Raw genomic sequence first — 141,163 nt, 5'->3', positions numbered from 1 at the left:
TAAGGCTTTTTCCGGATTTAGATCTGGAAAGCCGCTCCGGGATTTCGGTCTACTTGAGTCGTGGATCGCTTGTTAAGCTTAACATAATTTTTCAACATTCCTTTACAGTACTATAATCTATAGGGATAACCGATAATTTCTCTAACTCGTACTTCTACAATTAAAACAAAGATGATTCTATTAAAAATATCTTCCCCAAGGTAAAAACTAAATAAAATTTTATTTGCACAAATATAAACTCTATGTAAACGAGTTGCTTAACTAGTCAAGCTCTTTATTTCATTCTAGATACACTTTCCAGTGCATCTACTTTGTTACGACTTATCTCCTCTTGAGAAGAGAGTGACGGGCGATATATGCACATCCCATTGCCCTATTCAACTTACTGTACTTATATAAATTTACTAATAAATCCACCTTACCCGGGTTTTAAGCCTAAAATCCGTATTTCTATAAAAAATTGTAGCTCATCGCTGCCCTCTTATAAACTGCATCTTGACCTGAAGTAAGAAAAGAAATATATTGAAAACGTTCTTTTAAAGTAATCTGACAATATACAAGCTTAACGAAAAACGGTAAGATAAAATGGGGACTATCAATTATAGGACAAGCTCCTCTATTAGGATAAGATGCCGCAAAAATCTTTGGGTTTGATTTTGAAGAACAACTTTTACTTCCCTATTTACGTTGTTATTTAGAATAACAGGGTATCTAATCCTGGTTTTTTACCTAAATTTTTTAGTCTCAACTTTTTTAAGAATTTTTTAGAATTTCCCTCTAAGTAAAAATTTCACCTTATCAACAAAATTTCACCATCTTTTACTAAATCGAATGTTAACTAAACAAAACTGTTACTCTACTAGAATTCTTCGTCTAACCGCGACGGCTGGCACGATTTTAGTCAATTCTATGAATTTAATTAGGCCCAAATATTTGTTTCCTAAAACTTACTGCTACTTCTTACTTTATTTAAATCCCCTTTTTTTGAGGCAGCAGCGTACTCGTGGCTATCTCTGTCTCGTGGCCTTATGGACAAACGTCTTATGGAGTTGACTGACCTTCCCCTTAATGGCTCTGTCCAAATGATAAATTAATAAAATAATAAAATAAAAATAATTTGAAGGAATAGTGGTAGTGCACTACGCGTACCCTACCCGGTTTGTGAATGCACCCCGCACGCTGCCCCTTGGTAGTTCTGTTGCGTAACTAGGTGAAAACCTGCTAATTATTAAACTAATCCATTTGGCAATCTCAAAATCAGCTCAAGTTTGATTTTAATTAAATAAATCAGGAAATAGCATCTTACCCCGTATACCAAATGACCCCGGTTTCTCCTACTCACTTGATTTAATCCATTGTACTGTTTTATGTGTACTGTGAGAGAGAAAAAAAACACTTCACTTAACTTTTTTTGCTCGTTGAAAGGGGCGTGTGATGACGCCACATCTGGCAAAACGGCATCCATTATTCCCCCAACACTGATATGCCCAACAGAGAAGCCCTCGCGCACTCAGTTCCCTTCCCTTTCATCCCCCCTTGTGTAACGGTCGTGTCTTCTCCCTCGGTTCCCAATACAGATTGTTTCACTTCACCACAAATGTCAAATTTCATCTTAATTGAAACTCGTTTCTTAGACAAGGATTCTTTCATATTGGGAGTAAAATTTTCCATGGGAATTTTGAGCAAATAGTCGTAATCGTCTATAGGATCACTAGTTTCTTCCGCTTTCTCCTCAACAAGACAACAACCTCCTCATTAACATCCTTTTTCGGATTCGTCCTCCAGACAGAAACTGGATCATCATATTTTTGACGACGCAATTCCTCCACCGCCATAACTCTACCCTAAAAGATAGAGAAAAGGACGAAAATTGTTGACTAATTAGTGTTAATCAAAATGTAACAAATCCTGTCCCTGAGGTATATTTATATACGAAGGTCCTTAACAATATAGGGTGTGGGGTATAGGGGGTAGGGTAGTAGTAGCTAGTAGTGAAATTCAGAGGGTTTAATGTCCATTTAGTGTTCCTTTATACGTTTCTTCCCTGAATGACCAATCGTCACCAAATTTTGTACATAATTCTGTCAAAATTTGATACATGGCGTAACGGGGTTTTCATTTGTTTTTATTACTGTTTTAGAAATTTAATTTGCGTATTTGTTACCTAGCTGGTTGCCGAATCCTAGTTAGTGAATTCGCTTTTTTTGCGTAACCTTCCAACTGTCAGTGCATGCTGCAGTGTAAACAAAAAGAAAAAAAAAGTTTGGATCTTCCCTAGCAAGACAAGTTTTCTGCTATGGGAGTGGAGAGTATTAATTATTTGATTTGGTTTTTATGTTTGATTTCGATTTCGTCTTTATTCTTCATTTTACTTTGTATTTTCCCACTCTTATTTTTTTAACCCTTCTTGTTTTATTATTACCTCTTTTTGTTTACTATTTTTTATCTTGATTTTAATAAATTTGGTTGTCCAAGTAAAATTTCTATGCCTCCATTTTAACAGTTAGTCTTCAACCAAGAAGTTGAGGAACATTTTAGAAATGTTAGATTATATTCATTTTGAAGCTCTGGGTTATCTCTCCCTTCTTCCTCTGTCCCCTCCTCGGTCATCAAGATCTTCTTGCGGTCGTGAAGAGTTACCACCGATCTTCCACTTCCATTTACCTCCGAAAGCTTATTAAGAGGATTTTTTCAAAAATTACAAATTTAGTTTTCTTTTCCGACTTGTTCGAGATTCGAACCCTGAACCATGCGAATGGCAGCCTGGGTTGATGACCATTAGACCATCATTGTTATATTATTGAAAGGAAAAAAATGGGTATGATGGTAGCTCGCTATCTATTAGCCAAGACTCATGTAATGCAACATGTGACCGCATGATATAATTGTATTGATACTATAGTAATGGATGTTACTTTAACTTAATCTAAACATGAAGTGCGACGTGGGGTGGGGGGGGGAGCGAAGCCACTCATAATATTGACAGATTATTAGTCAATTAGTTAATAAGAATCAATTAATTTAAGAGAATAAAGGGAAACAGAATTTTCCAAATATAATAGTATGTATACTATTTACTTTCTACTATTTAACCTTGATTTTCTGTCTCTTTAACGTTTAAAAAAATTCCCGAAGGACATTACCGAAGGAATCTTGTATAATTTGTTCAAAATAATCAATACATCGTGAATTTTTTGGCAAATGCATCTATCTTTATTTGAGATATTTAGAGACGTTGCTTGAAGGTAACCAAGGGTATGATTCTCCCTTTTGTTATAAAATTCAACACGTACAATGAAGTAGTCTTTCAAAATATCTCTATTCGATTCATACAACTTAGGAAAGCCACAAGAATAACGCAGCACCATAGATGGTAGGAAGTGTGTGTATTGAAGCTGGAGGCTTGAGCCTTATACAATCCCTCAGTTTTGGTCTGTTGAATCCTAGTTTCTGACCATCGTAATGATAAATCGCACGGTAGTATATATAAATCGGTTGGCGTGTGGTATTCTTTTAAGTCACTGATACTGATTGGTGATACTGATAGGTTGAACTTCCTCTAAGCTGCGTAAAATTTTTTCCACCAAGAGGGAGTTCAGTAATCTCTAGTTCTGTCGAGCAAAGAACGGTTAATTTTACCAGAACTGGTAAATTGGTGGCGAACATTTTATCAAAAGTACCGTTGAAATCTCAGCTTTGGTCTGTTGCATCCTAGTTTCTGACCATCGTAATGATAAATCACAGGGTAGTTTATATGAATCGGTTGGCGTGTGGAACTGGTAAATTGGTGGCGAACATTTTATCGAAGGTACCGTTGAAATCTGAATAAAAAAACAAATCCTTTCCTTTGATGAGCTCAATTACCTTTGAAACACAAATCTAGAGGGATAGATTCTTTGCGTTCTAGCAGTGTCTTCACACAATCGACAATTTCTCTTGGATTGTACTGCTGGATTCGAAGGTTTTACAGAAGCAGGAGGTCAGTGACACCGGGTGGTAAGAATTGGGATCCTCTGCTGGTTTTCCTTGTTTCAGTAGGGGGATCACTATTGCTTTTTTCCATAGCTCTGGGACGTAAGAGCTTGCCAGCAGTCTATTTAAGAGTTGGCGTAGGTTTTCTTTGTTCGCGGTAAAGAGATTTCTGAACATTTTGTTGTGGATTAGATCTTCGCCTACCGTATTACTTTTGGACTTTGGGTTGGAAGCGTCGATTTCTTCTTTGTGATTGGGTCGTTGAGTTGGTTTGGGTGTTGGGATCTTATGGCGTTGTTAATGACGTTTTTCGTAGTGTCTGTCGACTTGAATGTTGTTGGGTTGGATGTTGCCGAGTTTGTTCCGGAACAGTTTCGCCTTCTCTTTTGGTGTACTGTGGGTAGTTCCGTTGTCTTGGATGGCGTGGCCGTCTGCAGAAAAATTTGAACCGTTTCCTACCATGTTTTTAACAAAGCTCCACATCATGGTTGGTCGTTAAGGCCCAAGTTGTATGCGAAGGTTGACCATGCATGTCTTCTTCCTTTTTTCTGCTTCAGCTTTCTTCCACTCCATCCGTTTAGCGAGAGATAGTGGCGATTCCCTCCATTCTCTGAAGGCCTTCCGGGCTTCCTTCACCAGATTTTGGTATGATTCGTTCCACCACGTTGGGTTTTTTGTGTCGTTAGCGTTCTGGTACGGGTTGGTTTTCTAGCAGTAGAGTGAGTTGCTCTCGATGCACTCCGAAAAGGTAGCAATTGCGTCCTCCGGGTCTGCGATGTTTGTGAATTTGCGTTGTCTTAGGTTTTCTTAGATGTTCAGGTTCCATTGCGTCTAGTTGTCCTCGTTTAGTTTCCACGATGCGGGTCGGTTAATTAGGCGGGTTGCTCTGGTATTGAGTGTGATGATGAGAAATAGGTGGTCGCTTCCCGTGTATGGTCCAGTTGTGAAGATAAGTGAGACGGTGATGGTGAGTGAGGTGATGGTTAAGTCGATCGTTGAGACTTTTTGGGAAGTTGGGTTGATGCGTGTGCAGAAGTTCGGTGTGGTGATTAGGCAGGCGTTGAGGTCGTTGATTAAGGCTTCGTTGATGGATTTGCCCAACTTTTTTTCACTGGAGTTGGGCTCCCATAGCGAGTGGTGGCCATTGAAATCCCTCCCCCCACGACGTAGGGGTTGATTCTGTTTAGGAGAGTTTTGATTTCTTCGGTCTCGTAGTTGGCTTTTGGGACGTAGATGGAAAGAAAGTCAATGTGCTGGTTGTCTTTGCAGAGGATGCTGACGCCGATTGCTTCAACGTTGCCGGGTGTGTTGAGATGGATTGGGGAAAATGAAGGTTTTTGCGGATTAGTAGGGCCATACCTCACCCCCACCCCCCCCACCCCCCCATTCTGTTTTGGGCGGTCTTTCTTGAGGATGTGGTGGGTTTTAAACTTAGTGGCGACTCACTGCTCCATTGGGTTGCGCTTAGCATAACTATTTCTGGGTTAACTGAGGATTGGAAATGTCGGAATTCTTCTAGTTTGGATTTCGTCAAGCCTCTTGCGTTCCATTGCAGGCACTTAAAATCGGAGGTTGTGGAATTAGTCATAGTGGTTGCAGATTGGTCCATGATTTCATTGTCGATGAGTTCAAAATAGGACGATGGTCCTGTAAAGGTGAGGGGGCAGCTTAGCATCTCGTCGTCACGTCTGAGGAGCATGGACCTGTCGGTGCTCTTGTGACTCTGGTTTGGCTAGGACTTTGCTGCGTGTGGGCAGGGGTTTTCTTGCTAATCAACAGCGTTTCCATTAGTGTTCATGAAGAGGTCCAGTTTGTCGAATCTGCTGGTCTTGAATTCGACTTTTTCCTCTTGTCGCCTTAGGACATCGTCGAAACTTGTCGATGTGGTTGAGCTTCTCGTTCGCAGCCGCCATGTCTACCGTTAGGATCTTTATGTCCTTGTTAATTTTAGGGATGACTGTCTCCGAGGTCTTCATTTCTGCTTGCACGGCAATTGCAAATTTTCAAATCTTTTCTTACACACTGTGTACGTATGTGTGTGTTTTTTATTAGAATAACTTGACCCTACGGTCAACCCCCGCCCCAGTGTGGGCCGGGCTCATGAATGGTGAATCTTTTAATTTGAAAATGTGATCGTTATTTGCTGTCTGTACGTTACATTTGCTTGAAGAATAGATGGGAACTTGTTTTATTTTTATTTTCAAATCTTTCTTTGTTTATTCCATCATGCCTTTAATATGTACGTACTATCCCGTGACTACTCTATCCTACGCTTGTATTTTTTTTTCTCGTTTGGGTTACATCTTTCACGTCAGGTTGGAAGTCATTCATCTTCCCATGGACCTTGACCCATGTCGCCCAGCTCCGTCCCTTCGGCCGGCTCGTTCGAGTGAAGCTACTTGCCCGAACCCGGCCAGCCGTCCTCGGCCAACATGATCGCCTCCGAGTCGCAGGACTACATCGAAGAGCAGCTCCAAGAGTTCCAGGCCACCATTGTCCAGCTGCAAAGTAAGTAAACAACCATGCATCGGGATTTTTTTGAAATAATTTATTACCATACACACACTGGTATATATATGGGATAGGCAATTTAGCTTGTAATTGTTTTTCGTTTTGGTTTGATGATTAACCAATCGGCTACTGATGACATCATACACACTTGTGGTCGTGATCAGCCATTAGAGGGGCTTGGCCTTTTGGGGTTGTTTTGTACGTAGGTGCGCTGAGTGAAAATCATTCAATCTGTTAGTCTCGGGATGGGCTGCGGTTTGTTTGCCCAGAATTTTTTCGTTTTATTGTTACTGAAGCTTCTACACACACACACACGACCGTCTTCCGGTGAGCGATGGAGTGGGTGGCGCCCTGAATTCTTCGCATGGCCAAGGTTGAAGACGTCTGTCCTTTTTTTAAATTATGTGTTGCACAACTTTTGCCAGTTTTTGGCTGCTGCTGCTCGGCGAAATCTAACCGAAAAACAACGCGAGAACAAAATGCCCTCAAGGCTACCACTCGCCACCCAGCTGTTTCTTTCCTTTCTGAAATGGCGCAAACATTTCGAAGTTTAAAAAACAAAACATGATCCAGGGGAGAATCAGCTAGAGAGAGAAGAAAATGGTGGATTAGACAAACGGATGACGAATGGATATAAAAACCCTGCGGCCCTCTTTATGGGAACACAACATTTTTCAATTCATTTTCGAAAAAGGGAAAAAATTCAAATGACTTTGATTTTGGAACCGCGGAAGGAGGAGCTCCAGGTTTGGTATCGGAGCTGCAATCACGCTGCTCTTGTATGCGCCCCTCTAAATCTCATTCATAATTCATTAGCCGTGGTTATATTCTTTATAGCGTCGTCGTCGTTGTCGAATCGGTGGTGGTGGTGGGATCGTTCAATTCGACACATAATCCCGGCATAGCAGACTGCGTCGAATGTTTGATGATATTTCTGTTGTGTCTCTATTATATACGTAGGCCATCATCTATTGGCTTTTCTATTATAGTTTGGATTGACGTTTGAACTTGTATACGACCGGCCTGTCCAAATAATTTAAAAAAAGAAAACCCAACCAACATCCGCAATGTTTGGAAATCATCCGGCCGTCTGGCGGCCAACACCCCTAAAAGGTATTTTGAAAAAAGCCAAAGGACAAAATTAAAAAAAGAAGAAGTACACGGGGCAATTTGATGAGAGTATGTAGTACATACCTATGAAGCGATTTGTCATGATGTATTGTTGAACAAACTTCCTGGCATCGGGTGCGTTTTGCATCGAAATGACTGCATAGCGATTGTCATTGACGACTATCTCTCAATCCGCTTTACTTGCATTGCAAAACAAGAGAAGTTGCTTCGAGCCGAAAATTTGTTTCTTGAAAGCCAAACTCAAAGAAAACATGCAAATTTCATAACATAAGATTAATTTACAATTTCACTAACAACCAACAATAAATTATTCACTGACTTACTTCTAACTTAATTTCCTTCCAAATATGAACATGCCATTCATATGTTCTGAAGGGAAAATTTGGTGACCACAAGAGGTGCAAATAAGTGCAGTTCGACAAATCAATTGGTTTTATGGTGTTTCAAAATAAATAACGGAGGTTTGAGGTTGGACCATCCTGCTGAGATATGATGAGCAATCTGTTGTCGAGCAAAATGAGACATGTTATTATGATAATACAGTAATACAACACAATCTAGTTTCTTACTTGGAAATTTGATTGGTACAGCTGTAGCTTTAATACGACCTCGTGACGGGACTTCAATACGTTTACCATTCACAGTTTTTAGTAAAGTCTTCAAAATGTCACTGCTGTCATCGGAATGTATATCACACGGCTTACTAATTTTCGTTATGTCACTTTGATTTCGAGGAATAGCTCTTTCCAATAACGATAGTTCCCACATCTTTTGAGAAAGAAAAGAAATACCTATTTTCGTCAACTGTATTGTTTGGATTTCGAGAAGTCCAACCGAGAGTCAAGCCCTTACAACTGGACACTTTGACGTAAACAAAAGATTCCACAATCAACTATTTCACTCGCGATCGCAAATGCAATGGCTGAATTACTCCTGGAAATAGGATGCGCTTTCCCTCCATTTCTTCCTAATTTTTCTCAAAGATAACACTAGGCGATCGACAAAAAAACAAAAAAGAGCAGGTTTTAAAGATTAACAAATATTTATTTCAAAATAATCACAAATGTATTTCATACAATAATAAAAAAAAATAAACCCGCAGTCCCATAAGGCCCGTGTGATACATTTAGGGATACATTTGTTGCTTGCACTTACTTTCGTTGAGCAGTGCAACGCACACAGAGAAATCCAAATGAGTTTCAGGGCTTTAAATCCCCTGTACCGTCCAGGGTTTCTTTATCATTTCAATAATGCAGTCGTCCACAACGCTTGGGCATTTCGCCATCTTTTGGTAAATATTTCTTTGCATTATTCCTTATTCCTGTTTTCACCTGTTTCACTCTTTGTACTGTTTCTTTTCAGTACCCGCCAATACAAGGGTCTGGATGGGATGGCAGAAGACCAATTCTAATGTTACGCGACCACTCACTGCCAAGGAAACCAAATTTTCAACAGCCAGCCCCTATTGTACAAAATTATCATCGCTCTCATCAAAATCAACCCATTCAGCCTCAGCTTCCACCCCGTCTAGTGCCGAATTATCCACCCTTTCATGCTCGTGCACCCTCCATTGCTCGTTACCCTTTCATGCTTATGTAATACCAGCCTTTTCATCCTCATCAACCCGCTCAAAAAAATGAACCCTTTTTGGCTCAACAGCAACCAGTGTTCTGTATTTGACGAATAAAATACAAAAAAAATACTTTAATACGCCCACTAAAGAAGGCAAAAATACAAATAAAATACAGCTTCATCTGTATTTTTTTTGTATTTTATTCGTCAAATACAGAACACTGACAGCAACCAGTCCCACGTTTCGTTCTACGGCCACCACGTCTTATCCTAAAGGAACCACGTCTCATTCTACAGAAACCACGTCTTGCACAACAGCAACCACGGGTACGCAAAATTGAATCACAATTTTCCAAATATTCTCTTGAATTGTGTTCTCACCGAGGCAACATAACGTCTGTTCGCTGGCTGATGCACCCGCCGTAGGATCAGGCGCAGCACCAAACTTTGAAAATGCGCCAAAACTTTGTTTAATAAAGGCCTCCCAGAAGGATAAAATCAATGGCGCTTAAACATATAATGGCGGCAACAACAGCTAAAAAAAGTCATAACTATTATTATTATTATACTTCGTGATGAAATTGAGATTGAAATGAATGCGTGGTGATTGAGACGCCACACTACGTAAATGAGCGCCGGCAGAAAATCATTGACACTCACCAGTTGTGAACTGTAAACAGTTGGCTCTACAGCATCACTTTTGTCATTTCTTTCGTCTGACCTTCTCTGGATTCTTCTTTCGTACGAGTTCGTGATTGATCGGCATTTGAATTGTGGGACAATCCCAACATTTCAAACACCAACTTGCTACAATTTATAATCTATGCCAGCTTGTCCGGAGGCGCTCTCTGGCCGTCCATTTCAATTAGATCTAAATTTATTACATAAATTTCGGTATTTAAAGATGAACTGAGACTTAATTTATGACAGGACGTATGCGTGATGGCCTTCTCGAGGATAGCTCGAATTTAAGAATCAAGTTCGTTGATTCGACAGTCGAGAAGTGGAGCTGAAATCCAATTCAAACTGTGGATACGTTTCTGAACGGCCAAATAGCGTTATTCGTCATCGCAGTTGTGAGGGAAGAACAATTTTTGTACAGCAATCGAGTTAGGTAACGTTCACTGTGATCTAACAAGGATTCCATCGAGCTGTTGGTCATGTCTGTAAACAAAAAGATTTTACAAGTGATGAGGCATGAAATGATGAAAATGTGTTTATATTACCCAAGAAACCTGAATGGGTTTTCAGCTTTTTGTCAAATATCTTATATGTACAATATATATCCCATTAATGTTCAATATCCAGTGCCTAATTTTCAACATTTTCATGCTCTTGCACCCTCCAATGCTTGTCACCCTTTTATGCTTGTACACTACCAACATTTACATGCTCATCAACCACCCCATCTCATTCATAATTTTCATCAACCCGCTCAACAAAATCAATCCTCCCTTCAACAGTAAACACGTTTTGTGCTACGGCCACCACCTCTAGTTCTACAGGAGTCACAACTCTCTTTTTCCACTCTCCTTCCACAACAGCAACCACGGTACCTCAACTTGATCCGCGACTTTGCTTCGAACAACAGAATAATCCAGATTAAAGACGATTACAACAAAGGGAGAAAAATCAATGTAGGTAGCGAGAAAGTAGACTCAACGTTCAACATCTTAGACGAAAAATCAATAAAAAAATGTTCAAATTGAAATAACAACAAAGAAATTGTAATTCTTCGTAAGATCTTAACGTATAAAATTTTGCAATTTCTCACTCACAATCAATACAGTAGACTTGAATTGTTTATGCCAGGCATCACCAGGTTATAATGCCTTCTTAGTATTGAGCGAATCTTCTTGAGCATTAGCGAATTTCTTGAGTCGAGGGTAGGATGGAAGCAATAGTTGGTTTGGCGGTTTATCTGGAATTTATTCCAACCTTCACTAAAAGAAATGTATCTTTTGGACACAACAGGTTTCTGTAAAAAGTGTGTTGGTATGAGAGCTGGTGCAAAATTTTGAAAAGTAACGATAAATGATTTATGTATTATAATCATTGTTTCGATTTAACTCGCACGAGAAGCAAACTTGAAGTCATGTGAACTCCCCAACATCCAAATGGGATGTTGGAGAAACATAAATGGGATGTCCGATAGAGCCCTCTCCTGGATGTTCCTCTAGTTCAGCTATCGGATATCCCAATAACATCCACATTGGCATTAGGATGTGTGTCGGATCATCGGCTCTCACTCGGATATATCCGACGGACGAAGTGTGCCATGTAGGATCCCTCCCTGTTTTCTGAACTCCACCTCTCACATCCAAATGTAAATTTGCTACTTCGATTGCACTCTCCTTAGCTTATGGTGTTTTTCATATTTTTAATTATTGTTGAGATTGAACAGGTTGCAATAACCTATTATTGTTAATTGATCCCCTAATATCACGAAATTTAAGAAAAACCTAAAAAAATTTGCGAACTTTCTGGCTGGTATGACAGTGCGATACAGTTACCCCACGAACTATATGTATTGTTCGTAGTACTATCAGTATAGCTTGTTATTGAGTTCAGTGGTCGTCTGCGACAAAAATGATATATTTCATTTAAATTGGATAAATACCTATTTACAACGTCCGTCAGCAGTACCCGCCTCTTGAAATTCAGGCTTCTACTCCAGAGCTTCTTTCCAGAAATTCCCCCGTATTGCAGGCCACAAAAACTCCTTTCCATTAAAATCTCCTCTTCTGAAGATATTCGTCAATGTAATTGTCCCTGGATGCAAGTCTTTGTATGTAAATTGATCTTCTTGAATAAGATTGAGTAATAACAAAGAAACTATGAGCAGCACACGAAAACTCTCCTGACGCCACTAGAAAGTGTCGTAACACTCTCACAGTATGTGTAATGGGGTGTGGAAGATTCTTAATCTTTATTTTGGCACATAGGGGAGACCGGGGTTATGTGGGAATAATTTAAAAAAAATCAAGTTGCTTTATGTAGTACGAAATTCGATGAACTCCATTTCGTGGTAGAAATATTACAGGAAATTTTGATTAAATCACAATGGAATTTCAAATCGTTTTTTTTTTAACAATAAGGGGATGATAAAACGACATTTCCTTAGAGTTGAACATGGCATGGAATCGAACGCTATTGGGGGCCAGGAATAGGCAAATTTTGCTATGTTACTGCCCGGGAACACTACCGACTAGAGAAAATTCCACATCGGAAACGCCTCCATGCAGGGTCACAACAACACACAATTTTTTCTCTTCTGTGTCTGGCTCCTTGTACACCGATATTAATACCGGTTGATTTTTCCTGTCAACGTTTGAGTTCAAATCCTCCTCCTCACTGAGTTTCTGAGTCGGAGGGCCTAGAACGCTTAGTTGACGCATGCTAGAAACACCAGCACTGTTATCGGAGGCATCGCCGGATCCCGAGTGACTTTCTTTCACTCCAAATGAGAAAAATTTAAAAATTTAATTTAATAATGTTACCAAGGTTGTAAGTTGTACAAAAATAATTACATCCAACTCCATGTTTGCCAGGAAGCTCGCTAAACGCTCCCCTGAAGACTGCCAATAAATTATTATAGTAAATATGGAGAAAGGAAAGGCTTACAGAGGGAAAGAAAAGAAACAAATCCACTGGGGAAATGGTAAAATCCTGTGAAATTTCAAATCCGGTTATTGAAATCATCGACAACGTCTAGTCTTACACAACTGTCTAGCACAACACAAAATAGACAAAACAGCTTTTCAACCTTCGTATCACATGTAAAGGCGACTTGCCGAAGTCATTCCTTCGTTCTTTAATAAAGGGGTTAGTTTTGCATCAAAGATGGTTCGAGTGATAACAAAGAAACGATGAGCACGCACGCCACAAGAACGTGTCGAAACACACTTTACGGGACAGTAAGTGTAATGGGGTGTAGAAGATTCTTCGTCAACAACATGTTTGCTTTTGCTTTTAATAAATGTTCGATAACATCAAAATCATTCCATTTGCCAACATAATCTTTACATCCCCTTAGCAAAATGCTTTCCTCATGTTTCCCTCAAATCGTTTCATATTTTTAGAATGAACTTCAATCTCATGCCCCAACAAGCTACGCTAAATGTCTGATTTCGCTATTAGAACTAAAAATTTGATTGACGAAAGATCAGCCGGGAGATGTCTTCCTTCTTCTTGGCTCCGTCATGTTGATTGAGATCGTGCAATCTCAACAAGTACTTTCCAGCGAATTCAAAACAGGGATGACATAAGTGGTCGAATGTTCATACTGAAGTTTGTATCGTTAATTAATTTCAATCCATTTTGGATATTCGGAACATCCGAGTGTTTCTAACAATCATTCTTGTAGAACATTGTAGAACACATAACTTTATAAACTCTTGTTGTTTTGAGACGTTCTCTCGTCTAATTACTATATTACTGACCATTTTATTCCCTGGAACGGTAGCGGGACCCAACTCAAATGTTGTGAATAACAAATGAACGCAAACAGAGCAGTTACGGCAAATACAGTTCACCTAGGGCATACACATTTACTTTCTGTTTTCTTTTACTTCCCTTTCAAAATCATTCCCAGATCGGTAAAAAAAGAACTCGCAAGTTTAAAAATACTCCCTACTATTTGAATATGGTTAAAAAACAACCAAGGGGTAATATACTATTGAATGCCAAATCTTTCAGCTTAATTGGCCTACGTTATTGGTTGACTTGTTTTTGAATGCTCAGATATCAAAGAGAAATTAGGTATAGTCGCCATAGTAGCAAAACACTGGTTGGATGAATGCGAAAGCGGATGGATTGCAAGCCTTTGACCGATTCCAGTTTGAAGAGGTAATAAACTACCGTCTTAAAACTTTCAAAAGCATCTCGTCCACATTAACTAACAGTTTTTAACAACAGGGAACGCGTATTCAAAGTGAAATCTTCCCCCTCCTCCGGATTCGCATACTTAAGAGCCAGCAATTGCTAAATGTGGAGGTTGTGGACTGTTTTGCAAGGATCTTTGCTCGAATCAATTTAACTCGTTTCGTTCAAGCCTTTCAATTTGCAATTGCAATTGCGAATTCAAAACAGGGATGACACAAGTGGTCGAATGTTCATACTGAAGTTGACATCGTTAATTAATTTCAATCCATTTCGGATATTCAGAATATTCGAGGGTTTCTAACAGTCATTCTTGTAGAACATCGTTCCGCTCATTAGGGTTTTTTACCAGTTTTTCTAAATTTGTGGTTGAGAAGAGTTTAATAAGGTTAATTGAACACGCAAAGAGAGCCATATGTACTCCGCGGATGTCCCAGTCTTTTTTATTTTCTTATTTTATATGTTTATAGATCATGGTCTAATGAACGCAACTACAACAGGAACGGAAATTTTGAAATCCCTAGCATAGTAAAGGAGTAATGTTACGCGTAGATGAGAGGGTAAATGGCAAGAAAACTAGAATCGTTAAAATCGGTAACTCTGGCCAGGTCTGTACGGCCTAGACAATGCTTGTTTTTTTACGATGGATCATGAGCCAAGTGTCCAAGGCGAGAGCAACACTGCCCGCTCAGTTCACACACCAAAGAAACTATGGTTCGTTGAAATAAGAAACCGTCGCGTTGTTCAAAATATTTCGCGATTTAGAGAACGTAATCGACTCACATTTTTCATGTCCTAATCATATATTTGTTCGAGACATCTACGAGGAAGTTCTGTCAAAGATTAAGAAACCCTATTCTTATTATAAGTTCTTATTATTTTTATTCTTGTCTCATTCATTTTGCTTTTTTCATTCTTTTTAGAAGTCTAATCCCTATTTCTTGTACAGAACATCCAGGAACACTCCTTTATCTAATAATGGAGTATGGACAAATTCGATTTCATTTTGAGGCAAAAAGCTACCAAACTTACACTTGTCCAAACAAATGCTTTCATTCTCAATCATAAGAAGCTTTCTAAAACATCGAAGTGAACTATTTCTTGTAATGCAAGTGATAATTATATTCTTAATCCTAATAACTATAAATATATGCTCTTCTGTGTTTCAGTTGAAAATTTAAAGCAATGTTAATAAAATTCTGGATGCCTGATTTCATCATTCAGCAAGTATAACTAATTGTCTATATTTTCAGAAGAAATTCAAAGTTCCTAGTTAGTTAACAACATGTTGATCATCGACTTAGAAGCTGGTTGGAAGCAGCGAGCAAAAAAAGGGCAGTCTCTTTCCGGCTTAGCTCCGAGTTTTAAGCTCTTGTCTCTCGTTCAATACAAGTTTAGTTAAACCGTATTTCGATCTATAGGCTCAACAATCTAACATGGCGCAGTTGGTTAAACTTTCCTACAAGTACCTCTGATTGACACAATTTCGTGTTGACATTCCCTAGCTAAGACTTTAATTCTACGTCAAAATTTACCTGGCTCATTCTCGCTGAAGCTGTGTGGCGTTCTGCCAGGAGCAACCTGTTGCTCCATTACATGCCCAATACGTTCCACTAGAATCTTGTGGACGTTCGCAGCATCTCGCTGGCCAAACTTGCCCGACCTTAGGAAAAACATGCCATATTTGCGGCAAATCTAATCATTTCGCTCCCAAATGCCCCGGAAAATCCAGTAAACTCAGATATCCGGCAGTAAAAAAGCAATGGCAATAAAACGGACGGTGGCATCGCTCAGAAAACAAAGAGAAAAGAAGAAAGCACCCGCATCGGCAATGTGTAAGACAAACAAAGTGACCACCGCATCCCCATCATATCGGTGGAAATATTAGGCGGCAATGGGATACCCACGCGTTCATTTGACAACGTCAACCCCGACCTAAAAGCGGTAGATAGCGTAGGTGGGCTAAATTTTTATCCGCAACTGGAATCAGAACTATCATCATCATCTTTCGAACTTGTCATGGTGAACAAGTCGGAACCCCTCCTTGCCCGTAAATACAGGGTGTCCTACTGAGCTGGTTGGATTGCATAGCCGCGCATATTACACAAGTACCCACTCCCGCTCCCACCCCTCGTTTATCAGCTTCGGTGCAGGCAATTAAGGAGCCCGCATCGCATCCACCAGAGGGCGACTTCCTTTTCCTAGACAGTTGAAATATTCCAGCGCCCCCCTCTACCGAGCAAACGGCAGACATCAAAGCGGCCATCGTTAATAATTTTACAGGCGTTTTTGACCAATCTATGGGTCTTTAGTGCATGGTCGGCCTGGAGATGGTCTTCCAACTATTAGACGACCCGGTCCCTTACTACGTCAATGAAGCTCGTCCCATACCCTTTGTTGATAGAATGGAGGTATAAAACAACTATTGAACGACTACGTGGAACAGGGTTTAATCGCTCCGGTAGAGGAATCATCTAAATGGGCCGCACCACTTGTGGTCCTTCGTCACTATAACGGAAAATGGCGAATCTTCGTGAACCATACCCGCATCAACCATTTTGTTCGGCGGCCAACCCACCCCACTTGAACGCCCAGGGATCCTGTCGCTGAAATCGATAGTTAAGAGCACTTTTTTACATGTTTTTACATGTCGTAGTTTATTCTTTTTAAAAGAATTAAATATGAATTTTAAAATATTAAAAATGAATTTGAAATTCATTAAAATGGAATAAATAACCCCTATTTCTACTATACCCCCGAGAGGCGATAAGCCTCAAAAACTAGCGAACCTGGCCCCTAAATCCTGGGACCCTTTACTGAACACCCGCCTGTCTTCGGGATAGCCGAGAGTGTACCTTTAATTTTATAGCGTGGCTGCACTATTTGCCCTTACTCAGTTTACGATCTGAATTGGCAAACAGTATAACGGAGAGCAAGGTATTTATAATGATTTTTAATCGAATTTTCAATTTTTGTAATGTCATTTATTTTCCCCTCCACAGCTTGTTTGGCCGCACTTTCAATACATTCCCAAGCTTTCGGAAGCCATCCACATGGATTGGCAGTTCGAGGTGATCATCAGTGGAGCGCTTGATTGTCTCACTGATCTTTTGAAGGAGTTGAAAGGTGTGGTGATCAAACCCGAGGGTTATTTGGACACTGTGTTAATGTGCATGAAGATGGTCTTTTACAAAATGGTGCAGTTAACTCAAGAGTTAGAATTTATTCTGATGATTTATTCAAATTTTTTATTTTGCATTTTTTTTTCAGACGCCATGCCAGACAATGGAACAGACATAGTTGAAGGCGATGACGAAGAGACTGGTACGGAAGATCTGGATTCAGAAGCTTGTATAGAATTGCTCGAACACGCCGGAGATGTCGTACTCGCTTTCGGTAATGCAATGGCATCTCAAGAGTTTGTACCGTACTTTGCTGGACTGTTGTCCGCTTTTTTTCACAGAGCGATGAGTTTATTTTATTTCTATTACTTTCTATCAATTTATCTTTCTAATTATTTCGTTTGTAGAGGGAGCATTGTACGATTGCGGAAATGTCTTTCAGTACCAGCGTCTGTTGTGTCTTTGTAGCGATCATCAGATCGTGATTATATTAACTGGCACAACGAGGATAAAACATTAAGACTACACACAGAGGGGAGACGGACACGAAGGGGGGAACCTTTAAGCGCAAAGTCGCGATCCCGAATGCCCATCTATCATCTCTCTCTCTAACCCGTCGCTGCCACGACCGTCGCGACATCTCCCGTACATGGTGAATGTCATCGAATACACAACAGCGTCCTGGCGGAGTGCATCGAACCGCTGGATGGCGTTTTGGAACCGTTTATACCGCGTCTCTACACGACTTTTACCAACCTGGTGCGCGATTCGGATAGTGGAGTGCGGACCAATTCTGTTTTTGGATTGGGAGAACTCGTCCTCCATGGACGTGAATTGCTCTTCCCTTTAGTATACTTACTTATTAGCGGAAAAAAAACATTTTTCAACTGGGCATCGCGCTGGGCGTAAAATGATTTTTTATTTATGTTGCAGAAATTTCCCGCTTATTCTTGAGTTACTGTCCGATGCATTATAGCACGAAACTAATCCGCTTGTGCTGGATAATATATGCGCTGCATTTACTCGGTTGATCATCGTCAACATCAGTGTAGTATCCATGGATCAGGTATGGGACTGCGGTAAACTTGTGTGTTATCTCTCGATTATTTGCTAATTCTCGTGTGTTTTGTATGTTTTCCCAGTGCTGATGAGTCATCTGCCATTGCGGGAAGACTTTCACGAGAACTCTTCTGTGCTTAAATGTTTCCTTTTTCTATCCTCTAATGGGCACCCTCTCTTTGCATCGCATTTACCTCAAGTCATGAACGTGATATTAACGATTGCCACACAACAGGAAGTGCAACCTGGTAGCCCTATGTTTTTTTTGTTTTTTTTAATTCATTTTATTTTATATTTTCACGTTATCAGATTAAAACGTTTTGTGTTTGTGTATATTTTTGCAGAGCAAGCCAAAACCCCCTGATCAATGAGCTGATGGTGCACATCGCATCTGGTTTTTCTGATCTGTACAACGGATAGGAGTCTGTTCTTCCAGCTGAAGTGCATCAGAAGTTGAAAGAGGTTTTGGCTTAATTAGTGGGACAAACATTTAAAACTCTTAAATCTTCCTTCCCTTAAAATTTTCAACCTCTTGTTTGGTATTTTGGTAAATTTTGTAATCCGTTTACGAATTTTGGAGTTGAAGCCGCCGAAGGAAAAGAATCGAGGGAATGTGACAGAACCAAAACAACGTTCAATCAGAAATGTGTGTAAATAACTACTCCCATTCTTAATTAATTAATTGTTCAAGTTGTCTGTGCTGATTTGATTGCGATACAGAATCCTACACTGTTGTCGAAAACTTCATCATTTGTTATCTCAATCAATCTCACCATTTTTTTTCCAACATGTTATAACCAGTAAATATCACATAGTCGATCAAATTTTCTCCTAAAATTGGACGAGAGAATTGAAATGCAAGCAGCCTCAAACTGGTCATTATATTGCTCCCATATATTTCAGACATCGGTAAAAGATTAAAAACTGTCATGTTTAGTTATCAATTTTGCTTCATACTGGGTTTTCCATGATGATCGAATATGGCCGTCAGATTATTAATTAGAAACGGGCGGACTAATTTACTAGCATTATAAACTGTACATAACAAAATGAATTGCGCTACACATTCTTCTTTCTCTTTGGATATTTTTGCAGATGAGAAACCTGCCGATGACTACTACTCTGCCATCATTGGAAGCTCTTTCATGACGATGATTGGATTGGACTGCATACCCGTGATTTGGAACTCTAGCGCGTGATAAATCGATTGGTCACGCGTTCCATTCATAGAGCCCTCAGATATAGTGGCTCATCTTGTGCTCTACGACATTTCGTCGTAGATGTGGAAGCCGTCAATTTGGTAAGTCCACTCTTACGCTCTATTCTCCCTCATTTTCCCCATGAATGTCCTTTGCGTGAATGTCGCGGTATTCGAATCACAGTCTCTGAATTTCAACTAAACGTGGCGTTTGACAGTTGACAATCGACGATTGGGAACTCAAACCCTTTTTTTTTTCTTTTGAGATTTGCTGGTGTAAGGAAATTGTCTTTTTTTCTGGACTTGTTCTTTTTTTGCGTAAAAAAGGGACAATTTGAAAGGACGAAATTCGGAATTTTGCTGGCGCTTGCATAAATCTTTCACCGAGGTAACAAAAACATTTAGAAAGCGTTCTTATTTTTTGGGGAAGCAAAAAAAGATAGACGTCATCAATGTGGATGCAAAGAGGGGAGAAGAAGGGAATAGGCCTCTGTTGTAGCGTTGCTTTCGTGTAGAAGAAGAACACGGCGGCGGCGTCGGCGGGAGTTATTATCAGAAGGGAGAGAGTCAGATCCCCTTCCCATCAGCCGAGAGTCTTTTATGGCTGGAAGAGCTCTAGCGCTAGCAGCAGCAGCAACCTCGACGCGCGCCAGGAAGTCGAGCCGGAAGCGACCGGATGAGATCGGAAGTACCGCATGGCTCGTGTGCCAAGACTGATGCTTTCTCTCTTTGGTTCTCTCTTCTGGCGCACTAGCGCTACTGCCACCACTGCTGCTGCAACTCTTATAAATAAATAAATAAATAAATATAGATGGATGGATAGATAGATGGAATGATACAGTATATGCCATATACACAGCAGCAGAGTCGGCTGTATTTATTTCTCTCTGCACACACATTGGCAGATGCAGAGGCGCTTCCCATCTTCTATCAATTTCTCTGAGCCTCTTCTACTGCTACACTCGCCCCTTCTCTCGCCCATCCTTCCTTACTTTCTTCCTTCCTTCCTTTCAGCCATCCGGCTTCCGGTTCCTCCATCTTTTCCTTATAGATCCTGGCATCCGATCCAATCCACCAGCGTCGAAAGCGCAGACTATATTCCAGAAGCAAAAGTCTCAATATGTAAAAGCCAATAGTCGGCTGGTGAATTCTTCCCTCCTGTATTTATACTGCTCACGCAATTGTTTATCGCGATCGTTTTTCACTTTGGCAATGAACGTGGGGGTGGTTCGGGGAGCTGCTGCTGGTCATACATCACCGGAGTCAACCTTTCACCGGCTTAAATATTTATCGACACGTCGCCTTGTTTCAGATTGGAATCTATTCGCCAGAATGTGTAGAATTAATGAGAATACGATTCAAATAATGAAAGAAAACTGGAGATCAAAAGCATATCATTGATATGATATATATATGAAGAGAAAGAGGGCATCCAGCGTGTGTCAATCACAATTCCGGCGGCGGATCTATCCGCATCGTTCCTTCCGTCTTTTCGGTTCAGCACCGCCACACAGCAGCGGCAGCAAAAGACGCTAAAGATAGATCCTCGGCCTCCTTTCTGCGACTCCTATTTAAAGGAGCTTCCGATCTCGGAGCTAAACAGAGAAAGGCACGTCATTATATCTGATGGGCATCAAAATCAATTCAATTCTCTTTTTTTTTTTTTCCTCGTGCCATCAATGTCGCAACGAATTCTAACCAAACACCTTTTCTCTTATAATATATTTTCACTCTATAAAAACCGATTGGGAATAATCTAGTGGCGCGTGCCAGATTACCATTCAAGAGAGTCTGACTAATCAAGTACTGTATCACTGCAAGTAGAAGTAGTTGGATGTCATACAGTCGTCGCGTATTGAATGTGTGTGAAGTAGGAGGTTGGGGGGATGATCAATCGCGGGTGCGGCGAATCGGTCCTACTCCTCTGCTCCCCCCGTGTTTCCCATGACAGAGTCACTGTAATGTGCGGTGGTGTCCCCCCCCCCCATCCGTGCTACCCCACTACAGTGTGTGTCTAGTGTAGTAAATCTCAAGTGACTGTCAAGTGGCAACACAACAACAACTCACTAGTGCATCGGCAGAATACACAGAATGGGAGAAAAGGAGTGGGACAAGATAGTTGGGGTAGGCTGTGAAAGGATGGATACAATACGAGAAGGAGGAGTCGATTAGGCCGGAGGGTGCATGCTGGAGATCCGTCGCGCTGACACATCGTCGCGGGACAAGAGGCGACGGCACTCGGAACGGGTCATATGTGCGGGCGGGCGCTTGATCAAGGTTGACGCGCTTCCGTGCGGAGCGCCGGAACTTGTCATTTGGGACAGGAAGCGACCGAAATTGACAAACGTCGTTCGCGTTCAACCTCCTCTTCCAGTCCTCTTTATCCACCATCCACCACCCCCCCCCCCCCCCCCCCAGCTAAACTCTGTTTCTCTCATATGCCAACTCACTTTTCAAAAACGTTCACTTATCAGACTCTAAAAACTCCCGGCTCCCTCCCATTCAACCAACGGGGGGCAAACAAAAATTCAACCCAAGTGGAGATGAGTCGTCCGTTTCGGTACACGTCACGCCAGGTGAAAAAGGATGAACGAACGAGTTCACTTACGTAAGAAGCAAACCAACTGACAATATAATACGAGGATTTATAAAAGACTATACCTGACGGGAGGGTGGATTAAAATGCAACGGCAATGAAATTGCGGGAGAGAGTGGGGGATGGCACTAGAAGATGGGTCAATATCAAACGTCCGTCCATCCGTCCGTCCACCACGGCACTTTCCGTTTCCTCCTGACCGGATCTCTCTTCACCAAAGATTCCGGATCGGATGGCCGGAAGAACAGCGTTGAGAGAGAGAGCCTCTCTCTCTGCTGTGGTTGCTGCTGCTAATGGCCGATTTTTTTTCTCGCAAATCTCCTCACTGCAGTGACGGGCAATTGACTCGGAGAATTTTTGAAGCCCTCGGGAAATTGGCGACTAAAAAGACACGTAACTTTCACGCACAGACCGAGTTTCCGATTTGCAACACGGCGCACACGCGTGCGTGACGGCTTCACTCGAATGGTGGAGGAAAAAAAGACGTTGGGCTGGGAGATTCACTTAATGGACCCGACACTAATTTTTCGAATTGATCAAGTCAACGAAGGAAACGGCGAAGGAAAGAGGAGGCAAATAAAAGAGCGGAGGAAGCGGAGGTGTGAAACAAAAATTCCACCCAAAGAATATAAAGGAGTTGATAAAGGGTTGTCCGTATAGTAGCCCGGCTAGCACTTCTTGTAAGATATACGTACACTTTGCACTGAGCAGCCAAGTGAATCGACAATGAGCTGCTGCTGCTGGTTGGTGCGGATGGCGGCGGCCCGGGATCGTTGTCTATTTCTATCTATCTGGGACCACTTGCCTCGGAAGTTTGAACGGAAACTTCGCATCAGACAGAGAGAGAACCGCCGGACGGATTCCTAGCTGCGAGAGCTCCTGCTTCCGACCAACCGACACTCCCTCCTCCGGCTCCTCCTCTTTTCCATATTCTCCTCTCTCACTCACTTTCATCTTCATCTTCTTTCCAAGTGCTTTTTCCCTTTTTTTTATTTTCTCTCTCTCTCTCTCTCTTTTTGGCCAGAAATCTCCTCCGATCGGAGCTGAGGTCCAGGCAGCGACAGTCCTCCTAACCCCTACTACTACTTGCCATCCAGCGCGCGCGCTCCAATCTGCGCTTGCCGCCGGATGGTGACTCCTCCTACTCGACGTGACTGTGCCTCCACCCATTTCCTCATCGGGGAACTTGCGTTTGTTTTGTTTCTTTTCTTCTTCTTTCTTCTTTCTTCTTCGTCGCAAAGAATTTTTGGCTCAATCCTCCTCCTCTCCCTTGGACTACAACGGACCTATAAATTATTTAGCGCGCGCCCCCCTAAGTCAAAAACTCAACAAAAACTAAATTGGAACGACGAACCTTTTGTTTTTCCCGCAAAATAAAAATGCATGCACAGTCGGATCTCGTTGGCCGCCGTAGAGAAGAAAAGAATTTCGTCCGTTTTTTGGGACGAGCTCTAACGCAATTTTCGTGTCTTGCCTTGTAAGTGGTATTAATGGTGTTGTCATCATCCATCAAGGTTCCTCTTCTCTTTCATCCCATTGCCATTCCCTTCATTTTTTTCTTCTTCATAGCGAGAGAGTGAGGAGGAAGAGCTGCTAGAGAGTGCAGTCAACTTTTTTGATGAAGAAGAAGTGAATGAATGTAAAGGCTAACCACAAAAATATTAAGTGAATAACAAGGAAAAATATCGTGCTCGGGATGGGGGAAAAAAACTAACGGGATCCGCCCCGTAACATGACGATTAATGATCCCTTGATTGAATGGCGCCCGCCTGCCTGCGCTGAATAATAAAACGGGGTTGGAAATTCAGACAGAACTTTGCGTCCAATTTTTTTTTTTTTTTTTTTTTTACTTGATAAAACAAACACAGTTTTATTTCGGGTCACTCGACATTCGAATTTTGCAGTCAAGCACCCAAAACCATCGCTCCTTCCCTTATCGAGCCGATTACGTCACTCTCCCGGCACAATATATAGGCAAGGCAAGAAATAGAGTGAAATGCCGTCCACGCTCGGCCGTGCTTTATCAAAAATGCACTTAATGGCCAACCAGCACGCACACAAGAGTCACAAGGTATAGTTACCCTAAGGTCAGCGGCTACACATCGCAGCACATTGTTAGAGGAGGACGGACGGACGGCTGGTGGTTTCCCATTTTGAATGCTCCCAACCCAAGGGTGACTCGCTAATGGATTCTCTTATACCGCATCCCCTTTCTTCTTCGTCGTATTATTAAAAGGAACCCTCTTTGATTTCAGTGCGTGTTGGCCCAACGCTATACACACAAGGCAGTCAACTGCGTGTCAAAAATGAAACAGTTGAGAGGACTAACACCCGCCCATCTTTTTTTTTTGTTTCTGTCCCATAAATTCATTAACGGGGAAAAAAAGTGAACACATTCTCGGTAAAAAGGAATTAGAATATCGTTAACGGGATGCATTCGCTCTCTCTCCCTCTCTCCCTCTAAAGCCTTTTTCATATTGCGTTCACAATTTCTGTGTTGTTGAATGTTGGTTTTTTTTCTTCCCTTTTCTTTCATGCGAGTACCAAGTCAAGTCAGGTTAATTGCGTTTCTATTTTTGCCTTAACTCGATTGCTGACGTTTTTCTTTCTCTCGGAAAAATGGCAGTTGCGTAGTCTCTGTAAAGAGGAGAAATGGATTTCAGCAGTAGCGGAGGTGCCGGAGGTGCCAGTTCGGGCGGAGGCAGCAAGAATTACAACGTGACGACCAGTCTTCATCACCACCACCATCAGCAGATACACCACAGTGGCAGCAGCAACCACAATATCTCGTCCGGCGTAGCGTCTCATCTCAACTCTGCCCACCATGCCGCGTCGCATCAGCACCATTCCGGCGGAGGGAATATCAGTCCTCCGCAGTCGCATCATCAGCTCGGCCATCAACTGGCCGCCCAGGGATCGACCGCCGCTTCCACCGCCGCCGTCACTACCGTCGTCAAATCGGAAGAAACGGTCGCCGCAACCAACAACAATAACAACAACAACAACATGGCGACGTCCTCGACGACTTCCGCCTCGCAACAACAGCAACAACAAACAGCGGCCCAGCAACTGGCAACGGCCGGTTTTGGTGTCAGCGCAGCCGGTGTCAACCTCTCGGTCAATATCGGCGTTAACATCACTGGAGTCACACCGGAATCCGCAGCCGCTCCTTGGGCCACCGCCGCCGCCGCCTACACATCCAGGTAAGAAAAACAACGCATTACTGACTTACAACAACACTCAAGTTGAACCGATTTCAATCGTTGAACGATTTTAGATTCCCGACGTTCGCCAACCCAACGACTTTGGAACAATTGAAGCAAAGCATCGAGCAACAGGCGCAACAACATCATCAACGAAATGGCGGAGTCAAGAATTTTCTGGGCGGATCGGGTCCTGGTGGCCATCACCATCTGTCCGGACACTCTTCAGCTACTCTCGGCTCATCCGTGTCTTCGGGGTCCATGGTCGGATCGTCCGGACATCACCACCACCACCACCAGACATCGGGGACGCTGGTCGGGGGTCCGTCGCATCACCATCACTCTGTCCATCATCACCACCACCATCAAAACTACCACGCCGGAGTAGCTGTCACGACCTCGACGGGCGTACATCACCACAATCCGGCCAGCACGGCCACGTCTCATTTCGCTGCCGGGTTCGCAGCGGCCGCGGTGGCCGCCGCCGCCGTCGGTTCGTTGCAGCAACACGAATCCGCCAACTCTGCTGGTCCGGATCTCAGCAGAATGGCCTCCATCTCTCGACGACGAGTTCTTCCAAAATCGCCAGTTCATCCGCCCTGGTCGTTGCCTCGAGCAACGCTGAAAAACGCAACAATCAAAGTATGTCGCCGAAGTCGAGAAAACGATTCAATTGATTTCGAATCATATGTTTCCTTATTTTTTTCAGGGAATAAGTCCAAGAATAAGTCGGAGCAGTTGCAGCAACAACAACAGCAACAACAGCAGCAGCAGCAATCGAGTCCTTCGCATCAGTCGAGAACATCGCCCGATTTCGGTGAGTGATGAATGGACATTTGTTTTTCTCCTCCCGAGTTTGTTTGGGCTTAGCTTTCAGCACGCAACATCCTGCTGATTCATTCCAATCTATACGGCAGCCAGCAAGACCTACTAAATTAAAGCTGTTTGGCCGAAAAGGGATATACGTGTACTCTGCCCAGTGAGTCTCGTGCGTTGGTGGAGTGAATGGATCTCTCCGATCCGGATAGGCAATGATGGGTGGGCGGAAGTGGTGGCTGATGGATATACACACCACCATCTATCTTGATGGGATGTCGAGGAGTAGTAGGACAACAACAAGCGTCGAGCAGCGGTGACATGACGGTGTGTCACTGTTATACTATCAGCGGAATAACTTCAGAGAAAAGACGCCTGCGGGTTGGGGGAGGCGAGGCTAGGTTATTTCCATCAAAGTGGCATTGGTTTTAGTTAGTGTCTATCTCGTAATGAAATCGTGATTGGGACGATTGCAGCCACGCCAGGTTTCCTGTCGTCTTCTCAGTTCTCAAAAAACATATTTGATTGTGCGACTTTGACGCTATTTATGTTTTTCTTTTCCCAACCCCCGTGCACGGTCACGTGACCTGCCTGTCTTGATGGATTGCGCCGTTGCGCGTCCTCTTTTCTTGTCCAAATTTTATTTCGTCTGCTGAAAAGGACCTTGCGAGTTATTTTATTCGGGCGTCGGGATGTTGTTGTAATAGCAAAAATGATGATTGAGGGGGCGCGTACGGTTCGTGTTTGTTACACCATAGAATGGGGGAGGGGGTGCGAGTCTATCGCGCAAAGTCATCCGAGAAAATCGAGTCGAGCGCGTGCGTCGTCGTTTTTCGAATGAATAGAAAAAGGGAAAATAAAAATAAATAAAAAATGCGCATCCATTCTTCTTGTTCTTCTTCACTTTCCCACCCCTTTTATACGCCGACGCCCTTTTTGGTCCTCGTTCAAACCAGCAGCAGCACCCCCCTCGTCAATTGTCCCGAAACTGACGTGCAGCGTTTTGTTTCCATTTTGAAACGCGATTTGAATTTCCCCGCTTGACAGTTCACACTGATTAGCAACCCGCTTGTTGGTTTATTACAACATGATCCTTCTACTGATGGAACATGTCGTTGGGTTAGACAAGGTTTGACTTTCCGTGTCCGAATTTGTTTTTGACATTAGGTAACACTTGAGTGTTATCTGCATTGCAGGTTAACGTGTCTGTTTGGTTTATTTTGTATACCACAGAATTACGAAAATTAGCGATTACGAGTCTGCTTATGAGTGATGGGCTTGCAAGTACTAACACACACAAAGCTCATAAATAATGCAACAACAATAACACGCACAAAAAAAGGTCGAGATGAAGAGGGTTGGACCGATGAGGCTGACTGGAGAGCTAGTGTCACGTATTGTTGGCTCTATTTGTGATATGCAAGTCTTAATCGTCACCAGTGTTATAATAGCTGTACCTACACTAGTTGTTGTGCGCTCTTGGAATAGAAAAGCTTTGGCTGGCCATTTATTTCCCTATTTTCCCACCCATCTCCTCCTCCTCCTCCCCCCCCCCCCCCCCGACACCAAATCAAAAGAATAAAAAAGGCAAGAAGAATGGGGGGTGTGTTTGATGTGGGAAAGTTTGGATTAGGCCGGCCATCTAGCCCAGTAGCTACTGTGCACTCGACAAGGGGAGAAAATAAAATAAAAAAAGGGAAGTCACGAGGACAATATCAGCAAAGGAACATCATCATATAGAGGAGCCATGAACCGGGAAAAATGGCGCTATTCACGAATCCCTAGTCACTAGGCTCCCATGTCCTTATCACACACACACTTCCTCCCATCTGTTTTCAATGATGTTGTTTTCAATTTCAATTTGTGTTTTTTTTTTAAATTCAAAACAGCTCTGATTCAAAATTTCTAACCGGATTAAAATAATTTTGCAACAATATTTTATATTTATCAGGCAGCGCTGCAACTTGTTTATTTCTATTGAATATCGTCTGCTTGTTTTGTTCAAGTAAAAAAAAATAGCATGCTTCAAGGTTGGTCCGACTCATTGTCAGACAGTTCAACTTTCTCAACTCTTACTTTTAACTGTCTTTAGTACCCTACTTGTTGTTTTAAATTTTTACTGTGCCTTTGTGCGCTAGCACATAAGAAAATAAGGTTATGTAAATTAGTGCCAACACTGTTTGTGTCGACGAGGTGCGAATTTAATTTCACTGATTTACGCTGATTTTTTACATTTTAGTATTAATTTCTTATTGCGCCAATTTAACGAATACGTTAATTTAGTTAAGCTTTGAATTCAGAAGAATTCAGAAAGAATTCACACAGACTGGAGATGTGAATTTCATTGATGCTTTGTCAAAAAGTGGGTTTTCATTAGTAAAGCATTCTATTTGATTTAGTTGTTTGTAAAGAAACAGCGAAAGCAAAGCGAGAAATTCAGAGTGGCTTTGTGAGAAGGCTTGTGAGAAACCACCAAGAAACCATGTTCAGTGGATTGCTGATGCAAATTAAAATTAGAATTACAAGAGAAATCACTTATCACAATGAAAACTCCCAATTTAACTATTTCTGTGAATGTGATGTTGCTTATTTTCACGTAACCTTACATTATCAAACTATTTCATCAAAAATTACAGTTAGACTGTTTGATGCCTTCCATTCATTAGTCTGAATCCATGGACAATTTGGAGAGGAATGAATCAAGAAGGTTGAAAAATAACGTCAACTCAACACCATTTGATAGAACACCGTTGGATTCGTCAGAAGAGGAAATGGTCAGGCCATCACTAGCGGGGGATGGTTCACTCCATTTCAGCACTCGCAAACGATTAAGATCTGCAGAAATGGTTCCTGTGTCCGACTCAAACTTACTTAACGGAAATCATGTTGAAGAACCCGCACCATTGGCAAAATCACTCAAACGATTCTCTAGAGAAGTATTGTAACTCGAAATTGTGTTCTAAAATTTTTTTTCGCTTACTAGTGGTTTGTTGCTTCTAAATACAGGAATTGGAACAAATTATTATGGGGCATATGGTTGGCTACATGTCAACCTACAAACCATATGCTGATATAGAGCAGGAATTGGATAATTGCAAAAAAAGGATTGAAAACTTCCAGCAAAAGAATATTTTGCTCACTAAAGAGGTTTGACAAGTGTTAAGAAATTTTATTTGGTTGAGGGGGAGATTTTTTATTTTAATTGATTTTCGTTAACTTAGGTGGTTGATCTGAGGAACATAGTCAAGTCATTCGTTACAAAGAATGCAAGCAAGTATAACAGACCAATAAAACAATTGCGATCTGTTGGCATACAAGTGAATCCTTCAGTCAATATTGACGACGTTAAACTTGAGGTATATGAACTGCGAACTTGCGAAGACATTGACACTGAGTTCACCCGTTATCAAATATGAGCGAGGAATCCAAATCTAATGGAAATAAGTTTAACACATGATTCTACTTTACAGAATGTCGAACGTGACTCATCACCTTCTACATCATCCTCTTATTGCGCTTCAATCCCTGTAAAGAAACGTGAAAAATTGAGGGAGGAAGATGTGCAACAGCAAGCTATGAGTATTAAATCTGATCAAACTAAAGAAGACGATGATCTTATGGTGATGTTTGAAAATTCGACGAATTTCACTCAGTCGGGCATATCCCTTGATCAACATAAATCCATACCTGTCGTGGAGCCGATTCCGACAAAACCAATTGTTACCGTAACGAAAACGACTAATAATTGTGTGTTAATATTTGCATGTTAAATTCATGTGTTGAGCTGTCCAATAATTTTGTGTTTAACTTCCAGATACTGCTGCTCTTCGCATTTCATGGAAATTTCCTGAATCAAATCATGCGAAAATCGTTTCTTGTCGTGTTTTTATGTTGATTGAAAATAAGAACCGTTCTGTCAATAACGACCAAAATTGGTTTCCAATTGGCGGTGACACCTCTAGAATGTCGTGCACTATTCCTTTGGTAAACATATTTAATAGAGCTTTGATTTAACTTAAGCCATTTTATTCTCACAAATGAGACAATACTAACTGCAGCAATTCCTCTTAGGGCCGTCCTGACAAACTACAAAACCGTTATCAATTCAAGGTAAGAGCCACCGGCATTAACGGACAAGAAGGGCCATATAGCGATGTGGCGCATGCTGACTTTCCATAAGACATAGTCATAGTCCATGGTCATTTGCAAACTTCTACTAATAAGCTGTTGTTGGTGAGAAAATTATGGTCTATTGGTGCGCTAAATGCTTATAATTAATTAAGCAACATTTTCAACTTGTTTCACCCCAATGTTCAAGAAAATTAATCGTAATTTAATTTCAATATTCGTCTAATGAGTAAAATTCTGTGTCATATCACTCATATGCTTTTGGTTTTCCTAAATCCGGTAATCTGTATTGATGTTAAGTGTGCGATTTGAATCATAATTGTTGAAGTCAATATTCTCTTCCGCCCCAGAGCCAGAGGCTTAGTCTCTCTGTCATTTTAAATGATTTTATCATTTCAATTACATTTTCTTCATCAATTTAATTCATTGGTAACATGCCTTGAAATGTTTGTCAACATGTGATGTCAAATAAATACAAATACAATTCATGTAGATTATTTTTCTATGTTCGAATATGCCTAGCGGTAACTGATAGCGTGACTGATTTGCAAAAATTGATAACGAAGTTTGAAAAATCTACTAAGCAATTTTTCCTGACCACCAGATTTTGAAGAAGATAAGCAATTTTTCCTAACCGCCAGATGCCCCCTCATGCCATGTACAAATACAAAAGAAAAAGGGCAATATTGCAATGAATAAGCATGGCCTGGAATAGGCCTAAGCCAATAAGGCAATAATCCAGTCAGCTGTCGTTCGTTAGTCGTCTCGTGAAAAATAAATAGTAGATAGCCTAGGGTGTTCATATTTGATAGTTTTCAATATTGTCATCGATTCTAAAAAGTGATAACTGATAGTCTGATACGTCGTAAGACGGTCATCATTTGACATGTTTTCGTTAAATGACGAGGAAAAGAAATTTTTTAGACAGATTTTGAATGCAGAGGTAAGTAATAAATTAATTGCAGTTCGCTTAATTTATTTTCTATACCTATAAACTGTAAAATTCTGTCTACAGAATCATGGGACTAATGTACTACCAGTCGAAAGAAATGACCAAGCTTCTCGCCAGCAGCATTTAATAAAACCAAAATCAGGGATTAGGTATCAAGATAGGCCTACAACATTCTCAGATGGTTCAGCAACAGGTGGAGCTCAGTTGCCTTTCAAACAGTCAGCTAGTTCTTCTAATGGAGCTAGAAATAGCCAACAAAAGAAATGGAACAAGAACTGCGAGAGTGGACTTGCTGCTTACAAAAATGTGAAAACTGAATCAGCCAGCCCCATTGATCCAAATAAAACAGGTGGTAGGCCAAAAACTGGAAATTGGAGATCAAAAAATGTTAACTCAACCACAACTGATAGATCATTTACAAGGTTTCTTTCTGATTACAAAATGCTTCTAATTTTTTTTTTAAATAATTAAGTAAATAATTAATAGTATGTTCTATATATTTCATGAAAGACCCACACAAGACAACCAAGCTGTCCTTAAAACATCACCATCATCCATTTTGAGGCAGGATGTTGGTGGAGCCAGACCAAGGACACATAATGTTGTCAATCCTCAGAATGACAGAGAAAAAAGAAATGATAAAGATGGGAATTTGCCAACCCATCAAAGAAATAAGCAACCTTTCAAGCACTATCCTTTAAACTTTAGTGTTGTGCAGAAAATGATGACGGAAAACACTGAACCTCACATCATTGTTCAGAAATTTACGGACGAAAAGGCTGGACTCGGGCAGTTTTTACAAAACAACTCCGCAAATTGGGAGGTTACTGAACTGATCCTCGCAGTGATAGGAAACTTTTGCTTGAAGAAAGGAGTCATGCTTTTTCACAACGCCTTTATTAATATCGTTCAAATATTGGCTGAAAATTCCGTGTTCGTTAATTTAGAAAGTGTCATACTATATATACCAAAATCTCGGTCCACAAATCTGGGTTCTAAAGAAGAACGTTTAAATCGACTCATTAACAGCATTAGTTATTTGACGACGGAGATGCTTACGGTGATGCCAGCGCTCACCTGCGACTATTTGGGGGAAAGATTTTTTGAAGACGTATGTGCCCTCAAAACTGTGCCATCCATCAGAGATTCAAATGTTAGCGATGTTTTTAAGGCACTTGAAAAAGAGGGAGCTGATCGCCTAAAGGTCTGTATTCGTATCAAGCGTAAGTTTGTTTGAAATTGTTTAATGAGTAAATTTTTTTTTAGAATGCTTGGGAACAACATGCAAAAGCGAAAAAAACCCAAAGTAATGAGAAACAAAGACAAACCAACAGATTTCAACGTCAGGAGCTGCTGTCGCTACTTAAACCGCCAGATGATTTTCGACAACTCAGCGTAATGCCGGAATGGGAAGACGTATGTTCGGACGCTGTACCTTTTCTACGCCCAAATATCATCAAGGGAAGCTATCCAGATGTGGATACCTACCTCGACATTCAATTCCGGCTATTGCGTGAAGACTTCTTAAATCCTTTGCGCGAAGGACTTGTTGCCTTTAGAACCAAGATGGAAAAACAACCGAAACAGCACATTCGTGTCGACAACATTAGGCTGTATTACGACGTTAAAATCAAAGATGACGACACCCCCGCCAGCGGCAACTACCTATTAGAGTTTTCAACCAAAGGCTTTCAGCGTGTCAACTGGGAAGGCAGTAAGCGGTTGCTTTTTGGATCTCTACTTTTATTGTCGGCCAATAATTTCGACTCCTTCATGCTATTCACCGTCGTTGACAGAAAACCTGAGCAGTTGTCACGTGGTAGAATTAAAGCCAAATTTGAGGGTGAATCTTTACCTACATATGCCAAGAAAACAAATTTAGTGATGGCGGAATCCTCGGTGTTCTTTGAAGCTTATCGGAGTGTGTTAATTGCACTACAGCGTATTAGTCCTGCTCACTTTCCCATGGAAGATTATATTCTTTGTCGGAATGTTCTGCCAGCTGAACCGGAATACCTAATAAGAACCCCAAACGTAAGGCATTTTACAGTACAATGTTGTTAAGGAATGTTTAAATTTAAGTTTCTTTTGGACATTTTTCTTTTGCAGCCCGTCTACGATTTGACATCGGTGCGAAAAGCGTTTTCCAAGACGTTGCCTGGCGGAAATACAAATAATGAAGACGAGGAAGGCGAAACAGTTGACAACGGTTGGATTGACATACGCAATTTGTGTAAACATTACCAGCATTGTTTTTCTAATTTTTTTTTCTCCCCATAAAGACTGTCAGACTCTGAACCCTGCGCTACATAGGTTGCTGGCGAATGTTTCGTTATTCGGCCAAAGTTTGCCTGATAACGAAACTCTTGGACTGGATCCCAGCCAAGCTGACGCCCTTTATGCCGCATTAACCAGAAAACTGGTTGTTATTCAAGGACCTCCAGGAACAGGGAAAACGTTTTTAGGTCTAAAAATTGTTCAAACGCTACTAATCAATAAGCAATATTGGGTACCGATGGGAAAACCCCAGCCTACTCCCATATTAGTGATTTGCTATACTAATCACGCGCTAGATCAGTTCTTAGAAGGTAAGTGGTTTGAATGCACTTGCAAATTAGTGTTTATCTATAAATAACTGCATGTTTATTTTTAAATAAAAATCCTAGGAATCATGAAGTTTACGCAAAAAATCGTCCGGATTGGTGGTCAGTCTAAATGTGCAGCCCTCGAGCCGTTCTCCCTCCGTGAATGGAGAAATCAGGCAACTACACTTAGAAAAAGACCTGCTCAATATCGCCATTGGTTGTATGAAGCCCGAACTAAATTGAGTGAAACTAAAGGGTATTGGTAGTTTTATGTTTTATTTTTTTTTCAATGGCGTTTCTCAACCATAATGTTATTTTCTATCTCATGTTAGTGCACTTGAAAGGCGCCGGAGAGGACAAAAAATTGTTGAGTCATATGGTATAGTTCATGAGGATTCCCTGTTTAGTTTGGGAGTGCTACCTCAGAGCGTGTACAGTAGGTTTCTCGTCATGAGATCGAAATCTAACAGCCCTTCCGTTCTCCTCCATTGGCTTGGTGTAGAATCGATTCAGATTTTAAGGGACATCGTCTGGACTTTAAAGAACAATTTGGCCAAATCACAAAAACTTCCGTCGAAAGTTTATGTGGAACCTGTTGCAGGTGATGATGAATCCGGCAACGAGGAAGAATGGGACAAAGAAGACGTCGAGGAAATTCAAGGTATTTTAATCAGCAAACTATGAGAGAAATTTTTACTGAAAAATTCTATTATAGGCCAAAGAATGTTGGACGATGATAACGAATTCAATTTTGCCTATGCAAAGAGAGAAAAGGATTGGAAACCTGAAAATGCGAGAGAAATTGATGGATTGAAATTTGCCGTCTCCACTGCGATACTTGACCATGATATGAATTCGTTGCTGGAGATTCTGGATCAGTTCGATGGAGAAGAGTATGAGTCAACTCAGAGACGGATTGCTGAAATTCAGCAACAAAAACAATTACTCTCGGAGATCCTTGAAATTCTTCCAGCCACAGATATGGATAATTACAAGCAACTCATTGAGAAGGATCTTGTTCGCCTTTCGTACATGGATCGATGGAAAATTTATTCCATTTGGAAAGCTGAAACTTCAGAAATTTTGGCTGAGGAGATAAATTCGTTGAACGTACAAGTTCTTCAGCAAACCAATGAAATGAAAGACGTCGAAACAATTGAAACTGCTGAGATTATCCGCGAAGCTCATGTTGTCGGAATCACAACTACAGGAGCTGCCAAGAATAGGGCGCTATTAGAACACCTCAAATCAAAAATCGGTACAGTAGTTGACATCTATCATACCCTTTTCTACAGTAATCTTTATCTATTTACTTATTTTGGTTGCAGTCGTCGTTGAAGAGGCAGCCGAAGTTTTGGAGGCCCATATAGTGACTTCCATGTCTTCTTCTTGCGAACATTTGATTTTAATTGGTAAGCATGTCTATTGAAATTCATATGTATGTGACTTTCTGACAATTTCGTGGATTCAGGTGATCATCAACAACTGCGACCTCCAACGACGGTGTATAAATTAGCGAAGGATTACCACTTGGACGTTTCACTGTTTGAACGATTGATCATGAACGGAGTTGAGCCAAATGTTTTGGGTGTCCAACACCGAATGAGACCGGATGTTGCTCGACTAATCGTCCCATCCATTTACCCCCATTTGGAAAACCACGAGTCTGTGTTGAGGTACTGGGATGTTCCAGGAATGGCGGAAAATGTCTTTTTTCTGTCTCATTTGGAACGAGAAAAAGGAGACCAATCCGATCAAGAAAGCCGCAGTCATTTGAACCCTTATGAAGCAGATATGGCTCTGGCCCTAGCTCGCCACCTATTGATGCAAGGCTTGGAGCCCAGTCAAATAACAATATTGACAACCTATTCCGGACAGTTGTTGCATTTCAAAAAGTTGCGAAGAAGTCACGCAATTCTTCAAGGCGTTCGCATCTCAATCGTCGACAATTTTCAAGGAGAAGAGAATGACATCATCATCCTGTCTTTGGTGCGAAGCAACGACGAAGCTAATGTTGGATTTCTCAAAACAGAAAATCGCGTCTGTGTTGCACTTTCTCGAGCTAAGAAAGGATTCTACTTGATTGGCAATATGGGCAATTTAGCAGGGAGCAGTAAACTCTGGCGGGAAGTGAACAAAGTTTTGACGTCGAACAAACAGATAGGACCCCATTTCGACCTACAATGTGAAGTCCATCATACTGTTATCAAGGTATTAAGATAACAAGTAAACTGCTGTTCAAAAAATTTAAACAACTTGCACAAACATTTTTTAGGCCAATAAAGTGTCCCATTTCCCGCCAGAGGGTGGATGTTTCGTCAAGTGCCTCACTCCGATGCCTTGTGGACACACATGCCCAAAAATTTGTAAAATTAATCAAATTCTACAAAAAAGATTGTATAATTAATTGTATTGTTTGTTATTCTAGGCCATGTTGAGGATCGTGAGCACAGGCGACAAAAATGCCACGAAGCCTGCTTGCGCTCCTGTTCCGTTGGTCATCCTTGCCCCAAAAGATGTTACCAGGATTGCAACCCGTGTTTGACGAAAATTCCGAAAATTCTTATACCATGTTATCACACCCAAATAACTGAGTGTTACAAAGACCCGGAAAAGGAATATTGTTTTACGAAAGTTGTTAAGGTATTTTTTCTTAAATTATTTTTCTCCATATGAATTCCACAGCCATTCGTATTGCTCAATAGGCTTTACCAATCTGCAAACATACCATGGAACTAGACTGTGGTAAGTCAGTTGAGGAAGTCAAATGTCCGGAACAGTGTGGCATGCATCTAGATTGCGATCATATCTGCAATCGAATTTGCCACAAGAGAAGCTCCCACGGCAAAATGCCATGCACCCAACCGTGTCGCCGTTTTACCTGCCCTGAAAAACATCCTTGCCCGAAGCAATGTTATGAGGAATGCGGGAAATGTCTCGTTGATGTAGTCAAGAAACTACCTTGTGGACATGATGTACGTATTTGAGCTGAATTTTTCTTGGTTTTCATTAACGCAACGTTATTCTTTTAATAGGGTAAAATCAAATGCTGGCAGCTTCCTAAAGACGCATACTGTAAAGTTAAGGTGGAGAGAATTCTTTCCGGCTGCCAACATACGGCCTTTTTCGACTGTAGCCAATCCACTGAAGGTTACAGATGCACTCGTCAGTGTGGCAAACTGCTGTGTAACGATGGGCACGTATGTCGAAAGCCTTGCTGTGAACCATGTGGCCCCTGCAATACTCAAGTGAAGCGGATACTAAGTTGCGGTCATGAAACTCAGACGGCGTGTTACAAGGATCCTCTGACAATCAAATGTAAGTTCCCCAAAGAAGTTACTCTACCCGGTTGCGGCCACAAGGTTGAAATCGCTTGTAGCGACAATCCCGAAACAGCTCTCTGCCCAAGGCCTTGCGACACACGTCTCAATTGTGGGCATCAATGCACGGAATTGTGTCATGTCAAAAACGATCCTCACCACGAAAAGTATCTGTGCCAGAAAGCTTGCAGTCGGAATAAAATTGATTGCAAACTGGATCATAAGTGCGGGAAGAAATGTCACGAAGACTGTTATCTTTGTACCATCAAGATCGAACGTCAATTACCTTGTGGTCATTCTCAAGTGGCTGAATGTTATTTAAATAATGAAGAAATTAAGTGCAGGTAATTCCAGGAGAAAAAATGAAGATTTAAGTTCTTTTCTTTTTAATATTTTAATTTCGTTTTGAAGGGAAATGGTCAACAAATCTATTATTGACTGTATGCATTCGATTCGTGTCGAGTGTTCCACCATTGCAAGTCGCCGGTTGTGTAATCAGCCATGTGTCAAGATCATGAGTTGTGGTCACCAGTGTAAGAGGAAATGCAAAGAAACATGCTCACCATTAGTTTGCCAGGAACTTGTACGGACTTCAAAGTTAAGTCCCTGTGGACATCCCGTGATGAAGACTTGCAACGATCATCACTCATGTAACACGTTTTAAACTTTAATGTTATGCAATTAGGCAATTAATTTAATTTACGTTGGTATTCATAGCTTTTGTAGTGACAGAGACACAGGTGGAGAGATTTCTACAAGAGTGCCCACAAAAGTGTCACACCAACCTGCCTTGCGAACATTCTTGTAAAGGATCTTGCGGGCAATGTTTCAATGGACGTCTTCACAAAGCGTGCGAGGAAAAATGTGGACGGACCCTAGTTTGTGGACATAAGTAATTCAATATTAACGTTTTATCTTAATTAAATGTAAATAATTCTTTTCATTTCTAGCTGTGGTGTGAATTGTGCCATTTCGTGCCCTCCTTGTAAGGAAGTATGCCAATATCGCTGTCGGCACAGCAGATGTCGCAAGAAATGTTGCGAACCATGCGTCGATTGTGTTGTATGTTTCTAATCTTTTTGTGTGGCTATTTTATTAGATTAAAAATTTAATTGTTTTAATTAATAGGAACCTTGTGGCTGGAAATGTGAACATTACTCATGTTCTCTCAAATGTTTTGAATATTGCAATCGGCCTCGTTGTGATGAACCCTGTCGGAAACGTCTCCCGTGCGGCCATTCATGCGTTGGACTCTGTGGTGAAATCTGCCCTCCTCTTTGCCGTGTGTGTCACAAAGACCAGCTGACGGAATTCATGCTCTATGGCAACGAAGAAGAAGAAAACGCCAGGTTTAGAATTTGTTAAATTGTTTTACTACTTCTTTACTTAATTTTTGTTGTTGTTTCTTGTATGTAAAGATTCATCTACTTGGAAGATTGCCAGCATACAATAGAAGTAGATGGGATGGATCATTGGATGGAGATGAAAGATGAAGAAACTCGTGAAATCCAAATGAAATGCTGCCCGCGCTGTAAAACCATTATCCGCTCATGTTACCGTTACGGAAATGTTATCAAGCGAAATTTCGGCGACATTGTGGAAGTAAAGAGGATGCTTTTGCGTTCTCGTGAAAGCCCCAAAGATTTCGCCGAGAAGCATTTAAAACAGATTGCGGCATGCCATACCCTAAATACTGAGCTGACTGGTAAACTCAACCATGGCATCACTGATGTTTTAATTTTTGGATTGGAAGGAATTCGGAATAACCTCACTCCAACTATTGTCCGAAAAAAACCCGAGTATAAACGTTTGGATGAAGATACGCGCTATCTGATCCAAGTTCAAGTTGATGTCATAGAAAGAGTTTTGAGCGTCGTCAGAAAATCCCCGGTGATTACAGCAACTGGTAATCAAGCTCCAATTGGATATATGAGTCGCCCTTTGCTGGAGGATCTTTTAAATCGAACGCAACAACTTCTTTTGTCTCTTTTCCATCGCGAAAGATTTGCGTCTCAAGAACATGAATGTTTCATTGCCGAAGTCAACCGCTTGAACTTGATTCGAGCCTTCTTTTTGTTGAAGAGCTCCTCCACCTACAACAGAAACTCTTTGATAAACGAAGAAAATCGGCAGGTAGAAGAGCTGTTGATGAAGAATGTGAAGCCATTGAGGGATCGTGAGATCGTGGTGATCAAAGAAACTTTGCAGAGGATGGGCAAAAAATTGAATACTGGACTTGGCATCAGCGACATCGAACGTAAGGAAATTATTAAGGCCATGGGACTTACACAGGGACACTGGTTCAAATGTCCGAATGGCCACATCTACGCGATTGGAGAGTGTGGCGGAGCAATGCAGGAAGCCAAATGCAACGAGTGCGGCGCCCAAATCGGCGGAGGGAGTCATACGCTTCGATCAGACAACCGCGTTGCAGGCGAAATGGATGGGGCTCGATTTGCTGCATGGTCAGAGCAGGCAAATAATATGGCCAATTTTGAAATAGATGATTAAGTGTTATCATTCATCTAATCTATCTATCAAGTGTTCGCGTCTTAGTGATACCACGGTGATACAGTCATTATGGACATTTCTTAATAACTTTTTTTAAAATTCATTTTCGCTCGCTGGCGTCTAAAACTCTAAAGCAAGGAATGTATGATGCTGTTTGTCCCCCAAAAAAACTAAGTTTTGTATTGTTATTCAAAATATTTTGGTGGACCACATGAAACAATATTACTCTGTCTGTATTCATTGTTTGGAATAAGGAAATAAAGAACAATTATACATGGTAGCAATAGTCTTCATTTCTTTTACATAATTAAAATTTTGTCGCTTTAGCTAAATTTCTAATTAAGTCTAAAAGAAAATGTAGCGTTTTTTTCAGTTTCTTGATTCTTCTTCGACTCTGGTTTCTTGTAATAAAGTTGTAATGTCTTGTCTTCTTGAACTCGTTTTCGTAATTGATTAATTATAATAACCTAGACTTTTTTTTATATTTTTTATCGTAGTTATTTTTCATTTTTTGCATTTTCTTTACTACTGCCTTGTTTTCTTATTTATAATCCGCCAACGCTGAAATGTAAGATGGGCGCCAAAACCTCTTAAACTGGACTTTTTCTTTGAATCCGTCTGCTATTCACACGTGATCGTAATTTGCTGATGCGGGTGATATGGTTGTTGTTAGCTTTAGTTTTGCGTTAGTTTCGTGGTGTGTGTCGTGGTACTTCAAGGTGCCCCGTTTCGTTAGTACTTTGTTTGCATAGTTTCGTTAGTACTTTGTTTGCCAAGTTTACATAATGACATCTTTAGCAGTAAAAGTAGAACAAAGTCAAAAGACTACAACTATGGAAATTCAAGAAGAAAGCTCAACAAGTGCTCACTTCAGTGCAGTTTCGGATCACCGGAAAATGATGGCCTTGCCTGCTTTAAAAATTTTAGCTGACCTAGATCATTCAGAAAAAAGCTTTGTCGTGTTGATGTCTGTCATGGACAGATGCTGCCGTGAACCAAATAATCAAGGTGTTTTTCTTGGATGTGGAAATAATGAAAACGATCACAGTTTAGCTTTTGGTAAGATTTACATTTCTGTTAATGTCTTATGCTGGTTTCTCTCAAAATTAACATCTGTTTGTTTTGCAGCTTACACTAAATGGTTCCTTGGCAGATTCGCCATTATATTTACTCGGAATTCATACATGAAAGCTTTTAATCCATTTATTGAGCTGAATGTTAAAATTTTGAATCTATTCAGAGATAAAGAACCTGCCCAATTTACTGCTATTGTTAATGAATATGCCAACTTGTTGAAGGAATTGGTAGGAATTGTATCAAAACAATCCAATGAAGAAGTCTGCAATAGAAGCTTCAAGCTACACTCCTTCGTTCTCAAGGAACCAGTAACACTTGCAGCAGATTGCCTTTTAAAGATGGATGGCTTGCAACTAAATTCATTATTAGAATGCTCCCTTCTGCAAAATAGCATTACCAAGGTATCTTTTGTAAATTACAATTTTGTTAGTGTTCTACAAAATATTTTTGCATATTTTTAGATTTTTGCTTTGTCAGCTGATGGCATTTTGCAATATAACCATCAATTGTGTGACAAACTTGTTTGTATTTTATTGGATCAACTAAATTATGGAGGAGTTAGTTCATTTAAAGCTACACTGGACTGCCTTGGGAAAATCATGATTCATAATTATCCAGCCAGAGTAAATATTTCACACATCCTTAGGCTCTTATTATGGTTTCTATTAACATTGTGGTAAATATATTTTATTCATTTATTCATGCTGTCAGGTTCTTGAGGTTTTTCTAAGCTACGCATACCGCCTAGTAAACCTATTAATGGATAAAAGCAATCCACTGTGGCTTGGAATTAGTGAAGATAGCTACACAGAAATAGAAATCGCGCTAACTGACTGTCTCAGTCGCCTATCTAGTCTTTACGGCTTGAACAATGTAACTAATCACCAATACCTGAGGCTGATCAGTTTTATTTTACTTCATCAAAAATTCCACCAACCTTGTATAAAATATTCAATATATTTGAATGCTTACAATAACATTAATTTTGAATTTATTCTAGCTTTACTTCCCAATCTTTTACAAAGTATGCTGGGCTCACTTCAGAAATTTACATGCCCGGAAACAATTTCTCTTTGTAGATTCACACCTGATTTATGGATCAAGCTGCTAAAGCATGCTAAAGTAACTGACCACAGAATTTCATTAAACAGCAATGTTTTATTACTAAATTTCTTTACCTGTGTAGGTTGCCATTCCACCCTTACTTATCATCTTGCAGAGTGAGATGACGCCTGGAGACTGTCCCATGGAAGTTGATGAGCCACCATCTGCTAAGAGACTAAAAATTGATTTTCTTCCGCCATCGACTTCTTCTACTTTATGGGAACAAATTAAAAATAGCTGGAAAGAAATATTGAATCAACAAACGGCAAGTCAATCAATTGAGATGACCGACGCTATTGCTTTGGTTAGGATCGCAATCGTTGGAGTCAAACTGAAACTGAAATGGCGCGAAATGAACTCGGTCTTGGATGAAGCCGACTTCGAAAACTTAAACGGAAAAATTTGTGAAATTCTTTTAACCAATGAAATCAACAGTGAAGATATGGACGCTTGGATGGATATAATTTGCGAGTATTTGGTCTGCTGTATCCCACTCACTTACGTCGGAATCGATAAGAACGTCGCTATAGCGTGGTTTGCCCTATCGTCTCTTCCTTGGCTCTCGGCAGTCTCTGAATCATGTGACCTGGAAGCCAAATGGATACAGGCCAGTCGAAAATTCAAGTCTTCTTTTCTAAAGCGCCAGAGCAATTTCGCCAGCTGCTTTGTGAAATTCCCCGTCGCCTTTTTTAAACCTTGGGCCGTTGACATTGGCTTGAAGATTTTGGACATCGAGTTTCTTCAAGCTGACGCTGAGGCACTCATCCCTTCTCTTCCATGGATCGTCCGCCATAGCAAGTCGTTCCGCGAATCAATAACACAATGCTTAACCACCATTTTGGCTTCTGGTTCTAGAGAAGAGATAAGGGAGTTAACAAAAAATGGAGCAGACCTTGTCTGTGCTCTATCAGGCAAGATGAATGTTGTTAATAATCCAGAAGATGGACTGAGTTTACGGTGCACTCACAATCTCGAAAATCTTGCTACATCATTAAAAGTAAGCATCGTTCCTGAAGATATGGCGCTCTTCTTCCTTGAGTTTGTCTTTGATGAAAATGATATTTCGCTACTCCACCGCGTGGATCTTTTTCGATCGGTTCTTTATCATTCTGCTCGAACCGAAGCCCTTCGTTTATCAATCACCAAGAAACTGCACAAAGTGGCGCAAATTTCGGTTGAAAAAAATTTACCATCTCTTCAACGAGCCATCTTAACGTGCGCAACCATTTTGGTACAGTTTTGGAAGGAAACTGTCATGGCAGACTGCTTTCACATCCTCTTCAAGATATTGTTGCTGTCTGCCTATACATCCCCTGTAACGTGCTGGACTTCATCGACGGTTAAGGATATTGCTTCGAAACTCAGTACTACTCCCGAAATGCTCTTTCAGCGTCACGCCACCATCGTTTGTGATGCGTTGCTGAGCAATCCTGATTTGGAATGGCGGAATAACTTCCTCTCTTTGGCTCCAGAAATTTTCATGAGCTCATCGCAAACTATCTCGAATGTCCATCAATGGCTCATTCTTTTGGTACCCACCTTGATCCCACGGCTGGTTGTAGAACGTACAAAGGCCCTCAGTCCGTTCTTTGATGAGATTTGCAGTCAAATGAACAAAACTCAAACGGAATTGATTGTTAAATATTTTTCTGATATTTACGTCTATATTTTGCTCAATTGCGATCCCGACGAGCAGAGTACTTTTACGTCCTATTTCGAGCGAACAACCAGACAGAAAGTGACACAACTGCGAGCACCAAATTTCCAATCAGTTCATAACGATTTGCTCATCCAGTTGCATTCCCAGCGCGAACGTGTTTTGAAAGCCCTCAGAATCTTTGCTGACGAAGATAAATCAACAGGCTCATCTACGTCGAGTTCTGCCGTCAAGATCCGTGGCCAAGTCAAAAGTGTGGAAAGTATAGGTGACTATCTGCGTCCTCGCTTTTTGGGAATTCTAGTTCATTTCGACAGTGTCCTTCTCTCCAAGATCATCTCAGACAAGATCAAGATTGAAGCCTTGTCCTCTCTCTCCGATTTACTCCATGTAATGGGAGCCGAAAATATAATTGCTGTCCGTCTAAAAGTGTTGGCTACGTTGAGAACAGCTTTACAATTGACTGACGAACCGTTTCCTCAGTTGAACGCTTCGGCGTGGGACGCTTTTGTGAGGATACTTGGCGTTCAAGAGTTGGGACCATTAGTGAGTCAAATCGCAGTCAGTGTCCTTCCTCTCCATTCATCATGTGCGGAGCAGATCCGTGCAATCCTCTACTACATCGTCGTAGAAAATGCAGAAACTCTGAAAGAACACCTCAAAGATCTTCATTTTCTTCCTGAACTCCCGGGTAAAATAATAATTTCTGTTTTTATTGTTTGTTTGTTAATTTCTTTATTCTTCTATTAGGCCTCGAAGATATTGTCTATTCATTGAAAAAGACTTGCATCACTAACAGCAGTATTCCAGAACAGCTGTCTTTACTGATGCGCAACATATCACATGAAGATTTTGACGTCCGGATGCAGTCACTGACGCATTTGAAGTCGATTGTTCAGAAGAATTTTGACAAAATCCAACAGCTCATTATGGGCACTAACGACACTTCAGAGGCCGTCTTGACGCGTCTCATTTCCGCACTTTTGAAAGGCTGCTCAGTTCGAGAAGATGAATTGCTGTTGCTGTATGGCAAATGTTTCGGTTACTTGGGAGCTGTTGATCCGGGGCGATTAACTTTCAGTGACCAACATCATGGCGATTCTACCAGTTACACCGTGACCCTCATCGACGATGATTTCACCTTTCATCTTCTTTTTTTACTGGCTCGTTCATTCTTAGCGCCACGTAACTCACAGACGCTATCCATTCTCTCCTTCACTATACAGCAAATCTTGAAGATCTACAATTCTGATGATGATTCGTCGAAACTATTTGAAACCCCACTGTGGAATCGACTCCCTGAACAACTCCGAGTGGCATTTTCTCCTTTGACAAATTCGCGTTATGCTTTGAAACCTTCGTCGGAATCCGTCCCAGCTCCGTTCCCTGTTTATCGATCTGCGATTGGGAAAAGCTACGGAAATTGGCTGTACAATTGGACAGTCGAGTTGGTTAGAAAAGTAACCCACACTCTTGCACAGCAAATTTTCAGTGCCTGCTTGCCGACTCTACGCCGGGACATGAACATCAATCGTTATCTTTTGCCGTACGTCGTCATTACTGCACTATGGAGCAGTCCGGGAGAGGAAAGCGCCCGTATTCACGAAGAAATTATGGCTGTGTTGACAGATCGTGGATTACAAAGAAGCCCTCGGAGAATGATGAAACGGTATTCGTCTAGTGCCAGCGCAACGGATTTATCTAGTCAAGGATCAGGTCCTAAAGATTTCGCCGATGCCAATCTCCATCAATCCAGCATGCAAAGCATCTTTTATTTGCTGGATCATTTAAAGAAATGGTTGAAACAGAAGCTGAATAGTTATCGTTCTTCCAAAAAGGATCGTTCTCTTACACTTGATAAAGAATACAGAGTAGTTCAGGAACTCGTAGATAGCATCCCGAATGATTTACTCGCCCGTGCAGCTCATCAATGCCAAGCCTACCCTCGTGCCATTCTTCATTTGGAGGCGCACTTAAAAGCCAATCCTATTCAATTGCGGGATCAGTTGGGATTCCTTCAAAAACTTTACGTTGCCATGGACGAACCAGACGGAGTTGCAGGAGTTTGTGCTATCCGAGATCAAGAACCCAGCCTTGAAGAAAACATTACCGCTTATGAAGCGACCGGCCGTTTACAAGATGCGTTTTCTTGCTATGAACGTATCAGTCAGAGAGAAGATTGCTCTTTAGAATTTTATCAGGTTTGTTTCATATTCATTTTTCTTGCCAACATGGACATGTAAAATTTTAATTTGTCTTTCCTAATTTCGTACAGGGAATGCTGCGATGCTTATTAAATTTGGATCTCCCCCAAGGAGCATTGACTATGGCCAATGGATTGTTGCAGAATTGTCCCGACTGGCGCCGAAATTTGGATGATTACCGTTCAGAGTGTTGCTGGCGTTTGGGGCAGTGGGATATGCTGGAAGACGTTGTCAAGCCTTACGATTTAACATCGAACAATACTGCCGCCTCCGTCGGTTGGGGCGTTGGAATTGGTCAAGCTCTTTTGGCAACAAAGACGAACGATCTTAAAAAAATGGAAAATTGTCTACGATCAGTGCGGTTGAAGCAGATGCGAGTGATTAGTGCCGTCAACCTAGAACGTAACTCGTACCCAAGGGCTTACGAAAACTTTGTTAATCTCCACATCTTATCCGAAATGGAATCCGCAGTGTCATTACTCGATCCTTCGTTAATTTCAAAAGAAAACGCATTTCGAGTACGTTTTAGCGAACTCTTGACTAATTGGAATCAGCGACTGGATGGAGTTCAAGCGTCAGTGCGTTATACGGAACCTGTTCTGAACGTTCGCCGAGTTGTTTTAAAGCTTATAGGTCAGCAAGTGGAGGCTAAACAACCTCAACTGATGGAAGAAATCGAAGCCGAAATCGGGAAAAGTTGGCTGGTGAGTGCTCGTTTGGCTCGAAAGGCCGCTCATTTCCAACGAGCACACATCTTGCAACTGGTTGCTATAACAAGCCCTTGCCCACCCTTGGCCATCTACATGGAACAAGCCAAGCTGCATTGGGCTAAAGGCGAACAGGACCAGGCCATCACCGTACTGAAACGAGGAATTGAAAAACGTTTCCCCGACTTGCAGGCATTGCAGATGGAAGCTGCTAAACTCCAACCTAATAAATTGACCACCGACATTCTTGAGTGCTTGAAAGCCAAACTTTTACTTGCTCGTTACTATGACGAGACTAGCCATGCAGACATGAACACCGTTATCAAGTACTACAAGGAAGTGACGGAAATAAGCAGAACGTGGGAAGAAGGTTTTTTCCGGTTGGCTGGTTATTACGATGCTCTCTACACAAGTTCTGACGGAAACAAAGAACAACATCTTGATATGGCGCGTTACATTATCACCAATTTGGGTCGCTCAATGATATACGGAAGCCAATTCATCTATCAGGCGATGCCACGAATGCTTTCCCTTTGGATGGAATTAGGAACCATGGAAGCTGAGAATCCCAAAGTCTTCAAGATCGGCAACTCCAAGGCTAAGATGACCGACGTAACAAAGGCTATTGACAGCGTACAAGAGAAGATCCCTGCGTACAAATTCTTAACGGCATTTCCCCAGTTGATTTCACGAATTTGTCATCCGCATCTAGAGGTGGCTGCTCTCCTGAAGCGAATAATCGCTAAAACACTTGTAGCTCACACGCAGCAATGTATGTGGATGATGATTTCGGTGTTAAAATCATCGTACAGTATCAGGGCCAAGCGTTGCCGAGAGATCATTGATGTAGTGGCTTCTAGCCAAACCAGTTTAAGGAGCTTCTTCGCAGATGCTACCAATCTGGCTGATAGACTCGTCGAATTGGCCAACAAACCTGTCGAGGACGGCATCATGGTATTGTCTGTGGAAAAAGCATTCAGATCTCTTCCTAAACTACTCAGTCAACCACAATTCAGTAAAATCATGGTTCCGTTGCAGTGGATGATGACGGTAACATTGCCCACAACCCCTGGAGAAAACCTGGAACACAATCCTTTTCCTAGAGATCCTGTCTACATTGTTGGTGTGGAAGATACTGTCGAGGTGATGCACTCGTTACAAAAGCCGAAGAAAATATCCATCCGTGGATCCGATGGGAAATTATACGTTTTCCTCTGTAAACCACAGGACGATTTACGGAAAGATTTTAGGTAAATTTGTTTGTTCTGTATTTTGTATATATATTTTTTTTAAACAAGTTACCATAATGCAGATTAATGGAATTCAACCAACTAATAAATCGGTACTTGGTACGAGATCCCGATTCACGCAAGCGCAATTTGCATATCCGGACTTACGGAGTAATTCCTTTAAATGAAGATTGTGGTCTCATTGAATGGATTCCAAATCTGATTGGTTTAAGATTTGCTATCAACCGGATTTACAAGGAAAGGGGTTGTCTGATGAGCAATACTGAGTTAAGAAAGAGAACACCTCATGTTCGAGATACAATTGTTCGGAAGAGAGAACTATTTGAGAAAGGTTTGTCATTTGTTGTTGTCTTAAACTTACTCTGAGTCTTAGAATTCTATTTCGTTCTTTCAGAAATCCTGCCACGGTATCCTCCCGTGTTTAGCGAATGGTTCCTGAGTACGTTTCCAGATCCACAAGATTGGTTTTCTGCCAGGCTGAGTTATGTTCGAACTACGGCCGTCATGTCCATGGTGGGATTTATCGTTGGGTTAGGTGACCGACACGGTGAAAACATTCTTTTTGATGCAGTTTGTGGCGATGCAGTCCACGTGGATTTTAGTTGCTTATTTAACAAAGGTTGTTTTCAAGATTGATTTTCTCTCACCTCGGCATAATATTTTTATTTTTATTTTTTTTTACTTCTTTAACTCAGGTCTTTCATTTGAATGGCCCGAGCAAGTTCCTTTCCGTCTTACTCATAATATGATAGAAGCCATGGGAGCTACTGGAATTGAAGGGTCATTCAGGAAGTGCTGCGAAGTGACGCTACGTGTACTAAGACAAGAGATTGACACTCTCCTTAGTGTGCTGAAGCCGTTTGTTCATGATCCACTTGTAGAATGGTCAAAGAAAACAGTGAACAAAGGTCGTTCTGATCTTCCTGAGATAAAAAACGAACAGGTCTAAAATGCTTTATGTTCTCATCACCTGTTGCATTATATTTAATAGATTTTCTTATTTCAGGCCATGGAACACGTCGAGAACATTAAAATGAGATTACAAGGTTATTTACTACAACCAAATTCCAAGAATAAATTGAAATACCGTTTCTCTGTTGAAGGACAAGTAAATCAGCTGATTGCGGAAGCTACCAGTATGGACAATTTATGCCAAATGTAAGCTGTGCACAGTTTTTAAAATGTTATTATATGCATACTGTTAAATTATCGCATCATCATTTCTGCGTCTTCTAGGTATATCGGATGGGCAGCCTACATGTGATATGGATTTTATATATTCGAGAGCCAATTATTACTTGCCGTCTATCTCAATTTGCGAAGTAGTTCAAATACGTTCTTATCTTTCATTTTCGAATTTTTTCTTCCTCCTAAAGAATAAAGAAATTCATTGTATTTTTAGTCTGCAATAGTCTGTTTCATTTCCACAACTTTTTTGAAATTTGGCATGTAACTTGGGATTGGGGTTAGGATGGTAGCAATGAGTAAAAATCCAAATTTTTTCGTGTCTGAATTGAAATTTGCTATCCACAACACGCATACTTCGAAATCCGTTTTTTTCACTGTTTTTTGACGCTTTTAGTACTTAATTTTTTTTTCAGCTTCGTCACTTAAACAACTTGTTAAGGACGTAAAGATTAACATTTGAGCCAAAAATTATCCCATTATGTATTGCCATGCATCAAACTTTTGCTATGCGCTCGATATGCGCTGTAGCTGGTTAATCTAAAAATGGGTTTTCTGGCCGAAATAGATAACATAAGGAACTTTCATCTGCTAAGTAATGTTAAAATAATAGATACAATTAAAGCTCATTTAAAAGATATCTTAAAAATATTGAAATTTATTGTTAATTTTCGTATCGCAATAATATCGCGTTTGCTTAAACGAAAGGGAAAACACAAAAAAACTAAATGTTAGCAAGCGACCTTCAGAAATGGAATTTTAATATATTTTAAACGTGAGCATCTATTGTGTCTATTATTTTAACATTACTGTTAAGTTCCTTATGTTATATACGTATTTCGGCCAAAAAACAAATTTTTTGGTTTACCAGCTACAGCGCATAGCAAAAGTTCGATGCATGGCGGGGATAGTAAATCAATACATAATGGGATAATTTTTGGCTCAAATGTTAATCTTTACGTCCTTAACAAGCTGTTTAAGTGACGAAGCTTAAAAAAAAAATAAAGTACTAAGCGCGTCAAAAAACAGGGAAAAAAACCGGATTTCGACGTTTAACGCGTGGCGGGGATAGCAAGTTTTAATTCAGACACGAAAAATTTTTGATTTTTACTCATTGCCACCATTCCCCTCTGCACTGCCGGACCCCTTGATTACATCACATCATACATTTTGATTTGTCCATCATCTTGAAGCTGTTAATCCCTAAAGGCAAAGAGGGGGAAATTTTGTTATTATCGCCAGCGCTAGGTGGCTTATGGGGTGAAGGCCTGTATGGCGAAAAAACGAATAAATTTGGGGGAATTTTTTCAAAAATTTCAATTATTAATAACTCGGCTTCTAAACCGAGTATCGAAAAAACATGAAAATTATTTAAAGAGATGGGCTATCCCATTATTTTAAAACAATTAGTTTTTGTTTGGTGCAGCAGTTGACGAGAAAAAAGCTGCACAAAATCCGAAAATAAGTATAATCAAATTTTGGCTACCCCCCACAGTTTTTTGCTAGTTTCTCCAAAATGACAATAGTTAAGCGATTGCGGTGTTCACCAATCGACTTAGCGAACAATTTTGAACAAAATCTATCTATTTGTTAATTTTTAGAACCGTAAGCGATGATTTCCGCGAAATCAAAAACCCAAAAAACTAAATCATTTAAATATGTATAAAACAAAATGGCAAACGAATTTTAACAGTCGGATACATTGTTATCTTAACAATTTTTGTAGAAAAGTAGAAAAATTTTAGGAAAAATACATTACTAGAAACAATGAATTCACGGAGGGACTGTTCGCCATAAGGTCCCTTTTAACAGGTCTCCGTGACTTGACGAAATTTTAAGCATAGTCCCTCCAGATTATTTTTTTTGCAAGAACATGGTTCATGCAATCATATTCAAATTTGGCAACATGATTAATAAAAAGTAAGGAACATTTCTTGGTTGTAAAAAAAAATTAAAATTTTGTAAATTCATTCAATTATACTACTTTTTCTAATTTTTCCTTTTTATATCGGATTTTTTTTTAAATAGTAAACATTAATATTTGTGAGGGGGGATATTAATACAGATATGAATTAATACAAAGAACAAAGTCCACGTGCAATGCAATTCGTTCTCGGTTAAAAATTATCTTGACTTCACTAATAACAGTTCGATTTTTTTTTCAAATCACCAATCCCGAACATGCCAAACAACCACGCACATGTAGTGTCGCGCTTCTATGCTGTCAAGAGTCGCTTATTGTCCCAAGAAAATAAAGTCAACGCCATTCGTTATCATGAAACCATTGAAGGCAATCTCGCGAACGGCTACGCCATAGAAGTCCCGTACGATCAGCTACAACTCCCTTTCGGAAAAGTCTGGTACCTCCCACACCAATTTGGCATCAATCCGAATAAACCAAATAAGATCCGTGTGGTTTTTTACTGTTCCGCTAAATTCAAGAACATCTGCCTCAGCAACGACTTTCTTCTACGTGACCCGTATTACTATCAAGCCTAACGGGTGTGCTGCTTCAATCGCGACAGCATTTATTCACCGTATCCGCAGATATAAAGGGTATGTACCATAAGGTTGGAGTCACTCCCAAAGATCAATCCGCTTTACGTTTCGTATGGTGCAATCCAGGCAGTGGCGAACCGCTTCGAACATTACAGATGACTACGCAAGTTTTGGGGCCGTCTCCTCATCCATCTCCACATTTTGGGTCCTGCAATACACGGTAAACAGCAATATGAAATTTCCAGCCTTAGAAAAAATTTCGTCGGCAATTTAGATTTCGACAAATTACCGATTTAATACTTTCTCGGCTATGTATGGGTGTGTGACATCGATTGCTACTGAATCCGGATCTGGCCAATGGAAGTGGTCACATCAAAGCGTCGAATGCTGTCTGCAATGTCCCCTACTTTTGATCCATTAGGCATCCTTCTACCCGTTATCACACAAGCAAAGTAACTGTTTCAAGCGACATGGCGAACAACTCAACAGCGCGCACCGGCACGAAAATCAAGCTCTCGTTTTGAACCATTAGAGTGGGAAGAAACGCTGTCAGACGCAATCCTGCTCAAATGGAACTCCTGGGCTAAAGAGCTATCATTTTTAGAGAAAATCTCTATCCCACGATGTTTCAGAACGGAAGATTTCCCCATTGAAGACAGTCAGTTGGAATTGCACATAATTATCTGACCGACGCATTTTGAGCAGTAGCATATCTCCGAACCATCGCCAAGGAAAAGTTCAGCTACCTTCTAGCTAAAGGTTGACTGTCCCCTTCAAAGGTACTATCTATCCCCCACCTCGAGTTCCAAGGCGCAGTCACGGCCGTTCGACTAGCGAAAATGATTAAAAGCGAATTGAGACTGTCTATAAAGGAATACTATTTCTGGACGGACTCAGAAATAGTTCTGCGATGGATTTATTTCTTTCATTGCAATTATTCCAGCGTTGTCTCTGACCACGTTGGTGAAATTCTCCGGCATTCGGAACTGGAAAAATGGAGATTCATATCCGGATAAACAAATCCCGCCGACGACTGCACGAGAGGAATTTTCCCTTCCAATCTAGAGTCTTCATCTCAATGGTTAAGCGGGCCAGCATTTCTGAAGGAACCTTTATCTCACGAAACAGGAAAGGCCGAACTACTGCCACTCGGAAATAACGACACCGAATGGTGTCCAAAAGAATAGTTGGCCATGTTAATAGAACCAATTATGTCCCAGACGTTAGCACCTATTGCCGAAATAATAGAGCAAACCAATCACGGGTACCCCAGCCATGGTAACCTCGCGCGGTGCCCATATTAGGTGAACATTCACTTTGGATGATGTGGAGTTCTTATTGGTTTTTGAAGGTCCATTGATTTTAGTCTGTCGTTTTACTCTAGTTTAAAATGGTAAATCTCTGTTGCAAAAGTGAAATAGGGAATTGAACAGGGAATTTTTTTATGTATTTAATTTATTTTTTTGAATTCCCATTTATTTTTTAAAAATGATTTAAAAGTGTTGTTTACGTTTTTTTAGGGACGAAGGGGGAAAAGACGGAGAATGGGACGAATGGGAGGGAGGAGAGCGTATGAAAAAGTGGACCCACGTTTCCTCTTTGGGTGCTCGTCGATTCGGCCAAAAATGGGCTGAATTGACACTTGCCGAATCGACATTTTGCCGAATCGCCGTTGCAATTCGGCAAAATTTCCGAATCGTTTGTAAATGGTACACATTCATATATAGTGGAACAACTGAAGGAAATTGTATGCTATTTTAATACATACATAAATGGGTTGATGGTTCAACAATATAAATTAATTATTAAAGCAAGCATTACGTGAACAGTTAAATTTTTCTAAAACCTAGTCTAAAACTTAAATTACACTAACCTTCTCGGAACAAAAGGTTATAGCATTATATTCGTTCCTGTAAATCGATCAAAAATTGCTGAATGCGGAATCACTCATTCTCATCTTCCTCTTCTTCCTTCCTTTCAGGAGAGTGAAAAAAGAGGGACCGACCCCTTTCTTTCCCACTCTATTCTTCCCTTCCTTGACTGCCCTTCCATTCGTACTTATGGACAATGCCAATGCTTTTCGGTTGTGGCTGCACTACAGGTCCAGAAATACCGTGCCAAGATGGCAGCCGCGAACCACCCTATAAACATTTAAACATCTGATTCTGTTATCAATATCACTCTTATGTTTAAGCGAAGAAAAAAATGCCACATTTCTTCTTTCTCTTCTTCGCTACCCTTGAACAGTGAGCAAATAGACAAACTTTTGATCAATGAGCGCGCCGTGTTAAACACGGACGCGGAAATCGGGTTGAAGAAAGGGAGGTGGCAGTATTTTTCATATGTATTTTCATCATTTTACAACTCAGCAAATAAAAATTTGTACACATATTAATACATTTTTAATAAACAAAGGTCACGTTTCAAAAGTTCAATTATTTTGAATTTTACAATTAAAGATGACATTACAAAAATAACTTTTTTAATTGAAATTAATGTTGGTAAATATTAACATTTTCAGGAAGGGTTTTGGGAGAACACTAACAAGGTTAGTGAAAATAAAACTCACAAAAAACAAAAAATAGCAATTTGTTTGAGGCTAATCGTCTCATTTTGGTTATTCTTACCAGACTTTCACATTTAGACATGAGACAAACTCTTTGAATTCAAAGTGATTCGAACCATCGACTTAAAATTATAAGTAGACACTATAAAAATTATCCTCTAAATGTTTTGAATTAATGGCGTTTACATTTTGATTGGCTATAATATAGTGGCGGATCCACAGAATTCACGCTAAATTAACGCAAAATAGACTTGGAAGCACGTTGTAAGTGATGACGACCGTCTAAAATGCTTTACACCTTTATAAAAAGGGTGTTGGTAATCCGTCGTGCAGTCATGCAGACTTGTCATGCAGATTACCAACACCCTTATAAAAACACGATAAAAGATTTGAATCACGATGTGATTTGAACTATCGATTTATTTAGGTGTTATCGAGTGTTTTAACCAATACGCCATAATAAAATTGTGTCAGTATTGTCTCTTTTTTTGTACTCTTCTCTGTAACCATAAAATGCAAAACAGATGGATTTTTTCTTGAGGAGTATTTTGTAGGATACTGAACAACTCATTTGTTAAATCTGTACTCTATTCAAGTACTTAATAATACGTACAAACTTCCAATACTCTTGTGCTTCATAAAATAAATTAAATGCTTACATCTTCATTGCTACATATTTTTTTATCCTTTTTTATGGTTTTGGTTTCAAACGCAGCTAATTCAGTCAAATTTCTCAATGGGAGGGCTGAAAATTCATTTTCTTGGCCATTGTTGTATCTACATTGCTTTTTCTTCCTACTGGCTTGATAGCCTTCTCCATAACATACAATTTCTCATTAATATTTGTCAGGGCAGATAGAAATTCATTATTTTTATTGGACGATAATTTTGAGTATATTTTCCAGTAAATGCATGTGTTGTCCTCGAATGGATGAACAATTGCTTCGATTTGGGTACCGCAACAAGTTTTTGTGCCCACTTTAAGGAGTAGAGGATGCGTACATGTCTCCTGTTGGGAAAATTACGCTTGAAACAAATCTTGGCTATCTTCTTTATTGAAACCGCTATCGCAAATTTTTATTTATGTGTGGAGTTTCATCGTCAGAACTGTCATTAGGGTCTCTGCAAATCCATACAATTGGGCAAGATTATTTTTAATACTCAATAAGGCATTCAGCAGCAGGTGGAATTTTCTTGGCCTTTGATACTTGATCACTGTTTGCCATGACCCCTCCTCCTCTAATAGACAATGGTTGTCATTAACACAGTTATAAATTTAAAAAACACGTAAACAATAAACTTTCTATTTAATGGAGAGTGTGGTGTTGTTACGTTGTTTTAAGATATTTTGTCCCCCTGATTTGTTAATTTTTTTATACAAAAAAAGGCACCATCGTAAAGAATTTCAACACAATTTCAAAAAATTTACAATTTTTTTCAAAAATATCTTTATGAAGACGGTGGTGTTGGTAGTTTATAAGATGCTTGCTATTCACACGTCAATTACTCAATTTCCAATCTAAGAATATGACGTTGTTAGCTTTACGGAATTTTCTAAAATTAATTCGTGTGTTGATTTAAACCAAGTAAAAATGAAAATAGTAAAAGAATTAAAACCCCGTTTTAGAATTGGAAGAAATCAATTGTTTTAATTGCACCAAGGAAACTTTGATTTAAGCCAACATACTATTTATTTTCTATGATCATTGTAATACATTTTAATATGAAAATTGTTGGTTGCACAAAGTTAGTAAATTCAATTAATTCTAGTATTTCAATTAATTTACAATTGACAAGATAAAACGATATTGATAACACAAAAATATTGATAGTTTTACAATAATAGTAGTCATTAACACGAATTCCTAGTGGATTAGAATAAGGAATATGACGAAGGTTTTGTTGTACAGCACGCTGTTATGTTTTGTAATAAGTTTCACAGTCGCTAACTCTTTCGTTGTATTCATTCATTATAGAATTGGATTTCCTGCATTTCTTAACAAATTCATGAATTTTATCATATGAAATAAATCATTGCCTGTATTTTTTTTTTTTTTTTTGTATTACCAGGCCTACTCAGACTTGAGTGTTGCCTGTGCTCATAAACTATACATGAATGTTATCACAACTAAAAGACAAATATGGAGACATAGGTTTTGTAAATATAATAAATTTGATATGTATAGGAGCAGGGGTTTGCTTTTGCATTAGGTTTCATCTTTTAATTTTACGAAGACGGATTTGAAAGGATAGTTGGAGGGTATGACTGAATTTCAAGGCGGATAAGTAGGAAAGTGATAGTGTGGTGGATATATTTAAAAAAAATTTGTAAGACGGATAAAAATTAAAAGATGTGCGCTATTACTATGGGTTTCACTCTTCTCTTTTGTGATCTAATCGCCGAGTTTCCTTGATGAAATTTAGAAGTGCTTTCCAGATGGCTGATGACGTTGCTACTGTTGTTAGTGGGGGTGGATAGTCCCTTATTTTTTTCAAGCAAGCTTCTTTGAATGTTTTCCTTTGCGCTGTGAACAGACAACATCATTGCCTGTATAGACCATCAATTATTGGAATGTATTTTCTACGTCTATCTAAAATATTTCAAGTTAAACATGTTTACAAAATAAATGATAAATGTAAAAAGTTACTTACTTCTTGGACAAGCTAAAACTGCTGGTCTTCACAGATAGGTCTGTGCCTCCTTCGACTAGTCGGTTTTTTAATCCCCCAAAACGGAAATATGCGTAAATGACCACCAAATAGGGGACCAATACGGATAAGTCAACATGACACATTTTGTCATGATTTTTGTATCTTATTGTTTCTCAGTAATTCATCAGTTTTCATATAAAAAAAAATACTTACATTTTTGGCATTTTTAAATTTCATTTAAATCGATAGACTTTCCAAAGCATCAATAAGAATTATTTTGGTAAGATATCTAATGTTCGTAAAAAATTTACTTGTGTGTATTAAATTTTTTTGTATAATGCCATGCCTAAATTAGTTATATCTTAAGAGTTTTGATGAAATGCAAAGCTTACATACACACTTCCAACAAATAAAAAATTAAAAACTGTTCAACAATGTAAAAGCTGTTCAAGTATGTTGATTTATCAGTTGTTATTATTCTAGAATTAATAAGAAGCGTAACTAATAAAGCAATTTTCTTTAGAAGATTTCACAAACATTTTATGGAATATAACTTGGATCACAAACAGTATATGGGCTTTTAAAACACGTTATATACTGTGAGAATCTGTTGAGGTCACTACACTTTTGCTTCAACTGCACATTTTTAAGCTTTCGACTTTCGACTTTTAGAAGAAATCGGAATAAAATTTTTCTTCAGTCAATTTTCTTCAATATAATTACTGTTCGTGTACTGTCATGTTTAACATGCATTTCCATCTTTTAAATGAAAAAAAAACGAATGCACAATAATTTTTTTAAATGTTTAATTTTTCAATCAATTGATTTAACAAAGAGACAATTAGAAACAAATTATAAATGAAAATTATGGTAACATTCTTAAATGGAAAAACATGATGCTAAACATAAATTGTGATACATTATAAGATTTGCATGTGTCCCTATGTTCTGAAAATTAATGAGCAATCTTAAATTCTTTCGTGGGTTGATAAATTTAAATTCAAATTGTTAAATTTTTCAAGATATAACTTAAATTTCGATCTAGTCTTAGTCTTGTGTTTATATAACAGGGAGAAAAAATCCAAAGGTAGAAAATGAAATAAAGATGAAATTTGTATTTCTTGGAGTAATTTAATACTATTTAACTTTGACACACATTTCTACAAATGTATGTTCAAAGCGCCACGGGCCTGAAGTGAATCTAACTTTTAGGCCACGGGCCTGAATGACTCCTGCAGGGCCTGAAAGGTACGGGCCTGAAAGGGAGGGGCCTGAACGTCGCCCACCCGTTGAATAGAACTATTTGAACTATACTTCCATTCCGAAGGGGTGGATCCCAAAAGAAGAGGACCAAAATGAAATGTAGTATTAATTCAAGCCTTTATTGAATACCGAGCACGCGTATACATTGAGACACTGAGGTGGCGGATAGAGAGGGAGAACAGAGAGAGAGAGGGAGAATGAAGAGGGAGAGCAGCAAGGGAGAACGGCGAGGGAGAATGAGAGGAAGAACAGCGAGGGAGAACAGCTGCTGGCTGGCTGCTACTGACGCTACTGACTGACTGGCCGGCTCCCGACTGACTCTCGAAGATGTCGTGGCTGCTGGGTTATATACCAGTGGTGGAACCGATGTAATTTGGAGATGCCTCCAAATTACACGGTAATTGCGGGAATTGTATCAGGGGAAAAGGTACCCCGAAAGGTTTGACAAGGAGGGTAATAGGAATATGTATGGGCAATAATGAAGGTGAGTGATGGGGTCTGACTCGGCAGAGTCAGGATTGTTTGGATATCTAGTTATAGATAGGTAAGGGAAGCTGAGGTTGCGGAAAAAGGGAAAGCGATTGGGAGGAGAAGATCAATAGTTGAAAATACACGGAAATACATTACATGAAACAAAACCAGAATAAAAAATCCCTGAATACGTTTATGACCTTGAAAACGGTTTTTTTCCTGGAAAGGTCGAGTTCTTTGAACCTTCAAGGGGAACTAAACAGGAAGGTCAACGTAACGGTTTGTGTGGTTTTTTTGTTGACCTTCTTTTAATCTTGGAACCTCAACATGAGATGTACTAATTGCTTTATCATTTGTAGAGCTCTGAACATCTGTCGATCTCACAGCATCGATATAGCTCTTAGTATATAAAAACGTTGTTTTATTGAAATGACTGTTTTGCAAAAATGAATAAGAAATCTGATTTTAGCGGGAATAGTACGATTTTTGGGATCGATGTGGCAAACATCTCCCTTCTTTGGTTCGATTTTGTTTTTTAAAACTCTCTTAATCATCTGAACAGGTGGTAAAAGTCTGAAAGATTTAGTTATTTCGTCTTTATGGGAAGTACCGACTTGTCCCTAGCTAGCATCCTAAAAGAGTAACTGAGGAGATTGGAACCTTTTATATAGGGGCCGTTTGGATACTAGAAAAGGAAATAAATGCTCTAGAAAGCAGAATTATCAGTTGCCACATTTGATGAGTGGAAAACAAGGAATACATTGGGTAATCGGATTGACTCGAAAAAATACGAGTAGGGCGAACAGTTAGGGCCTGTAGGCAGATGTAGGCAGGAATTTATACCAATAATCCCCAATTTCATGTAAGTACGGGATTCTGCGCACTGGTTTCGTTCTCTATTACGTGTTGAAATTCAAGACGACTAGAAGCCGTACTGATCAGCGATGTTAGTTCGGGAAAGTTTCTTCTGATAGACCCTCAATCCAGGTTAAAGTCGATCTTTACGAGCCCTGGTTCAAAAACTGGGTGACAGTAGGCGGACACATATGATTCGCTGAGATGTGGACGGTTAAATTGAATTCTAAAATGTAATAAATCACCACCTCAACTCTTGCGAACCAGTCTATCTAGTGTTGTACTTTCAGCCGGTTTTTACATCAAGATCGTTACATATTCCAACTGCATTCATCAATTTTTATGGAATTGTCAAAAAACAAAGTAATGGAGATTATTTTGTATTTAAATATGATTTCGATGGAAATAATCAAAATTTTATGTCCAATTCCTTCATACTCTTTTGCATGGCCGCCCAGTTTGAAGCGCGCTCGGGAAATTGAAAGGGATTTACAGTTCATGTTTCCAAATCGATTGTAATAACTGAAACTTAAGCTCATACAAAGCTCCAAGAAAAATTGCCTCTCTCATCAGGATGAAGTTCATCGTAAAGCTTATGGTTGATGACCTTATTTTCGTTCCTATGGACAAAATTTACTATACAATTGTAATCTCTTTGTTGGTAATTGGATCCATCTGTAAAGGTTGACACAACGAGTTCATTGTGTTACCAATACAAAGAAATCTATAAGGTATGGAACATTATATATGGTAGTTCGTTGCCCCAATCCAATGAATACGCTGAATTCAACGTAAAATTGAAGAAGAAGCACATTGCTGCCTCTTAGTCGTCATATTTGTTATATTTCTTCGTTTTTCAGGTTTTTTTGTGTGTTCTCCTCTATTTCAATAGCGTAGTGGCACAATGAAAAAATTAGCTAAATGTAATCAATCATTACTTGGTTTGAATAATCTCAGCTCAATCTAAAACGGACCCTTGCCATTTTTGGAGGGTTATCTAAAAAAGAAAGGAAATTGGCAGACGAAAGGTCTCGAAATTTCAGTTTTTCTTGGTTTTCTTCATATTTGAAATTTAAAAAATTATTTTTTAAATCAGCATTATCAGCATTTTTAAAAGACATGCAGTGAAGTGGCAACGTCTCCCCTCCTCTCCTACATTTCAACAAGTAAGTAAGTTACAAAGCGTAAACGTCATTTGTGAAAAGTATTGTGACTCAGTTTATTGACCAATGAATACTTCTTTTGAATCCACCAGAATGAGCTTACTATTATTTTGGTGGAAAAAGTAGAAAATGCGAAACGAAATCATGATCACCGTCAATCGTCATTGACGATTTCAATGAAAGTTTCAAATATGACGAAAAGTCTTTCGTTTTTAGGAAGACGAAACTTCTTTAAATAAATTCATTGTTTCACATTAATGAAGCTAACAAATATGGAATGTTTCTACTTATTTCTAAACATACAGACGGTGAAAATTCAGTGTTTGCGTGTTTAAATAAATTGGCAACCCGTTGAAATCCAACAAACTGAGATTTGGCATATTCACTTAAGGTGCCCCTAGTGAGTGAAGAGGGCATGCAGTGACTCGGCCTATCCAATCGTTATCGCATAAGAATTAAGCTTTATCTATCTTCATTTATCCTCTTGGCATGTATACATACCACGATTGTGAATGAAATCACGAATACTTGGACATAGCCGTTGATCAAACAGCTGCTGTATTATACATAACATTTAAATAATTGTATTTCTTGATAATTTCTTTTTTATATTTCATTCTTGTTTATTAATAAAGTTAAAGAAAAATTCATAACATTTCTGAGTGAACAAACAAACAATTAAAGCGTTCCGAAAAGAAATGATACAAGACATTTTTTTGCATCCTCCCCTAAATCACTGATGATCTGAATTATGTAATAAAAATAAGAAAAGGAATAAAATTATACATGGAATTTCTTTAGCTCCTCCATCTCAATTAATGAGAAGAGAACCTTCGACTCATCAGCAACCTCATGATGATACAATGATACAATGATACAATAGATATTACATTTATCGTTCTTGTTTATTTTTACTGAAATAGGAAATACAATGAAAAAGGGCACTTAAAAACATGAACACAAAATTGACTGCGAAAAACCAAACAAAAAACATTTTTTGCATCATGGCTTCCTCCTTCGACATTCCTCCATTCATCCTGGCCATCCACATTCCTCATCCAATAATTGTTTAACTTCCAAATTCTAAAATATAAATAAGAATAATAATAAAGAACAAAATTTAATTGAAAAAAATTTTAACTTCATCTCCGGTCTGGGGGTTAGTTTAGGCTGTCGCAAGAACAAACGCAATACCTGCAAATCTGGTGACACGGGAAACGACTGCTGCATCCACAGTATTCGCACTTGGGAGGGACTAAAAAAAGTGCCAACAAATAAAAATACAAAATTTAATTCTCATTTACTCCAGTTAATAAGCTGGAACGCTGTTCCAAGTGGCTCTAGGCGCGTAAGGTTCCACTGGCAGAATGGTAATAAATCACGATTGCGATAAAGTATCTCGGACGGTTATCAGGGTTGCAGCGAAACGTTACCAACATTATGATCTGTGATGTCCTTTGAAGAACAATGATTTGTATTACATGGTCACATTTCACAACTTTCTGAAAGATGAACATCGCTGGAGCTAATTGCCGCTAAACGTGGTGATCTTCACAATGAGTTTACTCCATTCATTTCAAGAAATTTCTTTCTGCTGGGCCTGTGATTGTAAAATACTTCCTTTTATTAGTCCCTAGTATGGTTATCAAGGACGTGGAATTATATGCGGCGATAACCGTAGATGGTAATTCGAGTTACGCTTAAGAAATGTGTTTATTTCTTGCCCATTTGCCTTGGATCACCTGCTTCGTGCGAACTCAGTACGTTGAGCGTGGTATTTCTATATGTAGAATATTGTAACGTGGGATTTGAGCTAGATCACGCCGCAGTGGTCCGACAGAAAGATCAGTTTTCCTGAGCTGGCCGACAAAGGTACGCTCAGGACCGGAAAAAGTGACTTCACTGTCGTCACTACCTTCGCTATACACTTGACGACAGTGTCCGCCACCACACTACTTTAAGACACACACGACAAAATGGATCCACCAAAGCTTGGGAGAGAACTAGGTTGACTATGGGGGGTCTGGTTTACTTATAAAGGGGGGTAAGATCAAGGTGACATTCTCACACAAGGTGACATACTGACGACGACTCATAAAATTACACGTTCACACATATACACCCAGCATACACATTCGATACAACTACGTTGGTATTTCTCAATACAGTTACAAGTTAAGTTTTGCTAACGTAAACGTGACATTTCCCTCCCGCTTGGAAAATTTGATCGTCCCGATCACAGACTCTCTTTTTTTTAGCGCAAAGGTCATCCAAACATCGCTCTGCAGCGCGGCTAAGTCATCGTTCTTACGAACGGAATGATCTTCGCCAACCTTGGGTGGCACAGTCATCGTTCCGCTGAGCGGCATAGTCATAATTAACGAGAGGTATTTCTTAGATTTTCCATGAGGCTCTTTTCGAACTGTTCAAATTCCTTTATTGTGGTAAAATTATCTTTCATTTGCGACGGCCAGGCGCATGGTTCTAGTGGCTGTATTTTCAATACAGGTTGTTGAGCAGTCGATTTTTCTTCCATCACTGACCTTCGTCGGTTGGCCATATCTTCTCCCTCAAGGTATACTCGAGCTTCTCTGAAGAAGTCATCCGTCGTACTGTCGGGAGTAAGGAAACGATAAATGCCGCTTACAACGTCCGGTCTCAATCCGCGATAGAGATGTTGGATCTTCGCTTTTTCAGACATTCTTGGGTCGATTCGAGCGCACAATTTCAGAACATCATGAAAGTAATCTGCGAATGGTTCGTCGATTCCTTGAGTTGTTTTACGAAGCTTGATTTCGAGATGGTCTTCGTAATTGACCGGCTTGAAGGCACATAACAACTCCATTCGCAAGTTATCGTAGGTATTCGGTGGTAGAACGCGAGCCAAGAGGCTGCAATGCCATTTTAACGCGACACCCTCAAAGCATATCCCGATGTGTCTCAATCTCTGCTCGTGCGTCCACAAATTAAAGTCCGCAATTTGTTCGCATCTGAATCAACGACGTCTTCTTTGGGTGAGCCGCGAAAGATCGGAGGATCTCGATGTCTTAATAGCAGACTACTTATAAAGGGGGTAAGATCAAGGTGACATCATACTGACGACGACTCATACAATTAATTACACGTTCACACATATACACCCAGCATACACATTCGATACAACTACGTTGGTATTTCTCGATACAACTACGTTGGTATTTCTCAATACAATTACAAGTTAAGTTTTTTCTAACGTAAACTTGACAATATTTTCTATTACAAGCCCCTGAATGGTTATCAAGGACATGGAATTGAACGCAGCGATAGCCGTAGTAGGTGATTCGCATCACGCTCAACGTATCCGTTCTTTCTTAGCACACTGGTCTTTTATCACCAGCTTCACACATGAATGTAGTTTGCGTCATGAAATCAAACGTTCTCTAAGATACATTCATCCCTCGTTTCGAACTGGAGTCGAGTAACGATTGAATATCGTCGTCCACAACTTAATCTATTTTTCGATGGTAATACCTTTGCTCAATAACTTACCTTACCTAAAATAATAAATAATCTTCAATTAGGAACCCCCGGATGGGACAGTCGTCCAGAAAGACTGGAAGCCCTTGTGGAAATGCTACCCAGACGACTAAGATTGAGAGTTAGACACCAAAGAGTAAGAGCGAAACAGGCGAGACAAAGAAATCGACGAAAACGTCGAAGACATCTTTGAATACAGATAAATTAGACTGGAATATTTCCATACCTACCGTCAATCCTTGCAGTTGAACATGTCTACTCATTGAATTCATTTCGGTCATTACATATTCTGTTAAACTTTGGACAATATACACTTCTTTAAATATGACAAGTAAATAATTTCTTCTTTAATAAATTTTCTTAAACGTAATTATCGTTGTATCGATATTTTCTTGCTTTGTTTCTTCTTGGAAACAAAGGCGTAGACAAGTATACGAGTGAAGTTGTCTCTGCAAACTGTTATAAAAATTACAATTTCATACACAATCCACTTAACACCGGTTAATACCTGTGTGTTAAAAATAGTCTTCTTCTCTTTTCACGTTGATCATTACGTAGCCGAACCATCTGGTGATGTTGTTGATGTTGGCCATTATTACGAGGTTGAACAATCTAGTGATTGAGCTTGAAAATTACAGTGCTGTGGTCGATGGTTAATTTTTTGGTTATGATGATGAGGGTGGATTCTTTGTGTCTCTCTTCCAGGTGGGTTAGATATTTGTTGCTGTTTTCGGGCTCTTGGCAGGACATGGAAGAGTAAAGTTAATTCTAGCCTCATGTGGCCGCCCCAGCCAGAACCTTGAATAGGGGCTTGGTAAAAAAACGAAATGTAAAAGGTACGTACATAAAGTGGGTAATAAGGTAAGTAAGGTGTTATCCTTGTGAATGACCAAGAATTTTGGACAATAGCGTTGTTAAAACGGGAAAGAAATCCAGTATGAGAAAGAGGATTCAAAGGTTTTAAACTTTTCTGAATTCTCCTGTGGACGTTGCACAGTTCCACGAAGGTCATATTTTGTCTAGAATAATGCAAAACGCAACTGATTTTGTTGTGATCAAATCCAACTCCAATCAAGTTTTCAACTGATGTTTTTATTTTATTTTAGTCTAACTTTTTATTTTTAAAAATAAACAAAACAACCACTAATAATAACACACTTACTATGGCTGTGATATGTAGGGTGGTTCAAAGACAAATCTAGTGACGTGTGTTGTGGGACGTGTTAATCCACAAGTCAAGCAGACGTCTAATCATGAAGGAGCAATGACAGTCTGGGAAAAAGTGTGCCGAGATAATTAATTTGAATGAATTTGAACTTGAATGCGTTCTTCTTTACGGTAGGACAGCTTTACGGCCAACTTTTGTATTTTTATTTATTTTTTTAAATATTAAAATCTTTAGACGTATCACATATGTGCCATTTATTTACTTCTCTAAAGTAAATGGGATTGTTAATTATGTTGCACAAAAGACGGTATGTGACAGATTTATACCGCTAGATTTAGCACCCGTACGGTATGGTGAGCTAGGTAGAAGCTTAGCGCAAGCTTCGGAGAGAAGGCTCCCATAATAGTGTAAGCTTCCAGGAGGCAAGTTAGATTTGCTCCGATGCAATGTAAGGGATTTTAACCGAGATGCAAGCTTGGCTATTGCAAAATAGCTTTTAGCTTTATTTGCGTAACTATAATTTTTGCTTACGTCCAGTAAGCTAAACTATAGTGTAAAATCAATTCGTAAAGCTTATATTTGCACGATCGTATTCCACAACCAAGCTGTAGCTTGTATTAATCTAGCCTATATAATTAACTTAAATAAAAATACTTTGATTTTAATTTAACTCAAGATTTGTAGACAAAATGAATTGTATTGATGTCACTCTAGATTGTTCGTGGCTTTAAAAACAGAAGGGGAAAAATTAAGGCATTAAGTGAAAATTCACGCAAGTGTGAAAACGACTGGGAAATGCGTAAATTTCAGAAACTTTGGCTTTAAAAACAGAATCAAGGGCAGAAAATTAAGGCAGTAAGGTTAAATTCACACAAGTATGAACAACTAGGTGGGAAATAGGCTTACGTACGTTTAAGAATTTCCGCGGCATGAGAGGAATTGAAACACGTGACAATCAAAAGAGCACAAAATGGCAGGATGACACGTAAAAACATTAAAGACAAATGTTTTACTTTAGCAAGTTGTTTTTCTGCAGGGTTGGGTTTGCTTTTCTTAGCTACTTCTGGAAATGATGCTTCTTGAGTGTTGTCGCCTTCAGGATACACAAGACTCCTTCTTGTCTTCTGTTTTGTGCCACGTAGCTCATTTGCATTCTTCTTTGCTGAAGATTTATCAAGAATGAGCTGTTGTCTGAGTTGAAGCAGGTTTTCTTGGTTACCTGTAACGATCAAAAAAGAATAAATATTTGTCATAATTTCAATAAGCTGTACTATACTTACTCGATATTGCCACAGCAACTCCAGGTCTGTGATCACAATCAACAAGATTGTTTTTCTCATAAACTCTTTCGCAGATTGCTGAGTTGAAATCTTTGGGCCACCTATACAGCACACAATTAATAAAGAATCAAAATTAGAACATTAAATGAAACGAGCATTTAAGATTTCACTCGTCACCATTTGCCAAACCAGGTTTATGATATTACATGAATAGAATAGCATTAGGATAAATGCTACAATAAGTTAAATCAAAATTTGAACAAAGTCATACACAAAAAAATCTAAAACATTTTACCTGATCACTTGTTTGGTTCTTTCTCTAACCCATATTTCTTGTACTGTTGAAATCACGTCTTCTTTTTCATCGTCTGTCAGAATTGGACTCTTAACTGAACTAGTCCCTATACCAGGTTCACCAACGGTAAAATAAAAAAGAACAAACATATTTTGGGCAAACTAAATAAATATGTTTTCGTTATGGGAACAATTTCGTGTCGATGCCAGGATGCCTAGCTAGATTGAAAATGTTTGACGGATGAACGAGACAGCTAACAGTTTTGGAGGGAAAAAGCCGATCAGGAACAGGGTTGCCAGAATTAATTTTACAAATAGCCTCAAATGGTTAAAAAAAACTTTTAATATATAAAAAGAGACTAATATCTTCAAAACAAAAATAAAACATAACATTCAGATAATTATTATTATAATTTTTCAGCGTAATTTAAAAAAATTGTTTTAACAGATTAAATGCGGTTTTTTAAGTTCAATCGTCTGCTGTAGTACTGCTGTGAAAAAATTCAAACTACAATCATTTTTATTTATTTTAAAGTGTAACATTAAAATGGCAGGGAATGTTAGGTTTGGGTCATCGAAGTGGACTAAGAAAAGGAGAAACAAGCGATTAGCTACTGAGGATTACAACTAACCGATTGATCTGTAAGTCTGTAACTGGATAATTAACTTAACCGCAAATAAATAAAAAGAAACAAAACTATAGACTATTGTAAACTGTATCTTCCAATAAGCGATGAATTAGTATATAATCAAATTATTACTTTATAAGTGTTGAGCCATATATAGGAATGACCAATTTAAACTGACAACAGACAAGTAAAAAGTATGCTAGTCACGGTTGAACTAGCTTGAAGTATATTTTTAAATATATTTTACCTAATATACACCATATTTTCAATTATCAAGCATCCTCCTACCTTACAAAAAGACAAGCAAATATGCCAACTTATACTTAGTTCTGGATTGCTTGCCGCTCGCTTTGCTTTAAGTTTTAAAAATCAAGTTTTGTACTTCGAAGCATTGCAAGTATGGGCGTTGCTCGAGTTCCGTCTTCCTTTGTTATCAGAATCGAGTTAAACTTTCCGCAAGGTTTTTTCATACTTGTGAAGCTTTAACCTAGTACCGCGCAACCTTGTTACAAGTTTATTTTTTTGGACAAGCTAACCGTCGCGTACGGGCAGCTTAAGCCTCCAGATTCTTCCTAAATGGTCTAAACCCACGGTTTCATGAGAGTTGACGAATCATCTGCAAAAAATTATAAATGTAGCCACACATTTTTTATACGACATTACTTTCATCAAGATGATAGTTATTATTTGAGTTTGGTATTCTGTTTAGGTTTGGATTTCTATGTCATGGAATACTATGCCTTTTATAGTAGGTTGGTGTCATTCTACTGTTTCCATGAATATGCTTCATGGATACGCATCATGTACATGAACCTAACAAAAAGAAATGAAACACCATTATAAATCATAATTAAATGCAAAATAATCTCCATCACCTTTTTTTACAATTCCGAAACAATCAATGAATGCAGTTGGAAGTAACGATAATGATGTATATATCTGGCCTAAAGTACAACACTAGATGGGCTCAATCCCCTGAGTGAAATTGGTGATTCATTACATTTTAGTATTCCATTTACCACCGTCCACATCTCAGAGGATCATATACGCCAGCCTACTGTTTTAAACCAGGGCTCATAAAGATCGACTTACACATGATTTGAAGGTCTATCAGAATAAATTTTCCCGAACTAACCTCGCTGATCAGGGAGACGTCTTTCCTTTATAACCACTGCTTATCATACCAAGAGACTGGGGAAATCGTATCAATGTATCAATGATGTTGTAAAGTTTCCGTCCCGTATACCATAACGGCTTCTAGTCGTCTTGAATCGCAACTCACCATAGAGAACGAGACCAGTACGCAGTCTTCCGTCAGGACAAGAAATTGGTGATTATTGGTATAAATTCCTGCCCACATCTGCCCACGCACTAACTGTTCGCACCCACTCACCATACTCGTATTTTCTTGAGTTACAACTTTCCGATTACCCACTGTATTCCTTGTTTTCCACTCATCAAATGCGGCAAGTGATGTACCTGCTTTCTAGAGCATTTATTTCCTTTTCTAGTCTCCAAAAGGCCCCTGTATAAAAGGTTCTAGACTCCTCAGTTTCTCTTAAGGAAGCTATCAAGGGACAAGTTGGTACTTCCCATAAAGACGAAATAACTAAATCTTTCATACTATTACCACCTGTTCAGATGCGTAAGAGAGTTTTAAAAAATCGAACCAAAGAAGGGAGATGTTTGCTACATCAATCCCAAAAATTTTACTATTCCCACTACAATCAGAACTGTAATTCATTTTTTTCAAAATATTCATTTCAATAAAACAACATTTTTATATACTAAGAGCTATATCGATGCTATGAGATCGACAGATGTTAAGAGCATTACAATGATAATAGCATTTAGTACATTTCATGTTGATGTCTTAAGATAAAAAGAAGGTTAAGTAAACACACACAAACTTTCACGTTGACCTTCATGTTTAGAATCCCTTGAAGGGTCAAAGAACTCGTCCCCTTCAGGAAACAAAACGTATTCAGGTCTTTTTTATTTGTGGTTTAATCAATGGTCCTCTTTTTGACGCCCCTCGTCCAGAGGGAAAAGCCTTCGTAGACGGACAAATATGACAAGATATAAATGCATCCGACAATAGTCGGATACACTGCCTTTTATTACCTTGATCCTGTAGCTTCAGACCATGCATAATAAGTTGTAGTGTTGTATATTTTTCTGCAAAATACATTGCCTTCTTGAAAAACAGATTTCCCGGCAACAATGGGAAAACTATGACGGATATGGATATGACGACCCATTGATGGTTTGACTTTAGCATTTATTTTTTATCATTTGATAATAATTTTGAGTCAACACTAACTAGCGCTTTATTAGCTTATAAGTCGTAAACACAAATAACGTGAAATGGACGGAAGCTTGTGGTTCGGCAAGTGCGTTCAGTAACTAAATTGCACAAAGGAAAACACTTTCAGTCCAAAAGCTGGAACTAAATTCCGCACGACAGGCGGCTAGACTGACCTGGGAAATGGGAGATGCGTTGATTCGGAAGGTACATTACCGCTACTTCTGAACGGATAGAAATACCGTGAAGAATTAAAGTATCAAATTTTCATGATTCACCGTTAGAGTGAGATTCAAACACTCACGGAACCAGGGACTTCATTCCTTACCAACCAAATCGAGCAGACGAGGTGACGTGGACCATTCTTTAATGTGGTGGGACGGACAGGATTTCTTTCGATTGAAAAATCAAACAAATATTTCATTCTAAAAAATTAGTTTTTTAAACGGTTTGTTAAACGGATTCGCCCGAAAACTGATGTTTAAACCCCCCCAAAACTCTAAAATTTCTGGTAGGCCCATTTAGTTTTTCTTAAATAACTAAAAAACTATTGCAGCTAGAAAATTTCGGATTTTGACATTCGATTTTCTGCAAATTTCGGAATAAAATGTTTCATTTGGGAAATGGCAGCAATCGCTAGTCACCTAGTTTTAAGAAAAATGAAAACCTCCCAAAACCAGATGCTGGAAACAGATATATGATGGTGTCTCGCAAAAGTCTATCAATTTGATATGATGATGAAAATCCGAAGTTCTTTAAAGCTATTAAACACGCGCATTACCTTTAAAGCTAATTTGACTAGAATTATCATAAAAATGCTAGGATATTACGATGCGAAGAGGCTCTTTGGTTTTTTTGCAATATGGCAACTCTGATATTTGTTCTTAGATTATTTGTATTTAGTGATGCAAAGAAATGTCCGTTAGAGGGCCGCCGAAGGCGAAGGATGGAGGTCTCATTACGGCTAGCACCGGCATGTAGAGAGGTTTCCTTTCACGTCCGTGCATGTGTAATCTCTGGCGTATGTAACCATATATCACAGTGGTTTTAAGTCGCTTATTTTTATGAATCCTATTCCCGCGATGAAGTATTTTTTTGGTCTTTTTTTCCTTAACGAAGACTTTTCTATTTAGTAGTTTGAAATATAATGTCGGGGCTTGGCCGCTAGGAACTAGTGTTATCTACAGGGTTCCCATTTCCACCCTTTTTTATTCCTGTCCAACCGACCACCATTGGTCAAGCAAAATTTCCACATCATTTTGCCAAAATGTCGTCTATTATTAATTAAATAAGTCAAATAAACAAAATATCCTGTTTATTATGGCATGAGACAATTTTATCTGGTTATGGCATGAAAACCAAACCAACTCTTCAACTGTCCATTAAAAAAAATTAATTTAGGGTGGGGGGGACAGTTCACCTGTTTTCGTTTCCTTTATACAAATATTTTTTAATTGAACAATCAGAAAAAGAATTAAAAAATATTACTCTCTCGTTTATTTAATATTGAAATTTTTTGCATTCGGAATGGTGAATGCATGTAAAATCCTTTCCTTCGGATCGAGGATCGATTCTTCCGATTCATTTCCGGCATTCCCAGACTGATCTTCTGTTGGATTTGGGCAATGAAGAATTGTTGCTGGACTGCTTGGAGAGTAAATGTCCATATCGGAATCGGATATGAAAGCATGTAAAATCCTTTCCTTCAGATCGAGGATCGATTCTTCCGATTCATTTCCGGCATTCCCAGACTGATTTAGGTCATGCCATGTCCTAAATACTGAGCTGACTGGTAAACTCAACCATGGCATCACTGATGTCTTAATTTTTTGATTGGAAGGAATTTGGTATGCCCTAAATCCAATTATTGTCCGAAAAAAAACCGAGTATAAACGTTTGGTTGAAGATACGCGCTATGTGATCCAAGTTCAATTTGATGTCATAGAAAGAGTTTTGAGCGTCGTTTCGTCTGTTGTTGAATTATTTTGCCGAAATTTCGTCTATTTTTAATTAAATAAAAAGTAAAATAAATAAATTATCTTATTTATTATGGCCCAATATACATTATTGGGTTGTGGCATGAAAGCCAAACCAACGCTTCAACTGAAAAACTGAAAAATTTAATTTAGGGGGGGGGGGGGGCAGTGGCACACTGAGGGGAAAAATATAGAAAATTTTCCCGGCCCGTCCTGCCCTGCCGCTGATCATCCCTGGAATTTTAAAAAACAATAAAAAAAAAATACAATTCAACATCAATTTGCATAATCGATTTATATCTCCATAATGTCGTCAGAGTCCATCTTAAAAATAAAATGTGTTGATGATAAGTTGGATTCCAAAAACTGCCAAACAAAGTGTTTGAAAGCAAGTTGATTTTTAGGGTGTGAAATGAAACCCAGGAGTTACAACATACCACGGTGTAAAAGAATGGTGATGAAATCTATGGTTGGAATTGGGTTGGAAAAAGCTATCTCGACCATGGCCTACTGAACCTTAGGCCGATGGTCGAGCTATCTGTGATCATTCCTAGAATCAAAAAAAGAAAACAAATTAAAAAAAATAGATAAAAAATTTGAAAACATTCTTACCTTAAGGGCTGTGGCAATCACAGATGCAGTCCTTGCAAATGCGATGAAAATTACAGGAACAAGCGCATCCTCATTTGTCGCATTTATAGTTTGTCGCACAAATAGTTTTGGGCTTGGAAGCTTTTTCTTCTACAGCATGTTGCTGCGTTAGGTTCAACTCAACTTCTATTTCAATATCTGGAAAAGGTTCTTCGATGTTATCTGCGATCTGCTTGTAGTTGGCTCTCAATTAGTTGTTGGGCGACTTGAATAAATAATCCAAAATTGATTCTTGAGGATCTGAAGCCTCTTTTGTTGCAGCGTTTGCGTGGCATCTAAAAAAAATTCATTTGCCACAAAGTAAGCAAGTAAGTACGTAGAGAAGCAGAAAATAAAACACAAAAAGTACAAAGAAAAAAAATAAACAAAAACAACAAAAGACATAGAAACAAACCAAAACTCATCCTGAAAATTGACTATGTAAATAAATTTTCTTTTCATTGTTCGTTTCTTTGCATGTATGATGGCAATTGCAAGAACATTTACATCCGCATTTTTTGCATTTTTCGCATTTATTCATGGGAGTGCCTACAAAAAAGGTTAAAACAAATAAAAACGATAAAAACTATCTATACTTACAAACTATTTGAGTCTGTTTCTAAATATTATGAACCCTATCGTGTTATGTCAGTACCCTCTCTGATTCGTGAAGTAACGCTTTTTGAAACACTCGTATCATTCATATAAGCCAGCCCGTAATGGTGGGCAAGTATTCCACCATCAGTTCTGATGCCTGCCTCAGTATCGTTAGCAGCAGCATGGTTTAGAGTTTGACCTGCTATCGTCAAGGGGGGGGGGGAGTGAAGGTTTTCCAACCGGGCCATTGAGACCCTTGTAAAAAAACTGAAGGTAAATACTATTCCGTGGAAATATTTTGTTAACTGAAAACTACACTTTGTTCTATGAACAGAGAGTTGAACTTGACAGTTTGCGATCCAGTGGAGTGTAAAGTGTTTATTGATCCTAGTTTTCTTACTGGATTGGAAAAAAGTTCAATAATACCGTAGTGCAAAACTTTTGGGCTTTCGTATCAGTAATTATTTTTATTTTTCCTTCGTTTCTTCTTTTTTAATTCTTTCTTATTCTCAATCCTGTTTACTTACTTACTTTTGGACCAACAGAAACCATTCCACCGACCTATGCAACAATTATATCATTGAAATATGGAACAAGTACAACGCCTTCCTCGAATGCAAAACATTCCTCCAAAACAACAACAGCAGCGCAGAGGAAGGCGTGGAAGGAGGAATTCAGTTAAGTTACAGAGAAAAATTGCAAAGCCAAACCGAATAATTCAGCATCTCAACCACTGTAAGAAAATGCTTCACTGCCTTGTATTTTTCTTATCATAATTCAAAATTATAATCTGTTTACTATAATTTTGGTAATGCAAGTGTAACAATTAAGTTAATGAATTTTGTTGTGAGAATTTTTTATTCAATAAATTTCACTGCCAGCTCCAAACCAACACTCGCATTGAGTCTGTGCACCAGCAGACTATCAATCGCCACTTCTCACCAATTTTGTAAAGAGGGCGTAATCCATTCCGTTCTTTTGAGACGCACCCACTTGGAGGAACATCTCCCGTAATTGTTATGGTGGAGTGAAGAATGAAAATGGTGGAGTGCAACAGGGATTAGCGATTGACAAAGAGCGTCTAATGACTTTTCGAGACTTTCTAAAGCAGCTAATCAGTGAAGTGAAGGTGCGGTTTCTCAAGTCTAAAATTACTGACTGACAAGGAAAAAAGTATATTTTCAATATGGTTTGTACTTTCCTTCTAAAGAAATCTTGAGTTAAGCTATCAAATCATAACCCTCGTGACGTTTTATTATCTGTGAGATTCAGTAAGTTCTTCACAGTTTCATGCAAAAAAAATATAAATATTCGGATGAGTCTAAAAATGACAGAACCCCCATGTTCTTCTGATCAACACAGGCAAGTTTGATCTCTAAATTCGTTTTTCTATTTCACTGTGGTAGATGTGGCCTCGTTATTGAAGTTCTGTGTGAAATCCTCACTCAGGGATCCTATTCAGGCTTTCTTGCTCATCATTGAAATTTTCCACGTCTTGAGCCATAAAATTTGGTGACGCCTGTCCCATCGGTTTGTTGTAAGGATCAATCTACTGGGATAACGCTTGCTTAAGATTACAAATTATCTTCTATTGTTTGTGAATTAATGAAATGCGACGATCCTTTACACTTCTTTATTGCTTGTGACATAATTATAATTATCATCATGAATAATCACGTAATCATAATCATAGATATAATAAATATAATAACACATCTATATTGATTGTTGATATGATGCGAGATCTAAGTACTGCCGTCTTCTTCTTTCTGTTATGCGGGCCACTCAAGATTTTGAAAATACGAATGAGCTTCGGATATCGCCTCTTAGATATATTCTACGGTGCCATAGACTTGTTGACGTCTGATGACCAAGACGTGTAGATTTCGAATGTAAAACTTTAAACAAAATACGAGCGCGGAAGAAAATCACTTGTCTCTTCGATCGCACCACGAATTTCTCTCGATTTACCTGCAAGCTCTGGTTTGGGATCTACCATCCCCTTCCGAATTCTTTTTTCTTCCAATTTCCTCGATAAAACTCGGACCGGACTGGTTAATGCATTAATGAATACAAAGAAGCCGCCCACGTTGGTTATTTAGTGGAGAAACATCTGCTTTTTGGTGTGAGTGTGACGGGATGGACTTAGGGTCACTTCTGGGATGCATGTTGCATATGGAGCCCGAGAAACTAGGCCGTTAATCTTTTCGTCACTGGGTCCTAAAGATTGTAGGTTTAGGTCAGCCTATTGGAATAATATTCTTGATTCTCAAATAAAAAATACTGATTTGCCCTGCTCTTCGCAACCGGTGATCAAGTGGTCAACATATATATTTCAGTTCTTGTCAAATTCCATCATTAATGAGACGACAGAAAAGTATTTGTCTTTTTATATCGGGCTGTAAAATAATGGGGAACTTGCTTGAATCAAATAGGATCACCTAGAAGCCGTACAACTTTAGTCGAGAATTTCCATTTGTGGGATCTGCGATTCATAGAAAATGGACGAAATTGCGGTAGCATTTATCTTATCCGATTTGGCGAAAGACTTTCTCGATGTCTGAGGTGAGGCAATTTGCGTGGAGTGAAGTGAAGCAATATGTCTAGAATGATGTTTTGAAGGGGTAGACCAGTTTCGAGAAAAAAGTTGAGTTTTGAGAAAAACTTATGATGTGTAACATCATAGCATTAAAAATGGAATAAGTTAATCTACCAAATAAAAAATGTATATATTATATATTTATTAACAACAACATTGTTGACGAGCCTGTATTCGCTTCCAGTTTGTTATGTCGAATCAAGGGATCTCAAACAGATTTGAATCTCTCGATGAAGATTGCATTCGTTTGTGAAATTCGACACAAAAGACGAAAATGCGTTCAGTCGCCTGATCCAATGGCTTCGTAGAAATCTCCCTCCGCATTTTTTGCCAACGTTAATTCGCAATGATCTCCCAAGTAAAGAAAGAAAATTTTAACTTGAATTAAACTTCATGATTGAATGAAATGAATAATACTTAAGTAACTTAAAGTGTAAAAAGTATTCGGAAAAATTAAGCAAATGTAACGAATGAGGTAACTTTAGTGTGGTGTGTGCCAGTCACGTACCAAAGATGTGTTTCAAAAGGGAAGGTGTAAAGAAGATGTTTTCAAATATGTTTATAATTTTATTTGTTACCCTATACCATATAATAACCATATATGTTGCGTAGTGGTAAGCTTAGTATGAGAGAGGATGAAGGATCATTTCTTTTACATTATCAGCTATTATCGAATATTTCATTTTCGGCATTTCTGACATCTTCCTGTGGAGCATTCAAGACGAACTTAGGAAGCTATCAGGCATCAACTGTCGGGTAACAAAAAAGATGGTTTTGAGATAAATTTCTTAGGGATTTCACAGGGCATACTGGGGAAAAAAGGGAAGCCAAATGTTCTGATTGGGATCCAAAGCAGCAGTAAGTTTCTCCGTATATTTTCCACTTCATTGACATTTTGCTCAACATGGCTTGTTTTTTGGATAGCAGGAAGAACTCGTCCAAATTTAATTTCATTGAAACTGTTTTTAGAGCCAGATAGGCAGTTAAAGAAGGTCGATAAACGGTGTTTACGTTCAAATAAACTACGGTGTTGAGTTTGTTTGTGTAAGTTTGCCTGTGGCAGTATATTGTGTGTGTCTTCTCTTTCTATGAGTGTGTTTATTTCTATATGTTTTTTTTCTCTCATATTACAGGTCACTGCATCCTCTGTCAACCAATTTTTTCCAGAACAATGTCTCTCTAGTCGTTTGTGTATCCTTTGGATTTATATTGTCACGCGGGTTTTGTACATGCGACGCAGTGGCTGATCACAGTTTAAGTTCGTGAAGGAACTGGCCGTCTTTAACTGTAACGAGCCAGACTCCTCAATCACCTTCACTGCCGACCACACCCTTCACTAGGTCGACAGTGCCGACAACCAAAGACATAGACCCGAACACCAGACAGGGTCAAACAGGACTTCTCCCAACAACTCAGGGGGGTCGTCTTATATACAGGGAATCAAGATGACCTTAGCTTAACGTTGTCTATGCACTTACGACTACACTTACACGTTAGGTTCTAGAGAAGACGACGCAGCCTTTAACCAAAGTGACAATATTTTTGGCTCTCTTCGTCTTCAGTTCAGTGAACACTGCATCATGCTTCACATCCAGATAACTTTTTACATGTGCTCAACTAACTTGGTCGATAAACGGTATTTAGATTTAAAATAAACTGATAGATGTATGTATATATCCATCATGTCTGTGTGTGTTTTGGGGTTTTATTGAGAGAAAAATGGAGTGTTATTCGTAAAAGTTTTTGAAGATTAAACTTTAAACATAGGCTTCATTGGTTACAGCTCTACAATTTTATAATTATGTGATGTGTGAATTTCTTACTGGTATATCTTCTTCTCACTTTTTTCCTGTTTTATCTTCGCAATTAATTTGGTTAAGCTGCCTCCTGTGTGGTCGTTGATGGTGTCTTTGTGCACGACGACGTCTTTCTATGTTTCCTCTATTTTGATTGCGTCGGCGAATTCATTTGATCCTTGGTGCTCTGTGAACATTTCAAGTATGGCCTCGTATCTCACACCACGGTTGTCCCAACCAGGCACAAATTTTTTAGTTTCCAAATTCCGTAAGGTAAGTAATTAATTATCATGTAACAATAAGAACACAAAGCAAAGCACAAAATGAAGTAAGCAAACCTACCATGTAAAATAAAAAAAAGTCATGTACAACGACGTTGTTACTTATGTGGAGTTAATTATTCCCAAAAAAATTTTAATTTCTCGGTGCACGTTGCACTCGCCCAAAGAAGGTGAACAGAGGAAGGGTTGAGCAAAATCGTTGGCCAAAAATTGGATAACTTTTACACTTGGCGTTTCCTTCTAGCCTATATATTTGAATTTAAATTCTAAATTATACCCGTAGTGATCCCTGAGGTAATAAAAAAATATCAAGCTCGAATTAATTGCCTTCCGTGCAAGCCGTCTGAGTCCAGGCAACCCCACTCCTTCTACCAACATGAGCATAAGTAACTGTGTAGGTGTGCTTAAAAATATTCAAGCTTGTCCCCCCCCCCCCCAAATAACGACGCATAGAACTGACATTTGTCATGGAAAAGCCTGGTCCATATTTGGTATTGTTCTCAAAGTCAAATAATATCCTGGACAAAGCCTTATATTAGTTTCAGTTTTGCATCACGAATGAAACAGTACACACTGACATGATTCTTAAACACTGCTGTTGCTATAACCTTTGCATTTTATTCACTTAGAAATTGCTACAGTGTATATTTATTCGTCGTTGAACCGACTGTTAATCTTCGTCTCAATTTTCTTTATTTTTCCTGTTTTTCTTATTTTTCTCATTTTTACTTTTTTCCCCGTCCCGAGTTTTCCTAATTTTCTCCGATTTCCGTATTTCATTTGGTATTTCCAAAGATAGGAACATGTCAAACGATTTAAAGTTATTGTTTCATTTCACTTTTTACTTTAGTTCTGGATAAGAAATCATTTTACAGGACTGGATTTCCACATAATTTTTTGCTTTCTTGAAATTACGTTAAAAAATGCGTTATTTGGATTTCAGGAAGAACTCCTAAAAATAAAATTTCATTGAACCTGTTTCCAGAGAGAAGGAGGAGGAAGCTGCCAGATCGCAACAGCAGTTGGATGTGATAACGGTAGAACTTGGCCGATGTGTTCGAAAGTGAGATGAAATTTATTTAAAAAATTTGAAAATCTGCACAATATTCTCGTCATATCCAAATCACATCCAAGTCAACAACCAAACCAGCTGATGTAGCCAATTCCAAGCCATTTTACCTTCATGCTACTTTCCTTTAAAAAGTAAAGGTTCGACCAAAAAGTAAAGGTCACCGGCATCTCTTTTTTTTAAATTGTTATTCAATGATTACGAGATAGAGGTTCTTAACATATTTTTTATTCTTTCTTATTTTGAAAAACATTCTTGCATCCTGATTTCTGGACTAAAAATGAAACGATGAATTAAGTATTTAAAGACTTAAAAATAAAAGTACCTTTACCTCCTGTAAACACCGCTGCAACCCCTGTCCCCATCTTTCTTCTGGCCCTTGAGCACTGTGAAATGCACAAATACAGTAAATGCACTCCCGGTGGCATTAGTAGGAGCAGCAATAATTGATTTTTTGGCATGTGCGAAGGAACATGGAGACTAAGAAATTTCCAAGACAATTCATAATAAAAAAACTTGATCTATATGGTGTTCAAAGCACCTTGTGGAGGTGATAAAGACCTAAAGTGACAGTCAAAAGTTACGCCTCTAAAATTCGTACGCACTGATCCCGATCAGTGTCCCTAGTAGACAAAATAAAATTTAGTTGTTTTATTATTTAAGTTATTACTATGCTAAATCAAGTTCATGAGAGACGAAATTCAAGTTTGTGAACCCCAAATTATGTCACGCCTTGTCTATGCTAGTCCATTTTGAGATGAGTAATCAATTGGTATTGGGTTACTGAATTATTGCCACTACTTTTTTATCTGGTCGGTTGGATGCAATCTAAATCACCTAAGAGAAAGACGATTGATGAGAGCCTGTTAAACAAAGTAAAAAAAGCGTGAAAGAAGGTGAAAGTGAAGTTGAGAAGAACCATTTAAATGAAGGCGATTTGAAATTGTTTACAAATTTTTCCATGCACCAAATATGTGTGGTGCTGTGTATGTATGCGTGTATGGTTGGTTTTATGTATGAATGTCTGCATGTATGCGAAGTAGAAATAAAGAATGTAGTTCTGCAGTAATGCTAAGTAAAAGTATAGAATGAGATTAGTAATTGAGGAAGTATATGAATCTAAAAGGGGAGTTTAAACAATTAACACAATAGAGAGAATTTCAGTTGAAAAGAATATAGTCACATAATCTTTTTTCAAAACAATTTTGCCAAACGTAATATAATGAATATAAAGGGGGTAATAAACTAATTATTTACTTATAACGTTGTAGTCGTAACTTAAATCCATTAAATCTCCCTATTGCCACGAGATTTTGGTAATCTGAGTCGGTAGTCTGAGACGCTGTAGTTGGCGCTGAATACAATATCTTTCACGTCCATTGACTCTATTTTTTGCAGTTGCTGATCGTATTCACTTGATCGTATTCACGAAGTCAATCCAAAAATTTTGTGAAAACACATTTAAAAAACAAAAATATTTTAATACCATAAATTTTACAAATAAAATGTTTTGTTTTGCTTAGCGTCCTTTTTGGCTTCCCTGTTTTTGTTAGCGATGGCGTTGCTGTGGCCTCTGTTGGCCCTGTAATCCTGTAGCCCCTTTAGGCCTGCCCTTTGTTGTGGTCGTCTCTTTCACGTTGTTGAAGCTTTCGTAACTGTCGCCCCGAGATTTTGGTAGTCCCGTTCCGATAGTCTAAAGCGCCGTAGTTTGTGCTGATGACGATACTATTCACGTCTATTTACTCTACCTTGTTTAAGTTTATGACGTTAGGGTTATTTTGGCGATGGAGCGATGGGGGTGATGAGGGGTGATGGTGGCGATAGTGACCGCGTGAGCTATAGCGATCAAAGAAAATTGACGCCCATTTCATCCAGGCCCATTGATGGACATTTCCTGTGAAGGTAAGTCATTTCATTGTTATAATTTTTTTCATATTTAGCATTTAGTGCTCACCAATATAAAAATCCAGTGGTTGTGGCCTACTACGTTGTTTATCCGGCATTTCTTGCCGGTTTGGAAATCCGTTAAGGAATGTAGGATCAAACGTAGCGACAGTTGCATGTTTTTATGATGGAGACACTGTTGAATGAAGCACAGGGCCCTTGGTAAGTGCAAAATGGTCCGGATTCTTCTTTCATGAGGAGTAAAGCCTATTACTGATAGAATTCTTCATTTCGTCGATGGAGACCACCGTATTCAAAATTAGATTTTGATGAGTGAAAAGGCCTAATTAAAATTGGGATTAATTAAAATTGTGAAACTAACTTAGTTTTCTTATTCTGTTTGAGGGAATCCTCTTCCTTGACATTTTACGTGGCGATTGCTTGTTGAACATGGTCCACACCGCCACACCCATCTCTCACCGCCACGCCACTGCCGTCTCCAAAAGAGTCTTAAATCTTCAAAAGAGTCTTGAATCTTCAAAGGAGTCTTGAATCTCCAAAAAAGTGTTGTTTTGTTAAAGCCCAAACGCTCAACATTCCCTCGTTCTCAACATTGTCTCTTATTCATCGAATTGGAATTCCACCAAGAGTTTGATTCAAAAGAGAAAAAAATCCGGAGAAATAATTAAAATATTTGATCAACTCTTGTTTTTTTCCTTGACTTTTTCTCTGCTGGTGCTCTGTCAAACCAGTATAATGAGACGACGAAAGCAATGTCATCGTTTGGTCACTGATTTATCGTTTATTACTCACGATCTGTAATTCAATTCATTTAGATGAAAAAACAGCGTTTATCGTCTACTTTGGGAGCCATTTTTGATCTACGTGGTTTCCTACATCACTCTGTCACTTCTACCTATCTATCTATCTACGATTATGTGCTGAGCGATAGTGCTAGAATGTAAGCGAACAAATACCTAGTTATTATAGTGTATATCTAACGAGACTGAACGATTCAAAATGTGTCTTTTTTGAAATTCCAGGGATTTCGAAGCTATAGCAGCCTACTGTTCAAAATACGCTTCTTCACTTCCCATCGTGTTGTTGCTGGGATTCTTCACGTCCACTTCTATGCAGGTATGCACACATAAGAAAAGAATTTCACTTTTTGCGGTTCCTCGAGCATATAGCCTTCATCCGTCGTACTGTAATTCTTCTAGCGGTGATTTTCTGTTTTTAATACAATGTTTTTGCTAGTCGTCGTTTGCGAATTTTTTTCTGTTTTCACTCATCCTCTACATTCCCACGATTGAACGGTGCTGCGGTGGGTGGTTTCTAGTGGGATTAGTGGGTGGAACACTGTTTCTAGAAAAGCTCCGACTGGAAAACGTTTTGTGTACTCTCAATTCCCAAGAATGTGAGGTAGGAGGTGCTGCGAGGGGTGGGTTGTGGTGAGAGTAGTGGGCGGAAGAAAAGAGAGACGCAAAAAGTTTTCAGTAGTTGCTAGACCACCGTCGAGAGTGTAACTCCCAACTACGTTCTCGTTTCTCAGTGTCAATTTTTACTCCGTTTATTTTCATAAACACAAACTCTCGTCACCCGAGTCTCAAAAAATCGTGTGATTACGACAAACAATTTTGTGGTGTTTTTTTGTGTGTCGATCACCCTCATTCATCAATTTGGATTTTTTTATCAACTTTGGAATCATCAAGAGTACCCTCAAAAAATCGTGTGATTACGACAGTGTTGTGGTGTGTCGATCACCATCATTGTATCATCATCAATTTGGATTTTTTTATCAATATTGGAATAATCATGAATACCCGAGTTCTCGCCGCTCCCGTTTCGCTCGACTCGAGGGTGATGTAGCCTTCGTATTCCCGTTTGGGTGGTGGCGGTTGACGTCCGCGGATTGTGCCCAACACGGCTGTTTTCGCGGGTCAAGCGCTGCCTATTTGGTTTTCCGTCTTCCCGGAGGAAGATCTGTAACAGGCCGCCAATGCGCTCCAAATCCAAACCGAATCAGACTCTATGCGTTAGAACTTCGACTAAGTACGGGACGAATTGCTCGTCGGCCCGTAAATCTTGCAACACGCCGAACCGCACAGCAACCGCATGGAAAACAAAAAGGAGCGAGCGTCAGAAGAAGCGGATCAATCGGCCCACAAGTAGCCGGCCGCAGGTCCAAAAATGGTGCCTCCGCCTCTGCAGACGATTGCCGTCAAACGGTGCCGCGAACTCGAACCGGATGAGTTGATTATCATTCCGAGCAAATCCAGGCCGTCATTACCGGCAACAGCAGCAGCAGCGTCAGCCGTACAACCACCTCATCCGCCGTCTCTACCGACTCAACATCCGTTGCTCAGCGCCGATCTGCTCCACAGCCTCCAGTACTTTGCCCTTTTGCGCAAAAGTTCACCAACTCCTTTTTTCTTTATTCTATTTTCTTTTTATTTTGAAGTTTGATTATCAAAAATCGGATACCCGCTGAGAGAGGGAGTAGTGAGAGGAAATAATGGAACGATAAACAATTGTCGATTAAGCGCGAAACGAATTTGTTTGGGATAAGGAAGAGGGTAGAGAAGAAATGGGAGAGAAGAAAGAAAACAGCATGGAACTTTTTTTTCCTAATTTTAAAAAGTACTGAAAATGCGACAGGTTTTTTCTTCTTGGAATTTATTTTGTTGTTTAATTTATTTTGCGTCTCATTTAATGTTAAATTGAAATGTTGCAACGTCTAATCGGAAATCGTTAACGTAGCCGAACGTCTGTGATTGGGCCATGCGAGGAATTTCTGTTGTAAAGAGCACAGTGGGGGTCGGGGGTGGAGGGACTCTGGTGAGCTTCGATACATATGGGTTCTTCTTATTCCATCCTCTATTCTTCGACACACACACACGCAGTTCTGTTCGGTTTTTTTCTTCTTCTTATCAGTCGTTTTTGATGGTATATAATGGGGCTGCACGAACTGCCACATTCCACTGGCTCTTTTCTTTTCTTTTTTTTATTCTTTCATCTCTTTTGCCTTTTGGTTCTTGCGTTTGTTTGATAGTGAATGTTGAAGAGAGAAATGCCACACAATACCATATTGGGTCTAGTTTCTAGCCTCTTTTTTTATTTTATTTATTCGTCTGTATTATTTGTCTTTATTACACCTTTAATCTTTTTGAAAAAACCTTTTTGACTGTGGGATATGAATTACAAATGGGTGGAGTTAACTTAGAACATTTTATGTTGGGGATTGAAAAATATGAATAGACACAAAAAAAGGAGGAGGTGATTTTGTTGACGTTAAAAAAAAAGTAAGTAAAAACGCGCCTGTTTTTTTTCCGATTTTTGTTGTTTTCTTCTTCTTCGCGTTAAAAATAACGACGCAACTACCGATCGATCAAAAGAAATGAAATAATGGCCATATATATCTAAAGAAGAGGAGGGGAAAAAAAGTGTTACACGCCATCTGCATTTTTCGCCCATTCTTCGTGGTTGACTTTTTGAATTTTTTCTTATCTCCTTTTTTCTTTATCTGCCAATCCAACTAATTTCAGTCCTGTTTTGGAACTGCCTGAACCTTACGCCTGACATCATGCCGTACCGTACGAGTAACTCCGTCTTTAATAAAAAAATTTTGAAAAGTAATTGTTAATTTGAAATAGTTAGTTAGTATTTACGTCCTCCAGCTTTCGACAAAAAACCAGCTACCGATGGATGTTTACAGTCTGCTATGCCGTTACTGCCAGGGGAACGTATGATGTTAACATCATTCAGTAGCATTTGTCCATCAAAAATGCAAAATTCTGGTTTAACACCGCCTGTTGTTTTTTGGAAGATGCAGTAATTTCCAGACCATGTGTCATGTAGATGACATCAGCAGGCGATATTCCTGCTTTTTGTAAATCCTTCAAATTTGCGACCTGTTTGGTTGAGAGAAAATATATGGGAAAAAAATTAGAAGGTGGTTGCGTGGGATGAAGGAGCGCCTAGTAATAGGTTACTTACGTAATTAGAAATTTTCGCATTGAAATCCCCGGGGTAGTTGAGCATGTATCCCACTTTCCAATTGGGCATGTAATGGAACTTGAAAAGATCCGATGCATGAGCCAATGGAAGATGGAGATCGTTGGATTCAGCGCTCGATCTGTCGTGATGTGTCATATCCGACTCCAAACTGAGGATAGATCCATTGGCGGCTGCCTCCTGAATGATGTGGATCTCATAGTCCATCCCGGTTTTCTCTTTCAAAAATTCTCTAATAATCCTAAAATAAGAGAAATTTTAATAGTCAAAAATATTTATTAAGAAATTTATTAAATTTTTACCAGAAATTATCCAAAACAGATTGGCGCAGATTATCATAAAGGTAAGATAGAACAGCACAACCGCTTGATGATCTTGTCGCAAGAACAATCAAAAAACAGTTTCCGGAAGATCTAATGCAATTCAAGGGTGGCATATACCATGGGCCATCACCTTGTTTTAGCATTGACCCGGTTACATTGCAGGGAGAGCAACTATCATTATAAACCAGATTGGCAGCGGACCCCAGGTGGCCATCAACTTGGCACCAGAGTCCGTGTGATAACGTGTGAAAATCAATTTTTGGCAGAACCCCATTTACCGGCTGAATGAAACCGCTTGCCTTTTTGGGAAGACGAGCAGTTAATCCTGGTTTTTCAGTCACTAAATAAAAGGTTGAGGGCATATAGAAATTATCAATCGGTTGGCAACACACACAGCGCGACCAAAAAGCTTTACATTTGTTTATTTTTAATTATTCATATTTTTCTTCTTGGGGTTTTATTTAATTCTTTTGTTTTATCCCAGGGGTTGTGAACACAATAAAAAAAAGAAAATATTAATTCCAATCGAGGCCTATACTGGACTTTAACGGCGTGATTTCTTAACTGTCAGGAATGTCGGTGGTGCTTTTGGCGGAGGAGAAGCAAAGCGGCGGTGCTTAATTATCAATGGAATCATTTGAATCCGGTTCGTTTTTTTTTGGAATACGATATTTATATTTCTTTTGACACGAGTTTTCATTTATTTTTTTTTTAAATAATTTTTGGGGTAAGAAACTCAAGCCAGAGTTTCAGAAATCAAATGCGAACGTGTAAATGGTAACGCGTGGATACGTGAAAAAGATGATTTCCCAACAAGATACGGTCAGGAAAAAAAAAGAAGAAGAAATGGGGGAATCACACGTCTCTCAACTGTCTTTATTTTTTTTCTTCTTTTTCTTGTTTGTTGTTGTTGTTGTGGTGGTTGCTATGTGTCAGATTATCAAAGGCGAAGGCGTTTGGATGCGAGAAAAGAGGAAAGCAGAAAGAGAGAGAGAGACTCTAGTTGTTGTCCTACTGACTCTGTGCTGTGTGTGTCAAACTACTCGGAAAATGTAAACAGGATCTCCTACTCTTCTCCTTTTTTTTCTCCTTTGGCTGCGAGGATGCGAAGGTATTCGATTTTTATCGGATGCTGAAATGCCAAGTCGGACGATCCAATCACCTTTTCTATTTGGGATTACGATTTTTTTGTTTTACTGTTAAGAAACTGGACTTTTTCGTGGGAAAAATTGTTTCGATCATTTTGGGATCCGACAGAAAATTAAAAAAAAAGACAAGATGACGGAATGATAACGCGGAATATACAGGATGAATTACATCAGCAGCTTCGATCGGCACGTAACAGAAAAACACGAGCCGGCCGTTCGTAGAAGGGGAAATCAGTTCGCTTTTGTTTCAATCAGGAAAAAAAGGATCAAAAGGAGCTATAGACCAAAGAAGGAGCGGAGAGCCAAAGTGTGTGTCGAGGAGTAAAGAGCGCGAGAGCGCCTAGTGAAATCCTCGGGAGCTTTGTGTAGTGTAGTGTGTGTGTTCCAGTTGTGAAGTTCCAGCAGAACTTCTCTTCCACATTTACAAAGCTCCGCTTCTTTAAACAATTCACCAGCTTTTGATTTGATTGTGAATAATTGCCTTGTTGTCCACTTCAATGGCAATTTGCTTGGCATCTATCGTCGCTCTAATGCTGAATGAATCTGTTCCGTGTGGGAACAGGGCCGAGTGTTTTATATATAACAATGGGACGCTGGCAGAGAGAGGACTGTTCAAACTTTACATATTAGAGAGAGAGACCTCCTCCGTCGTGTGCTTGGGCTGTCAATAACAACTTTGACACACACTCCAAGTTATTGTCAATTGTCTTTTAGTTATTGTGATTTGGAATCATGTCATTGTCATATTATCATTGTCTTATCCTCTTTTTATTTTTATTTTGTTCTCTAGTTGAGCAGCATAAACGTAAATACATCAATTCTTATTGTGTGTCCGATCCGATCTCCGATCCATCGAATTATCTTTACAAAAATGAATAGGTATACAATTTTTACATCTCTTTTTTGTTGTGCGGGATGGGAGAGGCTAAAAGCCTAGTATTTTTTTAATTTATTTTAATTTATTTTATTAGGAAAGAAAGAGAAAGTAGATCGCCGGATCGTAGAAGATTGCGCGACGAAACCATTGCTGACAGGGTAGCACGATCCGCTAGCTGTGGCCAGCACATCCACCCACAAGCAGCTGCAGCAGCCGCCGCCATTCCGGCAGTAGGCCGTGGCAAGCACATCCATCCACAAGCAGTTGCAGCAGCCGCTGCCATTCCGTCAGTAGGCCCTGGCCAGCACATCCATCCACAAGCAGCTGCAGCAGCCGCCGCCATTCTGGCAGTAGGCCGTGGCAAGCACATCCATCCACAAGCAGCTGCAACAGCCGCCGCCATTCCGGCAGTAGGCCGTGGCCAGCACATCCATCCACAAGCAGTTGCAGCAGCCGCTGCAATTCCGGCAGTAGGCCGTGGCAAGCACATCCATCCACAAGCAGTTGCAGCAGCCGCCGCCATTCCGGCAGTAGGCCCTGGCCAGCACATCCATCCACAAGCAGCTGCAGCAGCCGCCGCCATTCCGGCAGTAGGCCGTGGCAAGCACATCCATCCACAAGCAGTTGCAGCAGCCGCTGCCATTCCGGCAGTAGGCCGTGGCAAGCACATCCATCCACAAGCAGTTGCAGCAGCCGCTGCCATTCCGGCAGTAGGCCGTGGCAAGCACATCCATCCACAAGCAGTTGCAGCAGCCGCTGCCATTCCGGCAGTAGGCCCTGGCCAGCACATCCATCCACAAGCAGCTGCAGCAGCCGCCGTCATTCCGGCAGTAGGTCCTGGCAAGCACATCCATTTACAAGCAGCTGCAGCAGCCGCCGCCATTCCGGCAGTAGGCCCTGGCCAGCACATCCATCCACAAGCAGCTGCAGCAGCCGCCGCCATTCCGGCAGTAGGCCGTGGCAAGCACATCCATCCACAAGCAGTTGCAGCAGCCGCTGCCATTCCGGCAGTAGGCCGTGGCAAGCACATCCATCCACAAGCAGTTGCAGCAGCCGCTGCCATTCCGGCAGTAGGCCGTGGCAAGCACATCCATCCACAAGCAGTTGCAGCAGCCGCTGCCATTCCGGCAGTAGGCCCTGGCCAGCACATCCATCCACAAGCAGCTGCAGCAGCCGCCGTCATTCCGGCAGTAGGTCCTGGCAAGCACATCCATTTACAAGCAGCTGCAGCAGCCGCCGCCATTCCGGCAGTAGGCCCTGGCCAGCACATCCATCCACAAGCAGCTGCAGCCGCCATTCCGGCAGTAGGCCGTGGCCAGCAGAATCATCCACAAGCAGCTGCAGCCGCCATTCCGGCAGTAGGCCGTGGCCAGCAGAATCATCCACAAGCAGCTGCAGCCGCCATTCCGGCAGTAGGCCGTGGCCAGCACATCCATCCACAAGCAGTTGCAGCCGGGCCGGTGCGCCGGGACCAACATGTTAAGCCACACATGTTGGTCCTTCAAAACTTATTTGATTTCGTGACTGGTGTCCTAAGGTCGGGGGTGACAATTCGGACTTTTCAAACGGAAGCGGGTTATACAACAACTTATTCCATACAAGGTAATCATTTTTTAATTCATTTTAATATTTTTACTTATTAATCATTTCTTTTTTCATACAGGTGATGAATATGTGGCACGCTACCACTCCATTCGTAACTTCGTGGCAGACAACAAGCGCGAGGCCGGTACCATGTTCCTTAATCATTTGATTGATGTTGGAGCGGTGGTAATGAATGGCCCCATTATCACCGCAGGCCCAAATTTCCTACGCTACGTAGAGTATCTGGATCTTGGCAGATTTGGATACTACAACGTTCACAATGCACGTTGTGGTGTCGAGCACCATCTTGGTGAGGGAAATTTCACATTCCTACAAACTGGAGGACCGGGACGCTATATCTGCTCGCTACAATTCCCAATATATGGGCCAAGTAAGACTTTATTGATATATTTTTTAAAAAAATTATTTTCTAATTTTATCTGTTATTTGTTTTCTATTTCAGATCTGCTGATAGAGTTCACCGTCTTGCTGAAACCAGGAAAGAAGCAAGAAATCTTGCCTTCCTCGCGTTTGCCCATGAATTATTTGCCGCAAGAATAATTCTTGAGGCACCCCAAGCCGTGTATGAACTTCCAGCTGGACTCGAAGCAATGCCACAGCGCGTGTACGGCGCGTGAATCCTTCCTGCTCCTGATGCCGAGGATATGTCAACTTCTAAGGGATTGCTCTCCCCCCCCCCCGCTCCTCCTCCTCCTCCTCCATCCACTCTCTTCATCTATAGGCAATTCCACGTGTTTATATCGACGTCGGCGAATAGTCTAGATCTCGTTCGTCTTCATCTTATTGAGTCGCCCATCATCATCATCGCCCACCCCATGGTACTACTACAACAACAACAACAACAACAACAAGTCAACATCCACAACATACTCGGGGATATATATGGGCAAATAAAAAAGCGAGACAGGAGAGAGAGAGCGAGAGAGAGGGAGAGAGAGAGTCCCATGTATAAATAAGGCCGCACAGCTGAGCAACCAGCGAATATAAATACAAATATTCTCGAGAAAAACGTCAAACGCGCCAGCAGAGAGATCCATCAGTCACAATCACTCGCCCTGTCCATTGTAGTATGTGCATATATACGCCGTTTGAATTTTCCAGTGGCAGGAGGGGGAAAAGAAATAATCAAAATAAAAAATAAAAAAATAAAGTAAAAAAAAAAAGAAGCTATGTCGGCTCTTTTTTTCCCCACGATGGCATCGGGCCATATCATTATCCAGTTCAATAGTTACATTGAGATATAGACGCCTCGGAATGATGGTGAAGTTTTGGCATGGCGTCAAAGACAAAAAAGACGTTTGCAGCGAACGAATAGCACCGAGCTGACGAGAGAGAATCGAACAACACGGGCCCTGCTGCTGTTGATTGGAAAAAAAAAGAAACGACGCCAACGACGCAGGGTATATAGATAGATCACGGCCTACTCTATGGTTAAGGCCTGTAGACTTGTATCTACTGCTATGAAGGTGAGAGGTGTGGCCAAATCCCCTATCCTTGCCCGGGCAAGAGCCAATCAGAAAAAATATCGAGGCTGAAACTTCGCCATCTGGTGTTTCAAGATGCAAATCTCGTTGTAAAGTAAATAATTTTCCACTTTTTCGTACTAAGTTCAATAGCAGTTGTTTAGGAAAACGACTAAATAGGGTAGAACTACATTCCATAATTTCCGCAAAATTATTCTAATCAATTACTCCGTGAAACACAACCTTTTTCATAAACTGTAAATAAAAAAATCTTCCTCTCGATCTGGAATTGAACGCCATCCCTAGTACATGGTGGTGAACACCGCTAACCACTCGCCTATCATTGCCTAGAAAGCTGTAAAAAACTTGAAAGATTAAATGGCTACCTAACCATTCTAACGAGAAAGCAATATCGAACGCCAGATGGCGAAGTTGCAGCCTCGTTTTTTCTTCTGATTGGCTCTTGCATGGGGAAAGGATAGGGAATTTTGCAGATCCTCTCGCCTTCATGTGGCAGGATTCAAGTTTACAGGCCTTAACCATTAAGTAGGCCATGAGATAGATATACACATGCAAGCTGCTGGAAAAGCAGAAGAACAAGACTCCTTGATGGGTGTCGATGGTCCATTAGGATCCCGCAGTAGAGAAAACATGAGAAAGACAGAGCTCATCTCTCCATGAAAGAAGGTCTGTTATTTTGATTTTGTTTTGTTTTTGTTTCGCTGGAAAATCGGGAGCGAATCAGAAACAAAGTTGTAAGAGGATAAAGAATCCTGTCCAGAGAGGAATTTCAGCGTTGACTGGGATCGATACAATGACAGGAGAGGGTCGATCCACTCGGATGTGCCAGAGAGACGCACATTTTACGCAGCGGCAACCGAGTCATACGCGGACATAAACGGGACTCGCACACTCGCACACACACACACACACACACACACAACACACAAAACCGGCCGGGAAAGAGGAAACAACAAGGAGTTCTACAATGTGTACAAAAGCTAATAGCAGTGTGTATATCGTCGAAAGGAGAAGAGCGACCTTTTCAATCATCTATTTAGCCTACCAACAAGTTTATAATAGAAGACATATCGCGAAAGAAAGAGAGTGACTCTGCTAGCCCGAAAAAATTGTCTGTTTAAAAATTAGCTCTCTCACTTATATCTCTTTCTCAATTTTTTTAACTTTCTCTGTAACTTGTGTGCTTCTATGCGAGCAGTTTCTTTTCATCGATCGGTTAGGTCATAACAATAGTCTCCAACACATAACATAACCAAAAAAAGAAATAAGATAATGAAAGTAAGAACACTTACAGGTAGTATACACTGATTTGAACAGATTGTTCATGTCTGGACACTTTGCTTTTTCCAATGCAGATTCCATAAACTGATGACCAGTAAAGCCTTTAGGATATGCCCTTTTTTTCTTTAACAATTGATTTTCCAAAAATTCTTTGGTAATTATACTCATTTTGGACGAGTTAAACTGTTGGAGAACTTGTGGCTGTGCTGGAGGGAACAGAACTGAAGGGCAGATGAAATGGACCAAACTGTTACAAAATGCCTGAGGCAAAAACGTGCTACGACACGCGCGCCTAAATGTAATAGCCCGTAGCATATGAAAAAATTTGCGGGTAGAAAAGGAACTATAAAGCTAGCCGAGTCAATTGCTTTTTCTTTCTTTCTTTAATTTATAGATATATTTTTGTATCAATCGATTTAAGGGGGTGGGGAAATGTTGTGTGTGAACAATCTGAATTATTCGCTCGCGTTATTTCCTGTAAATTTGATTCTGACCTGATTTTCAGAACGGGAAATGATAATGGTCTCCGGTCGACGAAGAAATTCCTCGCCACCGTCTTCTCCCACCATATTCTTTTATTTGGCGCTGCTACACACTTTGTCGGATTTTATTTCTTTATTTTTCTATCCTCTTATATAAAGTCTATCCTTAAAAAAGGGATAGCCCAATTTTTTATAAGGATTCCGTGTAGAGAAAAAAAACCAACTCGCAAGTCGATTTCATGGGATCCCGAACTCTTGATGATGAGAGTCGCCGACATCTGTACAGTAAATATTGCAAAAGACTTTGTAGTACGTGTTGGAACAGCCTGGGGCTACTGTGTGACAGAGTTGTCTCTTATTCATCATTTTCCCGAGCATTTCTTTTCCCTTTTTTTGTTGGGTTGTTGTCGTGATCTGCCAACGTGTGTGTCTCGGGCGAAACGATGCCCCGTGGCAGAACACACATATCAAAAACTGGGTGGGGGGAGGGGGGGGGGGGCGACAACGACGGCCTTCATCTTCTTCTTCTCTTCTTCTTCGTCCGCTTCTCCTTTTATTCATAATCATAACGTTTCCTACTCGTCCTCTTTCTCTCTCTCACTCCCGACTGCCAGCAGAGCGATCCTTATTGATTTCTGCGCGTTCACCATGTCACCATGCGCCCGTTCGGGCTCGGCTCCTCCGTGTTGTTGTTGTTGTTGTTGACAATGTTTTACTCTCGTTTCTTTTCTCTCCCTCTCTGTCCCACACACACACACACATTCATCTTTTTCCTTTTTTGGGGGGGAGGACTAATAATTTACGATATGCTTACAAACATTTTATTCGCAGACGGCCCGTCATGGATTCCCGCATCAACCGACCGCCTTGGCCTACGATCCAATTCAGCGGCTCGTCGCCATTGGAACCAACCGGAGCCATTCGAATGTAAGTCTTTCTGGTTTTGTTTTTATCTTTTTTTACTCTTCATTCTTTAGCAGAGTTATCACCGTCCCCCCTTTTTAGTAGCTATGACTTGATCCGCACTGTGTGCGTATAGATAGTAGATCTTCCTCCTATCCATTTCCGAGAAAGGAGGAAGACGAACGGACAAGAGAGAGAGAGAGAGAGAGAATCTGAAATCTCTCTTGTTTGTTTCTCTTGGGAGAGATTGTCTTGTCCTTCTCGTGTTTCTCATTTGCGCTAGTGAGGAAGATGAATTGATTGACCGTCTCTGTGTAGTACAAACTATCCAGCTAAAATCTTTTTTGCCTTTGCCTCCTATCTTGGTTGGTGGCCTGTTGCATATCTTTCACTCGGCGAGCGACTATAGAGCGCACCGAAGAGATCGTAGAGAGAAGACTAGATCGCCACTGGCTGGATCGATCGATACTTGGTCGATCTTTTGTTGTGTGTATCTTTATCCATTGTTTGAAATTGAACCGGGGGTGAGTTTGTGGATGCCATTGGCACTGAATCGGAACAGCCAACCACACACACACACACAGACAAAGACGTACACAAGATAAAACATCTGGAGGTTTTTTGGTTAAAGGGAGAAACAAATTTTGTTTGCGGGAGTTCCAGGAATTCCCGCATGTAATTGGTCTGGGCTCCTTCCGCCTCTGCGATCCTGCACATGTCTAAGGATCTATCAGCTGGGCTTTTGTCAATAGTGAAAAGGGGGGAAGCTGCTTGTGCATATGCTGGGGAAGTTGGGGCGAGGTCTATTAGGTTTGTTGTATAGTCGAGTAGTAATCTGCTTTCGTTACAGATGCTCAAGTCCCTAGCCGAAAAGGAAATGGGGCGGTGGAATAAGAAGAATTTGCATAATACCAACTACTTGAACGATTATTTAAAAAAAGTTGTCCTTTCTCTCTTATTTTATCTTTTCCATTATTTGGTTTTCTTTACTTCGTGGAGAAATGACGTCTGTCAATGGCGAAAATCTTCAGAAAATGATTTTAATTAAATATTATTGATAAATATAGATTCCTTCAGAGAATAAGCAGGAATTAGGCCTACCATTTTTATGACGAAAAAATTCAAAAAAACTTTACCCCATAATAACTAACGTATACGATTTTACTCCATGGTAAATTTAATAAAAATGCTTTTTTTTAGAGAATAACATATGATACGAAATTTTTTGAAATAAATTAGTTTCAATGGCAGGCATCAACAACGTCTTTTTTCATCTCGCTTTTTGGGGATTTAAGATGTACTTGAACATTTTCAGTGATTAATTAATATAGCTCCTCACAACTCCACACTTTGAGCAAGTTGCAAGAGCAAAAGTTGATTTTTTTCATCCACCCTCTGGAATTGGACACCAACGGCCATACAAACAAAGTTATGAGCTTTTTTTAAAGTTCGGTTACTTAAAGATTGGTTGTTATGGTTCCTCATATATTCAATATTCCATTTATGTATCGCGCAACATAGAAATAGTGCAACACTGGTGTTCAGTAGCTAAATTCGTTGATGACCATACAAAAAAGGTATTCTTTTTCCCTGTATAAAGTTAACCCTGTATATTAATGCCACGTCCAGCTCCTTGGTTTTTTTTACCGTTGTAGCCACTTATTTTAAGAAATATCGTCGACATACCAATGGCTTGGAAGTTTAACACAAAGATTACAATAAGACCAAACTATTTTTTTTTAATCTGTACATACACATGCCACCATTCTCCAGCAGTGCGTCCGTGACGTGGAGACAAATTTTCCCTTCTTCAAAAATGAATTCTATTACATGGTTGGTTTTCCACACTCAACTCTTTTATCCATTTCTCTACAGCAAAATAAGTTATGAATTTGCTAAAAATTTAAGAAATATGAAATAATAATGAATTATCAAAGAGATTAAAAATTAATTAATTAATAGCAAATGTGATAGCGTATTCTCGTGGTGGTCGTATACTATAACAAAAAATACTTGTTGTATATGACAACAGCCTAATCTTAGACTTGATGAAAACAGCATCAAGGCTACGCCGACCATCCTAACTAGGTCCGTAAACGTTAAAAGTACCTTTTCCTGTAACAAGGTAAGACTATATATAATAAATCAAACAAAAGCAAGTTCCACGAAGAAATAAAAATATGTGAACAACAATGTTTGTAATACGTTACTCATGATCGTTTCGGTGATCAGGGATAGTGACCTGCTCAACCTTTGTTGAATCTCCCTGAGCAAACAGCATTCTTCCACGAAGAATAGAACCAGGGAACCAGATTCCGAGAAATGACCTAATTCAATCCGCGTGGCGGGCGTAATCTTGGATATTGTTGGTCACATCTAGCTCCTCGGATTTGATAACCATCGGAAATACTTATTTGAATTTTTTTTATTCATCACTGGTCACGTGACGCTGAGGAAAAACACGCGAGAACGATTCACTGTTTATTTAACGGGTGCCAGTTGCGAACTTAACATGTGTTTCCAAGGGGAAGGGTTAAGAAATTGCCGCTTAATTCATTTATTAGTTTTATTTGTTATCATTTGGTTTTTGTTGCAAAGTATCCGTACCAAAACCTCGTGTGACTTTTCGACTAGTGTACACCGTAGCGATGGTTAGCGAGACTGTACTATAAATTTTATTGATTCAGATTATGATTCTTTCGTTGTTGTGTGTTTTACTGAAGTCTGAGAGTCAATTGAATGGAAAGAAAAATAAATGGCTTTTTTTAAATATAATGTAGTTCTTCGTTAGTTGCAGAGGATCGTGAAGTTTACTGCGGAAATCTGGAATTTCTGAAGGGTCGCAGTGTCCTGGTTATCCCTTTAAGACTTTATAATTATGATTATAGCGTGTCTCAACTGTTAAGGTTAAGGTATATATTATTCAAGTTCTTCTTCGATGCCATGGAATACCATGCATTTCATAGAAAGTTGATGTCATTCTGTTGTATTTATGAAGAATATCCATGAAGCATAAATAAAGCAGAACTCGCACCCCAGCTTTTTTAAGCCCAAAATATTTTACAGCTGAACGTCGCACCACAGATTCCCCCCTAAGGTATTGAGACCGAAGTTCCCATACAACTAATGTAATTCCTTCTCCTGCTAAGATTTACATTGTTCTGGAAAATTCCAATCCGTGGGACTGGCTGGGACGGTCGTCAACCCAGACTTTATGCAATTGTTGATATGCTTCCTACCAAGTTGACATTATGCTCACCAGCAGTAGAGATGACAACGTACCGAAAGACGTCGGTAACGTTGAGCCAATAGAGCATGCATTGGTTGATTGGAGAAGTGCAGCGGGAAAAAATTTAAGAGAAAAGCTCAAACTTTGTGGGGAAAAATTAAGTTTACAATTGCGTTTACAACTGTGCAATGTTACGATCAAATTTACAGGAGATGGGTTGAGCATAAACTATATCTTTGTATTTAACAGAGTGGACAATACTACTACTTTAAAGACCCGTAGTCGTCATGAGACTCCTAGCTTAGGTTTAAAAAATAAAAAAAATAAAATGGAAGATTTGCAGTAATACAGTTGGTGGTAGCTGGAGAGAGACGGTGTCATTATGTGAGAGAAAATAGCTCCCCAGATAGGAATTTTTGTCCCAAGGCGGGACCAAAGCCGTGCGGCTGGTGCGGTGGGCACAGGGGAATCTCTAAGATGTCCCATTGCGAGCCCTTATTTGGATACGTCACTCATTTTTCATCTTGTCGGATACGTCATTTTTTACTCCCTCTCGTAGAAGTCTCTGATGCGTCCCGTTTTTATTTTTTGGCTCCTTCTCGACACTTAGAAAATTTCGGAGAATTTGTCTTTGTCTTTTCGCGGCAAAGTTTGATTCTAAAATCTTATTATTACCTTTATCTTCGAAATTGTATATATGAATTCGTGGCCCATCTGTACAGTACTGGCTTCTCACCACGACGATCCGAGTTCGATCCCCGGTTCAGGTTGCATATTTCTTCAACAATGCTGTTAGTACGCTGTCGATTTATGTAGTGTTTCCGGTAACACTTTGCATACTTTGACAAATAAACTTGTCGTCCGGATATCCGGTTCAGCGTTCGTGAAAAGATGTCGGCACAGCAAACAGTCATAACAAAAAGAAGAGGAAAGAAAAAAGGAACGAAATTCAGAGTCCAGAAAAATATTTATTATTAATGACATCTTGAGATCCTTTTTCCGTCCCAAGTACGTCTAAAGTCCATCCAATGGGACGGGATAAGGACCGCTATGAGATCTCGGCGAAGCGGACATTGGCCATACGTAAAAGACGTCCTTGGAATGTAAACTTGGGAATCTGCTATGTGCCAAGTACATCTCAGACGTCTCAAAGTGACGTATTTTGGACGTCTATGGGACTGCACTGTGCTATCTGGGTCGTGCGTTTGCGCTAAACGAGGATTTTATCGACTTACGGTTTCAGATGGCCGATTTTTTTACTCTCTGGTGAGTTTTTAGACCGGATTTGTTAGGAGAGATAGAGAGTTAAAGAAGAGAGGAACCAAAAACTGGTACATTAAAGGACCAGGGAGTTGGTGACAAGGATAGGCACAAGCAGACAGTGGGTTTATTACGAATGGAAGAGAGGATGTCGAGATTCTCAACCTGCAATCCGGAAACTTGGGGTGGAAAGAAGGTGAAGGAGGAAATGTATGATGCACATAGCTCCACAGGGGTATCTCTGAACTGGCAGGGACGCGACCCGGAGAGCACTCAGTACATTATGTAGGTGGCCAGTTAGTTCACCGAATTTGAGCCAAGAAAACCAATAATAATGTCCAGAATACCCGTGTTGTCCATCAACATCACACAGAATTGAAAAGGCAAACAGAACGTAGCCGCAGCACACAAGGGACAGAAAGAAGCATTAGCTCATTGTTGTCCAAGATAAGGACATAAGACGATCTCAGCCGCGGAGTCTCGACTTCATGCTGACGCACGATGCTGGGGAAATACTAAGAAATCCATAAGAGGGACGACTGCGAAAAGTTAATAGACGAAGATCAATAATGAAAAGCGGCAAGCTCTAGAAAAAAATTTTCTATTGAAAGGTAGCTATTGAAGAGAATGAGGAGCACTTCTGTTGATACAGTTCTGAATGCTTATATGGAAGCCTTTAGAACCTTCCGCTGGCTAAATCGTGCTTTCTTGACCCCCGCCTTGATGTTAAGAAGCGAAGCTTATAAGGAACAGTCATGCAGGATGATCGGCTCAACGACGGAAAATTACAGGAACTAGATGCGGTTTTTTATTTAGGCTCAAGGAGTTTCGCAGGCAGCCAATCACCATAAAAAATGCTTTCCTGACAGCAATGACGTTTGATTTAAAGTGAGATACCCATTTCAATCTGCTACCCAGGGTGAGGCCTAGGAATACAATTTCTGTAGACGGCATTGTAAGAACGTCATTAATGAATGAAGGCACTTTTTGAAGAAAATCAAAAAGACTTGAGAATAAAACCTTGAGGGCAACCTAGGTTCACAGTGTGAGTCCTTACAGAGCCATGGTGTGACCATGAGACTGTGCGATCAGTCAGAAAGCAAGAGACAGGTACATGGGGCAGTACTCATGATTTGAGCGGAAAAAATATAACGGTACCATCATGCTGCAGCAAATACGCTTTATATATCGAGAAATATGCTGTAACTACAGTTTCTTAGCAGAATGAGCTTTTCTATAAATGAGACAGGAGCATGACCGGCAGACTCGGTGGATTTTTCCTCCAAAAAACCGTGCTGGTTGGGACCACTGGCTGTGGCAAGCATGCCATTGAAGTCAGGATAGGATAACTTTTACGAGTATTTGTACTAGACTGTTGACTAAGCTGATCGGCCTGAAGCCGTTAAAAACACTGTAATCAGCTTTGTTTGGTTTGCTAATCAGAGCACCCTTTGTTGTTTTGCAGCAATTGGGCAAGTACTGTAGTTTAAAGCAGGCAGTTAAGACAAATAAAAGATGGAGTTTAATGACTGGGAAGGATTCGATGATGCTCATGGTGATACCATCAAAGCTAGGAGCAGCCTCAGAGTTCGGATAGTCGATCGAAGTCATTAGCCCCCACACTGTTAACGAGAGGTGGAGGGGCGAAGCTAGGGTTTTTTCATAAGCCCTACAAAACAAAATCTTCCATCGCGGAGTGGGCATCCACCGTGAAGAGAAAGTGGCTCGTTAAGAAAGAAATGATCGATGTAGCTGTCAAGAACTGCAGAAGGGTCAGATACGGCCTCGCCGCTAACATTTACTAACGGCGGGAGAGGAATATTGATGGCTTTGTCAGAGAAGATCTTGAGGGCAGAGAATAAGTCAGAGAAAGACGGGTTTCATTCGCACAATAATATTAAACACAGTTCTTTGCCTTCCGTAAATCCCTTTGATAAGTAGCTTTGAATGAAGTGAATTTTGCTCGATTCTCTCCAGTTTTTAGTACGGCCCATATTTCAAACGATTGTCTTGTTTAGTAGCGTAAAGTACACAGTTCTTTGTTCAAGTATAGCAGAGATCTGAAGGTATTTCCCCAAGAGTGTAGGTCAACGACTGCAACCTGGAGTGTCGATCTGAGAAGTACGGCCCGGCAAGAGTTGGCAAGAGAAATACTCACCCAAATGGGTGCACCAAAAGCATGATTTCACGCATGATGTTCACCAGAACAGGGGTTTTGATGGCGGACATATGGTTCTTCAAAGAGAAATATATCTAAGTTGCCCTCTAAGACGGTCTCAAATAGAGCTGCCGCAGTGGCCGTTGTGTGGCACAGAATCTATTGAAGGGATTTAAAGTTATTGTTGGAAGGCATGGCGAGAAGTTAGTTGTTAGTTTGGATTTAGGCATATTTACGTTCCAATATAGTCCCATACCGAGCCACGGCTTACATTTCAACACTAAAAAATATGCTACCCTACTAGCACACGGCATCCATTAAGTTGATTTAAGAAGTTGAGTTAAAATAACTCATAAAAACTAGCCTTCATCCACTATTAATGAATTGGTTGACTGTCATGATATTTCCCCCTGTAATATGAAGTTGAAATCCAATAAAAAATTTCTATCATTGATGTTTTACTATATAACAGTTTACATGAAATTTTTTATCGAATAGATCCCAGACAAATTATATTGCACATGATATCGAGTTTGTAGCTATAGATGGTGAATTTCCAAATATCATATATAATCGTGTGAATTTGATATTCTTTTCATATCATTTCTAAAATTGGAAATTGAATATTAAAATAAAAATCAATTTTTTATCAAAATAATTCAAAATACTGATCTTCCACTATTGATATGAGTTCATTCACTCGGCATTAAACACCACCCAAAAACAGGGCGATTAATGAAATTATATAAAGATATTTATATTAAATCTACAAAGAGAGCAACGGCAGGAAACACTTTAACCGGGAGATAGATGTAAACATATTGTTACGATCTGAGTCTTGTCTGAACTTAAGGATACTTTTGAAGCAGTAAAAATTAGCTTTTTTGTTAAGCCAACTAAGAGAGTATATTATTCTGTCGAACCCATGACGGAACGGGGTCGCCAACCTTGGAATCCAAAAGCTGTTCCACATTTTCCATGGATGAGACACAGTTGGCAGGAGCGGATTCCTTATCAAAGGTAGCAACGATGACTAGAGACGGCTGACTTTGGGTGGCTAGGGCGTAAGACGGTCTGCTGGGAAAAGCTAGGTTGAAGGGAGTCTCGGTGGTCGACGAGTTCTGAAGAGAGCTGAACTTCTGGATTGTGGCATTTGTGAACGCCAGATTGGAGTTAACTAGTTCGGAATCTAGCTAGACCACACTTGCTTGTTGAAAGCGGATGAACTCAATGGTGGCGTATGGTTGCGAAGTAACCTCTTTTTCTTTTACTTGGCCCAAGTAAACCTCCTTTTTACTAAGTTTGTCGATCTTGACCAGCTCTTGGTCTTACGTGATGCATGTTCTGTAAGAGTATTACAGGCTTACAGCTTCCTTTTGAGGTACAGAATATTCTTCTTCCATGGAGTGTAAAAAGGGGCCAACGCGCGAGATTGATTCATGGGGGTGAAATGGACAGCAGACTGCTCATTAGAAGGATAACCCATATAGGATATAGGCATGTTACTCTCGAGTTTTTGGTTTTGCTATTTCTTTTCTGAAAATGGTTTTATACCTATATCAGATCGTGTTAGGGCTAGAGCAGTAAGGGGTAATAATTACCATCAAAGAAGAATCCAAGATGCCATGTGGTTTTTGGCCTCCAACCCAAGTTTCACTGAGAAGTGCAGTGCTCACCGTGAAATTCAAAGAAGCTTGAAGCATTTGCACCCAACTTATCACCATGGCATTGAATATCGATTCAATAATGCTGTGGTACACAACCAATGGCGTTTTAATACAGTGTGTATTTATATTTCGATTATGTATTAACCAGTGATCTGCCGAATTGATCATAACTATGAACGGAATCAAACCTGAATAGAATCAATCAATCAAAGAATCAAAGAACCAAAAATCACAATCATTCAGTGATGTTTGATTCAGAATCAAGAATCAAGAATCAGAATCAAAATTTTTTATTCTGTTCACAATTTGAATAAAAAAATCTCAATACAACAAGGAATGAATGAAATGTAATGGTCTAGTTTATTAAGACGTGTAAGGTTGCAGCAACGGCAACATTCAATCTTGGTTATAACAGACAGCTGGGGCATAAGTTATCCAATATTACGAAAAGTTAATCAGAAGTTTAGTTTTTGTTACTAAAATTAACCTTAAGCAGCAACAAAGTCTCAAAAATTCTATCTGCAAGACGGTTGCGTCGGGCGGTGAGGACAAGTGGCCCTGCACTGAACAACCTCTCGACAGACGCACTTGCTGATGGCAGTGCTGTGTTATACTCTAAGAACAAGCGTTTAACTTTTGGATATTTGTCAAGCATAGCCAAATCTTTATCTTTATCAATGAAAAACAACTCAAGTTCGTCAAGGGTGGCTGTGTTCTTTGAAGGGAAATCGAGAGGGTCACGATTACGAATAGATGCTGACATTTCATCGGCGATTTCCTTTTCCTGAATAAGCGCAATCTTACGAGCTATTAACTTCCTGTGAGACCTCATTTCTTCTTCATCTGCTATCCAGTCTAATTTGAACTTAGATGGACACATTTGGCAATCACGAACTTGTCGTCTTTAAACCAAGTGCCAAATCTATTTCATTGACAATAAAAATTTATTAGATAAGCATTATATATAATATATTGAGAGGAAATGAGAAACCTGTTTTCGATATGAGCCAGAATTCCTTTCCGGATGAAAGCCCCAAAACCATTAGGTTGCATGTTCTGGCTAGAAATAGTTTTAATTTCCTGCTTAATTTTCAAAACACAAGGCAGAACGCAGCCGAGGAAATTATTATTTTCTCCTTGTAGAATGTCGAGGTAGACGGCAATTGGCTTCATGACCAATAAGAATTCATTTAATAGAATTCTGTCTGTGACATCCAGGATCTCTAATTGGAGGCTTGACATTAATTCATCTAGCTTATCTTGATCCTTTTTGAGAACGTCCTCTATTGCATCAAATTTGTAATTCCATCTCGTTTCACAAGGTGTTTTTATCTGACAACCTTAAATGTAAAAGAAAATGTGTTAGATAAGTCAAATCAAAACATTTCAAATGGCTTTTACCGAAAATTGAATGAACTTTTTCAGATGCTAAAGAACTTCGGTTGTATCTATTCCACAACTTTATTAACTTCCCAATGGCGCGGTTGTACTTCTCTTGAAATAAACGATTGGTAAGTAACACCTTATCGAAATCAGCCGACGCCAGTAAATTTAAAAGATGGGAGGCGCAGTGGATGTGTTCTGGGAGATTGGCGGAGTTATAAAGGGTATAGTATTACCATCATCATCAAGACATTCAACAATAAGATGATCCAACATACCGCCAATCGATATGATTCCATTATCTTCTATTTCCAGTTCGATGTCAACAAAATCTAGATCTTCACTGTCAGATTCTTCGTCACTAATACTGTTAACCTCTCCATCTGATTCTTTTACCAAAGATGCATTCAACCTTTTTTGTTGTTCTGACTTTTTTTTCTTCTTGTTAAGTTTTCACTGCCTTGCAAATGTTTGCACCGTTGTCGGTCACGATAAATTTTACTTTATCCACAAGCTGGAAGTCTTTCATCACCTCTTGAATCATCTTGGCAATTGCATCGAATGTTTGTCGTCCTGAAAGGTGAAAGCACCGATACAATGAAATTTTAACTGATTTAGTATTACATTCTGATAAGTGATAACATATATCAAAACCAACCTTTGAACCTCTTGCATGCAAGAGCAGCTGATCTCCGCTTGTAGGTTTCTTCTTCAATCCAGTGACAAGTCACCCCCATGAAACTACGCTTAAGAGTACTCCACATGTCAACTGCGAGACAAACATGTTTCACTGTGGCTAGAGTCTTGAGTAGTTTACCATGACTGGCCTCCCTTTCACTTTCGATGAGTTTCCTTAGCTTATTTACACACATGATATTTGCTCGGGGGTTCAAGCCGTTAACCATTTCTCGAAATGAGAGAGATTCTACTGTTTCAAGTGGCCTTGCCTCCTTGATAATGTACCTCAAAATTAGCTGATCAAGCACTCTGCTCCTTTTTTGAAATCGGTTGAACCACGGCATAGTTCAGTTTTGCTTGTTGAAGTTTTGATCTTTTTTCTCTGAGAGCTTCATTGCTGGATGTTGACTTCAATTCCATGTTCCTAGCTTTTCGAGCATCTTTCACCTTTTGAGTGTACTCCTGGTATACAAGTGGGTGTGTCTGTATAAATAAAAATAGAAAATTATTCATTACAATATGGAAATCTTATACAAAAGGGAAATGCAACTAACTTTAAGGTGCCGTTGCCAGTTGCTTGTTGAGAATGGTCGGCCGGAATACCTCTTGCCACACTTTAAACATTTTCCTTGTATATTTTTGTTTTTTGGGATTTCTTCTCTTGGTTTTTCCTTTAGAGTTTCGGGAAATTCGAAGTAGGTCAACACCAGCTGCTGATACCACATTTTTGGCTCCTTTGACTTGGAATGTGAATAAGCATTGGCAGTAGACCCATCCATAGATTCATTCAACCCTTCTTCTGTTTCAGAATTATTAGCATCATCTTCGATCACTTCCAAGCCTACTTCACTTTCATCTAATGTTGCATTTTCTAAACTCGCTTCCATATCTTTTCTGGCAGGTGACTGTGAAATGTGAATGATAATTGAGGACTACAAAAATAGAAAGATAGTTAGAATTTAAGATCTTTAATAAAGGATATAAAAGTTGCATGGACTACGTACTCTGTTGTCTGAAATGGAGAAGTGGGCAGTTGGGCACAGGCCACAGCGTTCTTGTATTAGTCAAATGTCTCAATCAACAATCACTCAAGTGGCAAGTGAACCACAAGACAGACAAAGGAGTGAGGACAAATCTATTAACCTTATTTTACATTCATTTTATCTTACTTACCTTTACAGTAAACCTCGATTGTTGGTGCTGGCTGGGGTGGGAGAAGAGTGGAGTTGATGTTGCTTTACCATTCTCTCCCAAAAGAACCACGGAACCGCAATCGTAATCGTCCGTCAACGCTCTCAACGTGTGAACCGAAACCAACGCCAAAGACACCAGCAACCAATTCCCCAACAAGCACAAAATCAGGCATGTATATTGCAGCGTCATTAAAGTCCATCAAATTAATGAAACAATTTTATCAATTAGCTCGCAATTAGCTCGGGCCATTGACCTGCAGACACGCGAGTAGTGACAATATCTCCGGATCTAGTCTTCATTTAAATCTGATTACATCTATAACATCCTATCATAACATCTTACATCTAAGAATTATTTCTAACTGGTACTATATTATTTTTATTATTATAAATATTTTAATGTTTCATAGTAAGTTTACATAGCACAACAATGGTGCTTCCGGAACAGCAGCTTCAGGAGGCAATTACTGTAACCGGCAATGGCTATCACGCCGAACGGATTCGTTCTTTTTTTATCCTACTGGCAGTTCATCAATCGGTTAGTGGACGAGTGTAATATCCAAAGAGAAATTCAGCGTTCGTTTAACGCAATAAACCCCAACATGGTGATTAGATACGAGTACCGCGTCAATAACAAAATTTCCCATAATTTCATTTATTTTCTAATGGTAAATACTACGGAGAAGGTAGCTCAGGACAGTCCCTCAAATCACCTTACCTCTCAGTCATTGCAAGCACAGAAGGTGAATGACAAAGAAGGAAATTCGCAATTGATGCAAAGGATTTCAAGGTTTTTCCATGCAATCTCTAAAAAAATTCAACAAAGAGTGTGTCCTGATAATCACGTAGTTGAAATAGAACTAGAATTTTTTTAAACGGTAGTAAATAAGTAAATTTTCTTAATTGAGAAATTGGGTAATAATCCAGAATTTTTACGTATTCGTATTTCATACGTTTAAAATGCTCAATTCTAATCAGTGTACCTGTTCACAAGTGCACCTGTAATCAAGACACTTCAGCAATAAAACTTTTACCAAAGTTACATCTATCTTCTTAATTCTATGCACAGTCAATATCTTCAAGCCTCAAAGTATGGGCGGGTCAAGAGCGTAACCAAAAGGAAAATACAACCCGTTAATTGGAACTTGGTTAAAGAGTTTTAGTGCTGAGTGGATTCAACTGACTTACCTCAATAAGTGTTTTTAATTTTTGTAGAGATATTTAAATAGTGTAATATAAGATGTAGCTATTAAATCATAATATTTCTGATTATATATTTAAATTTCCAACAAACAAAAAAAGGGATGTTGTTATCACAAAAGGCCAAAGAATTGTAATCGGCAATAGGTCACTGTTACTCCCATTCAAATCATATCAAAAGGCCGAAAAGTATGAATTTGAACAACTCAACAACAACAACTCGGGAAATGGATACAGTTGCCTTATGAACATGAGAACATTCAAACGGCCCACGACACAAAATTTCAAACGGAATTTTCAATCTGACGTCAAAGAATCCAACATGAACTGACGTTTTATTTAAAAACGATTTGAATTTTTAAAGAAATATCACGATTGAAATAATTTCCATGAAAATAAATCAAAATTTAACCATGAATTATTCGTTTTTTTAAACAGCCAACCTAATCGAAATATTTAAAGGATCGATTTTACAAAGAGTTTTGGTACAAGCCACTGGTAGGCGATGTCTAGAAAGAAAGAAAATTTGCCAACTCGATCAACAAAGGATCTAAACATTTCTGTAGTCCTAATTTGAGGCAATTTTATAGCTATTGCCGTTTCGCGTGCTGCGTTATAGGCCAAACGCCTTCCTAAGTCGGGACACCGATAAAAAGTATGGGACAACGATTTCAAATGCGGTACAGTCGCCAGCGCCACCTATCTTTGGTTGTGTATTTATAATCAGTTTTTAAAAACAATAATAAAAAAAGTAAACACAACATATGTGGTATAATGGATAGCATGTTGAACTCGCTTATATAGCTACCTATATATAGAAAGGTCCAGATTCAAATCCCATGATAGCATTTTGAACTAAATAGGGATAATTAATTTGCAACACAGTCAGTATCCCAGTAAATTTAATTATGTGACCACTATTCTTTAGTTTGCATCATACATTGAAGAGTTCAAAAAAAATTGGTATATTTTCAAGGTGCAGTGGTTTAGTGACTGCCTTGAAGTTGTATAATCATTCTTGGTAGTTGGTTCGAATTCCAGGACGAGCATTAACCTTTAACAAAAATGTTAATTTTTAAGTCAGCCGTTCAAATGCCGTTCAACCCATTTAAGGTGAAAACAGACAAGCTGTGATAATTGGCATAGCCATCCCTCCTCTCTTATTGAGTAAAGTTGGCAGTTAGGCTCGACTAGTTGGTCTAGTAAATACACGCTGAATAACGTTCTACAACTATAAGCATTATATATCTAACTTCATTCTAATCGTGACATACGTACGTAAATTCCGCGACTGTGATTAAGAGCCATAGATGACAGTCAATGAGATAACAAAGAAGCCTGTGAATAAATAAATAAATAAATAAATGAATAAATAAACAATAATTTCACTGGAAATTTTTAAACATTCTAAAAATGGTATTATTTGTACAGTATTACTGGCAAGCCCCTATTCAAGGTCCTGGCTGGGGCAGCATTAGAGTAATTTTGACATTACTTTTCCTTGTGCTACCAAAAGCTCCAAGACAATAACCAATTGCCAACCCATCTGGAACACAGATTGCAACAATAGATCTTGACCATCAGAATCAACTACGAATTAACTATCAACCAGAACGTGTCCGTACATAATTAACTTCGACATCATGGGATGAATCAGCGTTGTTATGAACAAAATCAAAAACCATCAACCAGAACGTGGCCATCATCATGACAGACGCCAAGAACACCAATAACGTCAGCAACAACGAAGGCATTGGTTTGCGCTTGCGTTACATGGTACTAAGTATGCCCATGATGTTTTAAGTCTTAAGTATTTTTTTTTTATCTACGTTTATTATTAACATCGTTGAGCGGATTTTTTTCTGGGTTGGCACTTAACATCCAAGTATGGGGACCGTGTTTCGACGTTGTTGGTCTTCCTAAATCAATGCACTGCTTTGCTGCGATTATATCGGCTTCCCATGCGTGGAGACAATAATCTTCTTCTGTAGCCAGTATATACCCTGAAGTCAGGAATTGAAAACTTTGTCCTCTATCCACAGTATTGGTATAAAGTGCTCGACCAGTGAGATTTCCAAATATGGCACAACTTTCAGCGGAGAGAAAATTAAGCGGAGACTCTCTAGTAACTGTTTCAGTTCTTGGGTAAGAATCAGGTTTATTTTTTTTTTATTTTCTTTGTTTATTTTTCTCTTAATTTCTATTATTAATGTTATTTTATTAATTGAAGATCTATAGAGTTCTATATCCTCACATCTGTGTATAGTGCGACAGTTTTCAATAGTTCCAAGTTCTATCCTCACATCCGTATAAAGCGACAGTTTTTCCAATTCCTGAATCCAAATCCATTTTCTGTCAAAGAAAATCATACATAAAATTTCAGTAATTGTACTTTCAGATTTTGTATAATAAATAATTATTACCTTTTCTAATTAAGCAAATGTTTTTTCTCAAACTTTAATTTGTCTTAACATTCCACTAATTCTAGCTGTAGCTGTTCGTTATCTTATCGTTATCGTTATCTTATATTTTTCAACATCATTTACATGTTATTTCAATATTTTAGACCAGTGAACTTTTGATTTCGACATCCTAACAAAGGACTTTAATGAATATTTTAATATTTTAAGTAGTGGTTATTGTCGATTATACTCAATATTACTTTTGGTTTTTATTTAGATATTTTTTTAACATTTTATGTCTGAAAAAAAAATTTAAATTAAAAGATTGCAGAAATATTAATTAACATTATGTTTAAATTTTCATATTCATATAATTCTAATTTGTTAGCATGTTGAAATGTAAAGTTGTTTAGTTCTATAAAATTAAAACAACGTGAAAGTATAACTGTTCTCAGCTCGAAATTAAAAAACTCTGATGTTTTTCATTATTAATTATCGTTTCTGTTTATTGTGCTTTATTTGACGTACAATCTCTTTTTATTTTTTTTCGCGCACTGTTTGCCATAATTATTAAAAAACATTGTTATTCCATTACTGATCAGTTTTTTCAGTTTGTCCTTTGTTGCTCCTGGTATTTTTTCCATTGTTTCAGAAGTTGATCTAAGTATTCAAACAATTAGAATGTGTTAGATATTAAATTACCGTTTAATGCTATAATAGTTTATTACTTGTTATTATTAATTTTTTTTGCAAATTATTACACTGTTACCTTCCAAATATGTATGGGTTAACGATCCCAACATAATCTCCCTAACCGACTTGTTGATGTTGAATTGGTTTTTTATATATGGTATTCAAACCGTTTTTTTTTTCAATGTATTAGATACTATGTCTCGCAACTTGTCATTTAGTGGACAGAAGTAAAGGGGATTTAGTAGAATATTTCTTACGATTGATATTTAAAAATCATTTATTGTTATTATTGTTGTTAAAATAGTATTTTTCTTTATTACACTTCACTTTACCCAACCAAAAACTTCTTTGTCGTCTTTCCTTACCCGTTATTGTTTCCACATGAGTGTCGGGAACTCCCATGACTGGATATGATGTTACGTTGTTGCATAGTGTTGTAATGTTTTTATAAAAAATGTTACGACCACAAACAAAGCTAAGTTTTTTTAACATGATTTACGAGAGAAGTCGCAGTCAGACGGAGAGTTAGACGATGTTGCTATGCCGACGGTTGAATCGAATGATGAGTTTGTCGACTCGCAAGAGATAAGAAATTCGACTTTCCAACAACTTGATCAAGTCGCAGCTTTTCTTGACAAATCTCCCCTTATTTCAGCAACCAAAAGATTGAGCAGCGAGCAGCGAAATGTAGTTGCGAGTAAACAACTTAAAAAAATCGTACCAGCTTTAGCTGAAAAGGTCGCTCTGGCCTATAAAGTTTCAACGGAAGACTTCGACGATATAAAACAGATTTCAGAGGATTACGAAGAGGATTACGACTTAATTACGGAAATCAAGTCATGCTTTATATATTCTAAGAGTGTCATTGAACGCAAACAATTACTCACTCTCCTACCAAAATCTTGGAATCGTTCAAAAATTATAAAGGAGATGTCTTGCTCTGAATTCTTGGCTAAAGAAGCCATTCGTCTGCGAAATGACGGAAATATTTTACCAAAATTTAAATCGAAAGATTCCGGAAAAAAACTTTCTGAAGTAGACGTGTCAACTATCATCAAATTTTACGAAGAGAATAGCAAAACTAGCCTAGGGATGAAAGATGTGATCATGATTAACAAAGAAGGCGAACGTATACCGAAGTCTAAAATGTGAATTATGGACAGCATCAAAGAGCTTTTTTTCCGTCTAAAAGAAGAATATCCAACTTTGAAAATTGGCCTTTCCAAATTCTATTCGCTTCGTCCCCGGTGGTGTATTTCATCTGATGCAACTAACACTTTAAACGTGTGTGTTTGCATTCATCATCAAAATCCGAAGCTTATGTTGGCCGCCTTGGATCCTTCAATAAAATATAGGGAGATGCTGGCTATGTTAGTTTGCTCGCTTGATAATGAGTCGTGTATGTATTATCAGAATTTTCCGAGCCACCGCTGCACTGACTGCCCTGATCCAAGTGTCCTTTCTGAATTTCTACGATCTAAACTCCAAGAGGAAGAAATAACTTATTCTGAATGGGTTTCCGAAGAAGGACAAACTTTGATGAAAAAAGTTATCGATCAAGCAGACGTCTTCGTGGAGAAACTTACTTTAAAATTACAACAACTGTGTCGACATCATTACATCTCCGACAAACAGGGAAAATTCTTTAAACAGTTGAAGGAAAATTTAAAAGAAGAGGAATGTCTCATTTTACTTGATTTTTCCGAAAATTATTCACTTGTGATTCAAAATGAAGTCCAGTCCCACCATTGGAGTTGTCAACAAGCAACACTGCATAACGTTGTTGTATACTATTTTGCTGGTGGTTCTCTTTCTCACAAAAGTTTTTGTTTCATCAGCGATTATTTGACTCATGATGCACAGTCTGTTCATGCCTTCATTCAAGATTTAGTTCCGAAATTGAAAAATCTTTCTCCTATGATCCGTACGCTTCTGTTTTTTAGTGATGGCGGACCTGCTTATTATAAAAATCGCTACAATTTTGCCAATCTATCATTCTTCAACGTTGACTTTGGTGGTCTGACGGCGAAATAATTCTTTCCGGCGAGTGGACATGGTAAAAATTCAGCCGACGGAATTGGAGGCACGGTGAAGAAACTTGCGAGATTAGAAGAAAAAAGACGGTGTGTTACTAACCAAATGTTAACGCCAATGGACCTGTTCAACTGGGCGAAAACCGCGATTCCCAACATTGAATTTATTTTCGTTTCTGCTGCTAAAATTGAAGAGTGGAGCAAGTCACTAGAACGCCGATTTAAACGTGCAATTGCCATTACCAGAACTCGTTCATTTCACAGTTTCATAACAACTACAAGACCAGGCGAATTGATTGCATCCACTCTACCAGATCCACGAAGTAAACTACCAAGTAAACTACAAGCCACTGGTGGGCGATGTCTAGAAAGAAAGAAAATTTGCCAACTCGATCAACAAAGGATCTAAAAATTTCTGTAGTCCTAATTTGAGGCAATTTTATGGCTATTGCCGTTTCGCGTGCTGCGTTATAGGCCAAACGCCTTCCTAAGTCGGGACACCGATAAAAAGTATGGGACAACGATTTCAAATGCGGTACAGTCGCCAGCGCCACCTATCTTTGGTTGTGTAGTTATAATCAGTTTTTAAAAACAATAACAACAAAAGTAAACACAACATATGTGGTAAAATGGATAGCATGTTAAACTCGCTTATATAGCTACCTATATATAGAAAGGTCCAGATTCAAATCCCATGATAGCATTTTGAACTAAATAGGGAAAATAATTTGCAACATAGGAAGTATCCCAGTAAAATTAATTCTGTGACCACTATTCTTTAGTTTGCATCATACATTGAGAAGTTCGAAAAAATTGGTATATTTTCATGGCGCAGTGGTTTAGTGACTGCCTTGAAATTGTATAATCATTCTTGGTAGTTGGTTCGAATTCCAGGACGAGCATTAACCTTTAACAAAAATGTTAATTTTTAAGTCAGCAATGCCGTTCAACCCATTTAATGTGAAAACAGACAAGCTGTGATAATTGGCATAGCCATCCCTCCTCTCTTATTGTGTAAAGTTGGCAGTTAGGCTCGACTAGTTGGTCTAGTAAATACACGCTGAATAACGCTCTACAACTATAAGCATTATATATCTAACTTCATTCTAATCGTGACATACGTACGTAAATTCCGCGACTGTGATTAAGAGCCATAGATGACAGTCAATGAGATGACAAAGAAGCCTGTGAATAAATAAATAAATAAATAAATGAATAAATAAACAATAATTTCACTGGGAATTTTTAAACATTTTAAAAATGGTATTATTTGTACAGTATTACTGGCAAGCCCCTATTCAAGGTCCTGGCTGGGGCAGCATTAGAGTAATTTTGACATTACTTTTCCATGTGCTACCAAAAGCTCCAAGACAACAACCAATTGCCAACCCATCTGGAAGACAGATTGCAACAATAGATCTTGACCATCAGAATCAACTACGAATTAACTATCAACCAGAACGTGTCCGTACATAATTAACTTCAACATCATGGGATGAATCAGCGTTGTTATGAACAAAATCAAAACCATCAACCAGAACGTGGCCATCATCATGACAGACGCCAAGAACACCAATAACTTCAGCAACAACGAAGGCATTGGTTTGCGCTTGCGTTACATGGTACTAAGTATGCCCATGATGTTTTAAGTCTTAAGTAATTTTGTTGTATCTACGTTTATTATTAACATCGTTGAGTGGATTTTTTTCTGGGTTGGCACTTAACATCCAAGTATGGGGACCATGTTTCGACGTTGTTGGTCTTCCTAAATCAATGCACTGCTTTGCTGCGATTATATCGGCTTCCCATGCGTGGAGACAATAATCTTCTTCTGTAGCCAGTATATACCCTGAAGTCAGGAATTGAAAACTTTGTCCTCTATCCACAGTATTGGTATAAAGTGCTCGACCAGTGAGATTTCCAGATATGGCACAACTTTCAGCGGAGAGAAAATTAAGCGGAGACTCTCTAGTAACTGTTTCAGTTCTTGGGTAAGAAATAGGTTTATTTTTTTGTATTTTCTTTGTTTATTTTTCTCTTAATTTCTATTATTAATGTTATTTCATCAATTGAAGATCTATAGAGTTCTATATCCTCACATCTGTGTATAGTGCGACAGTTTTCAATAGTTCCAAGTTCTACCCTCACATCCGTATAAAGCGACAGTTTTTCCAATTCCTGAAGCCAAATCCATTTTCTGTCAAAGAAAATCATACATAAAATTTCAGTAATTGTACTTTCAGATTTTGTATAATAAATAATTATTATCTTTTCTAATTAAGCAATTTTTTTTTCTCAAACTTTAATTTGTCTTAACATTCCACTAATTCTAGCTGTAGCTGTTCGTTATCTTATCGTTATCGTTATCTTATATTTTTCAACATCATTTACATGTTATTTCAATATTTTAGACCAGTGAACTTTTGATTTCGACATCCTAACAAAGGACTTTAATGAATAATTTAATATTTTAAGTAGTGGTTATTGTCGATTATACTCAATATTACTTTTGGTTTTTATTTAGATATTTTTTTAACATTTTATGTCTGAAAAAAAAATTTAAATTAAAAGATTAAAGAAATATTAATTAACATTATGTTTAAATTTTCATATTCATATAATTCTAATTTGTTAGCATGTTGAAATGTAAAGTTGTTTAGTTCTATAAAATTAAAACAACGTGAAAGTATAACTGTTCTCAGCTCGAAATTACAAAACTCTGATGTTTTTCATTATTAATTATCGTTTCTGTTTATTGTGCTTTATTTGACGTACAATCTCTTTTTATTTTTTTTTTGCGCACTGTTTGCCATAATTATTAAAAAACATTGTTATTCCATTACTGATCAGTTTTTCCAGTTTGTCCTTTGTTGCTCCTGGTATTTTTTCCATTTTTTCAGAAGTTGATCTAAGTATTCAAACATTTAGAATGTGTTAGATATTAAATTACCGTTTAATGCTATAATAGTTTATTACTTGTTATTATTAATTTTTTTTGCAAATTATTACACTGTTACCTTCCAAATATGTATGGGTTAACGATCCCAACATAATCTCCCTAACCGACTTGTTGATGTTGAATTGGTTTTTTATATATGGTATTCAAACCGTTTTTTTTTTCAATGTATTAGATACTATGTCTCGCAACTTGTCATTTAGCGGACAGAAGTAAAGGGGATTTAGAAGAATATTTCTTACGATTGATATTTAAAAATCATTTATTGTTATTATTGTTCTTAAAATAGTATTTTTCTTTATTACACTTCACTTTACCCAACCAAAAACTTCTTTGTCGTCTTTCCTTCCCCGTTGTTATTTCCACATGAGTGTCGGGAACTCCCATGACTGGATATGATGTTACGTTGTTGCATAGTGTTGTAATGTTTTTATAAAAAATGATTTCAATTTGTGAATTAGAGTCTTCCAATTTGGATTGCTTTATTCCGTCAGTGAGATTTCCGGTCCCTTTAAAAACGTTTCTGGTGTCAACATAATCGGACTGCTCCGGCTTTTTCCATACAATCGTCAGGTCGTTGTGCTTAGAAAATTCGTCGTTACTTGAGTTGGAAAAAATTCCAAATCGTAATGTTACCGGACAGTCATGGCATTGCTTAGCCAATTTTAAAATCTATGTGATGCAGCTCTGTGCACACGTTCCACGTTTACACACGTTTACTTGTGTTGTAATCCAATAGCTTTCTGAATTCAAGTAAGGATTTTAGAGTGTTTCCCTCTTTAATCATTGGATTGTTGTCGCACATTTCAGGGTACTGTGCAGACACCCAGCAATCATTGGCGCTGACTTTTAGTACTTGCTACTTAAATGTGGTGTCATGTGCTAACAGACGTTAGTGGATATCTCTTTCGGAGACAACCACTAAGTACATGCATATCCTGTCCATGTGATGACGTCCTTATTTTTTACCTATAAATTATACTGTACATTTTTGGGTTTACTTACAGGGTAGGGGAAGGAACAATAAATTTGATCCTCTACATCCATGGTACCTTTTTCGATTGGTTGAGAACAACTACACGTGTCGATTGTCAAAGCGGAAGAAAGAGCGGAGAAGTAAAGTTAGTAGCGCGGAACAATACATCTGTAAAAAGAATCTAATTCTTATTTTTGAAAACGCACTGACTTTCGCAAAACATGAGCGTAAATGTATATCAGGAGGAGGGATTGTGGTAGTTTTAGGTGCTGAAGGATCTTTTCTTGGCCTGTCCGTTTTACCCCTGAGGTTCCTCAGGTAATACCACTGGCGTTGGCATCTCATTTGCAACAGCTGTCAAGTTTAACAAGCGATCTCCCACTCAAGCGTACCGAAATTCCCCTTTCTGGTGGAGGTACTTTCCGGATCGTAATCCGGAAAAGGACTCTAAAAATCCGGACTAGATGTATTCTGTTCAGAATCGCAAGGCGATTCTAACGGAATAAAGTCCAGATTTTTATCTTTTTCCGTTCATGAGATAATCATGGTTGAAAAACGTGAAATGTCACGAAAACTCGAACTCTCCCCCTCCGTTTACATCGCTTTTCGCCATTTCCTATCAATTAGTTTTTTTTGGCCGAATATACGGCGAAAAGCGATGTAAACGGAGGGGGAGAGTTCCTCATGATTAATTTTATTATAAGAACATCGTTCATCCAATGTTATTCAAACTTGACAATATCATGAATAAGAGGATAAGGAATATTTTTTAGCTAAAAAATTAATTTTATTTCCGTAAATTTATTTCATTACTTTTTTTAACATTTTAAATTTCATGTTGTATTCTTTAAACAGTAACCATAAATATTTCCGAAGTGTTTTTACTAAAGATATACATCTTTAAAAAATGACAAAGTTCATGAAGAAAATCTGATGTTGCAATTTGTTCCCGGTTAAAAATTATCCACACTCCACACCAGATGAAGTTAGACAGAGCGAGGTGGGTTCTTGTAGCAAATGATTTATACCGTCTATTTCTGTGTTTCGCGATCTAAAAAAATGTGAAAAAAGATGTCGAACAGACACAGCCTTTTCCAAGTACGTACAGATACAGCGAAATACATACGAAGATACCATACATGTAAACAGGATGATGAAATATTTTTAAAAGGTGATCCAACAATGTTCCTCGTCAACGTGACAATGTAATGAAATTTAAGTAAAAAGTAAAACAAGTTCATGTCAATTTCGAACATGTGTAGGGGAGACTGGAGTAAGACGGGACGGTTTTCGTTTGCCCCCTATATCTCCCAAATTAATCATTTAATTTCTTTAAAAAAATTTTTATGTATTCCTTATTGTAATGTACCCTCCATATTTTTTGTATAATTTAATAATGAACCATTTCCCCATAAAAGACCTTTAAAGTTTACTCAGATTTATGGGAGGAGCCTATTTTTTGGGGGTAAGTGAGGACACTGGGGTGGGTGGTGAGGGACGTCCTCCGTTTTCGCCTTAAAATTCATTAATAAAATTTAAAAATATTGAAATAGTGTTCCACTGCATAGACTCTTTGAGTTTATAAATTTTTCAATTTTATTATTGGGTTTATGAACCTTTTTTATTATATAAACAAAACCCTTATGGAGCAGTAGGATATCCTGCGTTGCCAGGTCAGGAAATCAAGCCTCTTTAAAATGCTGTACGCTGATTGGCCCGTAACTGTCCCAAAATAGTCAAAAACAGCTGTCCCGATTTCCCGGTTTAGACACTTTTTTTAAAAAGTTAATACTGTCTAAACTAATTAATGTAAAATTCGAATTTTTGTTCCTAACGATCAAGAAATGATTTATCTTCATTTCCATATTAAATTTACATGCCATTAGCGTTTATTTGGTTCTATAAACATAAAATGGCGGAGACAAAAATAACTAAAAAAAGACGTTTTTTGAGTTTTGTCAATAACTCATACAGTTATTGACAAAACTCCGCCAAATTTTATGCCAAAGTAGAATATACGTATTGAAATAACATACTAAAATTTTTATTAATTTTATTAATATCTACTATTTTTTCCCCTACTTTCCCTTTTGACCCGGTGTCCCGGTATACTCCAGTCTCCCCTACTCAAACAAGTGGGGTACGCATAAGTCACTTCCTCTATTCAGAAATCAATCCGTCCTAACTTCCTGGTTCCTGTGGTTAGCTACATTAATATTACCTTAAAAGCCAAAGGGGACGAATACTCCGTGGGAAATTATATTTCTTTACGCTACCATTTAAATAAAAATAAGAATTATGAAAAAATAAAAGTATTAGTCTGGGAGTTGGGCGACAAAAAATTACAATTAATTAGCAAAAGGTTTGAGGTTAAAATGTGGTTAGGGGGGGGGGGGTATGACACACACGAAAAGCCACGTCTGTCGACTGGCGGCCGGGGCGTTCAAGCATGACGCGATCCCGAAGTCGGCGGGAACAGTAAAAAAATTACTTTTGTTTAGAAAATCTGAACTATATCTTAAAAAATAGAGGAATATCAACTTTATTTTATTTCCGACAGACAGACGTCATAATCTGGGGCCATCAGACGTCGGTGTGTAAGAAATTTCACAAAATTTCAGTCAATTGTGAAAATGGCAACGCTGCATCTTAAGCGCATAATTTAAAATAGAGAGATTTGGGGAGGATATGTGAGTTTTTAACTAAGTAAATGCGAACAGAAAATGCAGTAAACTGTTTTTTAATAAAATTGTGCATTTATTTTGTTTAACCGATCATTTTTTGATTATTTGGTTAGTGTTATTGGCAGCTAAATTTTTGGTGGTTCAAATTTCTTCCACATGTAACCCGATTTGGTTCTGCTCCTCTTTCGTGAAAGTATACCGAACGTCACGGGAAACCCTTGACTAACAGACGTTATGGTTTTTCCCCTGTATTAGCATGGGTTGTTCCCCGCTTATGTGTATGCGCTCTGATGATATCGGAAACAAACGCCAATCGGAGCTATGGACAAATACTCGTTATTCTTCTTCTTCCTTTTTGACGATATCTTTTAAGTATATTACTTATTTATGCTATACATATAGGCCTACTTGTGTTTAGTTTCCCCGTGCTGTTGAAGAGAGACGGGACTCTCTCTGGTTGTCCCGCGGCCAACCACTCGCCCATCCGCATCGAATAAATCAGGCGCTTCACGCTATTGCAGCTGGAGTTGGCGTCGACCAATTTGTCCCGATCGACGACGACGGCCAACGATGTCAACCGTTTGTTTTCTTATTCTCGCTGTATAGACTTTAAGAAAGATTTCAGAATTTTTAAGTAAACGTCCCTATCGTGTTTACAAAAAAATATCGCCATTTCCTGCCCCAAGGGAAGAATGGAAAGAAGAGACGAAGGAAAAACTAAGAGGAGACAAAGGGGTGGCACGGGGTTCTCTTTCCTTGGGGCAGGATATTGTCTTTGAAAACAAAATGCCTTTTACTTAAAAATTAATAATAAATAAACTACAATGTCCAGTGAAATCAGAAAAAAAATGAGTAACTTGCCAGAATGATGACAAATCCTTTTTTAAAAAATATTAAACACTAAAATAACCTGTTCTTTCACTTTGTATTATTTAATAGAAAATGAAGCTCCATAAGAGGCCTGTGATAATTTTAGGCATGTCAGAGCCATAGAATAGGGGAGACCGGGGCTATGTGGGACACGGGGCTATAATGTACAAGGCAATTAAAACATGTAAAATGCATTTAAACATTGTGAAATAAATACAGAGTATGTTAAATTACGTTTTATTTGCCATACAAACTTTATTTCTTGAAATTGTGATTTATTTTTCTTGTTCTATGGGAAATTTAAAAAATGGGAATCTGAAAAAATATTTAAGACGTTTAGTTTTTTATTTTATTGATACTTAAATCAATATTTTTGTAAAACCCAAATAGCTATCTGATAGCAATTTTATTCTAGTTTAAGGTGGTGTATTTTGTTTTTGTAATGGGTTCCTAAGTATTTAATAATTTAGTTTATTTAATGATATTTGGGTTCGGGTTAAACGGGACATGGAAAACGGGGTAAAACAGGTATTGCCAGATCAACGTTATTTCCAGAAAAACGCCCCCTGGCAACAAAAACGGTTGCCACCTGTTTCGGCACTTTTTTTCGGCACTTCGATTTCGTCGTTTTAGGCACTGTTTTTGTCGTTTTCGGCACTGTTTTTGTCTTTTTCGGCACCGCCGCCAGATTTAGTTCCAGGCATCATGTTTTTGGGAGGGTTGCCAGGCGTGTGTGTTTTTCCGTTTCGGCACTATATTTTTCCGTTTCGGCACTATGTTTTTCCGTTTCGGCACTATGTTTTTCTGTTTCGGCACTATTGTATTTATTGTATTTATTATTAGATTTATTTATTGGATTTTAATAAAATTTTGTCAAAATTTTAACACCCCAAATTGGAGTGCTGATGCTTTAAACCACTCAACTAACTAGACATTTCAATCTGATAAAGTTGGTTAGACTAGCGATGACTCCGGGATGTTAGTTTTCGGATTCTGTTCCAGTTTTAGTTTCCGTTTCGGCATCGTCGCAAAATTTGTATTCCACCAGGTGTCGTGTAAACACAAATAAACACACACCGTGCCAACCTTACACCATGGCCTACTACACTCATATCTACACTCATCACATGGCCTACGTTCCACATACCATGGAATGTGGAACTTTTCCATGGTATACCATGGAATGTGGAACTTTCTGAAGGAACTTACGACCCTCTTGCTATGAAAAGTAGGGGATGGGGAGGAGTAGGGGCTGGGAACCATTCGGCAACAGGGAGATAGCGAGCTGTTGGGCCGTTATTTCAGTAGGCCATGCCTTACACACACCACATTTTAAAAAAAAATAAGAAAGCAGAACGGCACACCCTAGAAGGCTCTACCCCCAAAAAAGCTATTATCTAAAACATGTCAGAGCGCCCCTAGCGGCCTGACGGTGCAATAGCGCGGATAGTAAATTGACATGAATAAATCGAGTGATTTAATCACATGATTATTGTCCAAAAAACTTCCATACGGGTGGCACAGAATTGGGGCCGAAACAAACAATAGTTTTTCATGTTCGAGGACGTATGGTTTGCATGGGGTGCCGAAACGGTTGAAGTTGGTGCCGAAACGATCGAAATTGGTGCCGAAACGGTCAAATTTGGTGCCGAAATGGACAAAATTTTTTCATAATCGAGGAAGTGTGGTTTGCATGGGGTGCCGAAAACGACGAAATCGAAGTGCCGAAAAAAAGTGCCGAAACTGGTGGACACCACAAAAACAAAGGAAAAATGATCGGAAAAACTTTTTTGGTAGTATCTCCACTTCTACTTTATAAAATAAATAAAAATTCAGCACTTTTGAAAGGGAAATGAATTTCCTTTTCACCAGTGCATTATTTAATAAATATAATTAAGCCGTTGCAGAGAAAAACGATGTTCAATTTTACCCCTGGCTCTGTTCCGTTTAACCATAAATTTTTTGTTTTTCGGCATTTTTTCATGTTGGCATTTCATCACATAACTCTTAAACGAATCAACGAAAAAAATTACCAATTGTAAATAAATGCCAGGGAATCACCCCTATACTTGAATTTTTTCAGAATTTTTATTTTTATATAAATGGCAGCGTAAAGAAAAAAAATGTCCCACATAGCCCCGGTCTCCCCTAATGGTACCGCCACTCATATGGCGAGCTCTTCCATTGCTTTTTTTCTCTGGAAGTGAAGCCTGCTTGCCTGCCCTGCTCCTTAGCTATAAGCGCCACGGCGGGTGTGTTGGGAAGTAGGGTATAGGCATGGCAATAGGAATGGAGGGAAAAGTGGAGGAGTGGCAAGGAGCGAGATCGATATCTTAGCTCCGATTTTCACTATCGATTGCTAAAGTTGACATCAGCCCCAGAGAAAATTTCCGAGAGGAAGAGTTAACATGGCAGTGGCGCGCTACCAGTATTCTATAGCTCTGGGCAGAGCTATAGACTCCTGGTCGCTTCACGGCTGTGTTGGCTTCCCCATCCCGGTTTCAGGGTAAACGTAAGCCAATTTTCAGAGATTTTAGGGCGGGGACTGTCAGAATTGTGAAGTGGAAACTGGAAACAGTGCCATCTAGGCTCTCAAAAGTAGCTGGACGTTGTAGCTGACATACTCACTAGAGGCGCTCATTCCAGTTTCCAAATCGGCTTACGTTTACTCTGAAACCGGGATGGGGAAGCCAACACAGCCGTGGAGCAACCAAGAGTCTATAGCTCTGCTCTGGGCATGTTGTCCCTAATCGAGATTTTTACCTTTTCCAGACCTGGCAACTCAGCATCCTTTCGTGGTCTATATGGCCTTATGGAGAAAACCTTAATTAGTTAATTTTTTTAAACATTAAAAAATACTTCTACCGTATTTTAACAAAAAATCTTTCGAAAACGATTTCTTTATAAGTTCGAGTAGAACAGTGACAACAGTCCCTCTTCCTTCTTCGCTATTTAGTTTAGTTTCTATGTTTCCTTTTATTTATTGCGCGATCACACTCGTTCAAGAATATTCTGGGCTATTTTTAAACGTTCTTCAAGAACCCACGACATAAAAAGAATAACTTGATAAAAAAAACTTCGTTACAAAATGAAAGGGAAAATTTTATTGGAATATTAAAAGAAACTCGACATTCAATTATCATGAAATCCCTATCTATCCAACTGGGTTATTCGGTCCGCGAATAACTGAGCCCCCTTATGCCAATCCGTTCGTCTTTTACACTTTTCAACATTTTATTTCGGGGTTCGTTTCACTCTCATGTAGTTCTAATTTCAATTAGCGCTGGTCAGGCGGTCCTTTATAGTACGGTCATAACGCCTCTGGACATACGTGAACCATAACGTTTTACCAACAGATATTGATATTATTATATCGATTTTGATATTATTACGTAAAGTTCCACCACAAGAGACAAGTTCGGGATGCTGAGTTGCACAACCGCTAAATTAGGATCGTGCGCCAACGGGTCCTTTTAACGTTGTGGGGATAGTAGAAAGCGGGTTTTTTATTATTTAAGCATAGAATTACTTATCTAATCTTAGAAATGTTCAGGATTATCGTTGTTTAGAACATTCTGCTTTTTATAGAGTAATTTTAAATGTATAATTCAGCTTAGTTTACCCATTAAAATTAAAGAAAGTCCAAGCCTGGGATGCTGTTTAGTCTTTTCTTGTGTGTTTGAGCTTGTCACTTGTCAGCAGATCTGTCAAAAAACACAAGAAAAGACTAAACAGCATCCCAGGCTTGGACTTTCTTTAATTTTAATGGGTAAACTAAGCTGAATTATTTATTTAAAATTACTCTATAAAAAGCAGAATGTTCTAAATAACGATAATCCTGAACATTTCTAAGATTAGATAAGTAATTCTATGCTTAAATAATAAAAAACCCGCTTTCTACTATCCCCACAACGTTAAAAGGACCCGTTGGCGCACGATCCTAATTTAGCGGTTGTGCAACTCAGCATCCCGAACTTGTCTAGTGACAAAAGTTCCTGCCGAGTTTGATTTTCTAGAATTTAAGGAATGAGAAAAACTAGTCAACAAATATATATCGTACTTTCGTACAACACATGTAGGTCTACAAATTAAGCTGACTGCTCTGGTATTAGTTTGATTTGATGGAGAAATAAAAAACAAAATTAAGTTAAAGAACCGTTTGTGTAAAAAATAGAAATTAATCACAATGCTGTATAACAAATGGCGAAGAATGAGATACATTTTTTCCATTTAGACAAAGAGTTCTGTATGAAGGTGTGGGGAGTGGGACAACTGACGAAGAACGATTGACAGCAAACATGAAGCTTAAACGTACTGCAGACATTTGTCTTTTGTTGTGTCACTGTACATTTGAAAAGCTGTAGACGGCATAAGCCTCATGTCAGGTGGGAATCTAACATCAGGGTAGAAACTTTTTCACAGGATTTCGAGATGCATAACAGAAAATTTGTTTTACTTCAGTTACTTTCACTAGCCTATTTATTTTTAAAGTCGATGTATTTTAACTTGGATCTATCAACATTTTAAATGAACTGTTCACTGCTATTCGCTGACAAATCCATCAGACGCCATGCGGCATTCACATCCAATTCAGTTTGGTCTCGGCACAGAACCCAAACATAATTGACTCGCATGACTTTTTCAGCATCGCCTTCCACAATGTTGTTGGCTTTATCCCGGACGCACATGATTTGCTGGGCAGTAAAAGTTATCACTAATATAGGACCTTGCTCCATGACTTTACCCATGGCTAAATCTACGTTATCGACGTCCAAGACCCTGCAATCGATGACATAACCTGAAACGTTACAAGAAGATTAAGCCACTTTTAAAATTTTATTCAGTATAATTATTACCTAGGGATAGGGCATGTTTGATGGGTGTAGATAGAATATTAAATGGCCCTTCATGACACCAGTCTTTGAGAATGTCAAGATCACCTCTTGCCATAGCTTCAAGGACATTGGGAATGATGTCATATTCACACTTTTTCAAGAATTCTTCTTTGCTGAAATCAGGATCCATTTTACAAATTTCAGTAAGAGCTTCACTCATTTCTGTTTTCTATAAAAAAAAACCATTTAAAATCAAACCAAATCATAAACTTAATGGTATCAGGTAACAAATTCTAATACTCACTTGAAATAGTCCACCCATAATATCTACAACTTTTTCAGTGAGTAGGCGAGAAGCTCGAATTACTGCATTATCACTCTCTTCATACTTATTTTTCCAATCAAGAACTTTGTTAACATATGGATTTTTATCCTTAAAGTTTTGCCAACTTTGATAGAATCTGTTAAACAAATTATTGTGTTTATCGTAATGGAAAACTTGGTTTAAAAATTAAGTACTTTGAATCTTTATGCAATTCAATTCCTGTTGCCTCAGTGTTAATTTCTATGGGTTTTGCATTCACATCTTCTTCTGATGAAACCTGTTTGCGTTTCCTCAGTACTGAAGGCCTCCTATTAAGAAAAAAACCAAGTACTTTAACATAACCATTCATGAACAATGTAAATAAACTTTGAATAAATGTATTACCTGTAGATGCGAGCTCCAGATAAATCAATTTCTTTTCTGACTGCATCAGCAGTTTCACTAATTGTTTTGAAGGGTGCTGTTTTGCTGATTTTCTGTCCTGTTTCAACTATGGTGTCACTGGCTCCCTTAGCTGTTTTGCCTATACCTTCTGTTATTTGACCAGCTTTTTTCACAAACTCTGTTTTTTGAGCATCAGAAAAAGCTTCTTGGACCTTCTCCTTCAAGACGTTTACTTTCTCTTTCAAGACATCACTGCCTTTGGAAGCTTCTGATTCAACAGCTTGGAACTTTTCTCTAGCTTTTTTTAAAGCGTCAGTGTTTTCAAGTTTTTGAGCTTCTTCTCTAAACTTTTTCAGGTTTTCCTTCATCTCTTTATTCTTGGCCATTTCTTGACGAACATTGTCGATAACCCTAGAAATGAATGTCGGCCTACGTGTTTCTTGGGAATACCGTCTGGTGATACTCTAGAACATAAAGGTACAGTATGAATTGGTTTAAGCATTTTAAAAGAGCCTTTCTGTATTAAAAACTTCGTGCTTAAAAAAGTGAAGGAATATTTTATATAAATAAACTCACGTGTTGGATTAGCCGGTTTCCTACACGTAACATGGAGGTCGCCATTGTTGTTGAATTAAGTGTTGCTGCGGTGCCATTAGGTAAAATTCCGAAAAGTTTCTCTGCCCGTCTGCCGCACTGACCGCCGACGCCGAGCGCCGACTTTGCGGCCGTATTTCGCTGTCGCTGCTTCTTGTTTCATTTGTTATCACCTCTTTTCGTATTCGTATCATTTTCATTTTCCTTTAGATTCATCGTCAGAGAATATTGTATGGCATATTCATACTGATTTAATTGAATTGAATTTCACTGTACATAACTTCCTCGCGATGCAATAATTAGCGATCTTTTTTATTTATCCTTTAAGCGAAAATTGGTCATTGCCTACAGCTACAGGTGAGGTGAGCTATAGTTTTTTGTTATTGTTTTTGTTTTTTGTTTTTTGTTTTTTGTTTTTTTAGTTTTTTATTTTTTTATTTTGAGTGAGCATTCATTTTTTTTTTACACCTCATATTCTTTTACATCCGGTTTCCGTTTCTGCTTCCCGATCGATCTGGAAAATCAAAGTAATTTCATGTAAACAAAGGAAATCAGTTGACCATGAAATCCTTTCTAAAGAGTAAAGACGTTCGTAGACCAGCAATAGTCATTTCAATGACGGAAGTACTGCAACTTCCTTGATTTTTTTGTTTTTCAATATACTGTATGACCCTACTTAGATTTTTTAAACAAACAAAAAAAAAAACAGGGAAATCCTGTAACTGTGCATGACGCAACGGAAGAACATCCGTAAGCCAAGTTAAGATTTCGCACACTTATTCAGACATCCGAGTCGAAACTATGACATTGTCATGTTTTTTCTGTTTATGTGATGTCGCAACACACAAATTTGTTTCAACATTTTATTCCCCGCTGTTTAAATTTGGTAATCTTTATTCTTGTTACGATGATTCGGACATTTTATTTCCCGGAAGTAGTACAACCGACATATCCTGTATAATATGCAATTAAAATTCATAAAATAACGGTTGTTTCTTTTTTTACATTCTTGATTTTATGAATACAAACTTAATGCAATTACCATAGTTAGAAAATTCATAACAATTTTTTGAAGTACTAGAACAAATCAAGGAAAGGCTGAGAAATATAAAATTACCATTTTATGCCCCACGGGGTTTAATTGCTTTGGCTCTTGGTCGACCACCGAACTCCTCATTGCGGCGTGTGTGTTGTTTGTGTGGAATTCCACAATGAAATGGATGGGCGAGGCTACCTTTTGAAGGCCATATACAAGTAAAGGACCGAATGCAACCGAATCAGTTGGCCGCTGTTTGTTAAGTTCGAAACAGTGCTGTGATTGCAGGGACTTGTGGCGTTGCATAGCAAAATTTCGAAAATTCTTTCAATACAATCATTCATATCTCAATAGCCGAAAGGAAAACTTGACACTCTTTTTGACTGCGTTACGCCTTAACATGAATCCCAGTAAGTACATTTAAGTTATTTTAAAAATTTTGATTCAATGAGCATCAGTCGTCACTCGTCTATTCTAGAACTACATTTATTAATTTTAAGTTTGCCATGTAAAATAAAATTTGTTATTTTAATGAAACAACCTATAAATAGCAAGAAAAAAGTGTACTTACTTTAGTCTTATAGTTCTTTCTAGAATCAACAGTTTTAAGAAACTCATTTCTGACTCAAAATTCTCATCAATCAAGTATAAACTCGTCTCTCATTCCATCCTCAAATATTATGCAGCTACTATATAATTATGTTTCTGAGCGGAAAATATGACAATTTCACGAAGTTTCATGTGAAAATATAACAATCTCAATGTCAAAATTTAAAAATAATATTTTTTTTTTTTTTTTTTTTTTTTTGCTAATTTAGATGGGACCACATCGCTGCTTTATTGTTGCACTTTTCTATTGCTTTGTTCCTTAGGGCTGGCAAATTGCCAGTCTGAATGGGCGATGAGTAATGTAGCAGAATCCTTGCACTTATTCACAAAGGAAATTTTTCACGTATGCCATTATTGTTTTCCACGTCAAAAATGAGAAAGTAATAATAATTTTAACTTTTAGAGTGTCGAACACACCGATAAAACCACAAATTTAGTAATTTCCCCCTTGAGCCTTTTTGCGGCCCTATCGCTAACCTCGATTGGAGCTAAGGGCACAACGTTGAACCAAATTCAACAAGCTCTGCGATTGTCGACAAATGCTTTAACACGAAAGGGTGGATTGGCCCACATAATCGCATCAATGACGGTATTTAATTGAAATTGAAATGACGAAAAGTATCAAATGGACTATTTCTTAGTGACAACCTTCACCCAACACAGGCACAAAACAGCAAAGAAGTTGTGATGGATCTGGCAAACTTCGTGTGGGTCCCGCGCGGATTGGCCGTAAAAGCTGAATACGCTCGATCCGTTCAGGAAATTTTCCAAACCCGAGTTCGTGATGCTGATTTTACACGCGTAGAAGAAGTGCGCCAGGTGATCAACCATAGAATTGCGAATATTACCAAAGGTCACATCACAGAGCTCTTTCCCAGAGGTAGCAATCGGAGAAAATGATTTTGCTTTCAAACGAATTAAAATAGCACGAGCTTTGCTTCAATTTCAGGATCCATAACCAAGCAGACACGATTACTGCTGGCTAATGCACTTTACTTTAAGGGACTTTGGGTTCATGCCTTTAACCAAACAGATACCTATTTGGAACGATTTTTTATGTCTAATGGTCAATCTGTCGTGGCCCGGATGATGCACGGTTCTGGCACCTTTCAAGCGGGAGTTCTTGACGATCTTGGAGCCAAAGCTATCTTATTACCATATCAGGTATTTTTTTACTATTCAAGTTTTTTTTTAAATTTTTGGATTGCAAGTCAAAGGTAAAGTGCACTGAATCTTAACAGACCTGTATATAGAGAGAGTTCGATAATTTGGAAACGGTTATTTATTTCAATTAAATGAGTGTGTAAGAGTGTATCGATATAAGTATATTTTGGCGTTGGGCATCGTCTAAAGATTTATTCCCCAATTATGGATCTTATTCTTAGGGTAATCGCTATGGATTGCTGTGTGTTTTACCTGATCGCAATGTAGAACTTAGTGAGGTTGAAAATCGTATGCTCAGTTCTGGCTACACTCCTACGATTCTGCTGAGAAAAATGATCCAACGTGATGTCAACATAACTTTACCTAAATTCAACATACAATTTGACATCGAAATGTCGCCTACCTTGCAAAAGGTCTATTTCAATTGTATTTACCAAATTATTTACAGTTTGAGCTTTCCTGAATATGTTGGTATAATTCAATTCAATTATTACAGATGGGCATTCGCAATTTGTTCACAAATGAAGCAGATCTTTCCGGTATGAGTTCAAGCTCCCGTTCAGCAACGTTGAAAGTGTCTAGCGTTTATCATCAATGCACCATTGAGGTGAATGAGGGCGGAAGTGAAGCCAGCGCAGCTTCAGGTAAATGTCACTTAAGCAATCTTTTATGTTTCGTAATAAAAAATTGTGTTCAAATTTTATTAGGATTAGAAATAACTCCACTCAGCGGAGGTTTTGGTAACCACTTTGGTCCTATCGAATTTCGAGCCGACCGCCCCTTCTTAATTTACTTAATTGATCGAGAAAATAACAACATTCCGTTGATAATCGGGCGTGTCTACAACCCACTTCAAGGTAAATACACGAATGTCAATCAGCATCAAGATTCGGCAGAAAAAACGGCGGTGAAAGCTGAACGTCACAGCCCAGCGAAAGTCAGCGCGGCGTTGATACAGAGAACCGAGTTTCAACCTACTCGTCCATTTCCTCAATTTATCCAAGAGAGCGACCAAGTGATTTACCCGCAGAAACCGTCGTATTACTACAATTCTGTCAAACAATTTGCAAATCGATATTTTTCGCACTCCCCACCCGTAAAGCACTTGCATACTACCCCCGTTGTATTTCCAGAAGACAATTTCGACGGACACCATTGGAAGAGAGAAATTGGAAATTCAACTTCTTTACCCGAAGTGTCATCGACAACGGTAACGTCGTCCACATTAGAAAATGAGGACGTGGATACTCGATTGAAAGACCCGCTGTGGTTCAACAAGCCAACTGCGCCAGAAGTGATAATTCCATTAAATCCTCCGGTATTAAATCACAGACCAGCTATCGTTCGCCCCCAATCGACATCGATCCAAGAAAAACCATCGTCGACTAGTGGCCAATCGTTCAGCTCTACAATTCCACCGAATATCTTTTTTGCGCTACCAACAGCTCCCAATCCATCGCCGGTGTTTCCAATCAACCAAGCGAACAATGGTTGGAATCAGAAAGAGCAAAATATTGGCGGAGCACCTGGATACCCTCCATCAAACAATAACGACATGACATTCCTGAATAATCGACCAGTCTTCATATCCCATCCATGGTATCCAAGTCAAACTCATTCCTACTTCCAGCCACATTCCTCTGGTTCAGGATCGGAATTACAAGGAATATTTTTCCCAGACTACCGCTCCTCGTCTCGAAACTACACGCCCGTTTGATTTTTTTACAAAATTTTTACACAAGGTTTTCAATGAATGTGGGCTTAGATTATAAGACTAGTCAAATCATTCATGATGGATTTGGACTGTGCACTGTGTACTGTTGTTTTCAAAAGCGATTTGGGGATAGACGATTTGGGGCTTTGGAATTTCAACGTCATCAACTGTAATTTTTAATGAAACTATATTATAGCAAAACCAAATAAATCATTTTGAAAACCCCCCAAAATTTTGCATACCAAAGGCTTTAGTCAGTTTCACTACACAATCCATGCAACAATGAGAAATTCAATTCAACTCCACGTAATACGTCATACAAGTCCTGGAAATAAATGTTCAAATAAAACAAAATAAATAAAGTAAAGTGCATGCAATGGACGGATGCTAAATGGAGTAAATGCACGGCTTTGCGGTGCGGCGAATCTAGATATAGTGTGGCTCTGCAGAAATTTGAATGGCAATTTTTTTTATTGGATAATCACAAAATGATAACTTTGATGAAGAAATTTTTGCGAGTATAAGTGCGATCCATGTGCACATAGTCGAACTTTCCAAACATTTTTCGCTAATAACAAAATGCTTTTCACGGTCGTATTTCAGAGGAAAATAAAGAGAGATCAGTGTCACACTTTGAGACAGAGTAGTTTCTTGGAAGGAGGAACCCGAGAGAGATATTGGAAGGAATCGCGGCGAACTTCCTGATTGGGGTTGTTTGCAGGCTGAGCGACGTCAGCTAATGATAATACTTCTGGTTTAGCCTGAGTGACTGGCTCATCTTCGACATAACTGATATTCTTCTCCTTCATTCGCTCAAGAACTAGGTGCTCAAGTGTAAATAAGTGGTCGTCAATGACTTCTGGAAGATTATCACTATAGGCAGCGAGTTTTTTAATTAATTTATATTCCAAAACGAAACATTATTTTGATATAATAGATTAATTACCGAAAGAATTCTGCTAGTCGTAGTACATATTCACTATTATGTCCAGCTTCTCCCTTACACTCCGTGACCTGCAATTGATAAACAATTATTATACAATCAAAGAGTGATACCAGGTAATAGTATTATGAGTTAAGAGATACGCGCTATAGAAAGAATTAATCGAACCAAAGAAAATATTGAAAGTAATTAGCCTTAGGAACTAAGGTGTATATTTTTTTAGGTTTCAACCGGTCTCCGCTAGTTCTCACTAGTTCCTGCTAGTTCCAAGTCAATGCTGTTATTTCGCCAAAGACCAAGAAACTGGTTTACGGAGTCAATGTTAACCCAAGTATGTCTATGTACACCTTGCGCAATTCTATACGCGGAAAACCCAACGTAATTTAGAAGTCACAGTTCTGAAACATGTAGACTATATAGAATTAGGTTTTTGAAAAGTGATATGCAACTGCCTTCACTTTTCAAGACTAGAAGCTTTTTTATTTTGATCTTTGTATGGAAAAACATATTTCGACACTGTGATAAGATTGACTGACACTTTTAAATCATAGAAAAAATACAAAAAATTTTGATTCATACCTGAGCAGCCACATCAGGAAGTGGGGCCGGACCCAACCACTGCATCAAAAATAGTCAAAGATTATTAGGAATTCCTCAGCGGAAAAACCCTTAAAAAAATGATAATATTATTACTTGCGGATTGTGTTCCGTGGCTCGAAATACCAAAACCGGAAATGGCGTCATAACACCGTTTCGGGGAAAGAACGTGGTGATCAGAGTTTCATAACCACCTTTAGTACATTCTCGGTCATTCAGATACTTGAGTGCCGTTTCGCCCAGGAGTTCGAAAGCTAATCCCCAAGTGCTTGCCTGTACAAAATAATAATATTGAAAACATTTCATTTAACAACAAATTTACAGCAACACATTTTTCGCCAAGTTTATATGGCAATTTCTCCAATACAGACAATCTTTAAAATTGACACAAGAATATTACAAATCGATAGCTTTTTTCGCTATACCCTTTATTTGACCTATTTACAATCAGCCTGGTTTATTTTTAGTTTCTTAAACACTCGTCACAATAAAGATAAATATAGATACGGTCATTGACAACGGTAACTCACCTCATGTTCTTTGACCAAAGTTGCTACGCGGCCAGGCTGCAAAAAAAAAAGAAAGAAAAAGAAAAACGAAATCAATTAAATGATGAAAACTGCTTTTTACGAGCGTTTGCGTATCTAACAAAATGTGGGTCAAATCGATAAAAGTGCATCGATTTTTTGCGCATCCATACAAAAAACGAAAACAACACCCAACACGCTATCTGGTGGTTAGTACAGCAACCCTTGCGGCGCGCAATTAAAAAGATGATGCAATATTGCCCAAAAATGCACAAGCCAATGTTTTAAAGTTTAGTAAACGAGCTAGATTTGATACTTGGCTTACCTTGTCAGCTGTGCCGCGATGAGAGTTGTTACCTTGCCAAAATTTTCGGGAAAATCCGCGAATAAACCCTAACTGATGACTTCCATAATCGAAACCTTGCAACCAGCAGAGAGAACCGTAGCCAAAAACCCACAAGTTGCTGCTGCAATCGTTGGGATTCATTTCAATATCTTTCTTGTATTCTAGCTACGGTGTGAGGAGAGAAGGGACGATTCGAACAGCAAGAGAAAACAAAACGTGGCAATCACAAATGAACTTGGGAAAAGAAGACGGGGGGGAAATGAAGACGAGGCTACGAAAACTTCCACATCGTACGGCGATGACTGACGGATTGACGTACGCGGAAAGGTTTTGAGAAGATATAGAGAGTTTTTTTTTTGCTGGTAGGCAGTGCTTAAAGAAAAGGGAGGGTCATGGGGATCTCCTGGAATTGTAGTCCAAGCGGAGCTCAGCTCACAGAGAGGCACAGACACAACAATGTAACTTGCCCCAATTACTAGACAGGATAGAACTGGTTTCTGTACTGTACAGTGATACACTTCGTTCACCACCGCTGGATGATGAAAGTATACGAATAGTCAAGCCAAATCTACCAAAGTGTTGTAGTGTAGACTTCGCTAGGCGGGTTTGATCATTGGTTTTGCCCAGCAGACGCTTGGATGTGATCCAGAAGAAAGTAAAACCTAAAGGGGAAAGGTCTACTATTCTTTTAACGTTTTCCCTTCTTTATTAGACTCGTCATCCGTAAAGTGACCTCAGACAACGATTTGGTTTTTTTTAAACTTCAGCATGACCTACAAATAATTGGAAAAATACTTTGGTTTTCCCTTCAACCTTGGCAAGATTTCGTAAAAGCAAGCCGAGTTGTACAGTCCCTCCTTACCATGGGGCGTTTTTAGTCTAAAAAAAATACTACTTTTCTGGTCATCTTCCTTTCCTTTTACTTTTTGTTTATTTTTTTTTTGTGCGCTTTGTTTCCTAATCATTGAAACGCCCTAATAGTGGCCGTGAACATTTTTGCAAAAAAAAACCCTGGCTTAGATATTTATTTCAAATAAATAACATTTGTCAGACTATGTATGATACGGTATTAACGTGACTATGGTATACAATATACATGCTACCGTCTGTTTTTATCTCATATTTCTCTCTCCGTCTGATATCCACCATATTGTTGACAATTCTACCTTCTATCTGATTCTCACATTTCGTTTTCCAGTTAAAAGTGGCAGCAAAAAGTGTGATTTCAACGGGTTACATTACTCTTTAAAGGATTCAGAGCGTGGAAATCGTACCCTATCCATATACCCGGAATACAACTGATACGTCAGCTCATTCCGGTTTCCGGACCGAGCTATTACCGTATTAGGTTTTATACAGTAATATAAGCCGGTTTCGACTTTTTCTCTCTCTCTTTTTTTTTTTTTTTGTTAAATAGAAACCAGTCTGTTTAAAAGTTCTATAACACAAAACTGAAATAAGTTTGAATTAAGGATAGTGCAGCAGAAAATGCGTAAATGAATTGACGTGAAAATTACTCCCGTAACGCAAAATTTTTGTACACAATAGCAGTAGAGAAATAGAAGTGGGTTTGCTTCAGAATGCGCACGAAATCCATGGAAAAGGACTTTTATTGGGCTAATTTTAATATTCGTAATGCTTCCGATTATTTGAATCAATTGCAGTCTTCCTAAAGATTTGTTATTTTGAAGATTTTGATGAGACTGAAAGGCAAGAAAGAAAATAACTGATTGTTATTGATTTCAATTTTAAATCGACATGTTTTTAATTAAGATTTCATGCTTCAGTCGGCTTCAGTCGAAAATAAAGCTCTTATCACTGCTATCATGGTGTATACTCGAATTTTAAGGTTAATTGTTAATTGCATATATGTGAGATTGTGAGCTGTTCATGAAAAAAGTTATCGGTCCTTATAATTTTTTATATAATTTTTTAGGTCAGAAATAAAATATTCCAGAGGCGGTACAATATTCGTGTAACAGCCTTGCATGTGGATTCGAAGGATGAATGATATATTAAGTAGTTCGGCGAAAACCTCGACACATTGAACGTGCCTTTACTATGAGATCAATTGATAGAATAACAGTTGCCAGGGAAATCATTATTTAGTATTTACGGAAATCTAGTCTCTAAATAAAGGTCGACCTTTTGAATCTCTTTGCTCGCAAGGAGCTCTGACGAGTGGTGACTGGAATGGGTTGTTCACTTGTTCTAGCCCGGCGTCATCTACTCATCTAGCTACCATGGGCAAGTGGTACGATACGGTTTACAAAGATAAGTCTCCCCTTAAAATCACGCCTCAGTCGCCTCACATGACAGACTATAAAAAAATTACGCTGTTTCAAAGGCTGTAGTTATACTATCTTCACGGTGAATGGCATGTTTAATTGGTCATCTGTTTAAAGTCAAATATTTATGAAGAAGAATGAAGAATGAATGAAGAATGAAAGATTATGAAGATATGTTAAGTACAATGTTTGTGAAAAGGTTTACGAAAAGGATCAGGTAATCCTACTAAACTAATATTGATTTCAGATTAAGAATGCAGAGAGTAGATAAACGCAAATTGTATGTACCAACGCAAATGTAAGAAATCAAATTGTGTTGTTTCGAAACAAGAAAAAAAAACCAAAACCCAAATTCAATTTCTTATTCTACTGAAACGCTGCTGTGTATTGAAATGGATTCGCTAGATGTCTCTTACAATCATCCTTTCAGATTTCGGAATGGGCCACATTTTGAGCTATGGGGTTTATATATAGGAATGTTGTCCGGCCTTGAAACACACAGAACTTCATAGCGGCCAGGCCCCAGCTACCGCGCCCCAAGTACTATTGTTCATCCACAGCACAGATACGTTGGGCCATTCGGCCATTCGGTGAAGTTTGCTCATAGATAAGAAGTACTTCAAACTCCCGCATCTAGAAAACGGCGCTGTTTCTCACGATGACGCGTTACCATATAGCCATACAGCCATATAGCTTATTATTTGACTCCTCCTACATTCCCTCGCCTGTTTTAGTTGTCCGGAAGTGTTACGCCTTTAATGAAAAGGCTTTGTGAGTGTATCCTTCCCCAAGCATCAAAATTTGACACCTATTTGTGGCTATTCTTTTTACTAGTTAGAAGATTAATTGGCATTAAAACTTCCTGCTATAGAAGCAAAGAAAGTCAAGCTTTTTGGTTCTATTTGTGTTCATTTTGCTGTGTACCTTTGTACCAAGTTAAATTCAGTAATTGAATGTTGTTGTTGTAGTATTGCCAAGGTCTTAGTTCATGTTCAAGCTTGTTTCATCTTTTTACAATCTTAGCCTTATGATTTTTCGGTGACCAAAGTGAGTAAAATGAGTGAACCAGATTGTAAAAGGAGAAAGTACCGGACTGAACACAATGCTAATCCTGGACCTGGACCACCTGTGCTTGGTGAAATGAATTATGAAGAAGTTTCTCATGATCAACTAAATGAACAAGATGAGTGGAAAAGATTTCATACAAGTGTTGAGAACTTAAATGAGTGTTTAGTTACCCGGTGTGTTTGCCCTTGGAATTTTGACGATTACCAAAACATCTTCATTTACTCAGGAAACAAGTGCTCTGACACAGAGAACCAAAGTGAAATACTTCTTTTTTGTTCTTTAATCCAGCTCTTATGTGAAGAAATTGCTAGACAAAACAGTGTTATCATAAGAAGTGGTAGATTTTGCCTAACTCTTAAAAGATTGAGAGTTCTCCTATTCCACCTCAATAGTGTATCAGATCCCACATGCCTACTTCAATGTTTCCTCCGGTCTTCAAACCAGTTTGTTAGTTTTGCAGCTGCTAGAGCTTTATCAGCATGGTTAAAAGCAGCTGATGAAGGGGCATGTAAGGTGCTGTTAGATCGTCTACTTGATAACATAGTAAGTGGTGTACATAAATGAAGTATGCCAATGAGTTCATTAATCCTTTTACTTTGTTACAGGTTAGTCCTTTAGCAACTTCATTGAGCACACTCAATACTTCAGGAGCACATGGCCCTCTACCTCATACTGTGTCCAATTTACTGGATGTTTTGAAAAGTTGCATTGAAGCACCAGACATTGAACCTCATCCTACTGAAGGAGCCACTGAAGATGAAAGTGAAGATTCTTCTTATGATCTGCAAGGTGACTTAAATGTCAAATGTTCAGTTTTCTTTTTAACACCAAAGATTTCTTTTAATTTTAGAACGATCAACGAATGTTAAATTTGTCTGTCATGGCTTATTGGATACTGAAGAAGCTTCTGAAGATTCACTGGTAGTATTATTCTCTTTGAGATTTCATTCACTCACTAATCATAATTATATCTGTCATGTCTAGGGAGTTGATCAGGCTGATCTAGAATGTCCGGACTCTGAATCGAAGGATTTGAAGGGAAGCGTTATTCGAGCTCTGGGCAAGCACTGGAATGTAATCGTGACCTATTTCCACGCAGCTTTGACCCTTGCACAATCGGCTACCAGTTTACACTCAGAAGATATTTTTCCTTTGGTATCCTTTCTCTCGTTGTGGCAGTCAACTATTTCTGTTAAAGCGAATGTTTCCGTGTTGGACTCAAAACCGTTTTACTCTCGAATGGAAGCGTTGCTGCCGATCATGACGCCTTCGCTTGACCCCATCATTTGGCGTGAAATGATCAATCTCTTTAACGAAGTGCTCTGCTATGGGTCAACCCTCGCTCTTCAGGATTTTCTACCTGACGAACCTTGCAATTTGGCTCATTTAGTTATCCGACATGTACGGGTCGAGAGATTACTTGATCGAGCTCCATTTCAAACCGCCCAGAATTGTACATCCAACCGATCCTTGATGCAGAAACTCGTACTTTTGGTCTTAAAAGCCGTTGCCGTTACAGTAAAAGAGACTCGATCGGAGAGTTCAAGCCTTGAATCTGAATCGAATTCCGAATCAGGGCATTCTGACCCCCTCCGTTCCGAGGACTCTGAAGACTTGCACGCAGATATGACCGTAATTTTACGTAGCATCAAACAAGTATTTCGTATAGTGGATGTCAGAATCAAAGCCTGGCTCCCCTTTCACCCTGAGACGACATTAAGTGAATGGATGGTGAAAATGTTTCATGATCAAGACGATTCCCTTATCGAAACAATGTTGTGCAGTCTCGACATCAATAATGGATTGTATAGCAATTGCCGTGGACTAAATGCAACTTCAAACTCCCTTCAAACAGGATTGTTGGATTTGAAAGGTAAATCTTCAGTTTTACCCATGCTATTTTATTGCGATCATCAAATGTATTTTTTGTTTTGTTTTGTAGGAACTTTAAATCCAGTCCAAACGTGGTTGAAATTTTTGGAAACTGTATCTTACGATACGGACGTCTTATTGGATTTGTTGGTCTCGAACGAGACGTGCTTCCTGCTATACCTCTTACGCCTTCTTAAATTCATTCGACGGAACTGGGAAGACTTTCTTTCAGTTCTTACGCATCGCCAATTAGAAGATGTTATGACTTGCTTCATTCGCTTACGGATAGCCATCCGTCGATTAGTTGCCAAGAATCTGTTTCCTTACAACATTGGACCAATTGTGAAATTACTTGAAAAATGCGAAGAGCTTTATGAAGGGAAAGAGAACTAATACTAATTTTGACAGCTCATTTTTATCTTTACCGAGAATTAAGTACGGATTTTTTGTAATACCAGCCAGTGCTATATGAAAACACATCGCCATTCGGAATTTATTAGATTGCTCAGATTTGTGGGTTTTTAACCCTTGTTTCGTGGACTGTCTGGCAATGAGTTGGCTGGGGCTTCCATACACTTATATGCGACATTTGGTATTCATCCTTGATGTGTCTTGTATTTCCCCTTAATTTTGCTTATTGTAAATAGAAAATGGTTTTTTAAATGTCTTATTAACAGAATTTTTTTATTTTCAATACTTGTATGGCTTTTACGAGAACTTTTTATTTAAAAAAATACATTGAATGATACTTTAAACAATAATTAATTGTTCCCTTTTATCAAAGGATTCTTCACTCTTAGTGTCCCTATTAGGAACATACAATTTCACTTACAATTATCAAAGGTAAAAATAAAATAGTAGACAAATAAATATTGAGAAAAATATAGGAAACAAAACACAAAATAAGTGGTAATAAGACTACTGTAGCATTCCGTGACGATCAAGCTAAACGGCAAGCTTCTCACGCACATTTAACTATGGTTTTTATTTTATCTTTTCATCTTTTACCGAAGCTTCTGCAACGGTCGGGCTAAATCAGGCTACATCGAACTATCAAGTATCAGCATCATTTCATGTTTAGGAAGTAGGAACCACATAGGCCTAATTGGGATTCAATGTTTGTCAGCCAAAATCATTGGGTTGACATTTAATTGCAGATTGTCTGTAAAAGAATGTCTCTTAAATATCCCTTGTCTATAAAACGAAAAGGGGGAAAAGGGGGCGGAGTTTTGTTTGTGTATCTGTCGTTGTGTTTATCAGTCCGGATGAACGCACGCTGCCATTGGTCGACCGTTTTCTACCTGCGAAAAGGGTCAAAAACACGAGAAATAACAAAAACACGGACTTGCCCATCCGCATCGAATAAATCGGGCGCTTCACGCTATTGCAGCTGGAGTTGGCGTCGACCAATTTGATCCGATCGACGACGACGGCAAACGATGTTAACCGTTTGGTTTCTTATTCTCGCTATATTGGTCGTGGGACAACCAGAGAGAGCCCCGTCTCTCTTCAACAGCACGGGGAAACTATACACAAGTAGGCCTATATGTAGCCTATAGTATAAATAAGTAATATACTTAAAAGATATCGTCAAAAAGAAAGAAGAAGAAGAACGAGTATTGGTCGATAGCTCCGATTGGCGTTTGTTTCCGATATCATCAAAGCGCATACACATAAGCGGGGAACAACCCATGCGAAAACAGGGGAAAAACCATAACGTCTGTTAGTCAAGGGTTTCCCGTGACGTTCGGTATACTTTCTCCGACTTTCTCAAAAGAGGAGCAGAGCAAAAGCGGGTTACATAGGGAAGAAATTTGAACCGCCAAAAATTTAGCTGCCAATAACACTAACCAAATAATAAAAAAATTATCGGTGCAACAAAATCTATGCATAATCTTATAAAAAAACCGAAAAATGCATTTTCTGTTCACATTTACTTAGTTAAAAACTCACAGATCCTCCCCAACTCTCTCTATTTAAAATTAGGCGCTTAAGATGCAGCGTTGCCATTTTCACTGTCTGTCTGTCGGAAGTTAAATAAAGTTGAAACCCCTCTATTTTTTAAGATATAATTTAGGCTTGCTAAACAAAGTGCATTTTTTTACCTTTCCCGCCGACTTCGGGATCGCGTCACGCTTGAACCGCCCGGCCGCCAGTCGACAGACGTGGCTTTTCGTGTGTGTCATACCCCCCCTAACATTATTTTAGCATCAAACCTTCTTCTAAACCATTGTCGGTCAGGCATAGGCCGGTCAGAAATCAGAATCATTATCAGAAATAATCAGAATCATTATCCATCTGCTCCCAACCACCCCACTCATCCACCCCAGTCAATCAACCACCTAGCTGAACTTGAATGAATTTCCCCCCTTTTCACCCTTTTCGTCTTTTGCCTTTCGGCCCTAAGGGCAAAAGAGGGGGTATAGGCAGCACGAAACAGGGTAAAAAGGGGGAAAAAGGGCAAACTTCATCAGATTTTAAGGACCACCCACCAAAAATGGCGTGGGGTCCGTTTTAAAATGGGGGGGAGCTAATCACAACTTTGAAGCGAGATTACGGGGGGATATTATTTTAAAAATATAAAAAAAAATACCATGAGAATCAGCGTTAAAAACTGATTCTAATGGTATTTTTTTCAAACGAATCCCTTATGTATGCACCAACCCTATAGTAGATAACTATGTGCAAGTTTCAAGTAACAATTTACAAATTTGAATTTTTGACAATTTTCTAAGTGCCACATCCTTTATTATGAAAACATATGGCGGAAGCGATATGTAAGATCTTGATTCAATGTAAGCTTTATCGTGTCTTGATTTGGTTGTGTCTGCTCACAGCCAATACTGTTGAGTAGTCGACGTCACCGAACAACATCCTTAGTCGCTTCACAGATGGACACTTACCCCGCTTCTGTGGTTGAAAGACAAACACATGATTGGCACCTGCTACTTCAAGCGAACGGCCCAAATATATACCGAAAACAGAGCCCCCACAAAATGGTGGCTGGTCTGATGGGTTACTGATGATGAGACCATTGAAAAAGTCACCTTTATTCATTTTCTTTAACGTTGAAAAACTAATGTGACCAGGACATTTGTTCCAAGTCTGGATGGAATTTGTGCTCGCTGCAGATGCAGCATTCGGATTCTGGTTTGAAAAAATGCATTTTGTAGAGTCTCTTTTAAATTTTGAGCCAGTGCCGACGATCTTTCCGTTGTTGATGAGTTTAATTCTATGTTTCTCAAATGATGCTGTGACTCTAGATCTCTGATGACTGTTTTGCAGTTGCTTCTTTTGAAAACAAGTTGACGCCGAGATTGGGTACAAATAAAAGGGCATAAAGTTTCATCCTGCCATTCGCTATAGACTTTGCTTATTCTTATGGAGATGTTTCCAATTCAAGTGGCGTGAAGTGCCTCGTTTTTCTTCCCGACTACTTTTATGATACGCTTGCCTCGTTGAATTAGCTGAAAATTGTCAAAAAAGATCTGTTGTCGGGCATGTGCTCACTTGCTCCTGAGTTAGCATACCAACTATCGGAATCAAAGAGAATGTCCGTTGACCTGAAGGCATACGAGTCTTCTTTGAAAAATGGCTCGGATCTTGATGATTGATTAAGAAGGGTGTTGAAGTAACATTCGACAACCTGATTCGAACTGGTTGCGTAAACCGAGGGTTGCTAGGCAACCGTTGGGCAGACACGGTGATTTGTCTGCACTAGCAACCGACAACGTGGTTCTTTCTGGTGGACGGCGTGACGCGCGTCTGACGTAACAAAACTTACTTGCTTCCAACGATTCGTATTTGATTCTATCGTGTCGATTAATCTTGTGATCTATTGTTTGGGTGAGTTATTATACTAACTTACTACCTGTGGTCAATCTGGATCTTACAAATAAAATTTATGTGTTCTAACAAAGAGCTTCTCCACTTCCAGCGTCACGTTTGCATTGGAGATAATACTGTTTTAACTAGCAGTCCTCTTCGCGATGGTTGGCTTTTATTGAGGTCTTTACAGTAGGCACATACAGTTTTTGGCGATTGTTGGATCTAAAATCTGTTTTGGATTCGGATAATGTGACTTTTCCTTTATTCTTGTATGCATACAATGCTCCAGTATTAGAGGACTCTGTTCTCAGATCAGCCAGCTTCAGCATATTTTCTTCAACCCCCTTCTACCCACGTCTCGACGCTAGAAGTGCGATATTCTTGATAGTTTCGTTGGTATCCAGGCTGACAAGAAAGACTTGAAGTTTCTATTTCCGTTTAATGGCAGAGTTGAAGTCATCTTTGCAATGATCTGATAAGAGAAAGCTGAATTTATATCATGTGGAGGGCTGTCAAAGATTCAATGGCAGCTATATAAGTCATTACATCAAAAGTGGAGTTTTAGTGATAAGACGAAGTTTTCCATGGTTGCTTGTTCATATTGATTCAGAAGGTTAGTTCAAATTTGAAGTGATGTTGTACAGTTCATGATTATTTGCATGACTTTTTCTTCAACAGTGAAGTTTTGTGATGCAATTTCTAACCTTTTCCAGTCATTGATTATTGCTTGAGTGTTGGTTCTTACATCAGCAGCATACGAATATCGCCATTGCGTTTAGCTACAGTGTAACGTAAGGTATAGAAACTAAACTAATTTTTTCCATGGATAAATCGAGACTACTACCGGACGGATAACATCCATTGTGATGCTTTCACTCAAATTTAGGCTTTGGCCAGCTTTGAAAACTTTGATTTATTGGTCAACACGCTTTCCAGCAAAGTGACATTGCATGACACGGTAGGAATTATCTATCAAGATGTACTACCATTACTACTACTGTCATATTGTTCTTTTACAATAAATAAAACGAACTAATTATATTTGCAGTTTTTAGAATAAAGCGACTGCATGAACATGAACTAAGTATTATTAATATTCCAATGAAAACCCAAGAGTAAAAGGTTTAAGTTGCTATGGGGCTCTTAATTTGTTATTGTCATAATTTTTTAGTTCTCAATTATCCCAAAAATTAAGGATGGATTTTGATCGATGGAAAATGTTCTTTAAACTGGTTTGAAGGCGAAATGTCTCCGGCTCGTTTAGAAGACATCGTGGGTTACGAAATCGAAGAAGACGAAG

At 39.0% G+C, this 141,163-nt stretch overlaps 11 protein-coding genes and 1 long non-coding RNA gene across 15 annotated transcripts; 8 read left to right on the top strand and 4 right to left on the bottom strand.

Moving 5' to 3' along the window:
* Positions 1–24,674: 24,674 nt before the first annotated feature.
* Positions 24,675–26,070, top strand: LOC124311904 (la-related protein Larp4B-like). Its single transcript, XM_046776272.1, has 3 exons — positions 24,675–25,245; positions 25,320–25,900; positions 25,955–26,070. The coding sequence occupies exons 1-3, from the start codon at positions 24,695–24,697 to the stop codon at positions 26,068–26,070; spliced, it is 1,248 nt and encodes a 415-aa protein (XP_046632228.1). The 5' UTR covers positions 24,675–24,694.
* On the top strand, positions 26,038–30,686 carry LOC124312024. 3 transcript variants are annotated; one of them, XM_046776418.1, is made up of 7 exons: positions 26,038–26,062; positions 28,698–28,997; positions 29,068–29,208; positions 29,283–29,417; positions 29,532–29,808; positions 29,876–30,045; positions 30,133–30,686. In XM_046776418.1, the coding sequence occupies exons 2-7, from the start codon at positions 28,737–28,739 to the stop codon at positions 30,238–30,240; spliced, it is 1,092 nt and encodes a 363-aa protein (XP_046632374.1). In that variant the 5' UTR covers positions 26,038–26,062; positions 28,698–28,736; the 3' UTR covers positions 30,241–30,686. The 3 variants fall into 3 exon arrangements, with proteins under 3 accessions (XP_046632374.1, XP_046632373.1, XP_046632372.1); XM_046776417.1 differs by lacking the exon at positions 26,038–26,062 and adding an exon at positions 28,061–28,091; XM_046776416.1 differs by lacking the exon at positions 26,038–26,062 and adding an exon at positions 28,098–28,254.
* A 221-nt stretch (positions 30,687–30,907) lies between these two features.
* On the top strand, positions 30,908–39,837 carry LOC124310801 (NFX1-type zinc finger-containing protein 1-like). The gene is made up of 20 exons (XM_046774779.1): positions 30,908–31,132; positions 31,205–31,563; positions 31,652–32,345; positions 32,408–33,175; positions 33,251–33,350; positions 33,424–33,729; positions 33,808–33,982; positions 34,059–34,387; positions 34,442–34,984; positions 35,055–35,138; positions 35,198–35,937; positions 36,002–36,092; positions 36,155–36,369; positions 36,432–36,701; positions 36,762–37,390; positions 37,458–37,696; positions 37,764–37,938; positions 37,997–38,108; positions 38,175–38,395; positions 38,465–39,837. Exons 1-20 carry the CDS (start codon positions 31,076–31,078, stop codon positions 39,555–39,557), a joined length of 7,200 nt encoding a protein of 2,399 aa, XP_046630735.1. The 5' UTR covers positions 30,908–31,075; the 3' UTR covers positions 39,558–39,837.
* Positions 39,838–40,151: 314 nt separating this feature from the next.
* On the top strand, positions 40,152–48,951 carry LOC124310800 (serine/threonine-protein kinase ATR-like). 2 transcript variants are annotated; one of them, XM_046774778.1, is made up of 14 exons: positions 40,152–40,616; positions 40,686–41,035; positions 41,096–41,257; positions 41,346–41,574; positions 41,635–41,756; positions 41,821–44,086; positions 44,146–45,596; positions 45,671–47,556; positions 47,619–47,887; positions 47,951–48,175; positions 48,252–48,499; positions 48,563–48,602; positions 48,660–48,714; positions 48,793–48,951. In XM_046774778.1, exons 1-14 carry the CDS (start codon positions 40,343–40,345, stop codon positions 48,818–48,820), a joined length of 7,605 nt encoding a protein of 2,534 aa, XP_046630734.1. In that variant the 5' UTR covers positions 40,152–40,342; the 3' UTR covers positions 48,821–48,951. The 2 variants fall into 2 exon arrangements, with proteins under 2 accessions (XP_046630734.1, XP_046630733.1); XM_046774777.1 differs by having other exon boundaries at positions 40,154–40,616; positions 48,563–48,714.
* Positions 48,952–65,796: 16,845 nt separating this feature from the next.
* On the bottom strand, positions 65,797–66,696 carry LOC124311903. The gene is made up of 3 exons (XM_046776271.1): positions 66,470–66,696; positions 66,175–66,275; positions 65,797–66,113 (listed from the first exon to the last, which is right to left on the bottom strand). Exons 1-3 carry the CDS (start codon positions 66,616–66,618, stop codon positions 65,797–65,799), a joined length of 567 nt encoding a protein of 188 aa, XP_046632227.1. The 5' UTR covers positions 66,619–66,696.
* A 17,041-nt stretch (positions 66,697–83,737) lies between these two features.
* LOC124352627 lies at positions 83,738–85,693 on the bottom strand. Its single transcript, XM_046802177.1, has 3 exons — positions 84,551–85,693; positions 84,231–84,489; positions 83,738–84,145 (listed from the first exon to the last, which is right to left on the bottom strand). Exons 1-3 carry the CDS (start codon positions 84,931–84,933, stop codon positions 83,996–83,998), a joined length of 792 nt encoding a protein of 263 aa, XP_046658133.1. The 5' UTR covers positions 84,934–85,693; the 3' UTR covers positions 83,738–83,995.
* Positions 85,694–86,590: 897 nt separating this feature from the next.
* LOC124311902 (elastin-like) lies at positions 86,591–89,952 on the top strand. The gene is made up of 4 exons (XM_046776270.1): positions 86,591–86,598; positions 86,691–88,198; positions 88,260–88,571; positions 88,644–89,952. Exons 1-4 carry the CDS (start codon positions 86,591–86,593, stop codon positions 88,739–88,741), a joined length of 1,926 nt encoding a protein of 641 aa, XP_046632226.1. The 3' UTR covers positions 88,742–89,952.
* Positions 89,953–121,767: 31,815 nt separating this feature from the next.
* On the bottom strand, positions 121,768–124,012 carry LOC124352570 (mitochondrial import inner membrane translocase subunit TIM44-like). The gene is made up of 6 exons (XM_046802108.1): positions 123,854–124,012; positions 123,278–123,741; positions 123,088–123,201; positions 122,873–123,029; positions 122,590–122,797; positions 121,768–122,531 (listed from the first exon to the last, which is right to left on the bottom strand). The coding sequence occupies exons 1-6, from the start codon at positions 123,896–123,898 to the stop codon at positions 122,257–122,259; spliced, it is 1,263 nt and encodes a 420-aa protein (XP_046658064.1). The 5' UTR covers positions 123,899–124,012; the 3' UTR covers positions 121,768–122,256.
* Positions 124,013–125,156: 1,144 nt separating this feature from the next.
* Positions 125,157–128,717, top strand: LOC124312674 (serine protease inhibitor 42Dd-like). The gene is made up of 8 exons (XM_046777162.1): positions 125,157–125,317; positions 125,726–125,859; positions 125,920–126,105; positions 126,180–126,396; positions 126,466–126,680; positions 126,902–127,093; positions 127,177–127,324; positions 127,388–128,717. Exons 1-8 carry the CDS (start codon positions 125,308–125,310, stop codon positions 128,395–128,397), a joined length of 2,112 nt encoding a protein of 703 aa, XP_046633118.1. The 5' UTR covers positions 125,157–125,307; the 3' UTR covers positions 128,398–128,717.
* On the bottom strand, positions 128,565–131,294 carry LOC124312675 (glutathione-specific gamma-glutamylcyclotransferase 1-like). The gene is made up of 6 exons (XM_046777163.1): positions 130,787–131,294; positions 130,465–130,500; positions 130,031–130,207; positions 129,917–129,955; positions 129,341–129,408; positions 128,565–129,267 (listed from the first exon to the last, which is right to left on the bottom strand). The coding sequence occupies exons 1-6, from the start codon at positions 130,946–130,948 to the stop codon at positions 129,021–129,023; spliced, it is 729 nt and encodes a 242-aa protein (XP_046633119.1). The 5' UTR covers positions 130,949–131,294; the 3' UTR covers positions 128,565–129,020.
* A 107-nt stretch (positions 131,295–131,401) lies between these two features.
* LOC124312676 lies at positions 131,402–131,990 on the top strand. The gene is made up of 2 exons (XR_006910616.1): positions 131,402–131,462; positions 131,520–131,990. It is a non-coding gene; the product is annotated as an uncharacterized LOC124312676 (long non-coding RNA).
* A 1,636-nt stretch (positions 131,991–133,626) lies between these two features.
* LOC124352501 (protein lines-like) lies at positions 133,627–136,702 on the top strand. The gene is made up of 5 exons (XM_046802029.1): positions 133,627–134,706; positions 134,769–134,952; positions 135,014–135,084; positions 135,148–136,036; positions 136,106–136,702. Exons 1-5 carry the CDS (start codon positions 134,152–134,154, stop codon positions 136,426–136,428), a joined length of 2,022 nt encoding a protein of 673 aa, XP_046657985.1. The 5' UTR covers positions 133,627–134,151; the 3' UTR covers positions 136,429–136,702.
* The last annotated feature ends 4,461 nt before the right edge of the window (positions 136,703–141,163 follow it).

Source organism: Daphnia pulicaria, chromosome 8, assembly GCF_021234035.1.
Source record: "Daphnia pulicaria isolate SC F1-1A chromosome 8, SC_F0-13Bv2, whole genome shotgun sequence".
NCBI lineage: Eukaryota > Metazoa > Arthropoda > Branchiopoda > Diplostraca > Daphniidae > Daphnia > Daphnia pulicaria.
This window is presented reverse-complemented; position numbering and strand designations above follow the sequence as displayed.

What these genes read in the sequence shown, in the direction of transcription:
- LOC124311904 (XM_046776272.1), top strand. Translation starts at nt 24,695, where the DNA reads ATGGATTTCAGCAGTAGCGGAGGTGCCGGAGGTGCCAGTTCGGGCGGA. An exon ending in GCCGCCGCCTACACATCCAG is followed by an intron (nt 25,246 to 25,319) that starts GTAAGAAAAACA and finishes GAACGATTTTAG; the next exon opens with ATTCCCGACGTTCGCCAACC. An exon ending in AATCAAAGTATGTCGCCGAA is followed by an intron (nt 25,901 to 25,954) that starts GTCGAGAAAACG and finishes TATTTTTTTCAG; the next exon opens with GGAATAAGTCCAAGAATAAG.
- LOC124312024 (XM_046776418.1), top strand. Translation starts at nt 28,737, where the DNA reads ATGGACAATTTGGAGAGGAATGAATCAAGAAGGTTGAAAAATAACGTC. An exon ending in ATATTTTGCTCACTAAAGAG is followed by an intron (nt 29,209 to 29,282) that starts GTTTGACAAGTG and finishes TCGTTAACTTAG; the next exon opens with GTGGTTGATCTGAGGAACAT. An exon ending in TGTCGTGCACTATTCCTTTG is followed by an intron (nt 30,046 to 30,132) that starts GTAAACATATTT and finishes AATTCCTCTTAG; the next exon opens with GGCCGTCCTGACAAACTACA.
- LOC124310801 (XM_046774779.1), top strand. Translation starts at nt 31,076, where the DNA reads ATGTTTTCGTTAAATGACGAGGAAAAGAAATTTTTTAGACAGATTTTG. An exon ending in AAATTGAGTGAAACTAAAGG is followed by an intron (nt 33,983 to 34,058) that starts GTATTGGTAGTT and finishes ATCTCATGTTAG; the next exon opens with TGCACTTGAAAGGCGCCGGA. An exon ending in AACCATGCGTCGATTGTGTT is followed by an intron (nt 38,109 to 38,174) that starts GTATGTTTCTAA and finishes TTTAATTAATAG; the next exon opens with GAACCTTGTGGCTGGAAATG.
- LOC124310800 (XM_046774777.1), top strand. Translation starts at nt 40,343, where the DNA reads ATGACATCTTTAGCAGTAAAAGTAGAACAAAGTCAAAAGACTACAACT. An exon ending in GCTCTTTAGAATTTTATCAG is followed by an intron (nt 45,597 to 45,670) that starts GTTTGTTTCATA and finishes AATTTCGTACAG; the next exon opens with GGAATGCTGCGATGCTTATT. An exon ending in ATGGACAATTTATGCCAAAT is followed by an intron (nt 48,715 to 48,792) that starts GTAAGCTGTGCA and finishes TGCGTCTTCTAG; the next exon opens with GTATATCGGATGGGCAGCCT.
- LOC124311903 (XM_046776271.1), bottom strand. Translation starts at nt 66,618, where the DNA reads ATGTTTGTTCTTTTTTATTTTACCGTTGGTGAACCTGGTATAGGGACT. An exon ending in AGAACCAAACAAGTGATCAG is followed by an intron (nt 66,276 to 66,469) that starts GTAAAATGTTTT and finishes TGTGCTGTATAG; the next exon opens with GTGGCCCAAAGATTTCAACT. An exon ending in AGTTGCTGTGGCAATATCGA is followed by an intron (nt 66,114 to 66,174) that starts GTAAGTATAGTA and finishes TGATCGTTACAG; the next exon opens with GTAACCAAGAAAACCTGCTT.
- LOC124352627 (XM_046802177.1), bottom strand. Translation starts at nt 84,933, where the DNA reads ATGCCCTCAACCTTTTATTTAGTGACTGAAAAACCAGGATTAACTGCT. An exon ending in TCTGTTTTGGATAATTTCTG is followed by an intron (nt 84,490 to 84,550) that starts GTAAAAATTTAA and finishes CTCTTATTTTAG; the next exon opens with GATTATTAGAGAATTTTTGA. An exon ending in ATGCGAAAATTTCTAATTAC is followed by an intron (nt 84,146 to 84,230) that starts GTAAGTAACCTA and finishes TCAACCAAACAG; the next exon opens with GTCGCAAATTTGAAGGATTT.
- LOC124311902 (XM_046776270.1), top strand. An exon ending in AACAACTTATTCCATACAAG is followed by an intron (nt 88,199 to 88,259) that starts GTAATCATTTTT and finishes TTTTTCATACAG; the next exon opens with GTGATGAATATGTGGCACGC. An exon ending in ATTCCCAATATATGGGCCAA is followed by an intron (nt 88,572 to 88,643) that starts GTAAGACTTTAT and finishes TTTCTATTTCAG; the next exon opens with ATCTGCTGATAGAGTTCACC.
- LOC124352570 (XM_046802108.1), bottom strand. Translation starts at nt 123,898, where the DNA reads ATGGCGACCTCCATGTTACGTGTAGGAAACCGGCTAATCCAACAC. An exon ending in GAAACCGGCTAATCCAACAC is followed by an intron (nt 123,742 to 123,853) that starts GTGAGTTTATTT and finishes TTTATGTTCTAG; the next exon opens with AGTATCACCAGACGGTATTC. An exon ending in TTATGGGTGGACTATTTCAA is followed by an intron (nt 122,798 to 122,872) that starts GTGAGTATTAGA and finishes TTTTTTTTATAG; the next exon opens with AAAACAGAAATGAGTGAAGC.
- LOC124312674 (XM_046777162.1), top strand. An exon ending in TCACAAAGGAAATTTTTCAC is followed by an intron (nt 125,860 to 125,919) that starts GTATGCCATTAT and finishes TTTAACTTTTAG; the next exon opens with AGTGTCGAACACACCGATAA. An exon ending in CTATCTTATTACCATATCAG is followed by an intron (nt 126,681 to 126,901) that starts GTATTTTTTTAC and finishes TCTTATTCTTAG; the next exon opens with GGTAATCGCTATGGATTGCT.
- LOC124312675 (XM_046777163.1), bottom strand. Translation starts at nt 130,948, where the DNA reads ATGAATCCCAACGATTGCAGCAGCAACTTGTGGGTTTTTGGCTACGGT. An exon ending in ATCGCGGCACAGCTGACAAG is followed by an intron (nt 130,501 to 130,786) that starts GTAAGCCAAGTA and finishes TTTTTTTTGCAG; the next exon opens with CCTGGCCGCGTAGCAACTTT. An exon ending in CTTTGGTCAAAGAACATGAG is followed by an intron (nt 130,208 to 130,464) that starts GTGAGTTACCGT and finishes TATTTTGTACAG; the next exon opens with GCAAGCACTTGGGGATTAGC.
- LOC124352501 (XM_046802029.1), top strand. Translation starts at nt 134,152, where the DNA reads ATGAGTGAACCAGATTGTAAAAGGAGAAAGTACCGGACTGAACACAAT. An exon ending in AAGCTTCTGAAGATTCACTG is followed by an intron (nt 135,085 to 135,147) that starts GTAGTATTATTC and finishes TGTCATGTCTAG; the next exon opens with GGAGTTGATCAGGCTGATCT. An exon ending in AGGATTGTTGGATTTGAAAG is followed by an intron (nt 136,037 to 136,105) that starts GTAAATCTTCAG and finishes TTTGTTTTGTAG; the next exon opens with GAACTTTAAATCCAGTCCAA.